This window comes from Uloborus diversus, chromosome 6, assembly GCF_026930045.1.
Source record: "Uloborus diversus isolate 005 chromosome 6, Udiv.v.3.1, whole genome shotgun sequence".
Taxonomy (NCBI): Eukaryota; Metazoa; Arthropoda; class Arachnida; order Araneae; family Uloboridae; genus Uloborus; species Uloborus diversus.
The window spans coordinates 43,483,697-43,596,483 of NC_072736.1; the positions used below are offsets into that span (position 1 = coordinate 43,483,697).

The 112,787-nt window shown below is 33.5% G+C and overlaps 2 protein-coding genes across 4 annotated transcripts; one reads left to right on the plus strand and one right to left on the minus strand.

The window, feature by feature from the left end:
- Positions 1-4,422: 4,422 nt before the first annotated feature.
- On the plus strand, positions 4,423-64,932 carry LOC129224384 (ankyrin repeat domain-containing protein 16-like). 3 transcript variants are annotated; one of them, XR_008580686.1, is made up of 9 exons: positions 4,423-4,751; positions 8,164-8,319; positions 12,998-13,120; positions 18,205-18,302; positions 28,046-28,194; positions 34,035-34,193; positions 39,549-39,627; positions 49,119-49,244; positions 64,851-64,927. XR_008580686.1 is itself a non-coding variant. In XM_054858826.1 (8 exons), exons 1-8 carry the CDS (start codon positions 4,567-4,569, stop codon positions 64,898-64,900), a joined length of 999 nt encoding a protein of 332 aa, XP_054714801.1. In that variant the 5' UTR covers positions 4,423-4,566; the 3' UTR covers positions 64,901-64,932. The 3 variants fall into 3 exon arrangements, 2 of the variants coding, with proteins under 2 accessions (XP_054714801.1, XP_054714802.1); XM_054858826.1 differs by lacking the exon at positions 49,119-49,244 and having other exon boundaries at positions 64,851-64,932; XM_054858827.1 differs by lacking the exons at positions 49,119-49,244; positions 64,851-64,927 and adding an exon at positions 45,581-45,642.
- LOC129224385 (uncharacterized) lies at positions 64,925-66,039 on the minus strand. The gene has a single exon (XM_054858828.1). The coding sequence runs from the start codon at positions 65,780-65,782 to the stop codon at positions 65,159-65,161; it is 624 nt and encodes a 207-aa protein (XP_054714803.1). The 5' UTR covers positions 65,783-66,039; the 3' UTR covers positions 64,925-65,158.
- Between the last annotated feature and the right edge of the window lie 46,748 nt (positions 66,040-112,787).

Below are 112,787 nucleotides of genomic sequence, written 5' to 3' on the forward strand. Positions count from 1 at the left end.
AAAACGTAACTACATGAGGCGGGAGGGGGGGGGGTGCATTGTCATTGAACTGTTCCAACTGTTTCACCTCATCTAACCCGCTCTGAAACTTTTAATTAAAAATTCCTTATCGGATTAAATACATATATGTATTGTCACACAATAATTCACTTCTCCTGCAAGTGCGAACGTTTGCCGTCTAGCGGCCAAAATCAGAACGACTACTCGATTTTTTTCCCGCCAACAAGCTGTAACTTTGGATTGTAGTCCGCCTAGCTCGTTTCTTTCCAGTTCTGCTGTTATCAGCAATAATTAATTCCATAGTGATATGTTTATTATTCAGATATAATTTTCAATAACTGAATATTTGACTGGTTAATGCTGTAGCAAATAATATCAAATTAAGGTGAGTCATATAATTCTATTACACGGATTGAAATCGATAACTTCAATTGTTGGTTCCATCTAGCATTAAAATTATCATATATATATATATAAATATATATATATATATATATATATATATATATATATATATATATATATATATATATATATATATATATATAACTTGTATTCATTCCTTTACGTCCTTTACAATAAACAAAACGTATTTAAAACTCGCAATATTTTTTAGAATAAATTTTTCTCCTTCATTTGGTCCATGTGACCTCAAAATACTAACATAGCTTGCAATCATTTCTTTCATGTGCTTTTGAAAAAGTAAAATATTTATGAATAGAATGCTTGTAATCTAGATCCCATCTACCCCTGCTAAAATCTATTCAGTGGGCTATGCTGAATAAGTATGGCGAAGATAAAATGTTGGTCATGTTAGGTGGTCTTCACATATAGAAATGGCTGTTTTATCTGCAATAGGTACATGAATTGAAGGAAGTGGATAAACTGAACTCCTAGTAGAAGCTCATGTTACAACATCAGGAAGAGCAGAAAGAACACAAAAAGTTTCGCATGTGAATGTGAAGTGAAGTCGACACGCTCACGATTTTGCAATAACCACTTTCCAAGTTCTGTTAGAGAAAGCGTTTCAAAATCGAAAAGAGATATAGAGAAAATATATACAGACTGGGTTAAGCGAAGATCAGAAGAATCGCCTCAGTTTACTGAAAGATCACCATGGAGCTAGAATGCATACTTTTAAATCTGATGCGTACTATTCGTCAAGGAAATTTCTCAGACTTTACTGTCACTAAGATAAATAAATACCTTTGTGCTGAATAGTAAAGTCAGAACAAACAACGTAAGTAGAAACACAAATTTGTAAATTACCGCAGACACGTGTTTCGGCGTTACAGGGAACGCCTTTTTCAATGCAAAAAATAATGAGCTTATGGATGAAAGTCTTTTCATCCATAAGCTCATTATTTTTTGCATTGAAAAAGGCGTTCCCTGTAACGCCGAAACACGTGTCTGCGGTAATTTACAAATTTGTGCTTCTACTTACGTTGTTTGTTCTGACTTTACTATTTACTGTCACTCTTGAGAACATATGTCCATGGATATTTGGTTTGATCATACAAATTATGCCCGATGACCTTTAGTATTTCTTTGCAATTTGAAGCAGTAGAGATGCATCCAGCTATTTTTCAAGAGTTTCATAGGAAAGATATATCTGGCTCCAAAACTGAGAGGAAATTTTCCAGGATGGCACACGACCATTTGCATCAGCAAAACAACAAATTAATTTAAAAATCATCAACTAATCTATCACGTTTAAGTCCTGAGGCGTCATTAATACAATGGATGGTTGCTGGACCGGAAGTTGTGCGCCTGATTGGGGAGTTTGAAGAAAATCAGAGCCTAAAGTCTGACGTCACTACTGAAAAGCTAGATACTAGATACATGAAGATACTAGAAGCTTTTTTATTCGGTATGAAATTCATGTTTCCAGCCTAGTTGAAACATTTGAAGAACACGGGAATCCTTTCGAAGATGACGATTTACCTACAGTAAACAGCAACAAAATTATTCTCTCGGAAGAAAGTGCCATTGCTGTGATGTCAACGCAAGTCAATTCAATACATTTGTAGAAGATCGCTTAGTGTTAAGAAAATTATCCATACATGATGTTATTAAAAGAAACAATCTCCTCTTGAGGAGCAGAAAAATATTTCTGTTCAGTCCAAAGACAAGCAAAACATTGTTAATTTGAGGAGGGGCAGCACTCTTTTTGCTAAGCTATATGTTGCCTGCCAACCAATTCAAATGGATGTAAAAGAATTTTTTTTTCTCATGAAAACAGCTCGTGTCTACCTTCTATATCCAATCCTGGCAAATTTAGGAAATCAAGAAAAAAGTCCGGCGTAGTTTCTTGTATCGTTCAATCAACTGGACTGGTTTGGACGGCTATTCCGGAACTAAATTGTTCATTGATAGTGCTGCACTGATTCACATGCTTGTTCCTCAGTCTGCCTTATGTGTTCCTCAGTTCCTTAAAAAAACTTATTACTGTTTTTGTTATAACAGCTACTTTTTCTTTGTTATTAAAACATGTAATTTTCGTCTATTTCTCTTATATGTTTAAAATGTAAGCATTTTAACAAAATTGTTTTATTATACGATAGCATTAATAATTAAGTTCTCGATCCATTTTGAACATGAAATGCAAATTTAAATTTAATGAAACTGGAAAGGTTCTTTTATAATGCAGGTATTACAGTAAAAGTTTTACTCCAATATTGCAGAACACAGGAAAGTCATTGTTTTCCTATCAATTTTCACGTTGATACTGTAATAATTATTAAACTATTTGTCTTCTTTACTAATAATAAAGCTCAAAGTTTGTCTGGATATCTGTCGGGATATCTGTCCGGATGTCTCTCTGTGACGAGCATAGCACCTAAACTGTTCGGCCGATTTTCATGAAATTTGGCAGATAATTTGTTTGTAGCATGGGGGTGTGCACCTCGAAGCGATTTTTCGAAAATTCGATTTTGTTCTTTTTCTTTTTCAATTTTAAGAACATTTTACCGAGCAAATTATCATATCGTGGACGAGTAAATTACAAAATTATCATAACGTGGAACGGTAACATAAAAAATGTTAAGAAGGCCAGGGCCAACCCAGGGCTGTCGTGAAACTGAGGAAGGAAGGAACCGTAAAATGGCCGAGCAAATTAACATCGCAAATTGGGGGAAAATTCATCATCCATTGTTTGTAAATATACAGGCGAATGAAATGACCTTTTAATTTTTCTACTACGAGCAAAGCCGTGCGGGTACCGTTAGTAGAAAATAAAACTAAGCTCTGTTGAAGAGCTTTTTTAAACGACTTTCAGATAATGTATTTGAATTTTACAAAAATATGACCTATTATGGAGTTTTAAGCAGTTAAACCGACGTATTAACCGATACATGATGGCCATTTTGATGACGTCACCACAGGGGGTCTTGACCTCCAATCGATTGCCTCCCGGCGTTTTTTTGCTCTCTTATATGAACATAAGTGCTGTACAAAACTTCATGCTGGTATCCGGAAGTGAAATGTTTTTGCACAAACTCCACCGACTATTATTGAATAGGGCCAGCTAGGCCTTGACCTAGAGCCCCGGCGATTTCGAGGGCCTCCAAATTGCGAAAACTTTTAGCAAATGGCAAAAATTGTAAATTTTGGCTATAAGAGGGACCCGTGAAAGTGTTTGGCCAAGGATCTCTGATATCTTTCTCGGGGGCCCCGAGACCAATAGGGTCAGGGGCCCAGAATCAATGTATTTGAAACTTAGTTTGATTTTCGGTAAAAGTTAATGAATGATTGAATGAAAACAAAAAGCTCAAATTTTTTGCAGACCACTTCGGATTCGCCCCCCCCCCCCTCCAAATTTAGATCCTACCCAAAAACTTCTTTTGGTTGTCTTTTATCGGGCTTCGGTACTCGGAGGCCGCTAGACCAATAGGGCCAGGGGCCCAGAATCAATATAAGTATTTAAAACTAAGCTTGATTTTCGGAAAAAAGTTAATGAAATTGAAAAAAAAAAACAAAGCTCAAAATTTTTATGGATATCTTTGGATTTGCCCCCCCCCCTCCAATATATAGATCCTACCCAACAAAAAAACCTCTTTTGGCTGTCTTATATCGGGTTTTCCGGTACGATCAGGACTGTTTCCTTCCTTTCCTTTTTCTGTCAGGAATTTTCCCTTCTTTCCGTGGCAGGTGATGGTCTAGGGAGGGCATAAACTTTTTTTTAACGGCTCTTATGTTTAAGCATTTTCAAACCAAGTGTGATTCACGGAAAAAATTAATAAAATTGAATTAAAACAGAGCTCAAAAATTTTTGAGCCCCTTGCGACTCATTAGCTGTCATGTGACCAACCGAGTTAATAGCTACCGGTCGAGTGCAGCGAACGTAGCACAAAGAGCAGGTAAAAAGAGAACAGTTGATTTTCTTAACTGTAACGTTCTAATTTAGTGGTTTGTTTACAAAACATCGCGTGTCGTAGTGTAGAAATGAGGTGTGAGCTAAACGAAAAGTTGTTTCTTGTCCGATTTCAACGTAGTAAAATATTGACTATATTCATTGCAACTGAACTCATAATTGTTTCAGTTTCTTTTGTATGATATAATTATCAAATGATTTTCAATAATTTTAAGATTTCCATTCTTGATGCTGTGCAATCTGCAAATTTCAACAAGTTCTACCAAATTGTTTCGAAATATCCCGAACATTCCGAAAAATTAAATAAAGTTTTCTTAGAGAAAAGTGGTGACAATATTGTGCATCTTGCTGCCCAAACTAATTGCATAGATATTATCAAGTAATGCACGTTTGTTATCAATCACAGTCCTATATTGATATGGTGACCAAGAATTTTAGTCTTTTTTTCTTCACCACCCGTGCTCCTTTAAACTTTGTACTCCAAAAGTACTCTTGTGCTTCTTTATACTCATAAAATATAAAAACTAGAAGCAGGGATTATTCCAGATTACTTGCAAGGATCACTTTTTGTTATTTTTGTGAAATACTAATCGAATTTTCTGAAAACATATTAAAATTTGGCAGTTTTTGAGACTTGTGTGTGTGTGTGTGTTTTTAATTAATAGTAATAAGTTTTGTGATAAAAACTTTAATTAGAGACTGAACTTCTTTCTCCCCTGTAATTAAATTAATTTCTTATGGCACGTGGGAATTCAAGAAGTTCAAAGATAAATCGGGATGGTTTTGCAGCATTAATGAAGAAAAAAGGTTCTAAAATGAAAGTTAAATGCAAGGATCATGCTTCAAAACTAACTGGAAATGAACAATTTTCATACTTGTGTATGGAGAGATTTTGCTTTTATGATTGCAATTTTTGAAAAGGCATTTTCAGGATCGCAATTTTATGTAATTGTTAATTTAATGCAGAATTGTTACCACAAAATTTGTGTTTCAATTTCTTTTATGCTTATTACACATTTTTTTTTTTTATGAGCTTCGACTTCCATGTCATTATTTTACGAACTAGAATTCAGTGTCACTTTGCATGTGTAGCCTAATTTAATTAATGTCTTTAATTGACTGTCAGTCAGTAAAACTGTATCAGAATGTCACAGGGCTTGACAATAATTGCTTTTTAATTTTTGATGACCATTACAAGTTAATATAATAAATAATTGAATTTTAGTAATACTACTCAACAGAAACACATTATTTTCAGAACTAAGTTTTTGTAAAGTCTAAAGTATTAGAATTACATTTTGTTATTCAAAATTGATGTACTGTAGTCAAAGGCTTGGTTCTTTCCCTGCTATAATCACTAGAGATCAAAATACCAAAAAAAAAATCTATTTGTACAGTGGAGCATCAAAAATCCGCAGAAATTAGGAGAAGTTTTTGTGCGGAATTTTGATTTTGCGGATTTCAGGTCACTAAGGAAATAGGTGGGAGTTGTACCTTTAAATTGGAAAAATAAAAGCAACAAGGAATAAAAATATAATTTTTACAGTTATTTACATTATTTAATATATACAAGTTTACAAATCATTAGCTATTTACATTTTGAAAACATTTCAGAAATTGTAGCTTGTTTCATATTTTTTGATAGTTTAAGCTTAAGTCTTTTTTGTATGTTGTACAGCATTAGGAGTTCTTGCTCCGACACAATATCTTGTTGTTTTAAAAATTCCAAGTAGTATTCTCCTACCTGCACACCCTCCGAGATAAGATTTTTTTTAGATTCTGCCTCTCCTTCATCTTCATTATTTAAAAAATTAAGTTTTGGGGAAAATTGAAGCGGATTTTGGATGTTGGCGGATTTCAGGATGGCGGATTTTTGATGCTCCTTTGTACTTACTTCTTTTGCAAAAAAAAAAAGTTCATCTTATTATTATATTACATTTGTATTTTAAGAAACTATGCCTGATATTCTTTGACTAGATGAAGATGACTATTGTTATTTTATTACATACATCATGTTTAATTTTGCAATACAGTCGGATCCCGACTTACGCTAGGGATGCACATTTGGGGTCCATACCTTAGAATTTTTACGAAATTTAAGTTTAAAAAATCCTATGTTGAGCTATTTTTGGAGACATTGGACGAGATGGGGATTTTAAAGTTCGAAGTTGATGCCCTTAATACACATATTAGACTATCTTTAACCATGTTAAAGGAAGGGTCAGAACTTGACTGCCCTCAGGAATTTGTTGGTGTTGAAATTTCAAAAACTCAATATTAGCAAAAAGATGAGATGTAAAGGGATGGGGTGGGCATTATCCTTTGGAAATGTTCCAGGACTCAAGGCCTAAAACTGCACTTTTGGGCTGTTTGGTGACGTTAAGGGATAGGGAGGCTCTTCCGGTTGCTCTTCCCACAATATAAGTGTGACACTGCCCTCAGTCTGTAGCTTCAGACGAAAAATAAACAATATAATGTTGAGATGTCCACAAGAACAACACATGTTTTGTATTTGAGTAATTTTATTATCATATTCGTACCACAAAAATCAAAAGGGTGAAATTGTCGCCCCCGCAAAAAAAAGTGCCGCCCGGGACGGAACGCCCCCTCAGCCCCTCCACTATGCCACTGCCTTCGACACACTTTCTAGTTGTTCAAACATATCACAAATCTTCAACTTTTCTTAAATTGTCGCAAAATTTCACTTTTTGTTTTCATCTTCAAACTTTAGATGAAACAGCGTCCCTAGGTGCCACAATATTTCATCACCTTTCATATTTAGAATAAATAAATGAAAAATATGAGGTGTGGTGATACATTCACACTAACAATGCTATGTTTATAGTGCGGTGTGGATACTTGCACAGTCAGCGATGCTGAAAGGATGAAAGTACATTCATGAATTAATGTTTGTCTATAACAAAGCCGAAACTTAGCATCACGATTCCTTTCCAAATATTTTCGTGTTGAGAGCGAGAAATTCGCTTTAGCTCTAATATTTGTTGCTGCTAAAATCCTTGTGTTATAGCCATTTCGCGTAAGTCGGATCGCATTGTAGCGGGAGTCAACTGTAGTTTTAAAACTAAACCTAAAGTAATAATAATAATAATTGTTGTAACCTCACTGAACTGAAATTATTTATTTATCTGAAATTTTAGGTGACACCCTCAATATATTTCATAACACCTAATATTGGTACTAAATTAACGCTTTTCCTGCTATACATAAATCACTAGTTGCGTTGCTACGGTTTACCTTGAAAAAAAAGTTTTGTCTCTAGTGACACATATTCAACAATCAAGCTTAAATAAAAGTTAAAAAAAAAAAAGTGTGAAATTTCCTTTAAAAAGTAGAAAAGAGCAAATTTATAACTTTAAATTTTGGCATCTTAATGTATTTTTTAAATTCCAAATATTTAGTCATTGCTATTGATAGGCATAAGCATTCCATTTCACAGATTTTCTGCCCCCTCCCCCCCACCACTGCTCCATATAAATTTCTGAGCACCAAAGGACCTCTGTGCCAAATTTCGTAAAGATTTAATGTAAACTATTTGTATAAGAAACAAGGGCACCCATATAGAGGGCTAAGTTGAAGAAATTTGTTTCATAAAAATGAGATCTTTTATACATTATTTTAATAAGTTTTAAAACGGGACCAAACGTTTTATTTGTTGTAACAGAAATTTTCCTGTATTGTTATTCGTTGTAATGGGATTTCACTGATTACAGCATTATTGTAATCATTTGTGTTTTGCTGCCCACATTATTTTATTTGTTTCTTTTTTGTAGATATATCTATGAAAACGGAAACAAGGTCTTATTAATTCAGAAAAATCTGGATGGAAAATCCCCTTTACATATTGCTGCTCATTGCGGTCATTTGAATTCTGTTCAGTTTCTTCTGTCGTGTCAAGTTCCTGTTGATCCTTTGAAAAGAGCAGATTGGTAAGTTAAGTCGGGGTAATTATGTCAAGCTTTGATTTCTTGAGCCTTGGATTCTACAATAGGTTGGGATTTTTTGTTTAGCTTTTAGCGTCAATGACAGCTCCTCTATATGAGAAAGTTAACCTCACAGGGAAAATGAAAAAATAAAATACAATTATTTTTAAATTTGTTAAAAATTATTAGGAAAGGTGATTAAATACACTACCAGAGTTGGGTTAATTTCAAACAAAAGTCTCCACCCCCCTTTTCGCCCTAACATGCTAATATGTAGTTATAACGTTGTTGGTCACTAAGAGCTCCTGATCCTCGATCTCACCTTCATTGAAAAACTCCACTTGAAAACAGCTGATGGTTGCAAAAGTATGTGAGAAGTGAAGGAGAAGAGCACTGTTGTATATGGTGTATGAAATTCTGATCGCAAAATTTTATTGTTTCCCTGATAACAAAAAGTTGCTATATTTAGTTACTTATCAAATTTTTTTTATATTTGGCCCTAGGTTAAACTTTGCCTTCCCGAATAGGTATTAACAGAATTGGATTTATGTTTTGTGCACGTTTTTGACAGTCTGTGGTTTTAGCCAGTTTTAATCACAGTTTTTACCCTCATGTCAAAAACCCCTGTTCGACTTAGTTTTTGACATGATAGTCAAAAACTTAAATTTCTGCACAAAACCTATCTAAAACTATAACATTGGCAACAAAATTACCTTAACAAGTACTCCTTAGTTTTATAAATTTTGATTTCATACAATAAAGCAAGTTTTTTGACTGTTTTAGGCTTGAATGATTTGCTATAAAAAATCTCTAACATTACTGTGATTCAACAAGTTCCTTGTATATGTAGAATAAGAGAGAACTGGTCTGTAAAATAAAAGAACTATTGTAATCAAATAATAAAGTATTATAAATAGCAATATGTTAAAAAAATAAATGAAATATACATCTTTAGTTTAAACATTTGCATATTATATTTAGTCCCTTTCTAAAACTGGAGAGGATATATCAAAACTGGAGAAAATCCTCTCAATTGATGTTGAAATGTTGGTTTAGCAACCCTTTGCTGAAACATCCTGAACTGAGATGTAACTTCTAGTTTATGGTCCAGATTCAGCTTCAATAAAGTTATTTAAAACATAAATGAATTTGTTCGCATCAAAGCAAATATTAGCTCATTTACAAACAGAAAATATTTATTTTAGTTTACAGAAAAAGTTGATTATAAAGGAAAAAAAAAATAGTGTGAACAAAAAAACTTAAATAATTTACAATTCATGATTGAGTTCATCAGCTTAGTTTTACTTGCACTCAAAAGAAAAAAAGATATCCTGACAAAGCAGGATTTTTAGACTGAAAAAATTACTAGTATGTTTTAGTAATTCAAAAATTCAAACTGAACTGCTTTGAAAATTTGATCTAACAGTTTTAACAGCCATAACTATATTTGTATAGCATTAACAAATTAATTTTAAGGAAAATTTATCACTTATTTTAATTTAATTTTTATCTTGATTGATATGATATGTAATATAAATTATAGATCGATAATTTTTCAGCATTAAGAGAATTTGGCCTAACAGTTTCAACATCCATAACTATTTGTACAGCATAACAAATTAATTTTAAGGAAAATTTTTATTCACCTTGATTGATATGATATGTACTATAAATTATAGTTAGATAATTTTTCAGTATCAAGAAATCCTATGTGTTTGTAAGAAGAAGTATGTGGGTCATTCTCCAAAAAACGTAACTTTTGAGCGCAAATATTTTTCAATTTTGAAACCTTTTTTTTTTTTTTTTTTTTCATTTTTACATTAAAGTGTTACCTACTAGAAGTAACCATAAATAATGGCCCAGCTAAGTTCCAATTATTTTACTCATAAATAAAAAAAAATAAATGCCTTGTTCACGGAAATAAAAAAAAAGAAAAAAACTTTTAATACTTAAAAATTGAGGCCAATTTAATATCAAAGTAGTAATTTTGTTAAATTGTGCAAACAATTAGCTATTTTAATGATTAGTGGGAACATGATATTAAGCTCTCTTAATTGAAATGCAGCTTAATTAGTAGTTTCAAATGTTTGTTAAAAATAGTATTTAGTGAATTTGAGGATATACTGGCAATTTATAGTTTTGGCAGAATGCTTATTATTGATGTATTTCCCCTCCATCATTTATTTTCACCTCAGAAATAATGACATTGGTAAGGTCTGTCATGGAGGTGATGAATTTTCCATTAACATAGGCCTAATAGATACATTTTTCAGGGATTTTTTTTTTCTGCGTTGCTACGATCTGCACATATGAAGCATATGAAAGCATGTTTTTTTTTACATTAATTTACATCCCTGAAATTCAAGTTCACGGAGGTGAGAAGTCCGAATAACCACACTAAGTTTTTAAAGCAAAATCTATCTCCTTGTTTTTTGACAAAAATCTCACGGCTTCAACTGTCTGCTCCAATATGCAAATGCGATGTCCGCAGAGGGCAATACTGTGAGCATAAAACAGCTAAGCTTGATGAGAACGAGCAGCTTCTTACCTGATGTATCTTAACAGCTTTTGGACACTCGTGTGTTACACTGCACGTCGCAGAACTTTTATAAAATCAAGAAGGGTTTTAATTTTATTTACAATGTTATTTTGATTTACTGTACATATGTTAAGTCAGTATAATAGTTTTGATTAAATCTTAGTTTTCTTGCCTACATTCGTACAATCATTACAAGAGCAAACATCAGCTATGGCTGAAAATAAACAAGGAGACTCCCTTGTATCATGGAAAATAAAATTTGATGTCATCACTGCTACGTGTTAATGAGGAATGGCATTTTGTGTTTAGGTAACGGAGGTGAGAATTTATTGTGTGACATACTTTATTGTGTGTACTACTAAAACAAATCAAGACACAATATTAAAAAATTCAATATACTTAAACAATTAGTATTTGAGACACTTATGAAAGGAATAATAAATGAAAAAATATATATTTTTAATTAAACAAGTTATTAAGCAACATAAACAGTCACACAATGTGTGTGACATGCCACGGAGGTGAGAATTCACATGTTGTGAACCAAAAATATGCTAAAATAAGGATTATTATTTGAAAAAAAATGTTGGCAGTTTTAAATAATTTTTTTTTTGGTGAAATTAAAAATTATTGTTAAATGAATTGTTCCTTAAAGTTTTTACTGTAAAAGCCATGTGACAGAGAAGTTACTTTTTGAAGAATGCCCCATGTATTTAACAACTAGAAAATTGCTTCTACGTTTGAACGAAGCCATTGCCTATTTGGTGATATTCTGATAGTTGAAATTGTAACCCTAACTCCAGTGAATTAACCCTAAACTTTAGTAGGTAGCGTTCATTGTTGACCATTTTTTCATTTCTTCATTCCCCTGAAATGACACAGTCTTAACAGTAAAACAGTTAAATGACCGGATAGAGTTCAGCCTTGTCACAATAAAGCCTTTCCCTGCATGTTAAGCATTACCGAAACATGTCATCAAATTATCATGCCATGGCACGAGTTTCATTTTTGAAACACGTGTGTTACTCAATCATTTGCTACTACAGTAAAACCTGTAAAGTTGACCACCCTTGTAAGTTGACCACCTGTCTAAGTTGACCGCTTTTTTCAGGCACGGAATTAGCCCTTATCATATAAATCAACCTCTGTAAGTTGACCACCTGTTTAAGTTGACCAGTAAAGTAATGCACCGCAAGTGGTCAACTTACACAGGTTTTACTATATATATGAGGATAATGTTAGTATTTGACAGTTTCCTCTAGTTTTTGACATGTTTCGTCAAAAACCCATCCCTGGAAGATTTGGAAAGTATGCAGTAACAGGGTTTCCACTCCATTTTTGTTTATTGCAAAAGATCTTTTTAAGGCACTTCATATAGAGAAACAATGCACCCTTCTTTGTTATTTTTTATTGAAGTAAGTTGTCTAAAACTGGGTGGAGTGTTTGATGCGTATCCATTGCACTTTTTTTTTCTTTGGCAAAAAAGATTGCATACATTGAAAATTTACAGCATGTCTAATCTCTCCGTGAGGCAGCCCAGGGTGCTGCAGCACCTACTTTGGGAAATACTGGATGAATTGATTATTTAATCTTGAATATGTCAATGAATTTCACTTTTTACCAATCCACTTTAGTCAGATTGCTTGCATAGTCGAATTTGTAAACCATTCTATATCTTTTATCTTCCTGATGTTACATGTCTCTAAATTTTAAACTTTCAAATACTGCTTTTCTAGCTGCCAAGCTTGCTTGTTATCATTGAACTATTAGTCTTTTGTTCATCAGCCGATTCGATTTCATTAATGTCAAAAGCTGGCAATGTGTCAAAAGTGTCCCACTGATTGCTCTGGTACAAAAAGTCTCGGAATTTTTTTTGTCAGACATTTTGAAACAATGCTCACATTTTTTTGAAAATAATTTCTATCATTTAACCTTTGTTGCCAAAATATATCATGTGCAATAAATACCGTACATTACTACTTATTTCTATTAATTTTTCTTTTAGTGCGTGAAAGTTTCCTTTACAAATTTTTTATTATTTAATTTTCCTGTTTATATTTTGTTAAAAGGATCATAATATAAAGTTTTTTTTATCGCTTGTTACTTCTTAAAGTGATATATATCACTTTCACTTTGTATTTTCAGGACTCCATTGATGCTTGCCTGCACTAAAAACAATGCAGATGTTGTAAAAGTTTTGGTTGAGAATGGAGCTAATCTATTATTAAAAAATAAAGATGGATGGACAGCATTTCATATTGCATCTAGGTATGTTGTGAGATTATGTATCTGATAGTATGTGTATGAAGTTGTGCAAAATTTAATTTTAATGAAGTTGTTGCAAAATATGAATGATTCTCAATGAAGCAGGAAAATCATAATGTCATTCCAAACAAGCAAGCGATTAGGCTCCAAGACCGCAGTCGCCAACTCTCAGCTCAAGAAAGTCTTTTTATACAGAACTGAAGAATATTCTAAAACAATGCAGATTAAGGTCATTTACAAATTTAGGAATTTTCTACATACTTAGAGAAAGCAAGGAATATAAGAGGAATGAATCAAAAGTGGAACTTGAGGCCCGAATTAAATTTTTTTATCAGCAGTCCAGCACTTTAGCGATTCGGCCAACTGAGTACTTGCTTTCAGTGTGATTCAGGACAATATTAATTGCATTAAGCTAATTGTTAAGAATGGAAAGAGTGATATATATTCTTTTATTTTGAATTAAATAGGGTAACTGTGCCAGTCACAGACATGCTTAAGAGATCTCTCTCAGGTTAACTCAATTTTCTGAGCCTTTTAAGGCATTTAGACTTTTTAAACTATTTTCTCTCATGCAACAACATCTCATCTAACATTTGGCTACTTCTGGATCCTCTGAAGTAGTTAATTCTAATTTTATTTGCTCAATTTCGAAAATGAGTTCGACCCCCCCCCCCCCCCCCAGTAACTGACACCAAAAAAGTCTGATGATACCCAGTAGCTGACAGAATGAGGAAAGGATGAGTAATAGACAAAATTCCTTTTTGTTTAAATGTGCAAATGTGTTTGTATTGCTTTAAAATGTGGAAAACTTCTTTAATTTTAGAAATAAAGCCTTATTGAATTCAAATGAACATGAAATTCCAGCTGACCTCACGGTGGCTGCTCATAACTTTCCACCACTGCCTTGTAAATACCTGGCTCATAAAATTCTTTCTGACAACACTAGATGACTGTCCCATATTCGTGGACCACAGCAACATCAGTTTTACCCGCCTAAAATGCTTATTATTTAAATACAAACTTATGACTGTCTGTTACGGGACCCTTGTCTCTGGTGACCTTACCCTATAGGTTATATTTGTACACCTATTAGAAAGGTAAATGACAGGAAATATATTGCTGAAGTTATATTAACATTAAAAAGACTAAAAAATGTTGCATGTCTTTAAGCATTGAAGGAGCCACTGTGGTCATTTTTTGAGCGAATTCATTTTAATTGTCTTCCTGAGTGAATCCACATGACCAGCAACCACATCTTCTCTTTTGACTAAATAAAAACTGAGTGCATAATAATGATCAATGATGTTATTTCTACATGTTGAACTGTAAAGTTAGTAGTAGTTAGTTAAGTAGTTATTGCTCTGCTTTGCAGAACAATGACTATCGTTTGGTCAGTCAGCATTCGGTAATGTTTACATTACATTTGGAGTTCCAGCCGTCTGCGAAAAGAGGAATAAAGGTGAAACTAGCTGAATAGCATTTTTTCATGCTACACGGAGTAGTAGAAATTAATAATTTCTCTGTTCATACTGTCAAGTTTGTTAGAAACAACTGTGTCCTCTCCCATCTGTAAGAATATTTGCACCACTGTTTAATATTTTCACTACTATGAGGCTAATGACTAAAGAATTAAATAAGCTTGGATCATATTATGAAAAGTCAGAAAGCTGCATAATATTTAGTTATTATTTGATTTATTGAACAACAAACCACTAGAGTGGCCATACTGGGCCCTCCATCTTTCTAATTTTTAAAAGCAGTCAAATAATATTTTTGTTGAAATAACATGATGTTCAGTTTTAGTAGATTTACTGTAGATTGTAGATAAACCCCAATGAATACATTCATAAGTTCCATAATGAAAACTGTACGAGACTTATGTTTTGACTGCTAAAACTAATGTGCAATCAGAATTACAAACAATGAAGAACATTTTAAACCCAGAAAATGAAAAAAAGTAGGTTAAATGAGAAGCACAAGGTTACCATAAACACATGTTCAGCATCAGCTTAATTTTAAATAAATCATTAGACATATCTATCCAAATGAGTATTTATTTCTTGACTCCATCCATGAGTTTTTATAGCATTAGTATCTCCTGGTGAAAGATTTAATGCTGCCACTCATTCCTCAGTAACAGATTTACAGGTTTAGAGGTCACCGCAATGCATTTCTACGGACTTTTTGTGTTTCACAGAACTATGCAAAACATTTATTGGGTGCATTTTTGTATCTTTTACAAGGCGATCCACATAATTTTACATCTTTACTTCAGTCTCTTGTTTTTAGAACACGTAAAAGAGCTTTTTTTCAACATTATCTGACCATTGATTTACCGAACTGCTCTGTGATCTATAACACCATTGGCTGGCTTTCCAATTCACTAAATTATGTGTAAATAGCATCCTTTTTTCCCTCATGCAATATTTTTTGCTATTTTTGCTAAATGCTGTTAGTCTGCTCATTAGTTGTTTCTCTACTTTGATGAAATTTTACAGGGTAATAATTGTTAGCTTCAGTAGAAATTGAAATTTATCTTGTGAACCCTAAAGTTAGGGTTTGTTGCTTTATTACTTACCTGAAATATTAAATGATGAACAGTAACAGGTTTTTGCTAAATTTCTATAAAACTGAACCTAAAAAGCAAGTTCTAATATATTAAATGTTTTTGGGCTCATACAGAATGTTTGAAGTGTTTGACTCTTTTTATCATACAGTATGCTGCCCCTGACATGAAATATTTATTTTTACTATTTAAGATTCTCTGAGATTCCTAGATAATATTTTGAGTTTCTACTTTCTAAAAATTGTATGAAATATTTTGTTTTAATAAATATTTTTTATAATTTTATTCAGTTATCCATTTTTTATATCATATGATGCATTGTTGTCATAGAATTGTCACAAATGTGAAAACAAGTTTATTTCATAACATCTCAATAACTCTCCAAGAAATATTTTTAATGTTTTAAACTTAAGTGTATTATTATTATTATTTTAAGTTTTTCTGTTAATACTGCTCCTCAAACCCCTAAAGAGTTTGGACTTTGAAGACCTGAAGGGTTCTTCAAAGCCTCACCCTTTTGGGCCTCATGGTAAATTTAGTAAACCACCACCCTATAGCCAGTGCTAAGGCAGAAATACATGAAATACACCTTATGGAATTTACTATGCCTTGCCTTCCATCTTTGAGTTGAACCGAACTATTGCTTCGGTCACTCGTCTGGTCAGTGCTAATTCTATATTAGCTACCAGTTTGTTTGGCACCCTTGGCTTCCTTAAGAGGTTTTCCTCCTCCAGCTCAGTTACTTCCTATGCCGGGCTGATGAGTGCTAATAAGCATGAAACTGCAGCCCTCAACTGGAATTTACTGAGCTGGTGGTGTATTTCATGTACTTCTGCCTTAGCCCTGGCTATAGGGCGGTAACTTACTGAATTTACCATGCCTTGCCTTCAATCTTCAAGTTGAACTGAACCATTGCTTTGGTCTCTCGTCTGGTCAGTGCTAATTCTATATTAGCTACCAGTTTGTTTGGCACTCTTGACTTCCTTAAGAGGTTTTTCACTTCCAGCTCAGTCACTTCCTATGCCGGTCTGATGAGTATTAATGAGCACGAAACTGCAGCCCTCGGCTGGAATTGACTGAGCTGGCAGTGTATTTCAAGTATTTTTGCCTTAGCACTGGCTGTAGGGCAGTTTATCTCTTTTTAAGAAATTTTAAGTGTGAGTGGTTGGTCTATGCATTTTTCCCTCTTATTTTTTATTAAACAATTTAAAAGAAAAATAACTCAAAAATTGAAAACTAAAGAATAATTCTTACCTTGAAATATTTTAAAACTTCATTTATTTTGAAATCTCAGACAATAATAAAAAAAATTAATCTTAAACTTCAAAGAAGTAAGTTTTTCTTGTTCTGTTTAGAATTCTTTGAAAGGTATTACATATCTTATACTATAGCTTTATTCAGATGAGCACCATTCTGTTTTTTTTTTTTTTTTTTTGTAAATCGTCAACTTTCTGAACGTTATTGGTGACTAAGTGGCTAAGTTAGTCAATAGGGAAGTTTTCGATTTCTCAATTTTATTTAATATGATAGAGTAACATGTATGAACATCATAGGTGAAAAAATTTTTGCAATACGATAAGTAGTTTTTTTTAAATTAATTTTTAAAGTTCAAGCAATGTGACGTCAAATGGCACAGGAAGTGACGTCATGCGCTCTTCCGCCGTGGGAGAAGTTGAAGGACGTGCAGTTGGCTTCAAAGACAAAACGTAAGGCTTACCTCCTCGCATTTAACTCCTCGCGTTTCTGGAACATTAAACCTCTCATCCTCTCGAAAATATTCGAATACCATCATTGATGTTACTTGAGGAAGATTATTAGATTGTGCTTTAACAAATCCGGCCTCCATAGTGTGTCCAAAGGATTATTGAATTTCTAAAAAATAAAAATATCAGCTCGTTCAAGATGTCCGTAGCGAAAACAAGGGATCTTCGGTGGAAGGCTGCTCATTAGTGCCCTGTGACGTAAGCTCGTGACGTTTCAGAAAAGTGCACTTTTGAGCGTGGATTTTTAAAAATTCATTAAAAATCAATCACAGTGTTTAAAATTCGGCGATGGTGAATTTTTTAGTTTTGAAGGTCAATTAACAATATCCAATAGTCAAAATATGAGCATTTAATAGGTTGCAACTTCCCTATTCTATATTGCATCTCAAAGTAATAATGTTTAAAACTCTTTTCATTAGTTCACACATACATTATATGTTAACGACAGGTTCTTCTGAAGGAAGTTGGAAAAGGTTTTTGTTTGAAAAATTTACAGTTGTTCATGTTCATACGTTTTTTTTTTTTTAAATCATCACTTTGCTTTTAATTTAGAAGAGAAAAGTAAAAATATGTTAGATTAGAAATTATATTAATTATATAATTTATTTCTGTCGCATCGAAAGAACCAAGGTTTTTTTTCGTCACCTGGGCAACCTGGCACCAGGGAAACTGTATACTATTAGCATAAATACTCCTTTGCAAACTATAATTATTTATCAAATACTAATTACAAATACATTTTCTTTTTCATTTTTTAGAGAAGGCCACATTGATGTAATTAAAAACCTGTTGCTGAAAAACCCTAACTTGTGGAAAACAAGAAGTAATAATGGAAGGACACCCTTACACACAGCATGTAAGTCTGAAATTTATGCTTTAGGTAATATATTTAAATCAGTTTACATGTGTAGATGTTTAATTCAAGTGTAGTGGAATGCGTTTTTATTTTTGAGATCATATGGTGTCCAGTACAGTGAAAGTATATCAGTAATGTTAGTACAGTATTTCATGTCCTAAAATTTTATCTGATTCTTTATCTGTGAAAACCTAATTAGTATGGGGAGGGGAGGAGTTTGTAAAATAAACATTGTTTCGGAGTCAACACAAAATTCTTCAACATAATGAAATTTATTTAAATGAATCCAGTTTAATTGAAGCTAAAAATATAGCTGATCTAGTCTTATTTAATGGATATTTGTGTTCTAACGTGCACTTTTGCTTTTTGATACATACAATCCATCCAACTTATTTATTAATGATCTTGTTGCTTAATTTACAACTTTTAATCTCCAAAGGGCAATGGATAATGGGAAAGTAAATTCCTCCAATTTCCTCCTGTCAGATGTAATCAATCCTACATGAAAAGACCTGGCCTTAAAGTTTGGGATTGGACCAATAATAGTCCTGTATGTACATTTGTTGGCATAAAATGGAAATAAAACTGCATCTAAGAAACCCTCTACCAAGATAAAACTGCAGGAAAGCATTATTAGCCATTAACTTAGTCAGGAGGGTAGTCAGAAGTTGCCACCCACTATGTGAGACCATTGCAAAGCTCTCCGCGCAGCTCTTGGCTGATTTAATAAATATTTAAGTGTTTTTTTAGAGTATACACTGCTATGTATTATGATTTTGGTTATAAGGAATTCACATTAATTATGGAATTTGTGTATTTATTGCTTTATTCCATGCTCTCCAAAGTATTGCATTTTCCACTTTTTTTCCTTGTGCGAAGTAACTGACAGCAAATACAGGGGCGTAACTAAGGGGGGGGGTTTGGGGACAACCCCCCCCCCCCCGAAACGTTAGTTTCAAAAAAAAGAGAAAAAGAAGAGGGAAGAGAAAGAAAAAAAATCACTATGACTTTTTTCTGTGTAACAAAGGTTAAAAATTCACTTCGCTCCCCCCCCCCCCCAATGCCATTGAAAATCTGCTCCATGAGTGACCCTCAAGTATAAAGACGCCTCCCTCTGCTGCGACAATTTTTTGATAATTGAGTGAAATTTGACACTTCGCTTTAGAAATGAGATTGTTTGTTAAATCCACGTATAGGCAGCCTTTCTTTGTCATAGATTCTGCAAATTGTTAAATATGTTTAATTTTATGAGTCCTGCAGTGGGAATATTGCATACAGTCGAATCTGTATATTTCGAATTTCACATTAAAAAAAATCGAGGTAAAGAGGTTTTGAATTATGGAGGCTTTAAGAAACTTTTTATAGAAATTTGAAAGATGATGGTGAAAATTTGAAATCGATGCTAAAGACAATATGGGCTCTTGATTAAAATTCCTCTTTATTAGTTTTGTTAGGTATTTATTCTATATTACATTATTAAGTGCTTTATTGTGAGTTTAAGGAATCATTTTGACAGTAAAAGAAACTTTAAGCATATCTTTTTCAAGAAAAGTCTTTTATTGCTTTTTGGACCCTGATTTTTTTTTGGATTCATTATTTATCCTTTTGAGGTTAGCAATTGCAGCAAATCTAACTTAGCCAGTAGTCTACGATTTTCCTTTTTTCATCACTTGAAAAAAAACCTTATACTTTCTTTTCACTCCTATCATTTCGGTTTTCTAAGGAATCACAATTTTAAGAAAGAGAGCAACCAAAGAACAGTACTAATCCGGATAACAGAGCGAAATGGCTTTTGACTTGAATGACCTTTAACCATGAACTTTAATGTTCATCTTAACATGCCAAACCTGTGAATTTCACCCCTTAACTCTTCTTCCAAGAAAGTGCGCGAAACGACTGTTCTTTGGTTAATCTTCCTGTTAAGACTATTCGTGGAACGCATTTACTGCCTCCTCAGCTGTTGAAGACAATTCCTCTGTTTCTGAATTGAAGAACATGTTTTTGTTTGCTGCTTTGAAGATCATTGGGCTTCGAATCCGAAAATGATAGCATAACCGGAATTCGAGACGATAGAGGTTTTTGTTAGTCTGGTCTCGTGTGTGTCATAGGTCATAGTCATAACAACCTTTGCTAACCAGAGTATCCATTTCAATCACATTGATTCTTCAGCCAGTATTTACTGCGTATTCTTTTGGAAATGTACAGTCTGTTTAAAGTAGTACATTCTAAGTGAAAGTTGCTGCATAATGAAACGAACAAGACCGATAACAAGCTTTTTTCAACTCAAAGAAAAAAATTAAAATGACAAAAAGGATTGCACTAAAAAGAGAAAGTTAACGTCGTCTGAAGAAAACGAAGTACAGTCTGCAAAGCAGCGTTAGTCCCATCGGACCCTTCTGAAGGTAATTTTATTTTAATTCAAAAGAAAAACTGCATAGCATTACATGAATAAAATGTTTAAAAACGAGATGAATCTAGATTATTTCTATTAGCTTGGTTCGGATTAAAAAGTAGAAAATAAAAGACTACTTTTTATAATACCCGAAAATTGCTGTTGCTCTCTCAAATAGATATTTATGTAAATTCTAAAGCAACTAATAAAATTAAAAATAAATATCTTTATAGATATATCTTCATAAATATAATATCTTTATAGTCTGACCACCGATGAGATTGAAAGTCAAACATACAGTTTACAGGCGGAAATGGAAGTATCTATTAGCTTTTAGGGATGCCAGCTTTTGTAGATGTGTGTTAGCCTCTAAATTAAGCAGTCACACTGAAATGAATGGAACACGCTCATCAGATGTTTGATTTCCCCCTGATTTCGATAGACTGGTTTTGACAAGAAGTTGCTAGAAAATTTAACTTTAAATTAAATGGAGGGAAAAGAAAAAAAGGTGAATTTTCCATAACATTAAAAAAATAAAAAATTCTTTGCTTTTGTTTTGTTTGACACAAGTATTGGAATTGGGGCACGCCATTCCAAAGTATGTAAGATTCACCTCCCTCTTATTTTTTTTAATACTAAAAAAATTTACATACAAACTCACACACACACACACACACATATATATATATATATATATATATATATAAAAGAAGACCCCCCCCCCCCCCCCGAAAGTCGGGTCTAGCTACGCCTCTGAGCAAATAATTCATTAATCCCAGCAAAATGTGATTGCAATTAGTCCTGCAAATGTGTTTTACCGCAAAAATACTATCATTGTGTAAACAACACTCTTTGCACACTTTTAAATTTTTTCGCAAGTGTTTTAAAATTAATGAGCAATAATGTACATTAGGGTGGATCGATTTTTTTTTTTTTTTTTTTTTTTGAATTTCAAATCAGTCAGGAAGAAAAGTTGTCCACTAGGACTAAACAATTACATGTGAAATTTCAAATTGGTTGGATAAAATCTTCATACTTCTCAAGGCGGTCAAAGTTTGTGAATTGAGCCCAAAAATGCATTTCTGTTTCCTTATGAATACATTAATTTTTAATGAATTTTCAAATCGACCAAGAAGAAAAAAGGTACCCAATAGGGTGAAATTCCTAAATGTAAAATTACATTACAGTCTGATAAAATTTTCATGTGCCGCTTGCAGGGTTGGCAGGTTTCTGCCGAGGCGGTAAAAACCACTGGTAGAAACCGGTTAAAACCGGCATGGCAAAAACCCCTTTCTGCCACATTTATGGCAGAAACTCAAAAATGACATAAATGCAATTCCTGACATACAATAGAAAATGTATAAGAAAAATAATTAAATATTAACCAAAATACAATTTATTTACAGCACTATTGCCATTCAAAATCAAGTTTTACATTGTTTTCACACTGCAGCAGCCTGTAACAAAATACAAGTTTTGGCGCTGTTTCTAAACCCAAACAATTTCTCAATTTGTTGTGCACAAAGGAGAAATTTGAGAAGATTCTTTCAATCCCAGCAGAACTAGCTGGCATTATCATCAAAGAACAAGCAAGATTCACAAAACTTTCATCTATAGCACATTTTTTCAAATTGAACCACCATGCGGTAGCTGGAGTAGTTGTTACAACTTGATTGGAAAAATAGGTTTCGGGAAAAGGGGCCAATTTGTTTTGTAAAGCTATGGTATAAGGTACATAATCAGGGTTAATATTTGCGAGTAAAGTTCGGGCACGTTCTTCTTGATTACATGATAAATTTACTCCCAAATACTTTGGATGGAGCATATAGGCGAGTAAATGGTTATCAGTAACTGCTTGATTAAATCTATGCATCACTTCCTTCTCAAAAGCACACATAAGAGCGTCTTCTGTTAAACGAATCCAAACATCGCAAGCATCTGCAATTGAGCAGTTCTCTTTTTGAACTGAATCCAGAGCAATAGCAACAGGTTTTATCTGAAGCAGCAAGTGTTTAACTTCTTTGTGAATCATCTGATTATTTATAATCTGAACAATACCTTTGTCATGAATATCATCTTCATGTTCTTCTAGTATTTGTAAATAATATGGGCGATTCTTCGTAAACGACTCGAAGCAGTCCACCTGGCTGTTCCACCGTGTATTACAAGTTATATGTGGTTTCACAGCTTTTGGGTACTCCTTTAGCCAAGCTCCTTGCCTGTGATGGTTTCTGAAATATTTCTGGACTGAAACCACATGTTTAATGAGAGAATCTGGTGTGATATCCAGTCCAAGAAGATTTAAGTAATGAGCTGAACACCCATAAGTTGTAACAGATAGCATTTCTTCTTCAATAATTTCCCTCATTAACTCCATCTTGTGTTCATTATCAGTTACTAAAGATATTACTTTGCAGTCATATTTCGTTTCAAGCTCTATTATTGCTCATTTTTCGCTAAATCAGCGCAGTAGGTTGTTGCAGCAGGAGCTCTTTGAGAATAGCTTTATTCAGTTATATTAAGTGTAAAATGACAAGTTCCTGAATTTTAGAGTTTAATGAAATAAAAAAAATCTGTATTTATTTAAATATTTGATATATTACACTTAACATTGAATGCAAACAAAATAATTATAAACAAACTGTAAAATTTGTTACTTACCTTACAAGGCTAAAATTTCTAACACATAGCAATTTCAACTATGATACATTTTACTTTGCTTTGGAAATGTCAGTCTTGTTATTTAGCATATTTTTACATTAATTATTAAATAACTATTATATTAAGTTTTTGCAATAACGAAATGATGTTATATTTTTTATTTTACTTAATTGCCTGTCATTAAGTAATTACTAGAACTATTAAAAACATTTTCTAGTTTTTGCCAGTTTCTACCAGTTTCTGCCGGTTTTTACCGGTTACAACCAGTTTCTGCCACTGGGAGGGCAAAAACCAGTTTCTGCCGGCAAAAAGCCAACCCTGGCCGCTTGGCAGTTGAAATTCGAAAATTGAACAAAAAAGAAAAAAGATTTTTCATTACGAAGACATTAATTTTTGTAACTTTTTTAATTGATCACAGGGTGAAAAAAAAAGCCAATAAATATGTTCTTTAAACTAAAACACAAACGTGATTAAAAATACCTAGTATATCACCAAGGTTTTTTTTTTTTTTTTTGTAGACAAATGCCAAATTTTGAATGTAAGACATGTCCCATTTTAAAATATACACCTAACCATTATAATATGTTACATTTAGATTTCAGATAAATACAATTACAGGTAAGAGCCCTAAAAAAAATATTTCTTTGCATTGTTTTAATAACGAATATTTTATAAATAAAACACTGTTGGGGGGAAAAAAGCAGGGCTGTGGAGTCGGAGTCGGAGTCGAAGAGTCGGAGTCGGACTGATTTTGGCGTAAAGGAGTTGGAGTCGGAGTCGGTAGAAAATATGCCGACTCCGACTCCGACTCCGGTCTACTTTTTTTCTTTAATTTTCGCTGACTCTCCTGGCATTTTTTGAAAAACTGATTACCAGTTGATTCGATTACATGTATAAAAGCCTACTAATAAGAAAACAACTGTCATTAGTAACCAGCTGGCTTGATTGTTCATCGAATTTTCTGTAATAGCCACCTACGCTGTTCCCTAGTTTGCTTGTTTTTCAACATTCTTGAAATAATAGCAACTGTGAGCACGGTTTTCTTACCTAACATTTTATATTTTTTTAATCACTTTAAAACAACAATAATAAAAATTTTTAAAATCACTTTGAAACAACAATAATAACATTTTTTTTACTTCGACCTCAGTTATAAAATTGTAAAAGGAATGTACCCCTTGAGCAAGTTGGAGCCCGTAGTTCGAGAGGTATCTTACGGTGTTCTGTAATTCAACTTAGTGTTGGCGTGCAAAGGCACAAATCTAAAAGACATGATAAAATATATCTGTCTTTTCAATTTAAGGACAACATCTACAAGCTTGATTCTCAACAAAAGTATGAAATAGAACAAATATCTTGGTTACAACACTCAAATAATTGCAGTTAATCTTAAAATCTTCATTTCAAGATTAATTCTAAAGCAGCCAGTAAAATTAAAATTAAAAATTGAGGGAATAATTATAGGAAAAAGAAAAGCTATTTGTACAAAGCTGTATATTGCCGCATTTTCTGTAAAATTTTCTCCAAGCGTACATGTACCCCATATTTTCCCTCAATACAAGTATAGTGCCTTATTTTCGGTGAAATTTTATAGATGAAATATAATTTCAAATTTATTGGGGATTTTTTTTTTCAGAATTAAAGTATGTGTATTGTTTTTATAAACTCTGAAATATACTTGAGGTGTCACCCACCAGATGGATCTCGGCCGGAGCGGACCGCCCTCGCTCAATAAAGGTTTTTTGACTTAGCAAAAAAAGCGTTTTTGAAAATCACACGATTTGATCAACATCTATTCGTTAAACATTAATGGGGAGCAAGTTAAACCTTTTCAATTTTTTTTAACAATAGGATGATTATGTGATTTCAATTTTAAAATCGTAATTATTGGAACAATTTGATTTTCAAATTCAATTTCTGACGTTGTATGCTTCTTAATTTTACAAAAAAAATACAGCGCTTAAATTTCATCAGAAACAAATTAATATTTCAATCTCTGTATAGAGGTTTTCCTCCCTTCTTATGAGGGGGATAGGGGTTGAATTGAAAAATAAATAAATAAAAAAGCCGGAGTCGGAGTCGGAGTTGGAGTCGGAGTCGGGTGTTTCGAAACCCCGGGGTCGGAGTCGGCTATTTTCCTTCCGACTCCGCAGCCCTGGAAAAAAGAAAGAGAGAGAGAGACATATATTTGCAGATTCAAACAGAAAATCTTTGGGTAAATTTAAATTAAACAGAGAACTTTAATTTCATATTGAAAGTATTCATGTTTTCTCATGACTGAATCTTGGCTAAAATGAAGCCATGTTCTCCATGTCATCTCCACAGACTTAACTAGCTGATTCTGTTACTGTTTTAACATATCGCTCTGTTGCTTAAGTATGACATGGAAAGTTAGGAATGGAAATATTAAGACTACATTCCTGCTCCGATGTTGAATTTAAAATTTCAGAATCTGCAATGTTTTTCGTAATAGGTGGCTCATATTTTTCAATTTCTTGCTAATTAACAACGTTTGTGTAGTCATTTGCATCAAAGTTGAGAATAAGATTAACAAATTTTCTCCTAGACTGTAAGAATTTTGTTAGTTCCAGGGTTCGTACGGGTCATGGAAAGTCATGGAAAAAGAATAAGCAAATTTCAGACCTGGAAAAGTCATGGAAAATTGAAATTTTCATTCAAAGTCATGAAAATTTATTTAAAGTCATGGAAAAATATCCTGGGCAAAAAGAAAGTAACAGTAGATAAAACAGCATTAGAAATCTTGAGTGATTCAACAGTATTGCACATAAAAGCTATTAAAGCTGAAAATTTAAACGATTCCAAAAATAAATCTGAGTTTTTTAAATCTCATTGCATCCACTTCTATAGCAGCCGCACATCTTTTTTTTTTTGTTTTCGCAATAAGATTTTACTGCTTGGACATCACTCATTTTGAATTTACCATTATTTTCAACACTTCATATATTTTATGTTCTGTATTAACGATCTTGCACGGTCTTGATTTTGCCGCGCCCACTCAAAAAACACAAGCCAATTGCATCCAAGTTCCTTTCCATCACTCGTAGAAACTTTATTATTAAATTTTTGCTTGTTTATCTCAATTTGTCGAAGGTTTTAGAAAATTAAGATCTTAATTCAGGCGACAGAACACAGAAATAGGGGACCTGAACACTCGAAAAAAGAGTAGTGCCCAACAACTAAACTAATTCATGTGTCCCCCTGCTATGCTCAATGTCGGGAATCAAACACTATGTTCTGAAAATTCTGAATCTCTTAATTTATATGCATTTGAAAATGCGCAAATTAGTAAACAAGTACAAGAATCAGAAGATCTATTCACTACTAAATGTTTTTTTTTTTAAATATAAATATCTGGTTTAAAAACATTAATTTACTAAAGAATGTGACTTTATACTTTAAAGCACCAAAATACTGTCAAGTTATGTAGATAATTAAATACACTATTAACACTAAAAGGCAACTTTTGAAGCTAATTTATTGAAACTTAGTAATGACTCATTCAACCTTTTTCCCATTTATTATCATTCTGCCCGTTAATTAAAAAAAACAATATTAGACATTCAAGCATCGTTGCATTCCATTCACTGTCTTTTTGCTTTACTTAAATTTATAAGATGAAGACAAACAAGAATAGTTTAATTTTTTAGGTGTACACTCACACATATTTTTTCAATCATAAGTAAGTGCTTCGATGAGGTAGTGGCATTCAGGTAGCAGTTTTGCTAATTCTCATTTCCAAAAAAAAAACAAAAAAACAGGTGAGTTTGATATTAAATAGTACTATTCTCTTCATGTAACAAGGTCATGAAAATTTTTATGAAGTCATGAAAAAGTTTAGAAAAGTCATGGAATTTTTTCATCCAAATAGAGTATGAACCCTGTAGTTCTCTTGCTTCCATTATTCTTCCTAGAGCCAGTTGCCGTACGTGATATCTTTCATCTCCAAACATTGCTAGTAAAATATTTTCTTGCTGTGTGAAGAAGCTGTTCTTTTGTTTGACTGGATCAATAACATTTTTCAAATCTTAAGTATCTCGATCAATTAATAGTATCCCACATCTCACTTGTAGCTAGAAACTCATGTAACACCTCAGTTTACGTCAAAATAACTATGTGCTGTTTACTTAAATTTGAGATTTTAAAATTACTGACAGCGTTCCAACATACTCCATGGTCCAATGAGCCCCATTTCCTACTATTGTTTGATCACGGATTATATGGAATTGGCAGTCCTGTTTAGACGAGTCTATCTTAATGAGGGAGAAAAGTAAAATTTTGGTACTCTCATTTGAATGTGACCCTGCTTAATTCAGAGGGTTGCATACATCTGCAAAAACTGGCATCTCTGAAAATTAATCAAATGCGTCCATTTCCGCCAGTGAACCAGATGCTTGCCTTCCCATACAATTCGTGGTCAAATAGTATGTCCTTCAAGGAAGATGTGTAGGGAATCAGAGTAAAACTTTTCTTGAGTAGCCATCCTTTATTTACTGAAATTTTTTTTAAAAATGTTTGATCACTTGTAGCTTTACCTGTCTTAACTTAATTCAAAATTATTTTCCATACTTAAATGAAAAAAAGAGGCAATTCCCTGAATAAAGAAATAATTCTTTTGTTTTTTTGAATGATTTTCATATTTTAAAACTGAAAATTTTGCTTTTCATTTCAGCTCTTCATGGGCATTTGGATATTGTGAAACTCATTACTTCTAACTCTGACTGTGATAACGATGTGCAAGATTGCTGTGGCACTACACCACTAATGGATGCTGGATCTGCAAATCATTTGTTAGTTGTCCAGTTCTTAATAGAACAGAAAGTAAATATATCTGCTTTATAACTTTTAAAGAATGCACACACAAATATATACACTCACTGCCAAAAGTTAAGCACAGAGAGGTAAAATGCCAAAAAATTGATATGTTCTGCTTTCATAGACAATAATCGCGGCAGAGAAGTAGCAAATATGTTTATGCAATGAATAAAACAATGAATTACATACAGAAATGAAAACAATAACAAATGTCCATAAATTATAAAATGACATCATATTGGAGTCATTTACAAAATAGTGTTTAAATTCAAACAAACAACAAAAACTGGCACTAATAGGTCATTTGAGCACCCTTCATTGTATACACTGTTTACAGCATGTAACCATGCTTTTTATGAGGTGATCGACCACCACAGGATCAAGAAATCACCATTCCTCCTGTAGAGCAGTTTCCAATTCTGAGAGTGGCTGAGGGTGGGAAACCTGTACACACAGCATGGCCGAATGCATCCCAATAGTCCAGGCTAGTAGGCCGCATACCTCTTTTTGGAACATAGCTGGAGAGCTGTTGAGAATTTTTCCTGCGTGTAGTAGCCTGTTTGTTAACCTTGGCACAATTTATAGGTTATTTTGTTTATTCCATTATTTCGTTAATTTGAAAGACTTGGATTCCCTTTTAGCCCGGATTAATAAGGTATTACTCTTACTAGAAAGATATATTTATAAATTGGATACGCGAATAAAACCAGCATGCATATACAATAATGGAGCAATTTGTTTGCTGAAACAAAGATCAATTGACAAAAGAAAAATGATAGTCTGAAGACTTTGCATATATTGTGTTTTCATTTTCTATGAAAAGTAATTTCTTAATTGTTGCAACCATTATCGCTATCACTATTTTCAGTTGATGGTTTCGAAGAATTAATGCAGTCAAATTCTTCAGCGGAATAAAATTCAGGACATGGCATAGAGAATTTTCCGCCTGAGCACAGTATACTTCTACATCCAGTATGGCACCTGATTTCATTAAGATGAGCTTGAGCATTTCCTTGGGAGCTGACAGTTGTCATGGAGGACTTTCGCTGTCTGCAATAAACTTTCAATTTTTCAAGCCCTCGTTAGGAGGGTTGAGAGCCAGTGCGAAATGTGAACCAGCTGATTTCTACAAAATTGTTTGGTAATGTGCAAGTAGGTCGTGAGGATAAAAACCAGCTTCAGTAGATAGTAAGCTGTTAAGTTTTGGACATAAATGCGTCTTTCCGATCATCATCCTTTCGTAATACGCCACAAATTTTCTGGACGCAGCTCATCCTGCTAGTGGCCATATAAACTGTGAATAAATTTTGATGCTGGATGTGAAATCTATTGTTGCCATTGGAACATCTAGATGAATTATGTCTTCATACAAACTTAGCTTTTTTAGGAGAATGACAGTTGACTTTCCAATAGAATAAAGAAATGACACTGTATCATAATCAGTTAAAGCATGTTATGCTAAGTGGTTTGAAATTTTTTTCTTGTTTCTTTATAACCTCATTATTGCTAATGATACGTCGACCCTGTGAGTATATACTGAGTGTGGTCAACTCAGTTCCCTAATGAATTGCACAAGTTCTTATATAAGGACGATGAGCTAAGATGCAAAAAACGTCTGTGTCATCAGAAATTACACTCAGATGTGACTTTCCTTTTTATTATTCGCGAATCATGAACTGCATTAATCACATACTTTCTTGATGAGAAATGGGAGTCTGCTTACAGTCCAACCCTAATTTCAATTGAAAAAAATGTGTACCAATAACAATTATACATTGGCTTGGAGGAACATTCATTAAACTCTGTCTGGTCTGCTCACTTAATCTTAAATTACTTGCATCTTATTTGCTGCTACTTTAAGTCTGATATCTCTTTTAGCAAAATGATAATTCTTCGTTCATTTGAAAATCACAACAGAAACATTTTTTCGTGTGAATTGGTGCATCTGTCAAACTCAAAGTGTGCCCATGGAATAATTAGTATGCGTTGGCTTAATGTGGTTTTCTACAGCATCAATATAATCACTCACCACTGCTGGTGTTGCAGTATGATTTCTGAGTGATTCCTACCGCCTACCTGTAATCTACTTTCAGTTTTGACTTCAATGCAGATTTATTTGTATATCTCTTATTTCCATCATCATCAAATCAAATAAAGCAGTAGAATGAGGAGCCAGTTAATGGCGAACTACACTGCTTGACAATTGCTAAGGAACAATTACGTTTTTTGGAATAGTTAAGAATAGGTAATGATTAAAGAAACAGAACGAAGTATATAGTTAGTAGTGAGGATGTGCCTTTATTATAAGTACAAAATAATACAGATATTACTGCATCAATGAAGTAAGAACTTAAAAATAAAAAAATAATCCTGCTTAGATAGTTTTCAAACAACCACAAAAAAATGGCCTAGGTCAGAATGATGGAGACATGAGTACCTTAATATGATGTGTGATTACCAGGGACACTAATGCACATTTTACGTACGTTTTCCATACTCCCCACTAATTATTGAGGAGTGCTTGGGGGATGTTTTCAAACTCCTCTCTAAAGGCGGATTTGAGTTCTTGTACTGTTCTGGGAGGGACGGTTCATCGCACAACACGTCTGCCAAGATCCTCCCAGGCAAACTTAATTGGATTTAAGTCGGGAAAGTAAGCAGACCACTGCATACAGAGAATGTTTTCACTTTCCAGTCTGTCTGACACTTCAATGCTCCTGTGTGGTCATGTATCGTCGTCCGTAAAGAGAAAGTATGAACCTACAGCCCTCCTAAAAAGACAAACATGGTACAGTATAACTTTTCTGCAATACATTTGCGATGTAACACTTTTTTGTTCAAAAATGTGAAGCGGTGTTCTGCCATTGTGCATGATGCCTGCCCACACCATCACGTCTGGGCCCATACCGATCACGTTAACAAACAAATTTTTGCGCGTAACGTGTTCCACGCTCTCTGCACAGTAATTGGTAACCAGAATCACATGTCACGCTGAAACGAGATTCATCAGAGAACATCACTCTAGACCAGTTTTGACGATCCTAACCAACATGTTCCTTACGCCAGCATAATCTCTCTCGATGAAGGTGTGGTTGAACTTGGATGCAACGTACGGGCTTCCGTGCATACAAACCAACATTATTTACTCGCCATGAGATGGTTCTTGCAGAAACATGCGTACCGGTAGTGGTTGTAAGATTTGCAGCTATCTGTCCAGGAAAGAAATTTGTGTTCCTTTTTTCCACGAGGGCCCTATAGCGATCCTCTGAAGGTGTGGTGTTCCTACCACGAACCCCCAGCATGCTTTTGCAAAACATTTCCACCTTCAATGGCCTTCTTTAACCGGGAGATGGCACTTTTTGATACATCCACTGCAGCAGCCACAGTGCTGACACTTTGACCTGCTTCCAGTCATCCAACTACTCGTCCACGATCATAGGTACTCACATGATGTCTTGCTGACATTTTACTCTTAATTATTTCAAGAACCAAGCAGAATTTCAGAGAAAAACCTTTTTTTTAATCTAACATCTAGCACTATTTTCATTAAAAACCAAACAGCATGAATTTTCGTACGAATCTTGAGCATGTATGCACCGACTTTTATACAGATAACGAGTCTTGATCTACCACGCCATCTGAACTTGAATCTACTTCCATTGGCCAGCTGGTTGAGGCACAAATTTGCATAAATCACTTGTTCCTTAGCAATTGTCAAGCAGTGTAGTTTCTGTGAGGAGACTGTTTCCCTTGATGATGCCACTAATTCTTTTATTTTAGCATATATAAATCCTGTATCCAGCAAATGATATGAGTCGCCAACTTTAATTTTCTTTTGGTTCATTTCTAAACACATTTCTAAACACTTGCTCATGTTTAGAAATGTGTTGAGTTTCATCAACCATTACGGAGAACCAGTAAGATTCCTTTTTCATGAACATTCATGAATTGCGATTTACGTAAATTGAATTTGCTCATTTTTAATCAGTCGTCTCAAAAAAATTGGGAGTGCGACCGCCCCTCTTGACCCCCCTATTTGCCGCCCCTGCTTGCAAAAAATATCTCTCCATAGTTGAAAGCATTCTTGCAAAACAGATTAGAGCATTTAAAAGCAGTAACAACCCTCATATTTTTTGAAGAATGGGAAGTAGCGAATGACCTATTACTGCCAATAAATCAATGCATCTGTCCTTTAAAAATGAAGGTTAAGGTACACTTTCCTTAGAATTTTGATCCTGACGAACTAAAAATTGCCCTGCATCTAAGACCTGCTGCGCAGTGTGAAGGGCATCTCTTCAACCAGAGTCGGCCATCTCCTGACAGCGAAGTCACAATGCTGCGTTGGCATCGGTTTGTAAACCTTTTGGTAATTAATTCAAAATTTTACAGAAACCCTTGTTCTCGGAACTTTTTCTGTTGAAATAAAACTGAAATATATGTTTTCTTGTACATTAGCTTCCTGACCAGTTTGAAAATTTTCTTGAATTGTAAGTTTGTTTGAAAATTGGAATTTGAGCCAGCTTTCCTTTTTCTTTTTTAAAATACTAATTTTTAATTTGAAATTCTGAATTTTAATTTGATTGATATCGTGTGTTGCTGAGAACTGTTTTAATATCTTTACACCAGAAGTTTAAATTAATATCAGGTCCACGCTAAACATGTACTACTGTGCGCAATGCAACAAAAACGTAAACTCGGGAAAGCAACCGCTGATTTGACAAAATTATTGGCAAAAAGGAAATTACTTAAAAAACCCAGAGAAGAAACTCTCTTCAAAAATGTCACAAGATTGCTAAAAATTCCGTTAGGGGAAAAAAAACTCCGCCAAACAAGTGTATTTTAATTTAATTTGGCGATTATTTTTAAAATTTGGCTAACTTACTGGCTAACTATTTAAAATCTCCTCCTGAATATTATTAATGCTTTTACCTTTTTTGTGCAAACCTACGTAACCTCTGGGGATATTAATTTCGTTGTTTAATTTATTGAATAACTTGTAAACATTTTTGATAACTTGTGCATTTAAAAAGCTGTAACAAGTATGAGTGTTTTGTCATATGTTTGAAAATAAAGTCATTTTCTGCAGTCAATCTTTTATTTCCATTTACAAAATGTGAAAGAATGTTTATTTTTATATAATTGAATGAATGCTTTCTAAAATGCATAGCTTCAAAAGACGGATGGGAAGCCCTGTTTTTTGTGAGTGATAATCGTTCACAAATTTTCCTGCAGAGGCATAAAAGGAGAAGAGTTTCCAGTAAATGCCCGATTCTGCAGACACAAAATCATCGCAATATGACCCATCTGCATTTACATGCATCCAATTATGTTTTGGGTACTTAGTTCTAATGGTTTCAATATCAAGGCATTTCCAGACTTATAATGGAGTTCATTGGCAGATGTATTCCTTGTATTTGATCAACTAAGCCCCAATCTTTTCTAATATTCCCAACTTTTTGTATGAAACCATGTTGGGTCTTAAGGTTTCTAGTCACACCTTGATAATTAGCAATAAAGAGATCTCCAGTGCAGAGTTGCTTTTCGAATAGTGAGATAGCCCTTTCTTCAATACTTGTGCTTATGGGCATGTTTTTTTTTTAATAGCTACATAACTTCAGTGACATGTCAAAAGCGTAGAACATTTTGCTATCTAAAACATTACCCAGGGTACACCGTGAGGTTATCATATATGCATAAGTTTGTTTACCTCATGGATTCATGATATGATTGTTCTATGATTAATTATTAATTTGAAAAAAAAAACACTAAAGATTTGTGAGAATATTTATGTATTGTAATCTCATTTTAAACCTCATTGATACATACTATTTTTTTCTGTTAAACAGGCCAGTATTTTGAAAGTAGATGCTCTAGGGAGAAATGTCCTTCACCTTGCTGCTCAATCTGCAAGCTTAAGTTGCATTCAATATCTGATTTCACAGTGTGGCTTAAATGTTAATCAACAAAATTCAGATGGTTTGACTCCTCTCCATTTTGCTGCGAAGGTGTGTAGTGTAATTTGTTTTGGGGTATATTATTGAATATAACACTAAAGTTTCTTTTTGGAAGATTCCTTTGCTTTTTTTTTTTTTTTGTATCAATAGATGCTCTAGGGAGAAATGTCCTTCACCTTGCTGCTCAATCTGCAAGCTTAAGTTGCATTCAATATCTGATTTCACAGTGTGACTTAAATGTTAATCAACAAAATTCAGATGGTTTGATTCCTCTCCATTTTGCTGCGAAGGTGTGTAGTGTAATTTGTTTTGGGGTATATTATTGAATATAACATTAAAGTTTCTTTTTGGAAGATTCCTTTGCTTTTTTTTTTTTTTTTTGTATCAATATTTTTTTTCTATTTAAGCATAATTAGAGGTATGGGGTGGAGGAAATTATTAAATGCTAGAGCCCGTCTTTACCTTGTTCGAATTAAAAAGCGATCTATATTTAAAAATGCAAATATATCAAATGCAAAGGTGACACCTCTCATAATTTTCTCTGAACCTTTGTGACCTTTTAGGATTCTACCTATGCCTTCTATAGCCGAACAGTGGCTCATCGAACATTCATCTTTCATAGTGAGACCCTCAGAGATTCTCCCAATTGCCCGTTTTTTTCTTGTGAAACACGCAGATCTATTTGGAGGATATTTTCAAAGTAATTAAATGTAAAATGGTCAGGTTTTCCACCAAAGTAAAGTCCTGGCATTTTCGTGAATAACCATCGCAAAAGCTTATAGACCAAGCTTTAGTTAGTGTTGATTTTACTGACGTTTTTCCATTTCCTCCAGGAATGTGGATAAACATTAATTTGCGTTTCTGATTTTCATGTACCAATCTTTTTTGAAAATTGTTTTTGTTATTCACGGCGTCGTCGGTGGCATGCAAAAGTCTCCTACAGTGCTGGTAAAAAAAATTGCATCATCCTCACATTTTCGCAACAATGGGATTATGTGAGAAGTTTTGGTCGACCCATTAACGATGCATGTATGTGAAATTCTGCAAAACTTATGAAATAAACATTGAACAGCAAGAATCCGATAATAGTTTATGTAGATTGGGGCTGTTTCTGGGACAAGGCAAACTGCTGACCCCATGCTCATTTTTCCATTTCTGAACCTGCATGTGTATTTAGAGAAAAAAATTACCTAACCTCATGTCAGTTTAAGTCTAATGGAAGGATAAAGGTTTTTAAATTGTTACTTGCCAGTTTTGCCCTATGGCACAGAGCAGAATCATCCTGGAAAATGACGTTTGGAACTGAAGTAAAGTGATCTTGGATAGTAGGAAGCAATTTTTCCTCCAAAATGCCAATATGCACCTGAGCGTTTACTGTCCCTTGCACAAAGTGAAGCCCACCAACTCCTTGATCAGAAATACATCCCCAAATCATCTGGGATACGGGATTCTTGACTGTGTGTTGAGTGCAGTCGGGATGATATTCCTCTCCTTTGCGGCGCGGGTGATGCAATTATTTTTTTACCACCACTGTTTTTAGCTTCAGCTTCGTTGACAAGTTTTGCTTTTTATTTAAATTAGGCTTTGGTTTATATCGTTTGTCATTAAACAATGATCATAATATTTCTGCTGACGTTCTCCTTGCAATATGTTGTACTAGAGATCTTTTTCAAATGTTTGCTGTAAAGCTATAGGATCTAAAAGTTGACATTCACATAAAACTTGAAATAGTTATAAGCAATTATCTGCTTAAAAGGGGAGTCAGAAAGTTACATGTACCAAATAAGGTTAGTTTCCAAGGCTTGTTGTCCTCTGAGTAAAAGAGTTGTAAGTTCGAGTTGTATACGTGCTGCTTGATTGGTTTGGCAGCGCCTTTAAATGTCAAAAGAAATTGTAGATAAGTTGGACCGAGAAAGTGGTCTAAATAAATCCCTGACTGACAAAATTCCAATTGGCTAGTAGAAAGGTTATTGTATAAACTACTGAGAGGTCAGTCATTCTAAATACCCGGATGCTTTTCAACATCTTGTACTCGTTTTCTTCAAAAACCTGTTTTTTTTCCTTGGCAATTTCTTTCTAATCGGATATTTGTGAGTTATATTATATAACTATATCGTTTTAAATGAATCTTGAACACAAAAAATTTTTTAATGAATCACGTCATCATGAAGAATATTTTTCCAGATAACTTTTATATAGTATTTCCTCTTCTTATTCAATTTCTTTCCTATTGAATGTTCTTTGTTCGTTATTGTTTGAACTCATAACTTTGAATGTACGATAAGTATGTGTAATGACACTTTGAGTTGAGAATTTTTGAAACTAAATTTACTAAGGGATTTTCAGATTTTTTTCATTTCAATTTCAGAATGAATAAAAAACTTTACAGGATAACCCTAAGTACATGCAAAATTACAGCTTTTAGATAAAAGTATTAATATTGTCTATCTGCACTACTTGAATTCAAAAGCTAATTTTCCCAAATGCAAATTTCAGTTATAATTCGTTAAGATAAATTTTGAAGTATAACCATTCTGTGACTCTAAATGGTTTGCAATATCAAAGACTAAAAGAATGCTATACACCATATCCTCTGCAGCCTCAAATACATGTAAAGATTTTTGCAGTTCTTACGCTTTTTCTTTCATACACGTGTTTTCATACCTCTGCATTTAGTTCAAAGAGAACTTCCAAACATTCTTTCGTTTCCAATGCGGGGCAATCGGTGGTTGTTTTTACATGTATAAGAATAAAGCAGTACGAAATATAAACTGGTAGCGAAGACAAATTATTGGTTTAAAAAATTAGTATAAATACATTTATGCATAATTGATAGCCTGTGTCACTCAGTAATTATGCACCTTTAATATAGTGAAAGAATTTTTAAAATAGATGCAATGGTTCCGGATTTTATCTCAAACATATAAACATACAAAAATCTGCTCTCTCTCTTTGTAATATTTGTATAATAGATACACATGTGTTTATCGAAATTAGAAATTGAATAATATTGAAACTAGAATATTATTATTATTATTAGAAATTGTTTTGCAAAAAGAAAAGGAAGGAAAATAGCAAACGAAAATAATAGTGCATTATAGTAGTTAAAATAGTTTTTTATAAATATTATTTTCCACTAAACTGTATACTATTTGACTTTAATCACGGAATATTATCAACAACACAGTGGTTTTAAACAAGTTCAGAGGTTCAGTGATAGTGCTTTGTGCTTCCAAGGCGCAGATATGGGTTTGATTCCTGTATTGGGCACAGTCAATTCTGCTGTGCCAAGTGTGCTTGGGAACTAAAACCTGGGGGTTCTGCATTCAGTTGGCCACCTAACCAGAACATCTGCCTTGCACTTTAGAGCCCTCGTTCTCTTAAATTGAGATGGGCACAGCAGGCTTTGACTCCCATGGGCTGTTGCCCCACTGAATTCAGTTATTTTAATCCTTTTAAATTATAAAATTAATCATTGTCACCAATTTCCCCACACAAAATGAAAATCATATGTGATATTTTTTTTTAATTTATATGGTTCAGTAATCTTTACTATGGAACCACACCTTTCTTTTTTCTAAAAATTCAAATAAGCAGCAATCAAAAGGTGTGAAACCAGTTTTTTAACTTGTAAGTGGAGCATTTGCATTCCCATTATTGAGAATATTGCTTAAAGTTTGCTAATTAACTGATTGAGAAGTCTTAATATCCAAGTTAATATAAAGTTTACAACTCAGTGGTGCATTTTTCCTGTAGTAATTGCAAGGTGTCCCACGGCATAGGAGCCCTGAAAGGGATCCAGTTAGGCTCATGAAACATATATGTAACTCTCTGTTTATTTCTAAGAGGCCCGAATGTACCTTGAGTCAGGTGCTCAAACCTGTAACACCATTTTTGAGATATTTGAAGAACATGTTTTTGTTTCTCCTCAAACACTATTAAGATGTTGGAGTTTGCCTTTCTTTTTGGCTTCATTTTCAGCAGAAACCAAATGAGCAAGTTTGTGCAATAAAACTAAAAGAAAACAAATGACAAAATACAAAAAAAAAAAAAAAAAAGAAAAAAGAAAAATTTAAAGGTTCTACTGTTTACCTTCCCAAGGTAGTGTAAGGGGATATTTCGATAATTGGGAATCTAGCGCAGTCGTTTCATTTTTGGCATAAATAATTTTATTTTGGTAACCCTGCTGATTTATAGTAACCCTATGTGAAAAGATGTTTCCAATCTCTTTGTTTTGATTTGCAAAGAAAAATACCTCTCGCGCAGGCACTGGAGACAAAAATTGATGCCAGAAAAGAAAGATTGCCATATTCCCAATTATTGAAATATCCCCTAGTGTCAAATATAATCTATATAACTTCAGCCACGTTATATAGATTATATTTGGCATGCTTGTCGTCATTAAAGGTCAGACATTTTTTTTTCCTGTTCAGTTTATAAGACATTGTAGCTGGGCTTAATTTTTAACAAAAAAATAAATGTTACAGGCGATTTTTCTGCCAAATCTATGTTTGTATGCATGTGTCTTAATGTAAATAGTCTTAAACTAAGAGATAAAATAATACTTTGTGCTGAAAGTAAAAATGAAAAAACACTGTTGATAAGCCACAAAATTTGCTAATGATTGTCTGTTCATGTTTCCAAGCTGCAAGGAACCTCTTTTCCAGTAGAGATGACTGTTGTTGGATGTATTCTTTCATCCCCGTAAACTGATGTCTTTTACACTGAAAAAGGGGTTCTTCATAGCTGTGAAACAGTGCATATTCAGTCAAGTGCAAATTTTATGCTGTAATTAATGTAGTTTTTACTATTTGTAGTATAAAATTAGTCTGAACTCCATCTAATATGTATAAATTCACCAAAGAAAAAAGAGAGTAGCAGCCACCAAGTTAATGTGAGCTCTAGTACAATTAAGCAGCAGTTTCATTGACAATGGATGATGGGATAGTTTTGTAACAGCTAAGGAAAAAATGCTTCTATAATCAAAACTGGCTTATAGATTTTTTTATGGGTGTGTGTTGTGCCTCATTGACATGAGTTGCAAATCTGCAATGCATACATTTCATATGTGTTCAGAGAATCAGTAGTTTGTAAAATTTGTTTCAAGAACTAATCAAAGTTTTGGCATAAATGCTGAAAAAAAATTAAAATTCGTTTGATTCTATAAAAATTCTTATTGTAATAACAGGCTTGTCATTTCAAATTTGTCCAGGGGTGGAGGCAAAGGGTGTATAATACAATGCAACTTTTATCCGAAAACGGCAAAAACCATGCCCACTTACATGTAAAGCATGAATTTTTCAAAGCCAGGGGAGTCGATCGATCCCCCATAAATGACAGGCCTGTGTAATGCATTTCCTCATTTTGTAACTATTTGGTTGATTTTATTTATTTTTTTCTTAACAGGAAAACAATAGTGACTGTATAAAACTATTATTAAAGTTGAATGCTACTCCTACTATAAAGGACAATAAATGTCGCACTGGTAAGTTATGCACGTTCTTTCATAAAATTAATTTCACTGCTTGTCTTGAACAGGGGCAGATACAGACTACCATTTCAGGGGGGGGCATTCTGAGGAATCCCCCCCCCCTTCCCCTGGGATGAACCTACCGTTTTTGGGTACGAAAAATTTCTGAAACTGCTTGGATGTCAATAAAAAGCACCAAATCTGCCAGGAATAATGCACCTAATAGGGCAAAAATGCAATAGAGCATTTTCATAAGCAATGAAAAGAAGTAGTATTTCAAATATTTTTCTTACTTTTAAACATTTTAATGAATTGAAAAGTTTGTTGCAATTGTTTACATTTTATTCATAAACTGTTTGAACACAATATGGATGTAATGGTATTGGCGGTTCAGGGGGAAGATGACTGACATGAACCTCCTCCTATATGGTCTGGAAATCTATTTCAGAAGGGCAGAAGGAAATGATGGGAACAGCGGGAAATCCCCATCAGGCAAAGAACATAATTTATAAGCTATGTAGTTGAATGTTTGACTGACAAGTGTTTCCTTTATTGCCTATTTTTTAACAAATATCTCTGACAATTTAGAGGGCTTTGTGAAGAGATAGACAATTCAGAAAGTGCACTTCAGCCAATATACTCGTACTTCAGCCAACAGATTTGATCATTATTCCGTTTCCTTGAGCAAACCGACTGACTGGGTTTTCCTCCTGTACATAATTCAAATGCAATTACTTGCAAGGTTGTTGTTGAGTTAAGCTACAAAGAATTAATACATCAAATACTTAGCAGGACTGCATCTACGTGATGCTTTGGTGCTAGATTTAATCAGATAGCAGGGGTGGAAAGTCTGCGCCAATTTTCAAATTCTGATACAGCCTGATACAAAACGACCAAAATCGCAATTTTAGTGCCAAACTGCGCCAAAAGTTCAATTTTATCATCCAAAAACATTCACTACAGAAAAAAATAGCTGTTGCTTTCATTTTTTTGTCACTGAAAGTTAAAAAGATGCATATAAGTAAAAGAGGGAAAAGAAGTGTTTATATTCGCCGAAAATAGTGTCCGTGCTTTTAAGTTTCAATCCTTTTGCATCCTGTAAATTTTTCAACAATTTTGAAAAGTGGAAGTTATTTTCACCTATGTTTCTTTAAATTGGCTTATTACTTCCTATTTTATAATTATTTCATGTTTTGAATAAAAATTAAGATGTAGGGAAATGTGGGGGGAAATGAAATATCGGGTCAAAGTGGAATGGGGAAATATTTACTCTGCTTTTAGCACCACCTTTCTAATAATATTTTAGCTATGTAGTAACAAATGTAGTCTACTCCATTCAAGAAAAAATTACCTCTGAAAGTCAAAGAATATGATAATACAAGCCATTTTCAAAAATTAATACTCATATTGTAATATTTTATAAGTCATAAATTAATTTTGTCATTATTAAATGATAAAGTTCTTGTCATTAACATTTTAAGTATTTATTTAGACCTACTAATATTCGGTGCAGTTTTTATTTGCTTATTAGTATACTTATTTATTTTTAAAATACTTTGTAGCTAGTCAAGTGCATGCAGAGCAAAGCGAATGGGAAAAGTGAAATAATTTGTTCCATTTACTGATACAATCCTTTATCAAATCATTTACGCATTCATTCATTAATTACTTCCTTTACCACCCTTCATTTAACAATATTTTTTTCATTGCCGAGGCACCGAGCATTTTCAAACGATCCATCTTGATTTTTGCTGACTCACGTGTTCTTTCTAAACTATAAAGAAGAAAGGAACTTTGTTTCTTGGTTGGAGAGAGGAAAAGGCTCAAGAATGATGTAGAAAGCGTCAGCATTTATGCATTTCGAAATCCGACTGCATCCGTTTCCATATTCCATGACACTCGCTCATTTTTGTTTACTGTGCCATCCTATAACTTGAACCTGAAAACTTTTTGTGGACTATGTTTTTAATTTTTTGCTGAAGACTTTTATGCTCATTGTTTTGCCATGCTCATTTCACAGCCACTTTCTAGCAATTTTCGTGCAAATACCCCCTCACCTCCCTTCTGCCCTGACCTTCCCATCAGGATTCTTGCTGAGGCACACGTTCTTTCTTGAGTAGAAAGAAAGTAAGGAACTTTTTGCTGTTGGTGAAAAGGGTGAAATAGGAGTGGAGGGGGAAATGGTGGGTGCAATCGTTAGATGTAGCTTTTGAAATCCGCTTGCATCTGCTTCTGTAACACTCTCTCATTTTTATCTGCTATGCCATTCTACAGCTTTGATATTAATACTTTTTTGTAGACTAATATTTTGAAATTTTCATCCCTTTTTATACTTTATTCATTTATCTATCTATTTATTTATTTATTTTTTTAATGAAGACTGCCACACCCATTAAAAAATGTTTATCCTATTCCATCCGAGTTAGTTTGAGCCAACATCATTCTTCAAATCTAGATTTAAGGCTTATCAGGCTCACCAAAGATATAGCTCTTGAAGATTTTAATGAATTCAAATTTATTTTAATTATACTGTGCTATTTTATTATGACAGACATGTAAATATAGGAAATTAAAGATGCTTATATTCTCAAATCATGACATAGTGTTTAAAACTTTTTTATCAATTTAAAAATAATCATTTTTGTGCTAGTACTTAAAATGACCATCAAAGCTCAAAAAGTTTTAGATTGGGTTTAGTTTTTTAATAAATTTTTTAGAATATACCCAGCTGCTCCACAAAATTTCAAAACTAAATTGTTTCTTCAAGGTTAGCCACACTGATAATGTCATTTTGTAAATATGGTGTCCAATGATTCAGCTTGTATTAAGTGTTTAATTATATGGAAGTTTTATAACATTGGATGTCACATCATAAAGTTTTAATTTCACCTGATTTGTGGGCCATGGGAAATTGAAAGTGGTAAATGGAATTGATAGATCTGTTAAAATCTTAAATAAATGCAAGCTTATTTTATTTATTCATTTGTTAGCATTTCTACCAGCAAAAGAAAAACAAAAAACATTTTTCTATTAATATTTAAAAGACAGTATATTATCAATATAATTTCGCGTAATGTAAAAAAAAATGCAAGAAGTAATTCAATTAAGAAAAAAGGAACTTAACGAATCTGACTTCAAAGTTGAATACCTTAATGAACCTGATTGGAGTAAAGTACTCAATATGCTTATGGAAAACAGTAGGGTATTTTCAAAGTCATACCAAACTCTAGGCTCGGCTAATGCTGTCACTCCCGAATTTAATTTATTGCATATCTGTCTGCCTCTAATTACTGACATTTTACATGACATTGCTTGAAAGGAATATTATTGTGTTCTTGACTTAAAGTCTGCATTTTTCCAAATTCAACTTAGAGATGAAGATGTACACAAACTTGCATTTTGTTGTGAATTAGGCAATTTTGCTCCTAAAAGATTACCTTTTGGTAGTGTAAATTCTACATCATATTTTCATAGCTTGATTCTAAAATGTCTAGGAGATATAAAGGGTCCCAATGTACAATTACTTCTTGATGATATAGTTGCAGGTAATTGAATTCAGGAACTTTGTGGCTTCAAAAATTTTTTGACAAGCTTATTAAATTCAATCTAACACTTGATCCTTACCTTCTCAGCTTACTTCTCAATCAAATGAGATAGAAAACCCATCAAAATACCTAAAACTCCTTAAAGAGCATATTCTAAAAACTAGGAAAATGGTAAGATTCAATGAAAATGAAGAAGTGACCGAGGGGACATGATTCAGTTGTTTAAATTTATTAAAATGAAAGATGTTATGGGGCTGAAGTTTAGCACTGAAAACAGGACAAGGGGTCATTGTTTTAAGCTATTTAAATCTCAGGCTAACATGGATGTTAGGAAAAATTATTATTTTAGCAGGGTAGTGGAACCTTGGAACAGTTTACCGGAAGAGGTGGTAATGAGCAAGGGAGTAGATAGTTTTAAGAGGGCCATTGATCTTCACTGGGGATTGTAAATTGACTAGGACCAATCTAGCTGGGCCCAGAGCCTGTTGCTGGTCGTCACTTTTGTATTTGTATAAAATGAATATTTTTCAAAACATCAGAAATACATCAAGGATCATGCCATTCCAAATTTTAATGTGGGGATAAAGTATTTGTAGAAATACCCTCTCACACAAACACCTTTTGTCCAAAATATGATGGTCCTCATATAGTCACTAGAAAATTGAAAAATGACAATTATCTCATAAAATTTCAAGATGAACAAAGGGATTTAACAAAAACGTATCATGTAAGCAAACTTTTTTTTACAAGTTCCTCTAAATACAAATTTAATGAATGCTCAAATTGAAAGTATCAATGAAATAAATAGTGAAAATGATGTGTACAATGATATTGTATAAATGACAATTAGCAATTTAATGAATGTTAAAATTTCCACATTTTTTTTTTTTTTTTGCATTTAGAAATTTTTACTAATATGTTTTGTCAACACATAGGTGTAGGGGTGCAAATTTTTTCTTCTTCTCTTTAGATATTTTTTTGAAAGTAATATTTTCTAGCATTTTGAGAGCTCACAAAATAGACGGTCGTTTTTTGTCTGGATGGTCCGAATTTTCGATTGTGGGGAAAATCTTTTTTTTTCAAAAGTGTCAAAAATATTTTTTTTAAATTTATCTGGTGTTCACATACTTCAGTCGGTATCTTGCTTTCATAGATCAACAGAGACTAATTTTTTAGTGAACCGCATTATTCCACCAAATATGAATTCTGGCAAATAAACAAAAATGTATTTTTTCTCTATGTAAAGAAACAGAATTTTTAGCTGCATTATATTTAGTTTGAACATCTGAAGTTTTATTTTATGCGCATAAGCAAAAAAGGCATGTCATTTGCAATCATTGCATTAAGAAATGAAAAACATAAATTAAACATAAAATTTTCAAAATATGTGAATAGTCATTGATGTTACAAGTGAAATTCACTAATTCATGTGTCAAAGGTTAATCATTGTTTGGTAAAACACAAATGATCAAAGATAGTTAGAATTTGACCAGCATAATACTACAATAAAGAAATAAGAAAAAATTTGTTATGGATGACTGAAAATTTTTCCTTTTCACATATTTAATTGCTTGAGTTTATGCTGGTGTGTTCATCAGAAATGTTTTTGGTATCAAAAACCTTTAAACTCTTTGAAAATGTTTTAGACATTTTGTAGAATTTATACGAAAGTCCAAAGTGACTTTTGGCATTGTGTGCATTACTTATGTTTTGTGTTTATGTATTGTTGTTGGTTTATTTTGTGTATTCATTGTTAGTCATTTTGTGTTCTGTATATGCCAAATTTCAATGTTTTCATTTTCGGGTTATTATTCAAGAGGTTGTGTACTTGAACTTTTATGTAAATTTTTCTTGGGGAGGGGGGGGGGGGAGAAATGTGACAATCATGATTTATCACACCTGCCTTCTACTGCGTTTCACCTTCCATGCAAAATGTACCTCTATCCCAGCGCCCGCTTTTTCTACCTCTCACCGTTTTGACCACTTGTAACTGCAACCTTACAGTTAACCTACACATTCCGGCATGGCTTGATTTTTCATTTGGGGCCGTGGTGGCCTGATCGGTAAGGCATTGGACTTCGGACCAGAAGGGTCTTGGGTTCGATCCTCGCTGGTCGAAGATCCGCCGTCGTCATTAATGGTGACTGAGCAACGTTAAATATGCTCGTGGTCACAATGTTCTCCAAGTAAAACGATACCTCTGGGGGTGCCACACCAGAAAGTTATTCGACTCCTGGCCTAGTTTTAACTTCTCGAACTGTCCATAGATGGCAACATCATCTATTGTGCCTGGCACGCAATCTTTCATAGTTTGAGGGCCAGAGGTCCCTTTGATAGTTGATTTTTCATTTCAAAAAGAGTTTGTGGAATTTGTGCAAGAATGTAGTTTGCAAGGTTTTCCTCGACTCCCCTTCACTTTTTAGTGTTCGGGGTCATGCATAAAGATTGGTGACTCTTTCAAGTTTTTCTGCTGGTTGAATCACCTGCTGATGTGAGCTTCAACTTTTCTTCGTGTCTTGAGCTTTCTGCTAAAACAAGTAGGAAGAAAAATTTCTTCAATCTATGAATGCTGATGATGTGGATGAGGAACTGAGAATAAGGTGATCTTTAGTTCTTGGAAAACTCTTGTACATCTGATGAGCACAACAACTAAGATGTGAAATCCCAATGCATCCAAAAAGTGGTTCGTAATAAAACACGAGCAACAAGTATCGCCAACGAATTAATAAATCATGTGCGGAGCGATTTATGATTTTTTATAAATATTGATGTTGGTGTCTTCAAAATTGTGATTCGCCAATCCATGTGCTTCTGAGCATAAAAAGGTTGTATGTTTCTTTCTGTAATGTTCCGTCACTTTTGCACTAATATTTTATCCTAGAAATTGTAAATTGAAATTTTGATTACACACCATGTTACACATATGTATCACAGCACTTCAATCTTTTTGCTGATCAGTAAGGTTTTTTTAATTAATATTTCTTAAAAATGGCCATTATACAATATTTTGTACTAATACCACTATACTATTAGATCATGCATCCAAATGTTTATATAATATTAATAAACCAGCATTTATGTTTCTAAACCCTCTCCTTATCATTATTCCAAACCCTTCTGCAGCTTATCTTTAGTACCCCTCACCACCTTAACAAACTTATTTATTTATTCATTTGTTGTTTCATTTCCTCTTCATTCAGTCATTAATTCTTTTCTTTAATTTTACTATTTTTTTTATCAATAATATCTTTAACAATCAAATAGAAAATATTTCATCAGATTTTTTTTTTTTTTACTTTGCCCCATAAAACAAAAGAAGTAAAAAATTTCCACCTTTTTTTGAAGGCATATAAATTTACTGCTAAAAATAAAAAATAATGTTTCAATGCAGGTTTTATTTTCAAATACATAGTTCTTTCTTTCTGTACCGTAATTTTCAGCACATATTTCCATTTTTTTTTCATTTTGAAAAAAAGTATGTTCTCTTAACTATTTCATGTTGCCCCCACATTTCCCTACTTATAATTTAATAATATATGTAGAAAAAGTGTCTTAAGAGTTGATGAAAAACATTAAAATTTATTTTTTTAAAAACTGCATCTAAGCAGTATAATCCCTATCACACATACATGCATTGATTTCTTTAAAAATATTTTTGGTAAAGTAGTTTCTTTAGCATATTATCTGCTGGCTGCCATGCATACCTGCATCTATTTTAGGTTCAAATCATAAAACAAAATATAGTTTATTCAATAGAATATCTGCCGCAGACTACCGATGGTAAGTAAGAAAATTTTCCCTGGAACCTGATGAAGTTTGAACTAATTAAAAGTGACGTATCAACATTGAGTGAAGTTAAAGGTAATGCAAATATGTGGTCACGGCAGGTAATGTGTAAATCGTCAAACAAAACAGTAATATGAGGTCCAGGTCCTTTTTTTTTTTTTTGTTCAGCCAATGAATTGCTTAATAACATTAAAATTAATGTTAATCTATTGCCTGCAAAGAATCAGTGAGATCTCAGTGAGTAATAGATGTTGGTAAATAATTTCATCAGTAGTTGTTAATTAAAATTTTGAAACACTTTTAGCTTCTTTTTTAAGGATTTTTAAAATCTTCAAAGATCTAAGTGCTGAAAAAGTCTTAAAAGCTTGAGGAAATTTTTATATAAGGGGACCTATTAATTCAAGTATTAAAAGTAAAATTTCAGACATTGATGCAAGATGAGAAAATTTTAAGAGTCTATAAGTTTGGTTGTGTATGTGTGAATAACTTATTGATGTAATGGTTTCTAAATTATATTCATGACATGTTGAGGTATGAAAATTTTTATATCTTCTAAGCAAATCTGTAATTCATGCAATTTTTTTAACTTTATTTTATTTTCAAATCTTTCTGTTAAAGAAATGTTTTTTGCACCCAAAAGTTTTAATTTTTTGAGTCAGCTTATCAATTCCAAAAGAAAAAGTTTTTTTTTTCTTTTTTGCCAAAGTTAAAAAGAAACTCACATCGTTACACTAGTATCTCCCCCACCCCCTCTTTTTTTTTTTTGTAATAGAATTTGCTTATAAATTTGTTTTTTGAAGGTGTTTTTTCCCCCTCTTTCTTTAGCTTTGTGTGTAATAAATATGCAAAAGGCATTTTTAAAGTGAAATCCTTTAGTTGTTGTCAGTGTCATGTAATGCTATTAATAAATACAGTGAAACCTCCGAATAGCGGACAGTCAAGGGACCAGAAGTTTTGTCCGTTATTGGGAGGTGTCCGCTATTAGGAGGAACTACTTAACTTACCTTTTTCAAAATGGACTGTTGTTCCCTTTGTAGAACATAATCGGAACAATTGCGAAAGGTTTACTACATTTTACGTCAAGTGTAATTAATCTGTTTTTTCTTAATAAAGGTATACTGACCGCACACACTTGTCTTAAAAAGCATTTAATCAATTAAAGTAATCAGTTAAAACAGTTTGACATCTCTTTTTTGCATTACCAACGGCGGCGATTCGGCGAAGCAACCCACCTCCCCCCCCCACACACTTTTTATGGTTAATTTATTTATTTTATATCGAGTATCAGTATTGCATGATTGACAGTTGGCAATATGACCTTGAATATGGGCAAATCTTTCTCATATCTAAAAATTAAACAACCCAACGAAACCATGGCACCATAAAACCGACTACAACCGGCGCCGGTCTGCTCAATTGCATCTCCCGAGAGCCCCAGTTAGAAAAAGCGCCCAGTTTCCTCTTTTTTATCTTTACTTTTGAATAGTTAGTGTACAAAATTCATTAAAATCTTAAGAAAAACATACGTTAATTGTTAGACTGACATCAGTTTTCACTTATCTGCTTCAATACTCTCAAAACTAGCCGTTACAAAATTATGACTTTTTTTTATTTTTTACTTTTTGCTGCCCGCAAAAAGTACCATGCCTTTTAGTTCTTTTTTTTTCTGCCCCCAACTTTTAAGCCCCAATCGCTGCCTCTGCCCGTTACCGCCCTTTTAATTCCAAGAAACAGTGATAAGGAAATGACGGGGGGGGGGGGATATCAGTTGTGGAGGATGAAAAGCTTTGTAAGGCAAGCAGTTACTAAGATATTCTGTGAAAAGAAAAAAAAACGGTACGATTGCAAGGAAATTTTTTTGTGAAATAACTGTCCGTTATTCGGAGTGTCCGTTATTCAGAGTGAATTACATGGAATGGCCTATATTGAGGGACTGGGACTTGCAAAAATGTCCGTTAATTAGAGGTGTCCATTATTCGGGAGTGTCCGTTAAGGGAGGTTTCACTGTATATGACAAACGTTTGCAACAACTGCTAAGAAACAACTCTGTGATTGTTTGCCAAATGTTGATATGTCAAATTTGTCATCTTTTCAGAAGAGTGAAAACAAAAGAGGATATGTAGAGTTATCTAGTTTTGGTGCAGAATTATGTGAAAGTTTTTATTATATCACTAGGAAGTCACCGGCAAGGTATGACGGGTGAAAATTGCTTCTACATTTGAACGAAGTCATTGCCTGTTTGCTGATATTTTGATAGTTGAAATGGTAACCCTAACTCCAGTGGATTAACCCTAAACTCCAGTAGGTAGACCATTGTTGACCATTTTTGCGTTTCTTCATTCCCCTGAAATGACACATTCTTACCAGTAAAACTGTTAAGTTGCCGGATCGAGTTCAGCCTTCTCGCAATGAGAGCCTTTTCCTGCATGTTAAACATTACCAAATTTGTATTACCAAATTGTCATGTCGTGGCGCAGGTTTCATTGTTGAAACACGCAGGTTACTCAATCATTGGCTATTATTATATATAAGACGATGTTTGGTAGTTAATTTTTTCTGCTGAACAAATTCTGGCATAGAAAAATACCACTCTTAAAACATATCCTGATCGGTAAAGTAGCATATGGTCAAATTAATTTGACCTATCAACTTTTAGCAAATAACCACAGAACTAAATTAAGATTCTGGTTAGGGATGTATTATGATTAATCGTACGTTTACTAAAAGTAGTTTTTGCGCATGTTTTTTAAATTTCTATATTGCCTTTAAATTGGTTTAAAAAAAATATTATGTACTTTTTTTTCTGCATATGTTTTACATTTGCTTCAAACTGAGTAGTGACAGTGCACAAAATTAAAGATTTTTTTATGAAATCATGAATTCACCTGATACAAAACTGATCATTCTGATGCAAAACTATTTTTACTGATACAAAATTGGCATTTTTCTGATACAAAACTGATAAAGAAATGAATTTTTCATTTTCCACCCCTGAGATAGCCAATTTCACATTTGAAAAAAAAAACCTTTTTTAAGACACCAACCATAAAGACTGAAATACTTGCTGCGTCTTTCTTTTTTAAACTTCGTATTGCCCCTCCATTCCAATAATTTCTCAGTTCAAATGTTCCTTCATCTCAATAGTTCATCTATTTACTTCAGTTTCCAAGAGCTGAACTATTTTAATTAGTGAAATTTTTAATGTGTCAACGAATCAATGATGATTTATTGTTCAGGAAAAATTAACTGTTTTATCTTTTTTTTTAATGAACCTGATGCAATACTGTTTTGATCAATTACTCTTTTGCAAAAGCTAGTCAAACAGTTTACTTTGACCTAGATATTCAGCAAGCAATGACCTTCATTCTAAGTGTAATATATACATTGTATACTCATGTACAGTACTTGTAAATAAGCTTAGCATATAAAAGCTACCTTTTCATTTGCTTAATGAAAAGCTCTTTTTTACCCGACTGCACATACGCAACGCAAAGAAGGGTAATATGTTTCCAAGTCTATGTATGTTTGTTCCTATGTGGCGTTCTACAGGCTAAACGCCTTGACCAATTTTGGTAATTCTTACGTCAATCGATTCGTTTTAACCTTGGGAGTGTCACTAAACACATGACAGTAATCAAAATTCACAATATCAATAACCAGGTGCCATATTTTGTCTGTTTGGGATCGGCGCACGTTGGGTGTTGCACATTGTGTTGCACGCTACTTGTTTACTAGGCCTACTAATTGGGGTCTCAATGGCCGAGTGGTCTAAGCAATTGCTTCTCTCACTTGAGACGGTGCACAGTGTGGCATAATGGGCAAAAATCCACCGAACTCGCGGGTTTTGAGCTAGGATCTTCTATTATGGCTCAAAATGCTGCAAAATTCTTCGACTATTTCGTAGTGGTGCTACAATTTTGAATTTTTTAACCCCCTAAGCCCCGCAGAGCTCAGAATGGAGCCAAGTCGCGATTTTGAAAACTAAAAAGTATGATCATATTTTTTCCCAGATAGGTGGCTCAATGCTTAGTATAAATCGAGGAATTGGATGATAAAACACAACTTTTGATCGCTGCCGGGTGTTTAGAAATGCTTTTTTCCACCGTATAAGTCATTAAAAACATGATTTTTCAGGTTTTTTCCGTTGAAAAAATGGGTTTTAACGGTTCTCACACATCTCCCGCGTAAGAGCAAATATATATTTTGATTCTAAACTACAACTTTTCAATCATTTCCCAAAGTTCATAAGGTAAAAACCTCCCTAAAGCACCGAAAAATCGCTCAAAGTCCGAATTTCAGCTCAAGATCCTACTATTGTCCACGGGAATACATCTATGCAATAGCGGCAAACAGCTTGTTTTATACGTATACATTTATGTGTTTACATTTCGAGAGTAAATCGTCTGCGTTCGAATAAAGACCATTACATTTAGAATTTCCTAATGCTTTTAATGTTTTTAAGAAAATTTAATGTATTAAAGTAACAGTTCAGCAAATGTGTAGACGCAAAATTAGTATGTTTGTCTGTTTCCTCGGAATAATCGTAATATCTGAATTGTAACAGGGATGCTCACTCTTTTACATAAGTATACAAAATAGAAAACTTTGTCCTCTGTTACATAAATAAGTATTTAAACAAATTATGTAAATTACATTTTTTGAAATTACTTTCTGCGTGCAAGACCAACAAAACAACACATAAATTTTAATATAAATTCAATAAAACATTATAATAAAGTAAAAATAAGATGTCTTTACTGCTTTTCATACTTTTAAAGTGAAAGCTAATGGACATATATTTGTAAATATTCGTTCTTAAATTAGAGTGAAGTAAAATCATAATTTCATTAATTCTTTCAGTCCTATACCTTAAATTAAGCTGTAATTTAACCTATAAATGATGTTGTTAGAAACAACATTGGGGCTAAGAGGGTCCATCTGAGCATCAATTATTTAGTTTAAAACCGTTAAAATTTTAACATGTGTTTTTACATTTTAAATTAAAATTCCAAAAAAACACTTATGTAAAATAGTGAACATGCCTTGTTACAATTTGAATATTACGATTATCCCGAGGAAACAGACAAACATACTTATTTTGCGTCTACACATTTGCCCAACTGTTACTTTAATACATTAAATTTTCTTAAAAACATCAAAAGCATTAGGAAATTCTAAATGTAAAGGTCTTTATTCGAACGCAGACGATTTATTCTCGAAATGTAAACACATAAATGTATACATATAAAACAAGCTGTTTGCCGCTATTGCATAGAATTATTCTTGTGGAAAATAGTAGGATCTCGAGCTGAAATTCGGACTTTGAGCGATTTTTCGGTGCTTTAGGGAGGTTTTTACCTTATGAACTTTGGGAAATGATTGAAAAGTTGTAGTTTAGAATCAAAATATATATTTGCTCTTGCGCGGGAGATGTGTGAGAACCGTTTAAAACCCATTTTTTCAACGGAAAACCTGAAAAATCATGTTTTTAATGACTTATACGGTGGAAAAAAGCATTTCTAAACACCCGGCAGCGATCAAAAGTTGTGTTTCATCATCCAATTCCTCGATTTATACTAAGCATTGAGCCACCTATCAGGGAAAAAATATGATCATACTTTTTAGTTTTCAAAATCGCGACTTGGCTCCATTCTGAGCTCTGCGGAGCTTAGGGGGTTAAGAAATTCAAAATTGTAGCACCACTATGAAATAGTCGAAGAATATTGCCGCATTTTGAGCTATAATAGAAGATCCTAGCTCAAAACCCGCGAGTTCGGTGGATTTTTGCCCACTATGCCACACTGTGCGGTGGATCAAGACACATTCGCTCCGGATGTACTTTCCCCTCTTTCTGATGTAAATTCTTTCACGTGTTCTTTAAATGAATTTTGTACTGTAATTGAAATTATTATGCATAACGAAGGCAAGACACTCAGATTGTAGTCCTCATCAAAATAAATCCGTGCAATAAACACCAAAAGAAAGAAAGTCTACTAATTCTATTTTCATCTCTAACATGTTGCATTTGTTTTTGCCTTGATTCAAGGGCCTGAGTTTCACGACATGTACTTTCGTGGCAGGCTTTTTTAGTTTTCTGAGAAAGATTTGCCTGACGGTGTTTCCGATTTCGTGTCATCATAAGTTATACAGACTGTTTATATAGCTGTGCTGTGGTTGACTTAAGTTCGCGCATTTTTGCAGAGGGGCAAGCACACGTAGTTTTAAGCCGAGTTAGGTCGGTAGAGGGGCTAATTATCAGTAGTTTAGACCACCGCAAGTTACTTAATAAACCTTACGATACAAACAAACTCCCTTAATAAAGTGACAAGGTTGGGAAATATACTGTCTTATAATCATAATAACTAAGTCAATGAAAATTAACTAAAAAGTATAAAATAAAAAAATATTAAATAAAAACAAAAAACCCGACTGCGTAAAAACCAAAAAGACTAAAAAGAAAAATGTATAAGCGCAGTAGTTTAAAATGTTATTAAGTACTACTAAATTACTACACCTTTGAAATAGTTTTTTAACCATACACAGATTAAGACAAATCATAAATTCAAAAGCAGAATTGATGGATCAACAGTCAGGGCCCATTCAAATTTTACGGGGTTCCTTGAATTAGAAAGAAATGGGCCCCGACTGTTGATCCTTCTATTCTGCTTTTGAATTTATGATTTGTCTTATCTGTGTACGGTATTACTATTTCAACGGTGTAATTATGCAGTAGTACTTAATAACATTCTAAACTGTTGGGCTTATACATTTTTCTTTTTAGTTTTTTTTTTTTTTTTTGGTTTTCATGCAATCGGGTTTTTTGTTTCTATTTAATAATTTTTTCTTTGAAAATAGTTTTTTTTCTTCCATTTTCAACATACATGCAGAAATTAATTAAAACTCTTTTTTTATTTTGTTTTGCTTAAATCCAATCAACCAAATATTTAGCTTTCCGAATGGGGTGCGGTCCCAATTGATTCAGATAATTGTATGATATTTAATCCCTCCTCCAGTATTTTTTAAAACTCTTAGCGAAGATTTTTTTGAAATTAAAATGAAGATAATTTTAACTTCTTGCTTGCTTTTTTTTTTGGTTTATGTAATTTATTACTTTATATATTTAGATTGTGTTTCTTACTTTCTTTTCTGATATTTCTACTGAAGCATTTTTGCCACCAAAGCCTTCTGCTCACCCCCTAATCATTTGAAGATGACTTTGCACAATGAACACATTACTTAACTTGAAATGGAATAAATACTGAAAAAATACCTATGCTCGATGTGTTTACACAGAAGAAATTATAACTTCTAAAGTTGTAATTTTCAATGTATAAGATTAGTCCAGTGACATACCTAAGGAGAAATATTTTCTGTGTGAAATTTGCTGAGAAAATTATGGGACCAATTTTTATTCATTCCCTATGGTCTACATTCCACATGAACACATTAGTTAACTTGAAATGGAATGAATACTGAAAAAATACCTATACTTGATGTGTTTATACAGAAGAAGTTATAACTTCTAAAGTTATAATTTGCAATGTATAAGATTAGTCCAGTGACATACTTAAGGAGAAATACCCTCTGTGGCAAATTTGCTGAGGAAATTATGGGACCAATTTTTATTCATTCCCTATGGTCTACATTCCACATGTCAATGTGGAATGTAGTGTCATATACATTAGTTAACTTGAAATGGAATTAATACTGAAAAAATACCTATACTTGATGTGTTTATACAGAAGAAGTTATAACTTCTAAAGTTATAATTTTCAATGTATAAGATTTGTCCAGTGACATACTTAAGGAGAAATACCCTCTGTGTGAAATTTGCTAAGGAAATTATGGGACCAATTTTTATTCATTCCCTATGGTCTACATTCCACATGAACACATTAGTTAACTTGAAATGGAATGAATACTGAAAAAATACCTATACTTGATGTGTTTGTACAGAAGAAATTATAACTTCTAAAGTTGTAATTTTCAATGTATAAGATTAGTCCAGTGACATACTTAAGGAGAAATATCCTCTGTGGGAAATTTGCTGAGGAAATTATGGGACCAAGTTTTATTCATTCCTTATGGTCTACATACTGTAAAAGCACTTATTTTCGTGAAAATGGAGATACTGATGATTTTGTGAGCCAAAAAGTTTTTAAATTGTATACAAGCAGAACTGAAAATTGCAAATTTTGCTAAATTAGGGAGAAAATATTTCACAAGGTTTAAATTTTTGCAATTTGGACAGACTTACGAAATTTAAAGCCTCGTAAAAATAATTGCTTTTACAATAACAGGGCAGGTAGTGGGTCCCGATTCAGTTTAACCTACTATTCTTGTCCTACGTTCATGTGAGTAGAAGCAAGAACCTGCTACCTGCCCTCCAATATCCGTGAAATCCGCATTATGGTGGTGGTGGTTTAACGGTCTAGGCAGGCATCATGTTGAATGGCCGCCCATCCCTCCATGTCTTGAGAGAGGATCTGGGACAGTTTGAGGTGTAGAGATGTGGTCTTGGAGCCATATGCTGACCTCTTGAGGGGCGCTGTTATCCCTGAGTTAATTTTAATGGATGTTAACACAATGTCACATAGAGCTGTTTTAGTCGAAGAATTTCTGGAAAGGTAGGATATTCACTGTATGGATTGGCCAAGCAGATCTCTTGACTCCAATTTTAAAGAGCATGTCTGGGATGCTCTCGGAAGGGCAATAGCAACTCACAACATCCCTAAAGGGACCATCCATAGCCTGAAAACAGCGTTTTTGAACGAGTGGAAACAATTGCCCCAGTATCCCATAAACTGCTTTATTTCAAGTATGGAGCCACACTGCAAAGCCTATATGTCTGTTAGAGGGGACCATAACCCCTACTAACCCATTTTTTTTCCATTTTGCAACTGTTGTTTCATACCATCTCACTCTAATGAGTGTTATTTATGATCATGCATGTGTCTTTAAAATTTTGGATGGTTATTTGTTTTGTATTGTTTCAGTGTATGTACTTACCAAATTTCATTAAAATTGGTCCATTAGTTTTGGAGGTAATTGACCAAATCTGAAAATTCTCTTAATGTCTTGCACCAGTGTACATATTGATTCAGTGGAAGCTTTGGACTCTAGCCTCTCCCTGCGGTATCTAGTTTGGGAGCCCTGTCCTAAGTACTTTGATTTTTGAGAAGATTTTCATTTTCACCTGAAAATAAATATATTCTGACTATTCGGAATTCATCTGATGTTTTAATTGTTCTGCTTTCATCCTATTTCTTCTGTAAATGGGCATTTGTTTTTAATGATTTTTTCCGTTTTGTAGACATATTTTGTAATAAATCCCATACTTCGTAAAAATATTTTTCAAAATTTGTATCCACTTTTGTTCCCGTAAAGAAATATAAACCTTCAGAAACAACTCATTGATCTCTCTTTTTTTTCACTTTGGTTTTTGATGAATTTGTTAAAAATTTCTTCTTTACTCACGCTTGAAAAAGAATTTCTCTACAATTCTGAAATGTATGTATGTGATTTTAATTGCAAATTGGCTTTACTTTCATTGAACTTGTTCAGTTGTATCTTTAGGGTAAATAGTTAATAAGAAAAATTCTTTATGGCAGTGGTACAATTTCTGTATCAGAATTTGTTAAATGCTATATGGTGTGCATAGTAGCTTATTCAAAAGCTATTTTGAAAAGAATATCATTGTACTGTTCAATGATGTCCACTGTATATTATTATTTTTTAGTTAAAATCTAGGTGAGCCTTTAATTTGCAGTTTAAAAAAAAAAAGAAAGAAAAGCTCCTATTCTACTTTGAAATTTCAAATAAATATTTTATGCACAAGAATCAAGACTTTTAAATGATTGAAAATTTTAAAATGTGTTTCAATTATTTTTGCATTTCTTGATTTGTGTAAAAATCTTACTTAAATTTTGAATAAAAGAATTATTAGTGTTTAATTAATGAACCTGAATAAAATACACTGGGCGGCGCACAGTGCTTCGAAACGGCAAAAAAAGCCGAAAAAATTCAATAACTTTGAATATTCTCAAAAAATGCTTTGGAAAATTGTTAAAATTGTTGCATGGTAATATTTATCTTCATGCTTGCTGATCGTATTCACTGCGAATCCCCGATTTTACGTCCCTCGAATCTACGTTTTCCCCACATTTTAAGTTTTTTATCATCAGGTCCCAGTTTCTCCGTACACTAATAATATTAATTTAACCCAGATGGAAAGTTTGTTATTTATGAATTTCCCGCATTTTACGTTTTCCCTTGGCAGTTAAAAAAAAGAGAAAAAATGTTTTAAAACTAAGAAAAGGTTTTCAATCTGTGCATTTTTAAACATAATCCACTCTGTTGAAAGTTAATCCATGAAAATAGAAACGCTTCTGCTCCATCCGTAGCTGACCTTATGGACTTTTTGGCCGCCAATGAAGATGAACAAGAAGAAGAAGAAACCCAACTCGTCTCTTCTTTCAATACTGCATTTAAAAGCTTAATAATAGTGAAAGACTATTTTCTTTGTCATAAAGATCAGGAAAAAACTTTGCAAAGTGTTCCAACCCTGGAAGATGCTGTATTTACTTTGGATTCAATGACTCATTATTACTGACTGTTTTCAACCTAAACGCCCGAATTCGTTACTTAATGTGTTAGAATGATCTAAACTGGTGTGTACAATAATGTTCTTTTCGCAAAATATCACATTTTTACATTTTATAAGCATCATCGTAGCAACCTTTATTACTATTTTTGTTTCCTTATCTGATTTTTGCTTTTTATACATTTCCCGTATTTTACGTTTTCCCATATTTTATGTATTTTATGTTTGATTCAGGCCTCTGAGAAACGTGAAATCGGGGTTTCTCTGTTGTTCAAATTCATTTCTGTGCTTAGTGAAAAATATAAATTAAATCAGTTGTATGCCACACGCAAGGTTTATTTATTGCAATTGATACCCTCAAGCAATATTTTCTGGCAATGTTGACAAACTGAGAACAACTTCATACTAGAATGATTTCGAAAAGGAAATTAGAAATTTCAAACGTTTAATGATTTTCTAATTTCATTGTTTTATGAACAGAATGGTTATTTAACTTTTTATATAGAATTCTGTATGAGTTTTAAAAATTTCTTTCTCATATGTATCTTCTTTAAAGCCAAACATGTCTGAAAATTGTTAGTTTCAGGCTACTACTGCATGTAGAATAATGCTCCGCATTAAGGCATAACAACGTAAATCTGTTTTTAAAAAATCCTCTATATTTATTGATGAATGTTTCAAAAGCCCCAACTTTCGGAAACAGTAAACAAACGTTTTTAGGCTCTCCTGCAAAGTAGTGAAACTGTGACATACGTTAGTCTAGAGCATGTCAAATTTGAGGACCAATTTCTTTGATGAAAAAGCAATTTACCCCTGTAATACCATTACGAGTTATTTTCTAACTTACTATATTGGTATTCGTAAATAGCGAAGATCAAACAAAAACATCTGCCACGACTGCAGTCGCAGGTGGCCCCAGCTAAAATGTTGTTGTTTATTTACAGGAGGGATTAAACTATTGATACATGTAAATTTTAGCTTACCGGAAGCCGCCGATAAAAGTATATTCCACAATACTTTTCATTATATTTTTAAAAAAATAATGTTTTTTTATTTCAGGTAGTTTTCAATTTTGATGAATTTTTAATTTTTAATTACGATGTAATATGCATCCTATAAGTGTGAAAAACCAATCAGAAATGACTTTTATTAATTTTTAGTTCTCCTTATTGAACGAATGAATTAAAACTGAAGTATAAGGCGTACGCCCGAAAAAAGTAAAAACACAATTGTTCAACAATCTTGGCTTATTTTTGTAAAAACAAAATTTTTTTTTCAAAAAACTTTTATGGAGTAAGTTACTACAATTCAAGGGCTAAGTAATTACGGCATGAAATATTTTTTATCTTAAAACTTAAAAATGGCTATTTTTTCCACCCTTGAACCACTGTGCGGCGTAATGGTTAGGGTTTAGCTTAACCTATATGCCACCCAGTCGATTGCAGGTTCTGAACTCTCTGGCTCCCGAGTCCCGAACCTGGGATCTAAGCGTTTTGTTTGTGGATTTTTGAGATACAGAAAGTTGTCATCATCCATGTTGTATGATAATGTAGCATGTTATAGGTACTGTGACAGCCTCTTTGGCTCAGATATTGTTGATTAAAATTCTCCAATGCAATTTTTCATCGTGAGAGCCCTGGTGAAAACTAATTCTCTGTACCATTGACATCTGCCGTTTAATGGTGGAAAATGAAAATCTGAATGCTACATTGGAGGACTGACTGAACTAAATCTGTAAGAGGCTGAGGCCTCTTTGATAGCCCCATTGGAAGAGAGAAGTAATAAATCTGATGTTTGAATTTCGCATACCAAATTTTAAATGAGCATAGGAAATGAGCAAAGTAATGATGGCAAAATTTGTAGCGAACTTACATATGGACAGAGTTATTACACATAAAGTGTGGTTAAAAGAGGTTTTTTAGTCAGGAAAAATGTTATGAATCTCATCCCTATAGATAATATCATGTCTAAACAATAAATGAAAATGATTCAGAGACAATTAAAATGTAGGTTGATATTTGAGTGGATAATTTTCCGTGAAGAAAACACTTTCATAATAGGAAAAATGGATTTTACTTTATGTTCAACACTCATGCACTTGGATTCAAAATTTATGTGTTTTTTTTTTGGTAGACCTGTGATTATTTTTTTTAGGTATGCTGACCATAGTGAAACTTACTTTTAATAACAGTCAAAGCCTTCATAAATGCTTATCAAATATGATGAATTCATGGTACTTTTGGTTACCATGAATGGTACGAAAAGTTGGTACCATGGTACTTTTGGTTTTTACTTATGGTTTCTCTTTAAAAAAGTTTAATGATAAAAGTTAGGTACTGCAGAAAAATATATATCATGTATAGACATTTTGGTTGTGTATAATTAGTAAAACTCTAGCATTTAATTATTTAGAATGCTTCATAAAATGCTCAGATATTGTTAGTCACCAGTAGCCTAACATTGCTCAATGTTTATTTCTTCCAAAACCTGAGCACTTTGTCTTTTAAACGTTCACCACACAGATCCCTGTCCAATAAAGACAAAAAATATTTCAAACCATCCAATCAGATATTACATAGTTTCTCCCTAAAGAAAAAGTTATCAATTAATTTATTTATTTTTCCAATAGCACATATAATGTTGTAAATTAAATTATATAATTTTGGTATTTACAGAATAGTTCTACTTTTTAATGCACGGAAAACAACATAAAATGCTTTTTTTCCCATTGAATTTTATCTGAAAATAATTTGCAGTATTTTGTAGGTTTATGTTTTTTTATCCAATAGCTTTTGTTATGAACTCGTCTATACTTTTACTATTATTTTACTCTTATTCTTACTTTATTTTCATTAAGGTATATGCATTCCATTTAATTTTCACTCACTGATATATTTTTATGAAAGAATTTTTTTGTGTAGTAATAGTCTAAGAATGCTAAATGATATTTTCTCTGCTGATACTGCCACCAGTAGCGGATTTTAGGGGGGGGGGGGGAACAGGGGGCACGTGCCCCCTGTAAGGATTAATTAATTTCACTATTTTATTTATTACTTTTTAACTAACCTTTCCTTTGCACTTTTTAGGTAGCTAATTAAAAAGAACACAAAACACACACACACACAGCATATTTTGAAGAAAAGCATTTTTGTTTGCTAAAGAAGTATTACTGGAGTCAGAGGCAAAGAGTTGCAGAATACATTTAACTCATTGGCTTCAAATTCAAGAGACCGCATTATCGCGATTCGTCCATTAATTCTTCTTTGATAGAATCAATAATTAACATTTTTTTTTTAATGTGTAGGTGCACCTAAAAGAGTCATTTTGATCTAGGAACCTATTTGCAAAATAATAGATTTCTTTTTCAGCTAATAAAAGATACAAAATGAAAGAAATCATGTGGTAGTTTCTTAGAAACACCATGATTTTTAATAGAAGCGGCATGTAGTATGAATATGTTATCTCAACTGTATCATGGCTTTAAGAACAAATCAGCAATCGTTTTGAAATTCACACACAAATAGTTTCTGAATTCTTCAGTGAAAACTTATATATGTTATGAAGTTATGATTAAATTAATTTTAAAAAACTCGAGAGGTATTGGTTTATTTAATAACCTTGCCCTCGTGTTATAATCAATTATGACAATGTTCCTAGGTAAAGCCGCTCATTGTCTAGCATCTTGGTGACATTATATTGGGTTTAGTATTTAAATGGCTTGAAACGTTAAAGATGTATTCCGTCCACATTCAAAGTATATTAGTGCATAATATTCATGTACTTAGAAGTAGATTCATTGACCTTAAGGAATCCTAAAAAATAAATAAATAAATAAATAAACACGCACATTTAAAAATAAAGTCGTCAAATCTTTGTTATGAAACATCAAAGGCGGGGGGGGGGGGGGGGGTAATCAATTTCCCGTGCTCCCTCCCAAAAGATTTTTCTATATCCGCCCCTGACTTGCCACTGAACAGATCTGGCATCCGTGTTCAACTAGTTTCCATTAAATGCCTGTTGAATAATAATATGTAATAATAATAATATATTTTTTTTCTTTTTCTGTTGCTTATAAATATACTTTCTTTGTGTGTAAACAGTGAAGTATTTGGGGTCAAAGGGAGAATTCCACCCCCCTCTCCCAAATATTTGGTTTATAATGGTAAAAACAACCCCGAATTTAATGTTTATTGGTTTGAAACGGCAGATTAAAGACATTTAAAGAACACTTCAATTTCGAAAAATTTCCTTGAAGATACGCCGAACCTTTAACGCTATTAGAAGGACTTCAACAGCGAAAAAAAAAAAAAAAAAAAAAAAAAAACCGGGAGGAAACCCAAACTCTCTTTTTCATTAACATTACTTAAAAATTGTCTTAAATTGATATTTTTGGCTGGAATTTTCGGTGAGGCCATCATGAACTCCGTTTTTTTTTTTTTTCATCTGTAAGAAAAATATTGAAATGAGTGTTTTTTTCGTAATAAATTAAGTTTCAGTTTTACTTACAATGCTTTTGATCGTATAAAGTATTAAATTATTATCAACAAAAGGGCAGTAAATTGAAGAACCGCCATGGGCGGCGAAAGCTTTAGCTACGCGGCTGTTGAAGTTAGTGTTTTTTGCTTTTACTTTTGTTTTTATGTTATCTGTATTAGTAAGTGATTTTATTGATTCTAAACTTTTCAGAAATGCATTTATATTGCTAAATTTAACAGTTTAGCAATGTTATTATTCAAACAATACTTTTATTGCAACTAAAGATATAGTGCAGTAGATCACCTTTTGAATATTTACTGCATTTCTATTCTATTTTCTCAATTTTTCAGTCTTTTGAATGCTTGAAAAATGTGAGTTATAGGCATAGTCTTATCATCTCCCCCCCCCCCTCAAAAAAAAAATCCTGCCTAAGATACAGCCGGTCAAAGATAGCACCCTTGGCGTCATTTCTCACTTGTGATTTTCGACAAAGTTTTTAAACTGCATTAACTTTAGAGTAGTGCAAAGCATTTTGTTTATTGGATAGATAATGATTTTATCTTTAAAACGATATGCACCATTTGGAAATAAATGTTCAATTCATTATGCTAGAGCCCTAAAATAAATAAATAATTAATTAAGAAAAAAATCTTTTTTTTTTTCAAAATTGCCAGTTTTTCTTTTTTTTTTAAACTTTATTGTTTATCAATACAATGGGGTTGTTTCATTCAGTCAAAAGTACTACTTTTAGTCACTGAAATTGATAGAATAAGCAAAAATAATAACATGGACCAAGAAAATACTTTCATTTTCCCAACAGTTATTTTTTAATTAATTTTTTAAAATGTCCGATTTTGAAAACAAGGCGTGGTCTTTATGACGTCACAAATGATGCAATTTGGCGCACCTTTCTACCACGTTTCCACGTTATGATAATCAAGAAGTGAATTAAACATTGCGCTCTACGCTTGCTATCAACCATATCGTTGCCAATACACGTGAGTAAAGATGCAAATTAAATATTTTGCTCTGTGAATGGTAACACTGAATGGCATTTCATCATTTGTGATGTCACACGACAGAAGCGTAAACAATGAAAGCGCACCGATTTAAGTATTTTTTTTTTTTAATATTAAATAAATTATTTAAAAAATGGTCAGATTCTATATTTTTAAGCATGCTCTTTCAGAAAAAAATACTTTTAAAATTTTGGAAACGACCCCATTGAGTACTACATTTCCTGAAAAGGAGATTCTGCTTTTGAGTTTAACCTGGTTTAGCGGCATTTAAAAAATGGGGGTTTCTCAGTAACTAAATAATATAAGTAAATGTAACTTGATAATGCACAATTTTATTTTGTAGCAAGTATCCGGAAGACACTTTTAGTTTAAATATGTAGCCACATTTTTATTTTTAGCTCCTACTTTAACCACGGTTTTTACTTTTGTGAAAACAAGAAACCATCTTTTAACAGTGCACCAAAAGTTTGCATGCAGAGAAAAGTATCGCCTGAATATTTTGGCCGGCAAATCAGCTAAAGACTGCGTTTTCATAAAAAATAAGTCTTGAATGAAGCGGAAACTAAAAATGAAAGTGTAGTTTTATAACTGAATTTAAAGTGTCTTGTGTGAAAGTCAAAGTTTTATTAAATGCCACTTTGCCACTAGAATTTTAAAGTCTACATTTGCATATACAGTTCCTGAAAACCCTCGTTTGATCATATATCTCTAAAATCTGTTAATCTCAAAAGTGGAATGTCTCCTTTTCAAAGAACGTAGTACTCAATAGTACTATCAACAGTCAAAAAATCAAAAAAATTTTAATTTGCTATTTTGAAAAGAATTTAAAAACTGATTAGTTTTCTGTTTCAGAGCGCTGTAAAAAAAAAAAAAGACCCATATTTCCCAATGGTGCGTATCATTTAAGGGGGGGGGGGGAAATCATAATCTTTCATGTGAAAAAAAAAAACGCAGCAAAATGCTCCATTCCAGAGATGAAAAAAAAAGTTTAGAAATTTTGTCCGAAAATGCTAGTGAGAAATGGCACTCAGACTACCATCTTTGGCGGGTTGTATGCTGTCTCTCAATCCATTTATTTTCTTGGACAAAATAAACATATACCTGTAATTTACTCAACTTTTCTCTTAATTTTAACTCATGTTAAGTTCAAAAACTTGACTATGAAGGTAAGACTTGCCTGCATGAATTGACATGGGCTACGCCAAAATAAAATAAATGATAAGACAAACTTAAAAATGAAAAAATAAAATAAATAAGTAAAATTATTTCATTAATCAGTTGTATCAACAATAAAACTGCCTATTTTGTTTACATGAAATTTGTAGCCCTTTGAATTTATTCGAGTTTAATTCAGTGACTCAATATCAAAAGGAAAAACGGAGAAAAGTATTATGGTTTCATAGCAAATTCGTTTTGTATTTCTTGATATGAAAAAGTGAAAAATACATTCAGAATATCTGCAATTTTATCGATTTTCGCTGCAAAAAATATTTTCATTGTTACTGGTTTTGAAGTTGAAATGTATAAAATTAAAAATTATTAACTGGCCCTAATATTGAAAGTTTTTGAATGGTTTGAAAAAAATTTCATCTAGTTATGCAGTTGTGTGTGTTCAATTCGGCGATTCTATTGATTTTAGGTGTTCTGTCTGGGGGGGGGGGCAAATAACTTTGCGATACGTTAATTCTTATAATTTCATCTGTTTGTAATTACCTACTACACAAAATTAATCATTTTTATTTAAGTATTACATTTAATGAAATAATAAAATTACAAATACGAAACTAAAGTTTTGAATTTTTCTTTCAGCGTCACAGTATACATCAAAAGAAGAAATTTGTAAACTTTTGTTACCATGAAATGTTGTAAATAAATTTTATAGCTACAGAAATAGGTGATTTTTATTTCGTAATATTATTTCCGAAAAATCATTGTGGGAAGAATAAAACTATTGTTAAAATAATACTGACCTTTTACAAAATTCTACTGCTGCATTTTACTCCATGGTTATCCATATCAACAACACAAGCCTAAATCATCTATAACTATCACACGAATAAACACATAATTAAAATTTGAATATCACATTGCTCGACTAATTTACGTGTGTTCAATGTTTACTCTCGTTCAATCTGGTTTGTATCTTTTTTCGAAACTTCTACCTCAGTTTCAGTGTAGTTCGGTCCTCCAAAGGGAAAATCCGTGTCAAAAAAAGTCCAAAAACTTCTGGTGAACACTGGTAGGTTCCGTAGAGTGTCTTGAATGCTCTTAATCTGTTGTTGCATTGAAGTAATTTCCCGAAAGAAACTTTCCATTCCTGTCTCGAGCTCCGTTTGCAGCGTCGTATTATCGAACGACATATTTTGGATGAACATGTCATTGAACGCTTTATCCGCTGTCTTGCAAATGTCATTGTCTACATTCGACCCATCGGTTACCGGTTGTCCTTTGTAGCTAAAGGTGTGGTCCGGGGAACAGTAAAACCATGGTATTTTATTCCTGGTGCAGTTAGTACCTTCCGAGTCTGAAGCACAGAACACACGATAATGCCTGTTTTGGTCGCGGTAGGAGATGGAAACCATCGTCATTCCTCCACCCTCTTGAGGGTACTGCATACCTTTGCACCAATCTATCATTTGCTTGACACATTCGTCCTTGTTGTCTGAAACAGGAATGGGTGCCTCATCAGCTTTGATCACTGATCCAAGGATGGTTAACACCAGCAAAATATATCCAATCATGGTTTTTTTGTGCACCGAGATCTTTAAATTTCTTGATCGATTACTAGCAGCACAACTAAGGAAACCTTTGTTTCAAACTGTCAGCTTTCAACGACTTTTGCAACGCACACTTCTCAAGAAATAACCGCAAAATAGCGCCGGGTTAATGGCGGCCATAATCTATAAAATATGAGCCGGTAGCAAACCGCATTATATACATAATAACGTGACGTCAACACCTGGCCATGAATCTTCTGTTTTCTTTCTTCATTCTGATCACTCATCCGCTCCAACCCGTGTCGCAATCTCAACAACTAATGAGTTTTCTGAAGGACGAAAACACCGCATTTGAATGAATTCGCGGAATAAAATAACTATCAAATCAAGCCGAAACTGAGAGGGATGAATGTTCCTTCTATTGTGGCAGCGAAACTTCGTCACAGACTCTCATGTGGACCATTTTTCAGAAAATTGCGTTCCTTTAACAATAGATTTCTGTCACGAGGCACACGTTTTTGTTATAGTATGAGCAGTAAACGCGCATTATTCCACGGCTATGTATTTTCAGTGCATTTGCTGTTTTTGTGCTGCTTCACCTTTGCGTTTTACAACCTCCAGCTAAATGTAGCACTCGTAAAGAATTCTTAAACTGCATTCATGCGAACCTTTTCGTTATAAAAAAAAATTCTGTAATGTGTCGATTTCAAATTTCGTCTTTTTTGTTCTTCAAGATGTCGAGTTTTCTGATACTTTGTATTCCCTTCCCCTGTTGAATTGCGAAATTTTACTATCGCGAACCATGTACGCGCAAAATACTCAAACCCTTCCAACATTGATAAGGTTATAACAAATTTTAAGATTTTGAAACCTAATTTGCATACAATACATTTTTTTTTTTAAATTCTATGCATTACATATTTTTCTTTTGGAGAAAAACTCTGATAAATCCCCTAAGTAGCGGCTAAACTTTTTTAAAAGTAAACAATTTAATAACATTTTTCAATTATCAAAAATAGCATTGCCGTGGAAATGAGGAATACAGGTGCTTTTTTCTGCGATGTTTTTTTTTTTTTTTTTTTTTTTTGTTACATATAAAGTCAAAATTTAGTTCAAGAATATGCATCAAAATTTTGCTGTTTTTTACTTCCTTTTACAACAAAGGAAGTTTTGTATCCGCGAAAAAAATTTTACTCAAAATTCAGTCTTAATTTCCATTTTGCTCACCCCCGAATTAATTTTTGAGTTTTTATTTCCAACCCTACCACACGCGGATAAGTGCCTAAGAATGTATAGGCACCCGAAATTACATCCATTTGATTTGAATGCCCCAGCAGCCAATAACAGCTTACAGACAGTTGGCATATTCGCCAATTAGGTAGCTAGAAAGCGTGACGTTTTATCTTTTAACTCTGTTTTTCTTTCGCACGTCGTGACGTCGAACTTTGCAAATCAGTTTTGTAGGATTTCGCCGTTATTTTCTTGCTATTTGGTCTGACAATCAACCCAATTTGGCGCCAGAAATAAGATTTCAAATCCAGTGTTAGTTTGGCGATATTTGGCGAAGTTTCCATGAAACGATACTTCCTAATAGCAATCTCTGTATAACTCCTTTTTCCTTACGTTCTAGGTACTACAGAAACCACTCTTCAGAGATTTTTCACTTATCACTAATGTTATTTTTACACCTCTTAACATATAATTCATGAGTTAAGCATGGTTAAATGGCGAAAAATTAATGTTTCAATTATAATTTGCAACAATACTAATGTTTTTTTTAAATAAAACTAATTAAATTGAAGTACTTCTTCCTTTCCTTTTTTTATATTCCAGTTTTTAAGGGTATTAACGTGGAGGAAACAAATCACTAAATTAGTAGAAATTCACGAAACATTAAATTCTTAACCTGCGAAATGACATCTTAAAAAATCTTTTGTATTAAATATGAACTCATTTGTCGCCACTTCTTCCGGTTGAAAAAATAAAGCTTTTCAACTTAAATTATTAATCCTTTATGTTTTTCACCGTTAGAAAAAACAAATTAAAGGTACATATTCTACGTCAAAAGCTTTTTCCTGAAAAAATTGTTCGGCTCAAATCCAAACTTGAGTTAGAGATTTATTTGTGCTTTAAGTGTTCCATTGGACTATAATCTCACTTTTTTTTAAAACTATTTAAAAATAACCTTAATTCTAATCTTTTTTTTTTTAATCTTTTCTGTGCATAAACTATTTTCGACCATTGCTATATTATGATTAAATGTCTCTTTAAAAGAAATCAGCCTTATAGTTCAAAAGTTTTTATAACCTTCAAAACTCAAGTTTAAAAAAAAAAGGTTTTTTTTTTTGCATTTTCCCTTTCTCTCTCCATTATTTCTTTCATTTTATTGATTAATTTATTTCTTATTGTACATGTTCAACGTCAAAAATTCTTTCTTGTAAAGTTTTTTCGAAAAATCTTTAACTGTTTGTTCCCATAAATGCAAAATGTCAAGTTTTTTTTTTTTTTTGAACCATTCAGAATTAAACAAAATACTGTTCAGATCAAAAAAAAAAAATAAATAAATAAATAAAATAAAATAAATGTGTGGGAATGTAGTGACCAGACGAGATTTTACGTACAAAAACTGGTTGCAAAAGGGCTTACTTCTTTAAAAGTCATTATTGATGTGGAGGACAGACAGACCGACATACATACATTTCCTCATCTCAAAATCCTCTTCAAGTGTTTCATTTTGCAATATTTAGTATTATTATTATTATTTGTTGTTCAAAAGATATTTTAAAGACAACTTAAACCTTCCTTCCTGCTTTTAAAAAAATGGAAATGTAGGCTAAATTATTTAACGCTAAAAATGCGAAAAATGAATCTTTAAAACTTTTATTAAGAAAATAAACCGAGAGACCTTGACCGGATTTCTTGGAATAATTTGAACCATTTTATATCTGCTTTGCCTATAACAATTAAATGTCTGCTGTTCATTTCTTGCCATTTGAATTATTTTTTTAAAAAAGAGACAATCTTACCTAAATAACGAAATTGACCTGTCTGAATCGAAAATATTTTTATTGTTTAACGGCATTCTTTAAAAACTAATTAACTTTATATGTAGCGTTACGAATGATTGAAGGGCTACGAACATTTGAATGACTATTTTCTTACTAAGTAAAAAAATACTTCTGTATTTTCGTCCTAAGACACTAAAAGAATCGTTAACCTATATTTCTTTCTGACTTGCACTCAAGACAATCGTCTGCAAAAATATCCGCGTTTAAATCGCATGCAAATAATACTGACTGTCGACCCAGTTCTAAATTGCTTTTGAATTTTTTTTTTTTTTTTTTTTTGCCTTGATATTACTGTGACACGGAATACTTCATTTAAATTACAAACTAAAAGTTAGGTATCCAGGATAAGAAAAACAGTTTCTTTGTGTTGAAGAACCGCCAATGCAAAAAGTTTAAAATTGCCATAAATAGTCGGAACTCCATACATCGAAATAGCATATTTCCGGAAAAAAATTGATGAAATTTCGATATACAAAAACGATCTAAGTTTAAAATCGTTAAAATCTCCTAAAGCATTAAAATTAAAGCTAATTTTCGTGTGAAACTAAATTTCTAATTTATATGAGCATCGGATTAAATGAAAGTTAGTAATTTAAAATATAAAAATGTGAAATAATTAACTAAGAACTGCATAGTTTCTAAAAATGCAACTGTAATGCCGTTTCATTTTTTTGATTGAAAGTTGTAAGTTTTAGTACTTTTATTATGGCTTTCCGGTTTCTCATTATAGCAGGCAATGTAATCAAGAAAGAGAAAAAAAAACAATCTACTTAACTTGAATGGTTTTCACAGAAGCTAAAAATACGCGGAATGATAATCAACAGACAATAGAGATAACTTGAAACTGATTTTACTGTATTATTGGTTGCAACTAAGATTTGAAATAAACTTGAGGGAATTTAAGAACTCCAGAACGGAACGAAGACCTATCTACACACTCCTCAACCCCAGATTCCTTATGAGTTTCGTAGTATCCTTTAGTGAGCATAATTTTCTCCTCTAATTTTCCTTTTTAATGAGACAAACAGTCTAAAGTAGAAAAAAAATCTATAAATGTCTCGAAAAAAATTTCGATATATAGAGACTTTTTCGATATATAGAAACAATTTTTCTACGTAATGGACATGGAAATTTACTGGGATTTCGATATGTGTGAAGTTCGATATATGGAGGTTCGACTGTATTACCTGCAGGTGTATGTTGGAGTTAAAAGGAGCATTTCATTGAATGTCCGCAAAGTTTCTTTTGGTTGAAGAACCACCAAATGCAAAAGGTTTAAAATTGCCATAAAAATTACTTGCATGCGTATTTTGTAGTTAAAAAGGAACATTTCATTGAATGTCTGTTTTGTTTCTTTTGGTTGAAGAACCACCAATACAAAAGGTTTAAAGCTGCCGTACAAATTCTTGCATGTGTACTTTGGAATTAAAAGGAATATTTCCTTTAATGGTTGTCGAGTTTCTTTTGGTTGCGAACCACCTATGCAAAAGATTTTAAAGTGTCATAAAAATTACTTGCATGTCTATTTTGGAGTTAAAATGAACATTTCTTTAAATGCCTGTCAAGTTTCCTTAGGTTGAAGTACTGCCAATGCAAAAGATTTAAAATTGCCACAAAAACTACTTGCACGTGTATTTTGGATTGTATACAAACTAGAAAGCGTCCGTCAAGGTATGAAGGGTGAAAATTTCTTCTACATTTGAACGAAGCAATTGCCTGTTGGGTGATATTTTGACAGTTGATATTTTAACCCAACTCTAGTGGATTAGCCCGAAACTCCAGTAGATAGCGTTCATTGTTGGCCACTTTTTCGTTTCTTATCAGTAAAACAGTTAAGTTACCGGATCCAGTTCAGCCTTGTCGATACAAAGCATTTCCCTGCATGTCAAAGATTGTCAGAAAATATTATCAAATTATACTTCTTATTAAATAAGTTACCGCCCTATAGCAGGGCTAAGGCAGAAATACATGAAATACACCGCCAGCTCAGTCAATTCCAGCCGAGGACTGCAGTTTCGTGCTTATTAGCACTCATCAGCCCAGCATAGGACTAACTGAGCTGGATGTGGAAAACCTCTTAAGGAAGCCAAGAGTGCCAAACAAACTGGTAGCTAATATAGAATTAGCACTGACCAGACCTAATATTAAAATTTATTTAATTCTATATTAGCTACCGTTTGGCACTCTTGGCTTCCTTAAGAGGTTTTCCACCTTCAGCTCAGTTAGTACTATGCCAGGCTGATGAGTGCTAATAAACACGAAACTGCAGTCCTCGGCTGGAATTGACTGAGCTGGCGGTGTATTATATTTCATGTATACTTATTGCTTCAGATCATTACGCTCACCAGCGATAATAGCGGCGGATCTCAAAAATTTGAAGGAAAAAAATGTAATCATAATTGATTTAAGATGTTAATATTTAATGCTCTTTCTTGCCACAGATCAAGCAAAAGTTTAATTTACATAAGAGTGCGTGGCGGCGTATAAACAATACAATCAATTGTGACGTATAACACTGTGTGAAACGATTTTTCTAACATGAATACTGTCACGTGTTTTGAGTTACTTGTTTAATTGTAACCAAAATTGTCAAATGATATGTGTGCCTAACATGTCACGTTTCTTTGTTATAGCCTTTCTAACATTTTCATGCACCCTCGCTAAAATGTTATAAAAAGAATTTAATTTCATATACATTTCAATAATTACAATTATAAAAGAGTTTATTAGTATATATTGTGAAAAATATCATCTACAACAGTTATTGTTTAATAGAATATTTTATTCCGATTTGAATTGCTGTAAGTTTCTGAAGTGGCAACAATTAATTTTTTAATTTACTACTTATTCCGCAAGAAAAATATTCTTCCACCCTTACATTTAAAACTCGGTTTGACGAAAAATTTTGTCAAACCAAGGTCAATTTTACCGTAAGTGACTATTACTAGCCATTTTTAGGGGTATCTGCACAGATACGAAACAAATAACTTAGTAAAATGCGCGTAATGTATCACTAAACAATACTCTGCTTTATTGGACTTAGCTGCCGCTTTATTTTGTTAATACAAATCCAACAGAATCTACCTTCTGAGAAATATCATTTTCCAAATTTCAGACATTTAAAACTGTAAACCATAATAATTTTCTGTTCCTTATATTCAACTAGTGGCACCCGCACGGCTTTGCCCGTAATAGAAAATTAAAAGGTCTTTTGGTTCGCCTGTATAGGTACAAATAATGTATGGTGAATTTTCTCGCCAATTGGCTTGTGCCCATGTTACGGTTTTACGTTATGATAATTTCGTAATTTACTCGTCCATCTTATGATAATTTTGCTCGGGAAAATGTTCTTGAAATTGGAATAAAAAAAGAACCACGTCGAATTTTCGAAAAATCGCTTCGAGGTGCACACCCCCATGCTATAAACTAATTTTGTGCCAAATTTCATGAAAATCGTCCGAACGGTCTAGGCGCTATGCGCGTCACAGAGATCCTGACAGACAATGAGAGAGAGATCCAGACAGAGAGACTTTCAGCTTTATTATTAGTAAAGAAGAATGCGTTGATGCTATCTTTTATAATGTATTATTTTTTAGATTCATTTTTACCCAGCATGAAGATAATTTTGACAGTAGACTGTACTTAAATAAAAATATAATTGGCCGTAGAATGAAATGCGTTTTTTTTTTTTTTTTGCATGAAAGAATTAGATATGAATATTTTATATATTTCATTTTTAAGAATTTGCATTTTGAATAAAAATTTAAATAAAAAAAGCTGAACATTTACTTGAACATTTATGCAAAGTCGTATTCGTTTTCATTATCGACCTATATCAACTATTCAACGATAAACTCATTTTAGTACTCTGTTACAATAAACTGCTACATTATTAATTAAATATGCTGCTTTACTAAGGCATAAAAGCCGTATCTACAAATTACGAAGGAAAAAAGTGGTAACTGCGCAGATACCACTTTAAAGGCTTAGTATTTGTCACTAAATTTTCAAATTGCCTTATTAGCAAACTGCGTAAAATGTGCAGTAACGACTAATGTTTCGCGTTCACATATCTCCAAAAAACTTGAGATTTATGCAAATTAAATCACTAACGACCACCTGGTGACAATAACTCAATTTTGGTAAAATGTGCAGATACCACATCTGTGCTTAGCACGGCAGTATGGATAAAAATGGCAAAGAGTTTTTGTATTTGAAAAGTATTTTTTCCGAATTGAGTGGTGCTAAATTTAAAGAAGGCATTTTTGTCGGCCGACAAATAAAATCTCCCCTAAAAGCAACTAGCGGATTGGTTGCCTCTAAAGCAGGTAGCTCGAGGATCTTTAGCCAATCAAAATAAAGTTAAAAAGGCCGAAATTTTAGTGAAAAGCTTGTTGCAAAAATTTGAAACGATGGGGTGCAGAATGTCATTGAAGATAGATGCAGATGTAACTAACAGTATGCATAGGTGTATACTGTTTAGCAGAGATTCTCAACCTTTCAGACTCACTGCTCCCCCTTTGAACACTAACGGGAGGTCACGCCCCTCCCCCCTCCCTTATGTGGTCCATACAAGTAGTACAATCGGAAACTTAAGCTTATTAATTATTAAACAAAAAAGGCGAAAATTTTACACAAAATTTAGTATTGCTACCCATAACTTTATTTCGAACATGTTACGATTGGAACATATTGATATCAGAACATATAAAATCCAAGAAACAAAAAAATGAATATAATCTTTTTTTTTTTTTGAGGCAATCTAGGATCTAGGTGAGGTTGACCGGCAACACCCGTCACTATTTTAACACTAATGAGTAGTTAACACTTTGTTTTAACATTTATATGTGAGCTGAACATGGCATAAATTATAGTTCGTTTCATTTTTTGTGTACTCACACCTGACTTGAAGTTCTTCTACGTCCCCTTAGGGGAGCGCGCCCCTCAGGTTGAGAACCGCTGCTGAATAGGGTCCACCTTGGTTTTTACACACTATATTTCTAATAATTTTTATTAATTTTTTTATATAATTAATTTTTGATAGACTAAGTTTTGCAGGAATTAAAAAACTGATTTTCTCCACTGATATTAAAAAGCACATGCGTATTAAAGATAGTTTTTTTTTCTTAAATATAAATATGAACTAAAGCATATTATACCGTCCTCAGGACCTTCCACATGTCTTTATGCCTATATACACAGTTCCAAGACAAAATTTAAAAATCTTTATCACTAGGATCTTCCTCAAGAAATCCTTTTGTAGAATCATTTCTTAATTGTACTGTTCAACAGTCTTGCTTCAAAATGTCCATTTTCACTTTAACATGACCTTTTATAAAACTCTTTACAGAACACTCACACTGAAACTCTTCGTGATGTCCAGCTTCACGCCTTTTGAAGATGATCACCTCCAGGAATCCATCTCAAGATGTCAATATCCGACGCTTTCAGTTGGCACGTTCATTTCCAAAATCACTTTCAAGATGATCATAGCTGAGACTTGTTCGATATTTATTCATCGTCAAGATTTTATTTATTTATTAATTTGCCCTTCTATCTTCAAATCATTCTTCAGAATGAAAAATAGTAGATTAAGTACACTAGCACAACCGGAATTTTTTTCCTGGGGAACGGAGTTAGTCATAATCGGCCTTCATCGTCTATCTGCTCTAGATTAATTCTAAAATTTGCAGTAAAGGCATAAAATCAAGAGTGGTGGGGGATTCCACCAAATACCTCTTCTTGTTCACTCTTGCTGATGTATATGAGATAAGTCAAATTCGTTGACTTAGGTCAAATCCAAACGTAATCCATGATAGCGACGTTATCCTCGTAAGTAAAATGAAACTTTTTTATAATGTTCCATAATACGTTTGATACTTCACGCATCGTTGATGCTTTTTCATAAAACTCTTCAGTTTTCTCTTCAACTTTTGAATTTGGAGCAAGTTCATTCAAATCCTCTTTCGTGGCGTCACAAATATCATCGTCCACAGACGTGCTCAAGCTTAAAGGTTTTCCTTTATAAGACAGTTTATTTTCTTTAGAGCAAAACACCCATCGTTTTGAATTGCTTCTGCAAGAAGTTCCGTTGCCATCAGAAATACAAAAAATACGATAATAGTGCCCTGTACCATTTTTTAACTTTGTTGTCGTGAAATGTAATGTTAAATCTTCTGAAGCATGTTTTGCGGTTTTGCACCATTCCAATAGCTCTTCAATACATTGATATTTTCGATATAAAGTTTTTCCATTAGTTGATGCATCATTCAAAAGTATGGTAAATGCAAATATTATAAACATAATGCTTCCACCAGTCTTTGACACTTAAAACATTTTCGAATCAGCAAATTTTCTTCCGTCAAAATCTTGTGAGAATGGTTTTAAACACTCAGCAGATTAAGCAAAAGTAGCGAAAGCACATCTTCAACTTTCGAAAGCAAGCCGAAAAACAGTTTTAAAGAACGCTACCGACTAGACATCTTGGAAGAAAGCTCTTATGCATTAATAGCTTTGTCAAAGAAAGGGACGAGGTGACATTTTTCTAACAATGTAACTGCCACCAGAAAGCTGTGAATCTAGAAATTTATGCGCAAATCTTGCCAGTGATAATCAAGAGCAATTTTTCGTTCGTTCCATTGCCATAAGGACACTTTTTTTCTATAAAAGAACAACCTTAGAAATACTTTATGAGTTCAGGAGTATGACACTCATCCAGGTATTCGCTTTCACAATTTATTTTCAATTGTTTCTCAAGATGTATGTCCTCCTTAAATGCATAACCAAATACTACATATTCACTTCTGCTGAATCAACTTATGCGTAAGCATTCTGTAAAACGTTTTCGCTAAAAACAGTCATTCACAAATAGAAAAGGATCTGTAATTGCCTCACTATAGTAATGAAAGAATATATTTAAATTAACTTCAACTGCAATAAATATTAGCCGTTAAAAATGCAGCGTCCAACGAAATATTCATTTATTCAGTTAAGATAATCGATCCATACCATATATTGACAGCAATATATGTTAAGGATATCGATTCAATTCCTTATGTAATTTGTAAAATTCTTCTCATGCTGCACACAATATACGGGGTGATTCAAAAAGAATGGTCTCAAACGCTTCTAGAAGTAAAAATGGTAAAAATCGAAATTTTCCGCATTCTTAAATCATTCTAAAGGCGTTCTATGTGCCCTTTTCCTGACTGCTGAACGATATAATAACTGTATTTAACCTCCTGCTATAAATACCATAGATTTTACACAATCACTGAAGCAGTTTCTGCAGTGATCCAATTTTCCAGTTTTTAGGATTAGCAGGCCATTGAGAAGAGATAAAATGGAGGGAATGAAGACTTTTATTCATGAAACCAAGACCCCAAGTCACGTGATGGAATTTAAAGTAAAGCTGTTATTTGGATCAAGGGAAAAAAGAAATATGTAATAAGTAAGTAGTAATTTACGTTTTTTTACTTACAGTTAAAAATTCGTTGGCTTCTAAATCAATTGCAATTATCAGCACCAAGTTGCAGCAAATGATCGAGAAACTTCAACATGAGATTTAAGCAAATAATACAGTAAAAATAGGGGTCGGACCCAAACATCAAAAAAAAAAAAAAAAGCTAAACCTGGTGCAAATTGTTTATTACCCTCCCAATAAGAACAGGTAAAAAGTCCCACCCCATTGTGCGTCGGGTTTTGGAATGGGGGGCATCTAAAAATTGCTGTTTTGGGTATTTTTCCAGAATTTTTAGAGTAAATTTAAAGTGAGAATATTATGTTATACTAAATTTAAAAGCATGAAATTAAAGATGTTTGACCCCCAAGAGGGATGACATACCCCACCAATGCTGCAGAGCCCCCCTATCCCCGTAAAACGAAGCAGTACCCCCCGAACCCCCCTCCATACATTTCATATGGAAACATTATTTTATGCTAAGAAAATTGTTAGAAATCAAGTGTGTCCATCCTCCAAGAGCGATGGTGAACCTCCTCTCAAAGCTACAGCACCCCCCCCCCCCCTGTGCCAAATAAAATAAATCCTCACCCCCCCCCCTTTTATTTCAAGTAAAAGTATTATTTCATGCAAATCTAAAAGGCATTAAAACAGGACTGTCCATCCCATAAGAACAGTAGCTCACGTCCCAAAACGAAATTATATACTAAAATATTATCCTTCCCCCCCACCCCCTCTGATGGGGCACATTTTATTAAATGGCCAGAAAAATAACGCTGAACTGTTTTTTTTTTTTGCTTTCAAATGATTTCTCCTGAGCTTGTAACAAAAAGTCTTCGTTATCAAGATGTTTTGTGGAATCTAGATCCTCAGCAAAATCGTTATTGTTGCAGCTATGTCTAACACAGTTTGTGCATATAATTGAGCACTTCAGTCCACTTTCTGACTTTTCAAACATTCACTATATTCAATAAACCCCTCAGAGCAAGCACAAGATTTGAGACGCAGAAAGTCTTCTATAGCAGAAGGCTTGGCTGTTGTAATAGGACACAGATTATATTTCTGTGGTGCTTTCTTTGCACCCATCAAAAATGACACTAGCTTTCCCATACTTACAAGTGACCTATACACTGCATTGCTGGCATATTTCCTTGAAGCTTACATATCATTACCAAAAATATGATCAAGCAGGTATCTTCCACCTATTACATATGAGGCAGTGAGAAGCAAAGGGATGTAAGTGGCAAAATTAAAAATTTGGAGATAACTAGTACAAATGGTTGGTGAACCTCTCCTCTATATTGGGGCAAGAAATGGTACTAGTAGACCTGATAATTGCTTCTATACAGCATGATTTAAAAAAGAAAATCAATGAAAGCCTACCTAGGATCTTATCTTTAAACGCGTTTTATTCAAAACTTGAAAATGTCCACTTACACCCTTTGCTACTCACTGCCTCATATATGACACCAGCTGTTCCTTCTGTGATGTTGGATGAACCTTTTGCTGCAGATAATAGTACTATAACGATACAGGATTTCTTTCCTTCTGAAACCAGATTCATCGAACACTGATGGAGGATCAGCGCATAACTCGTACCAGAAGTTTTTAGCAATTTGTTATTCCATCTTTACTGTCCATACCATTCGGTGTAAAAATGGTTTGGGCTTACACATCTTTACATATAGTAACTACTCTCGTAACAGAAGCTAAAGACATAACTGCTTACTTCCTTTGCAAAGAAATGCCACAAAATTGTTTGCCTTCAATATCCTTTGATGTTACTACCTGAACGTTAAAGATCTCATCGCAACTCACCTTTTCATCAGCGAGCAATACCACTACCAACTTGAGAGGGAAGAACTTCTGGGGGCTTTATAGAAACGGATTGTGATTTCCAAACTGGAAGACAAAAAGGTGTAAATATTTAGCATTCTATTGTTGTATTGCTCATTGCTCTCATCAAGACTTGTTCTATTGTTGAATCACTACAGGTTCTAGACCACCTGAATTTGTCACTGCGTTAGATCGTTGGATAGCTGATATTTGATGTGATCAAATTTTTTTTTATCGCATAATGTACTCAAAAGTTTCAGATAGTGTTGCAAGTATATGTCCGCATATTTAGCATAATTCACATAACCAGCTGCGTAAAAGAGAGGTAGCTTGGTGTTTGCAAATGAGAACCCCCACCGACTTAGAGGGTGCAGAATTGCAGCATTGCCCGTCTCACTATTGGCAATTCCGGTTTGTCCCACCCTTACGGTGATGGTAGAAAAACTGAATTAAGTTAATCAAGAAGAAGTAGGGAAACTTTGGTCAATTTGGACTTTTTTTTTATGCTGCACAGGAATTTTGTTTTCCAGCGCTCTGAACAGTTTAATAACTCCAGTCACTAATAATTTGGTTACTGAACTTGCTTAGAACTTTTAGAATTATCATTCTGACATTACCATATCATTGTGAGGCATTTTGTACTTCAGAAAAGTTTAAGTCAGGAAAATTTTTTCGTGAACTTCACTGCAATAGTTGATTTTAGAATGTAAGTACAGGGTCCCCCCTCAAAGCGATGGCGCACCCCTTGAGTGTGACGGAGTACCCATCCAGAATAAAAGTCCTCAATAAAGAAAGAAATACCCCTTGAAAAAACTGCCTTTAAAATTCCAATGACGCAAAGCTGCTCCATGGACGCCCCCCGTTCCCTCCCCCCCCCGCCTGTGCACTCCTGTTAATTAGAATTTTTTTCTGTGAGAGTTTATTGTTTTACTATTATAGAGTGGTTTCTGCGAGGTTTGAGAATTTTTTTTAAGTAATAGAAATTATTTTTATTTAAATAGAGGATTATTTCGTCCCCCCCCCCCCCTTCCCCCAAAACCCGACGCGCAAACTTCTGGGACTTTTTACCCTTCTTGCTGGAAGGGTAAGAAGTAATTTGCAACAGGTTTCACTTTTTTTTTTTTTTGGATGTTTGGGTTTGACCATTTTTTGGCCTAATTTCACTGTACTAAAATGGAAACCCTATTTAACACATTTTCTGATAAAACTAATGCTTTTTTTTTTAGATTGTTGATTTTTCTTCATGCACGATTTTTTCACCTGGTGGTAGAAATTTGAGTTAATACTCTCTTACTGCAAACTTCTTTTCTTCATTGTCTATATTTTATGTGTATACATACAAAGTTTTAATGACGTGCGTCTGTAAAGAACAAACTCTACGTAGGTTCAAATAGAAGAACTTAAATTATAACCACCCTGAACATTGGATACTGCGTTTGGCAATGTGTATTGGCTAGAAACCGCTGAACATTGGGTACTGGATTTCGCAGTGTGTACTGTCAAGAAGTCGCTTTATTTATATTCATCCTGAACATTGGATACTGTGTTTCGCAATGTGTAATGGCTAGAAACCGCTTTATTTATATCCATCCTAAACATTGGATACTGTGTTTTGCAATGTGTATTGGCGAGAAGACACTTTATTTATATTTATCAGTTTTGTGACAGGATAATAATTCTTAAATGGTAAGTTTTTTTTTTTTTTTTTTGATGGTTTTACATTTGTTATACTTAAGTTAGTTACAAGCTTACTTATTATGTTTCGACTGAAAATAAAGCACTAAAAAAAATCAAATTTCAAAATTTCCTAATTGTTTGTGGGAAATCCAAAACGTGTTTCTTCTAATGTCTCAACAACTCATTTTTATACAGGTCTACCTTTACCTCCTCATTAAAGAGATTTTCAATATCTCTTTGATGGCATTTAAGCAAGTTCCAGCTAATTGCGTTCGTTTTGATTAGATAAATTTCGACAGTTCAGGTGTTCTGTAGTGCATTACATTTAGTTGTCTTGTTTTAAGTTGTCACCAGGGTTGCCAAAGCTTGGGTTTTCCGTTTAGATCTTGGGGTTTTCAATCGAGGTCTTGGGTTCTTGGAATTGTGTTTGAAATTCTTAAGTTTTGATCTTTATTGCTAAACAACTAAACAAGATTTAACAAATATATATATACAGTAGAACCTCCATTAAGGGACACCTCTATTTAAGGGACATTTTTTCTGGTCCCCGTCCCTTTGAATAGGGACTTCCACGTATTTAACCTCTAATTAAGGGATACTCTGTTTAAGGGACAGTCACACAAAGCAAAAAATAATGTATAAGCACTTAAGAAATAGTGAATTTACTGAAATTCAAGATTCACGTTTCCTGTAAAAATTAATCAGGTAAGTTTGACATAAACATACCTGAAGGAAACAAGTAATGTATTGTAAAAAAAACTTTCTGAAATTAACATGCATGACTTGCCCTTTCAACAATTTATTCAAGTAGGTTCAGGGCCGACGGAGGGTGCACAGCAGCTAATTAGCTTGGTATATAAAACTCAAACTTTTTTGGAACATTAATTGTAATTCACATTGTATTTATTACATTGTGGATTCCACAACATAAAGCAAATGCATGTAATGAGTTACTTCAAAATTGTTTCCGTATGCTACAAAACTTTGCCATTACAAAATGTTTGATTAAATTTTAATTAATAAAATAATAAAAACTTAAGAAATTTGAATAATTGTGTTTTTTATTTATCATAAATGAAACATTTTCAGTATTTAATCTTAAGTGTTAATAGTTAATGTTAATTGTGATATTATACTACTAATTAAACGGCATGCATGAATTCATCTACCTCCGAATAAGGGACACCTCTATTTAAGGGACAAAATGTCTGGTCCCCTTAGTGTCATTTATTGAGAGGTTCTACTGTATATATATATATATCCCCAACTCTAGTCCTGTGCATGGGTGTCTACAAGGAGGGAGAGGTTCATGGCTCAGACTGCACCAGTGAAGAGGTTGGGTGATTTTACAGGGTTTTATTTGTCTTTCTGGGGGAGGTGGGGAGTCTCCTCCTTGGGGGGGGGAGGGCACTCCGTGGCATTTGAGGGAGTTGCGTCACCGGCCTGTGAAGGGGGAGGCACCCCTAGCCCTTTATGTAATTTCTCCCTTAATGCTGAAAATCTTTCCTTCCTTGTCTTGTATCATTATGTATCCGTGTAAAGATTAGTAATTGATCAACGAGTGAAAATTGCATCTCTTCTTCTACATTTTAACGAAACAGTTGCCTGTTTGGTGATATTTTGATAGTTGAAATTTTAGCCTTAACTCCAGTGGATTAACTCTAAACTGCAGTAGATAGCGTTCACAGTTGGCCGCTTTATCGTTTCTTCATTCCCCTGAAATTACAGTCTTACGAGTAAAACAATTAACAGTGGCGCCGACTCCATGGGGCTTGAGGGGGCCCGAGACCCCTTTGTTATTTTTGAGGGGGCAGAATTTTTGATTTGAATTATATTTTTGAGGGGGCAGAGCCCCCCCCCCCAATAAATCAAGAAAATTATAAGTTACATTATGCTTTCTAAACTCATAAATTTATCTTTTATTTTCCTTGTTTGAAGATAGTTTACCTTGTAAAATATATTCAGTAATGAGTTAAAACAAATAATTATTACGGTTGTGTAAGCAGGTTAACTGAAAACGAGTGGTGCGAATGATGATAGTGTTGCAGTGCTGCGAGTACTGTAAAAATTTGTCCCAGTGCGCGAACTTACGGGTCAAGTCTGTTGCCGGTGGGCAGCGCACAGTGGGGCCGAATGGCCAAAAAGTGGAAAAAATTCAATATTTCAAGAACGGGTTAACATAGAAAGATGGGGCCGGTCTCATTCAAAAAAGAACAAAAAAATACATAAAGTTCAACTGTTTTTATTGACATTTTGAAGTTAATTAAATAACTAATTAGGAAATAAAAGACTATTGGAAATATAATTTTTTTTTTAAATTCCGAAACAGGTTGTACTTATAAAAACAAGTTGCAACAAGTATTTTGAGCATATATTTAAATTAAATATTGCTTAAAATGATTCCTTCAAGGAAGCTTAAAGACCCGGAGAGTTTTAAAAATAATAACGTTTGAGATTCTTAGTCAATAGTTGTTTAAATTGAAAGAATACATACCGATTCAAATTCAAGGAAATTAGATTAACAGTTCCTTAGCTGCTTCACTAATTTCCAGATGCTTTTTCTTTGGTTCGGGTCTCATGTTCGTAATAAAAGGATCCGAAGTCTCCAGTAGCTTGTGGAACACGTCTTCGTTGGTGGATATACGAGACATTTTCCGCGAGTTGGTGATCCTGAATGCCTTGTAATCTTTATTCCTACTTTCTTGTGCCTCTTCTGACAATATTCCGACTGGGGAGAATTGACTTCTGCACTATTTCAGCACCGTGTAACAAAATCTTATGTACTGTGGATAGCATGTAGTACCATGAATACTTCTCAATGGCCAGCTCTGCTGTTTCTTTTGAGAATAGTCGGAATTTCTCTGGGTCAATCATTGCATTGCTGTTTATGACTTCCAGAATGGTAGCGATCCGGTGGATTAGAATTTCGTCGACTCCCGTTATTGCACGTGTGACCTTGCAATAATTGAAAAAACGTCTGGCTGTGTTGCCATTATTTGAAGATCCGCAATGCTGCTTAACAAAGTCCACTTTGATGCCGACTTTCTCAAGAAACTCTTGTTGAATACGTTTCTTTTCGTTTTCGTGCATGTCTCTTTTGTCTTTTGTAGTCCTCCATTTTTCTAATTTTTTGTTGTATGCAATGTGAAGGATGTATTTCATACACTTGATTCTGGCATGTAATGGAGAGATACCAAATTCGAGAGCATTCACATTAAGAGGTTTCTGTCGGATTTTTGCTAAGTCGTTCATTTCCGAAGGTAAAGCATTGCATATGTAGCAGGCACTTGCAGACTTTGTATTTGTGATGGCTTGAGCTACCTTGCCGTCCAACATTGTCATCACCAACATGTGTCGAATACGGATGACATTAATGCCGATCACAACTTGGGTAATTTCTAACTTCTCTATTTCTTCTTCAACCTTTTTTTTTTCAACTCGTGCCAAATCAAGTGTCTCTTTCTGGAAGATGTATCTCAAGGGCCTGCAATGTCTTATTGAAGAAGGTCGGCCGTTTTCCCAAATCGATCCATTTTGATCAACATCAATTGGAATTGTGAGCTTCAAAGGAACTATGGACATCATGAATAAATTCGAGTCACTTATTTCGTTATTGCTGATCGAATATTTTTGGGCAAATTTACTTTGACCTGAGGCACCGTCGAATCCCCATTTCGTTGTCAATATTAATTCATGTTCATTTAATTTTTCTAGTTCTTCTAGGGGTTTTGTTTCCAGAATTTGTTTAGCTGTATGGTCAAGCAAATTCTGCAAAGGGACAGCTGCAGATGTTTCACTAATTAACATATTATCAGGGTAGCATTGCTTCTTTGAGATGATTAATTTTTTATAGCTTGGAAAAACATGGCATCCAAGGTCTTTTAGTGTTTGTCGAATCACCTCGTACTGATATTTTGTCAGATTGGCCCTGGAGAAATATTGCTAATGCTTGATCGGCTGACAAAGCTTTGGGTTTATCGTGCTTTTCATGTGTCGCAGCTGCGTAAATCAAGCTTTGTTGGTATGATGCTTAAAGTTTACATATTTTATTCTTTTTGCTTCGTTCACCAGACTCATCAAAGTCTTTGCTTGGTCTCCCAACACATCCTGTAGATTCCTGCTCCGGTATGTTGAAAACGTATTCATTTTCCATCCACTCGCTGAACAATTTTTTGAACCTCTCCCGGTCTCGATTTACTTTATCTTTTTTTTTTATTAAAATGAGGCAAGAAAGTCTTGCTAAGAGCTGTCAGCATTAAAGAAATGTTTCCTTCGTCAAATTCAGGGTGATTTTGTCGAAGGAATACGTCGAAATTTGTACCACTTCACAAGCACTCACACAAATCACGGTATTTAATTTTGATAGAGCTCATGACTAGACAACGTTAGCAACTAGACTGAACTCAAATAAAAAAGGTTTTGACGTGGGGAAATGTTTTGTCTGAGCCAATTCTATTAACAAAATAGTGCAACAAACAAATACGTACTCTAACCCTTTCCTTTCTTTTTTGTGTTATGATCGGATAGGCAGATAAAGGCAGGTGATTTGTGTTCTAATGTTTACTTAAGCACCCCTAGTTTGATAAATAACCTTCCCCATCGCGGAGGAAGCCGAAGCTTTTTTTGTTATCTTAGCTGTTCTCAATGCCAATTTAAAATTCCTAACTTATAACGTTGTAAAGCGCTGTAATATTTTTTTGCACTGTTTGACTGATGAGAGGTTTAATTGACCATCGTAGAACAGGGGAAAAAATTGATTATTTTTTTCTGACTCTTTTACACTTTTTTATCACTCATCTTGAGTAGGGTGGAATTTGGTCAAACTTACATAATTCTGACTTTGAGCCTAAATTAATGGGAATACCCTCGATACAGCGGAAAAAATCATGCCGTTCCTATATTATCTTGTATCTTATATAGTGTGAGAATCATACACCGGATAATCAAAATAAGCGCTTTCGAAAATCAGATTTTTTCCACTCTGGCACCACTGTGCAGCGCTGCGGCGCGCTCACCTAAGTGTTGCTGATCTGGAAAAATATATATGAGAGTTTGATTTGTATATAAAATGGGAGGCGTGATAGTTTTGAATACTTTTGGGAATCGTGTTTAAAAGAAAACCTTCACAAAATGATGATCCTTCCCTTCCTCGGAATCGACGTGTACCAAAGAAGTATGAAAACAATGAAGGCAGCTCACCGCACACTTTCAAAATCCCAAAGGAAAACATTTGACTCGCGCTACTTATGCGAAATAGCCATAACACGATTTTTTCTCCAGTATTCAGACCTAACGCGAATTCCTCACCGCAACACGAAAATTCTCGGAAGGGAATCGTGGTGTGTTCGTATCAGCTTTGTTATTGGTTACTAAAAAATTTTTTTTCATGATTGTATCTTTATCCTTTTACCATCCCTGAGAGTAGAAGTTCCCTTTTCATTTTAAATGCGAAAGTTAATGAAATATAATGACACCTAAGAGCGCAGTTTCATCTAAAGTTTGTGAAGATAAAAAGAGAAAGTTTCATGACAATTAAAGAAAAGCTAGAGCTTCTTGAAAAGCTGATGGTCAACTAAAAAATGCGTTGAAGGTAGCACGAGAATTAGGTATGAGTGATTCTTCCGTACATACAATTACAAGTCAAGAAAAGGAAATCCATAAAAATTCACCGAGTAGTGTCTTGCAAAAATTTATGAAAATGGAAACTGCTCATGTATTGTGTACGAATATTATTAATTGATCGACTGTACAGTACAACTAAAGATGCATTTGCTTTCCTTACTATATACTGTGTCTACCGTATACCGGTTTATTTTTTCTTTCTTTCCCATTAATCATTGATTTTGTACATCGTAGCAGTATTTTATGTTGAATAAAACGTTTTTTTTTTAAATACAAGTAAACATTCAGTTCTTTATGTAAGAGTCAGTAATGTACAGTTAGTTAAGAGATGGTTTTTAACAGTTTGAGGGGGTGTTTACAAGTGTCTAAAATAATTCAGTACGTTTATAAAAAAAATTTTACACGTACCCTTTCCACAATGCAAAATTTCGACTTACTTGAGGGGTCTTGGAATGCATCCCTCGCGTAAGTCGGGACTCGACTGTACTACAAGGCAATATACATTGAGGTTTGTAAAATGGTGCAATTTTGCTCTATTGGGCGATTTACATCAACTGGACTCACACAGGACATTGCAGTTGAACAAGAGTGTTTGCTTTTATTAAACAGAGGTGAAACATTTTGAAAAATCAACTGAGTTTTTAAATGACCTAGACATTGAGAGACTGCATTTACGCTTGAATATGTTAGCCAATATCACTAATGAAAAACAACTGGTCTTAAAAAGCGTACGTAAATTGAATTACCTTTTCACAAAAATGCTGTGGGTGTTCGTATTTATTTTTTCCTTTTTTCAAAGCCAAAAAATATGTGTCGGGCTTGTCGAGTTTTCAAGGTTCTAATGTTGATTATTTGGCTTTAAAATACTTTAAAAAAAACTTTAAAACTCAATATTTTTCATCTCAAATTTAGAAAATTTCCTGCGGCATGCCCCCCCCCCCGCCCATTATTTTTTAAGTAGGAGTCTCTGGGAGTGCCTTCAATGCAGTCAAGCGCCCTACTTTTTCCATGCCTACAAGGCAATATACATTGAGGTTTGTAAAATGGTGCAATTTTGCATTATTGGGCGATTTACATCAACTGGACGCACACAGGTCATTGCAGTTGAAGAGGACATTTTGAAAAATCAACTGAGTTTTTCAAAAATGACCTAGACATTGAGAGACTGCGTTTATACTTGAATATGTTAACCGATGTCACTAATGTAAAAACAACTGGTCTTAAAAAGCATGCGTAAATTAAATTTCCTTTTTACAAAAATACTGTGTGTGTTTGTATTTATTTCTTCCGTTTTTCGAAGCCAAAAAATATGTGTCGGGCTTGTCGAGTTTTCGAGGTTCTAATGTTGATTATATGATTTTAAAAAAACTTTAAAACTCACTATTTTTCATCTCAAACATAGAAAATTTCCTGCGGCATGCCCCCTTTCCCCCGATATTTTTTAAGTCGGCGTCTCTGGCAGTTCCCTTCAATGCAAGTAAAGCGCCCTACCTTTTCCATGCCTAGCTACGGCACTACATGACTCCCCATAAAATAGAACAAAAAAAGTCTCTTACTAAAACAAGTGACATGATCTAGTTGAACCAGAAAAATTTGTATACCAATTTTTGGATTGTTTTACTTTGAAAACGCCAGGCCACATACTGTTTGTTTTTTAAATTATACACACCAGAAAATATGTAAATTGGCATTTTCAAGGCACAACAATCGACCTTTATTTGGGGGGGGGGGACCTCCATGGGATTACATAACCCCCTAAACCCCCGGTGATGACTAAGCCAGCCCCCCCCCCCAATGATTTTTGCAAGTCGGCGCCCCTGACAATTAAGTTAATGGATCGAGTTCAGATTTGTCACAATAAAACCTTTCCAAGCATGTTAAACATTACCAAAACTTAATTTCACATTATCATGCCGCGGCGCGAGTTTCATTGTTGAAACAAGCGCGTTACTCGATCATAGGCTATTATGTATATGAGGATGATCTGGGGTTTTCTTGCGTCGATCGTGGGAATTTTAAGAGAGCAATCTTGGGTTTTGGGAAGAATCCCTTTTACAGCTCTGCCTGATTGTCGCTATTGAGCTGAAGGGAAAGTCATTGTGCATAAAATAATTTGGGGAATAGGTTTAAAATAATGAATCTGTTTACGCGAAGTGATGTAATGCACTCGCTATTGCAACACTCACGCTAGAGTACGTGTCATTGCTTAATTTAAACCATTATTTCATTTATTTATAATCGAGAAGATGTAAAGTTTTTTTTTCATGTAATTTCCTCAATTTCCAATCATTGCATCATTTAACGTTTAGTTTTATTTTTCTAGGCACGGTTTTTGATGTGAAAAGATGTTTTCATTTTTCCTAGGGTACAGGGGAATATAAACGCACGCACTGTTCTGGAAGTTCTATCTTCAAAACGACTTTTTGTTCATTGAACGCATCAATAGTTACGCACAGGAAAATTTACGTGAAGTAGCTGTCAAACGTTATTGAATACAGGTTTAGTTTTTGTTATTAGGCATGAATCTTGACTTTTGTAGCCCAAGATTGTGTTCATATATTGGGGAAGGGGGGGGGGTATTTCAGGACGTAAATATTCCAACAATATTTGTTTGAAGCAGTGGCGTAGCTAGACCCGACTTTCGGGGGGGGGGGGGGTTACTTCTTTTATATATATATATATATATATATATATATATATATATATATATATATATATATATATATATGTGTGTGTGTGTGTGTGTGTGTGTGTGTATATATATATGTATAATCGCTTGGAATTTTTTCCTTTTCTTCTTTTTTTTTCTTTCTCTTCTCTCTTCTTGAGACTAACTTTTCGGGGAGGGGGGTTGTCCCCAAACCCCCCCCCTTAGCTACGCCCCTGGTTTGAAGTAAATCCGCCTTTAAGATCGGAATCTATATTGACTTCCAGTTTTCCCGTAGGCACTGATGTTAAGGGATTTGAACTGTTCAAAATTGAACGGAAAATTGTTCAAATAAAAAAAAGATATTTTCTATGCATGTTATTCATCAAAAACGTTTTTCTTATAAAGTGTTTTGAAGCTAATTCGCCTCTAAGTTCGGGATTGCCTTGGATTTCCCCGTAGGCGCTAATGTTAAGTTTTTTGGAACTGTTCAAAATTGAACGAAACATTGCTCAAATCAAAAAGTGGAATATTTGAATGAGGTGTCCTCGTCGAGATCTTTTGAACAAAAAAAAAGTTAGTTCGAATCCGACTATGATTCACTCAAAAGCTATTGGGGGGGGGGAGGGGGGGGGCAGATAGAAAGACCGACAGACATTTTTCCCCATCTCATTACCCGACTTTCCAATTTTTAATTTTTTAATATTTATTTAATTATTTTATTTATTTTTGACTTTTTTTGGTTTTTCGCGATTTTTTTAAGATGCATTAAGCCTTCTTTCTCGCTCTTTCTTCTTCTCTGTCTTTTACTGGGAAAGTAGGCTAAAAAGAGTGACAGCACCCTTCTTGTTCGCCCTCCCTCCTCCTTGTCACAAACTCACAATTTCCCTAAACCCCCGCCCTCTCAAAATATGACATCATTTGAGGACGAACCTTACGTGCATCAAAGCAAAAAATGACAATGAAATGAGCAGGAGCATAACGAGTAAGCTATTGCAAAATTCGATGTCGGGAGACAACGATAAAACAGAGTCACAACATGAATTCTTTTTTTCTAACTATGACTCAAAGGTTGAAAAATTCCAAGATTCGATTGTAATGACCATGAAATAAATTCTGGTTGCACCCTGACCCGAAAATGCACATGTTACCGCTGTCGAATAAACGAGACAAAACACCCCGAGGGAAACAAAGAAGGAAATGAGAAAGAATGCTGTCACAAACTGCGATGCATTACTTATTCCAACTGCGACGCAAATGCTTAAAAGTTACAAAATCCGATTGCAATCACCGTGAATGTTGCAGCTGCAACATCTCAAAACACGTTTTTTTAAATATTTCATTTTAAAAGATGTATCAATGGGGTTGTTTCCTTTTTATCAAAAATGCTACTTTTAGTGACTGAAATTGATAAAATGAGTAAGAAAAAAATAAGATGGACGCAGAAAATACTTTCATTTTCCCAACAGTTATTTTTTAATTAATTTTTTTAAATGTCCGATTTTGAAAACAAGGCGTGGTCTTTATGACGTCACAAATGATGCAATTTAGCGCATCTTTCTTTCGCGTTTTCACGTTATGATAATCAAGAAGCGAATTAAATATTGCACTCTACGCTTGCTATCAACCATATCGTTGCCAATACACGTGAGTAAAGATAGGAATTAAATATTTTTCTTCGTGAATGCCAACACTGAATGGCATTTCATCATTTGTGATGTCACACGACAGAAACGTAAATAATGAAAGCCCACCGATTTAAGTAATTTTTTAAAAATATTAAACTTGAACAAATTATTTAAAAAATGCTCATATCCTATATTTTTAAGCATGCTCTTTTAGAAAAAAATACTTTTAAAATTTTGGAAACGACCCCATTGCTGCAAAAAACTTTCTTCTAAAAGACCTCAAATATGTTAGATTTGACTAAATGAGTTGTATGAACAACACGGACTTTTCTTCTATATAATGCAGTTAAAAATTTTGAAGATTTCCAAAAACAATATTTAACTAAAGTTTTGGGTTTAGTAACGAACATATCTTACGAGTTACGTCTCTTTCTGAACAAAAATTCGTATTTTAGTACTAACTGCGTTGTCCGGCGTTGTACAGTCCACCCAGAAAATAAAAGTGATAAAAAAAAGAAGAAACCGTATAACATTTTCGTCAACGTGTAGAAAAGCACAATTTTATGACTCAAAATTTAAGTTTAGACCTCTTTGGATTTTTTTTTTGATGCCAAAAATTCAATTCGCAACTCCAGCGCTCGAATACGCTACCTTGCGGTGATTTACAAAACTGCCGGAAAAACTAAAACATTGCCACATTGCGTTCCACGTAAGTCTGCTGACTTAAACATAGGCAGTTTGTTCTGAGTATTTATTAACGCAATCGATGTGTCTTGGATTGCTTTCAGCAGTGTTCGAGCTCCTCAAAATAATGTTAGTTTTCATTATTTCCCTCTAAAAAGTGATTTGATTGCGAAATGGTGAAAGCACGTTAACACCAGAAAACTCTAGATTAACAAACTTGGATAACGTTATACCAGGTAAAATTTTTATTGTTTTGTGTGAATTTGTAAGAATATGGGTTTTTTTTTAATCTTAAATTCATTTAACAAACCATATTTTACAGCAGCATTTAGTTGGAATAGACAGTATGCAAAATTTTTTCGTGAATATATTATCGTAGAACGAAATGAAAAATGTTTAACCGAGAAAGAATTTATTTTGTTACTTTTATTCTCAGCTGAAAGGTTTCGCCAAATTTGTTTAGGGTTATAGTTTTAGTATTGTGCGAGCAAAGTATCCTTGGCGAGATTTCGCGTTTTTAGTTAAACCATTTTTACTTTTTATCATGAGTGGAATAAAATGGTAGTAAGATTACAGAATTCGATAAGTAAAAAGAAATAATGTTCAATCAACTGAAAAGAAAACTACCACCATATATCCGTGAGAACTTTGTTGATGATTCGCATAACATGACACAATTAAATCGTAGCTCAGAAATTAGAAAAATCGAAACAGAAAAATTTTAAATTAACCGATTCGGGAATTCGAGAGAAATAACTCAGCTACAAATGCAAAACAATAAGCGCTAGCCAAGCAAGGCAAAAAAGTATCATCTTCTTTCGATAATAATTTGTAATGTCATATTGAATTTTCTAGCATTAATTGTTATTCTTGTCAGGCCACAATTATTATTTAGTTTTATCAAAAATTGATAAATATCGAATTCAACATCGTGGAAATAGCTGCTTAGAACTACGAACTACGTAGTTTGCATTAATCTTTGACGTTTAGTAATGCTTCTTGAATTCTCATTTCTTTCTACGTGGGCCAGAATATCCACAAGACTTTGAAAATTAATTTAAAAAGAATAAAGCGAAAAAATCATGCATACGAACAAAATTTACTAGACTTATTACCATTTTCTTCGTTACCACATGCGTTTGTTTTAGTTTTTTCGTTCGACATTTGTCAGTGACTGCAGTGCCCCCTATAGTTCGTTGGAGTTGCGAATTATCTTATATCTTTAAACGAGCAATTCTTGTGGATATATATATATATATATATATTTCTTATCTCGGAAACGGCTCTAACGATTTGGATGAAATTTTGGATTTAATTGTAGTTTTGCATTCTAAGTTCCCCTACATCAGTGTTTTTTCTGTAAAAACGCGATTTTTTTTACAAAAAACAGTTTTTTAATGTAAAGTCAAATTGAGTTAAGCCTTGAAGTAAACTGAGTTGACGCATCAGGCAGACGATTTGCAACCATAACAATGAAAATTTGTCTCTTCTCGCTTTAAAATTTTATACTTGCTTAGGGTTGCCAGGCTTGGCTGATATTGGCCACTTTGGCTAATTTCAAACACACTTGGCTGAAAACAAATTCAAAAGCATTATGTAAGTCGATGTAAGGCTTTTTTTCTTTTTCAAGTGAAACTATTGCTTGACCATCGTATTTTATTTTATTTTATTTATTTATTTTCTTTTTATACTTCAAATAGTTTAACATGTTTTTAAAATCACGCATCTAAATTTTATTTCGAAGAAGTGTATGTCTTGAGATTCTTTATGTTTTGTTAAGACAGTTGTTATCATTTGTTGGAATGGTTTGTGGATCATCAGTTTTGATGGATATCATGCTGTATGTAGCATTTTCTGGCGTAAAAACTAAAAGTACCTATTTAAAAAGAAAATCTCGATTGGGATAAAATCGTGAAACGCATCATAGTATGAAAGGAAGTATTCGGTTAAAAACCGCTTTCACCATAGCAAAACTAAATTCAAAATATTTTAATTACTGACAAGAAAATTGTATAGTGGAAACAAACGTAACAGATAGTTTAAAGCAAAATGTTGATTTAATTACATTCAGAATCTTCCTTGTTTGGTACTTTAGTGTTATAAGAAGGTCGAGTACATAATATTTCGTTAACGTGAAGCTTTTCAAGTATATTTGGAAAAGTATTGAACCTTAAAAAAACACAATTTGACAAAAAAATAATTCTTTTAAAGCCGAGCGAGGCTCGGTCGTCCAGGTACTCGTTATTAATCGGAATCGACATTCTGTTTCACGGATTTTCCGGCTAAACCTCCTTCGAGGAGGGTTTCACCCCCATAAGGGGAGTAGGACTCGACCGATGCATCGGCGGCCGATGCTAACTTGCGGGAAACATCGGCCCATCGGCCTTAAAAAACATCGAAAAGCCGATGGAATTGGCCGATGTTTTTGAAAAAAAAAGGACCTTTGCTGTTTTACTTTTTAATACAAAGTAAATGGAGTTGTTGTGTTCATATAAAATTATTTACTTAAATTTCAGTATGAATTTCTATTTTTAGTCATCCCTAGAAGAGTTTTTAATACTACATTCAGGTACCAAACAAGTTAATTATTGCGTTGTTTCTTGCAGCAGGATGTACGTATGTATCTGTCATAAGTCATAACTCAAACATGATAATCTGTAGAAGGTTAAAGTTTCGTATGTGGGGTCTGCGGACGTTCCAGTTGTGCACTTCCCTTTTTGTTTTCGATCGGGTGTTCTGAAAAGCCTGTTTACTCATTTTTTGTGGCTATTAATTACTTATTTCAATGCAAAACTTATATAGCGTCTCAGACTGACGATCATTTGGTGATATATTGCCGAATTGGAGACCATGGAAACAAATATGAGATGACGAAACTGATTTTTGTGTCATTTTATTAGATTCCCGTTGAACCGACGGTAATTTTTAATTTTTCGATATTTGTAATATGAATCACAGTAATGCAGTCTTTTCTGTATCGCTTCGGCGGAGTTACAAGTTTGGGGCTTGTCGAAATACATTTAGGGGATCACAGAAGTTGTAAAACATTTATCATTCGCATTTTTGTAGCTCCTTCGGTGGTCCTATGGTTATGGGGCCTCTCGCACAATTGCAACATTTGCTATATTTTAAATCCGCCATTGCACGTCAAAACAAACTCTGGTGCAAGTTTTGAAAGGGTTTTCTGCTCAATGTTTATTATTATTTTGAACTCTATTTTTACGACTATTTTTTGAATTACCGAGAACACTTGCGTGCCCCTCCTCCCAGTCCCTCAATTTCTGAAATGAAACTCTAGTTGTACTTCTGAGTTGTTTAAAACTAACACTATCATAAAATTGGAGATTTTTTTTTTCAAACTTTATCTATTGTTTAGAAATAATTTAGGGCATTAATGTAAGAAATTGATGAAAAGACGTTTTGAATGGTGACATAATTCGGAAATCAAAGGGACTTTTGATTTTTTTTTTCCGGAAGTGCTGAAGTAAATTCAGAAACTTTTCCGAGGCGTTGGAGGTAGCTGTTCTGTACTACAAAATTGAGGCAGAGGTTGGGGCCGAAGTGTGATTTACTCCAAAATTAGAGGGTGACCCCCCTAATCCTACCTCGTAGTTTCAAGCATTTCTTAAATATTTAGCGATTATTTATTTTGGTCAAGAAATGTCATTTTGCGTATTTCTCATACTTGTTTCACCTATATTTCGTAAATTGCCATCTTTTTTGCATCATTAATAGCGATTTATTTATTTTTCTGTTGTAAGTAACTATTTTTATGTATTTATATAAAATCAATGAATAAGTTATTTTCGTTTTTTATCAAAAAGTTTCAAGGATTTTCTATTATGCAATTTTTGAAATTTCAGAAAATTATTGTTAAATTGAAAAATTTAATTTGAACTTGTTTGTAAAGCTTCATAAAAGATTAAACAATCCAATTGTTCAATACTAAGTGTGCAAACATCATATCAAGTAGTATATGTATTCAGTTATTAACTTGGTGTAAATATTGAGTTTGTTTATTGTACCTGCGTTTTAAGAACCTTGCTCTTTTCATGGCTATTTTTTTTTTCAGAAAAATGTATGTCACTGTTATAGCTTTTATGAAAAATGCAAACTTTTCTATTCATAAATTTTAAACAAGTATAAAAATATTACTATTTTGATTTAATATTGTAATTTATCTGTTACCTTTTTTGTTTAATTTGATGACTAAAAAATGTCTACGTGCAATCTTTCCACTTTAATTGCGTAATTTGTTGACGGTTTCATAGTTCTATTCTTAATTTTTTTTTTTTTTTTGAATGATTAAACAACGTAATTTAATTTTTTTTTAACTATGTTTAGTGTACTTAAATCCACACATTATTACAACATTACTGAAATCTTAAGTTATATGCTCTATTATCTAATTTAAAAAAAAAAAAAAAATCAATTGGTTATTAAACAGTCTCTTTGTTTTTCTTCCTTCATTTTTTGGTTATTGTTCTTTCTCTTTCATCATACAGCAGTCAAAAAAGGAGAAGCATAACTACATCCTATACAGATTGTACGTAGTACGATACAAAAGTTAGAGGTTAAGCTGTATAAAATCTTACCCAGAATAGTTCACATTACCGAAGCACATCCACCTTCAAAAGGTCGCCTTAAGGGACTATGTACTTCTGCCAGTGTTCATATAACTTTTGGAATCACTCCTGGAAGCCATTTTCCGCTACCTTCTATGATGCAGATTCATCTTCTTCTGACGGAAAAAAGCGGCAACTGTTTTTTTTTCTGTGAACAGGTAAAAGTCACACGGAGCTAAGTCCGACGAAACGTTATGTTATTTGTTTGTCATATCAGAGTATTGACCTATCGAGCCGTGCATCCTCAACATGAAAGTCGCCTTCTTCCCCACGATGAAGTTAAAGCAGCAGCGCAAGAGGCCTTACAGGAATTTGCGAAAAATGTCTTCCAGGAGTGCTTCTAAAAGCTATACGAACGTTGGCTGAAGTGCATAATCGCTCAAGGTGACTATTTTGTAGATAGATATATGCTTCGGTAATGTGAACTATTCAGGCTAAGGTTTTATACAACTTGACCTCGAACTTTTAGATCATACTACGTACGTATGAGTTTTCAATTTACTATTTCATAACGTTTTTGAGTGACGCAGGTTTACGCGCATGAAGACATCACAAGAGAATTTTCGATAATTAACTGAGGAGGCGTTCAAAATGGATATTTGGTTATCTATATATTCTTAGGTACATATGTATGTACAGATGTGCCGAAAAAACTTGTGAAGTATAAATTTGGTGATAGTAAAATAGAAATTTAGGTCGAAATCTGATTTTTTTTTTGTGATTACAATTCTTTATTCGTAGAAAGGAAGTAAAGTGAAAAATGAATCAATGATCCTTTAAATCCCTGACAATCTTATCAATTTATTTCTGTTTAATTTTTTTTTTTTTTTTGCCATCGGCCATCGGCAATCGGCCATTTGGAGGGAAACAATCGGCCATCGGCCATCTGCCATCTTTGAACAATCGGCCAACAATCGGCATCGGCCTATCGGCCAAAAAATGCCATCGGTCGAGCCCTAAAGGGGAGGGTGAAAAAAACTTGACATGAATTCCTGAGCATCAAAGGAAAACTGTCCAAAATTGGCAAAGATCGGATCTGCACTGTGGATGTGTATAGGGAAAACCCCCTATGTGAATTTCTGAGCATTAAAGGACCTCTGTGTCACATTTGTAAAAATTTGTTTAAACTGAATTTGTGTTCGCAACTCCAACAAACTATAAGGGGCACCGCAGCCACTGTCTAATGGCGGGTGAAAAAGGTAAAACAAACGCATGCTGTAGCGTAGAAAACGCTAAATAAGCCTAGTAATTTTTGTTTGTATGCATGATATTTTTTTTGAGCAATCACGATTGCTTATTGTTCTCATTTGACCGTTTTTGGTGTCCGTGCCTTTTTCAACTTTGACCAGAAGCCTTTGCAGCACCACCACCCACCGTCCTCTGCTGGCGACGCGGCGCGACTGCTCCGGTTTTGAGCTATCCGCTTCTCCTGGTCGGAGGCGTCCATGTCCTACACACACGCACGTTCACACACACACATACACTCACACACGTCTACGTGCATACACACAGGTCTACGCACACACACAACTATGCACACGTAACCGCCCAGGAGGAGAGGCAGGCTTGGGGGGGGGGGAAGACAGGAGTCGTTTCTAGCAACAATAACTCAAATGAGTAGGGTCCTGTCTCAGTTCGTGATTGCGAAAAACATAATTTGAATTCAAAATTTCAGAATTCAAATTAATTTTCTTTTTTTTTTTTTTTTTTTTTTGCTTTATTCTTTTTAAATTAGTTTTTAAAGTCTTGTGGATTCTGGCCCCCGTAGAAAGAAATGAAAATTCAAGAAGCATTACATTAGCAGACCTTAATGCAAATTACGTAGTTCATAGTTCTAAGCAGCCATTTTTCCACGATGTTGAATTCGATATTTATCAATTCTTGATGGAACTACATTTTCACTGTGGCCATAAGGCTGACAAGAATAACATTAAATGCTAGATAATTTAATTATATGACTTTACGAATTATTACCAAAAGAGGAAGATGATGATACTTCTTTGTCTTGTTTGGCTAGCCTTCATTGTCTTGCATTTGTAGCTGAGTAATTTTTCTCAAATTGCCGAATCGGTTAATTTAAAATTTTTCTGTTTCGTATGATCCAAATTTCTGAATAATGATTTAACTCTGTCATGCTATGCAAATCATCAACAAAATTCTCACAGATATATGAAGGTAGTTTTCTTTTTTATTGATCTTCCATTATTTCTTTAAACTTATAGAATTCTGTAATCTTTCTACCATTTTAATCCACTAATGATAACGTATAAAAATGGTTTAACTGACATGCGAAATCTCGCCAAGTGTTTTTTGCTCGCACAATACTAAAACTATAACCCTAAACAAATTTTTAGCGGAACTCATCAGCTCATTATGTAGGCAATAAAGTAAAGTTGGCGATGAAAATTCTCAGCTTTTGTTTTTGACATTCTAAGCGTCCTCTCTCGGTTAAACATTTTTCATCTCGTTCTATGATAATACATTCAAGAAATTATTTTGCATACTGTCCATTCTAACTAAATGCTGCTTGCTGCAGTAAAATTAGGTTAGTTAAATTAATTATTTTTAAACCAGGCGGTGATGTAAGCCCTAATTTTTTTGCTAATGTTATTAAATCCTTCTTTCGAGCTTAAGATTTAAAAAAAAAAGAAAACCCATATTCTTAAAAATTCACACAGAACAATAAAAAAAATTTACCTGGTATAACGTTATCCTCATTCAAAAAAAAAAAAAAAAAAGCTTCGAATAGACGAGCATTTTTTTTTTCGCATGTAAATGCGAAGTTTGTTAATCCAAAGTTTTCTTGTGTTTACGCTTTCGCCATTTACGACAATCAACTTAGTTTTTATAAGAAAATAATGAAAACTAACATTATTTTGAGAAGCTCGAGAATGCCATTAAGGGACGTCATAGCTGGCATGTCAGAGCCTGTGAAGAAGACCAGTCGCCTATTTGTTACAGATCGCAGAAGTGGACAGAAATTCCTCATTGATTCAGGGAGTGAGATTTCTGTGATTCCCCCGGCACACAAGAACTGTAGACCTCGTTCGACTCTTATTTGCAGCCAATAACTGAAAAATTTTGGCCTATGGAATAGTTAACAGACAGGTTGATCTTGGACTGCGTAAACCTTTTTTGTGGTCTTTTGTAGTGCCGACGTGTCTTCACCTATAATCGGTGCTGATTTTTTGCAGCATTTCATCCCCTTGCTTGATCTTAGAAAGAAAAGATTAATTAATATGGTGACATCTCTTCATACACCGGTGACTTCTAAGAACATTTTACTCTTCGGTGCTGACAATTTGTTCATCCATGTTCATCCACCGAGTTCAGTAGCCTTCTCGTTGAGTTCCCAGCAATTACAAATCCGTCACTCTTGGGCCAGTCATCAATAATCATCAATAAAGAAAGAGATGTGCTCCTTGAAATATTTTTTTCCAGCAACAAAACACATAGTATTACAGCAGACCATGTATAGCAAAATAAGTAACAACAAATGTATCAGTAGCTCAGCCGTAGTACCGGATAACTTAATTAAAAAAAAAAAAGACTCATCTAAATATAAGGGAGCTTCAAAATCATTCCACAACCTATGAGAACAGAAAAAGAAAAAGCAACACTTTTTTAAATTGGGAAAGAAATTAGACAATAATAATTTTTATTAAGCATCTCTGGGTATTGAATGTTAAATAAATTAAAAATATAGCCAAATCTATATAATTGGTAGTTGATAGGGATGTTATAGAAGACAAAAGGATCGCCAAAAAAGTGATAAAAAGTATTTTTAGAAATAACTTTAGTGACAGAAATCCGTAAGAAGGATTTTAGCAGGTGCGTGGTACATGAAGTGGACAACAGGGTTGCGGAGTCGGTAGGAAAAGAACCTACTCCGATTCCTGGATTTTGAAACGTCAGACTCCGACTCCAACTCCGGCTTTTTCATTAATTAATTTTATTAAGTTTTTTCGATTCCCCCTCCCCCTCAGAGGAAAGGGGGAAAACTTCTAAACAGGCATTGAAATATGTAATAATTTCCTTTTTAAGAAATTTTTGCGTCATATTTTATTGCAAACCGAAGATGCATACAACTTTAGAAATTAAAATTCGAAAATCAAATTTTTCAATAAGTGTGATTTTAAAAGTGAGATCACTTAAAATTCAGTTACAAAAAAAAAGGAAAAGGGTTAATTTGCTCCCCTTTGATGTTTAACTAATAGATTATGATCAAACTGTGTGTTTTCAATTTTTAAAGCTTTAACTTGAGAGAAAAAAAGCTTTTTTGCTAAAAGTCGAAAAACTTCTCTTGAGAGAGGGCGGTCCACCTCGGGGGACACACATCCGGTAGGTGACACCCTAAGTTATTTTCAGAGTTTATAAAAAATATTAATATTTTAATTATGAAAAAATTTCCCAATAAATCTTAAATTATATTTCATCTATAAAATTTCAACGAAAGTAGGGCCTTATATAACGGGGAGAAGTCGGGTACACGTGTGGAGCAAATTTTACACAAAATGCAGCAGTTATTTCTTCTTCGCTCAATTTTTAATTTTAGTTTTGTTGGCTGCTTTAAAATTTATTATTATTTTATAATTTTAGTGAGAGCCAAGCCTATAGATATATGTAGTCTTTAGATTTAAAAAACAGATATATTTTGTCGAATCTTTCGCAGCCACACTTATTTGAAAAAATAAGGCCGCAGAGAGCCAATGCGGGCCCCTAGTCAGTTGTGTCTCCAGGTGTAACGCCGCCCCCCCCCCCCAAAAAAAATGAAAAGAAAAGGGGGAAAAGAAGAAAAAAGGGAGGAGAAGAAAAAAAAGGGAGGGGAGAAAATAAAAAGGAAAAATGAAGAAAAAGAGTGGGGAAAAAAAAAAAACAATATTGCTAACTAGGAAACAATTAACTCTATTTTAAGTGCCGCATCAGTAAATATCAAAAGATTAAATTTTACTTAATCTTTGCGTTTTCTTTTATTCGGAGTCCTCCCCCCTTTTTTCTTTCTTTTTTTCTTTTTTTCTTTCCTTCTTTTCTTTCTCTCTCTCTTTTCTTTTTTTTATGTCAGTGTTGCCAGGTTCATTTCAAGGCTCGGGCCTCTAGTTTCCGACTAGGCTAACCTGACCTCTCGTCGAACCTGAATTTACCGAACACTCTCAGAAGTTTCTTACCAAGCAACGGGTCCCGACTTGTCCTAGGGATACATTCCTTTTACTATTTTATAACTGAGATCGAAGTAAAAAACATATTATTATTTTTATTTGAAAGTGATTACTTAAAAAATGTAAGGCATAAAAACCATTTGTTGACAGCAGCTATTAGTTAAAGAAAGTAAGTTATAAAACAACCAATGACAGTTATTGTCTTAGTGACAAGCATTTATACACGTAATCGAACCAATTGGTAGTCAGTTTTTTAAAAAATGCAAGGAGAGTCTTAAAAGATAAAAAGAAGATATCAATCCGATAATCAGTCCGACTCCAACTCCACAACCCTGGTGGAAAGTCCAAACATTTTGTTAGTAGCTCAAACAAGTAACACAAACCATTACTAAAATAGATACATTAAGAAAATTGCTAATGAACTGCAAAAATAAAAATGATGAATAAAGCAGAAGGTAAAAAGGCTCGAAATGAATATGTATATTGTACTGTATTGAGAAAGAAGAAATTTGAGATTGATTGAGAGTTAAAAATTTGAAGATGAATGTAATTTAAAAAAAAACGATTATATCACAAATTCATCAATACAAAGCTCCAAACTGTTCACCGTTCAAAAGAACCGTCGTTCATTTTTTAGGTGAACGAACGGATCCGTTCTTTTTAAGGATTCGTTCTTTTTGACTCGTTCGTTCATGAACTACACATCCCTAGTTTTAATCAAAGTTGCCATCTACCGGCAACTTTGGTATCTACGACTTGCGTCTTTAATCCATATAAAAGATCAATTTTTTAAAAGTACTATCTTTTAAAAATCTCATTTTCGGTATTTTTTGAGTTGTGTCACTATTCTTTTCAAGCAACGATGTATAGATTGTTTCTGGAATACTTCATGATTTAATTGTATTGAATAAAAATCGAGTCCATTTCTTCCTACAATTGATGCAATGAAACAATGATCCAACACAGGGGTTCCAAAACTTTTTCGTTTCGCGGTACCTTTTGAAGAATAAAATTTTATCACGGCACCCTAACCTATCTTTATTACGAGTACATTATTATTGATACAATGAATAGTTCGCTGCATCCCAGGGTTCCACGACATTCACTTTGAAGACCCCCTAGTCCAGCGTTTCTTAATTTCTTTGATAAGCGGAACCGTTTTAAATATTCATTTTCTTCGTGGAACCCCTGTGTTATCCTAAAAAGCATAGCTTGCATGCAACATTCTAGTAATGGTTTATTTTCAATAAAAGCGCTTTTTTGTTTTGAAAAAATATTTTTCGACCTAAAAACACTAAATTAAAAATTTACTCGAATTTATCTGAATACTATCTACAACTCGATTCAAAAAGATTTTTAAAATTTTTATTTAAATGATAAGAGTAGTTCTGGTTTTTACTATGACAGATACATCCTCAATATCAGGCTTTCTGGAAAAAAGTTGCATTCTCAGATCAGGTTCAGCACTTTGTTTGTGGTGATATTTAGTTTTGTTGACAGTGAAGTTGAAAACATAAATTTAGTGGGAAGAAGTAAAAATGCCAACATGAAATTTTGTGACAATTGACGACATTCCTCTTTAAAATTGTGCCACAATTTCACTGGATGGTATTATTTTAAATTTCTGGTGCAAGGAAGGAATAATTTGCCATTTCAATAAAAGAGTCGTTTTATAGAGCTGACGTAATTGTAGGCCACACTGACAATAAAATGACTTTTTAATCCACGATTGATATTTTCTCAGCGGAAAATACTCATTAGAGAGGAGCTCAAACCTAATTTTTAAGTGACTAATTTGACTGGTTTGTAAAAAAAAATACCAGTTTCGTGGAACCCTTGAGTGATCTCCATGGAACCCTAGGGTTCCGCGGAACATAATTTAAGAAACGTTGCCCCAGTTGAATATATTTAAAGTCTGCTTTGTGGAACAACTGATTCGTCAGATGCCGTGAAATTGTCTTTTTCTGACTCAATTCCTTACTGTCCATGGTAGTTTTATGAACTGCTAACATAAACTTGAGCTTAATAATAGTAGCTTGTACGATTGTAGCTAAAAAAAGTGGTGATCGGGAAAACTTTGTCACGCAATAGTGTATTAGCATTTTGCTGTAAAATGTCTGAAAACTTCTTGTTACTTCCTCCCTCCCCCTTGCCACAAACTCAATTTCACAACCCCCCCCCCCCTCGAAGCGTAACGTCATTTGTGGGAGACCACTTAGCGGTAGAATCCATTTGCCTCGGTGTAAGATGTGATAAAATTAATTAGACGAACGAAACGAAGACAATTTTACTTTAAAATAATTGTTCGTTGAGATAAAATCTGTACCTCAGAGCCATAAGGACGTACTAAAAAACACCGTCTTCAAAAGCAAAGACTACCACTCAGGACAGATTCTATTTCAAAAAGGGACGATAGGTTGAGAATGGGCACTTTCCTCACTCGCTATCTCCGTCTTTTTCGACGTTATATTGGAAAAACTGCTGAACACGGTACTTAGCACAATTTACTTCCAGGTTTCTTTTCCTATTTTGATAAAATCAGAGCAGACCTGACGCATGCGCGAATTGGCGCTAGGTCTCGGCTAAGGAAAGCAAACAGTATAAGTCATATTAAGGTCATTTTACAGGGGAGAGTAAAAAAATTTTCTTTCGCATGCAAGGGATGGTATTAATTTTAACCATGGTAAAAAAATGGAAAAGGATTTTTTTAAAAAAAAGAATTTCATTCACATGGCTCGATGTTCGGTAGGCTTCCACATACAATGCACTAATAAACGGAAAATCGCAATTTTTGGACTTGCGTCCTTCCAGCTCTGAGGTTCAGAAATGTGCTTAATATTTTATTTTATTGAGCGATGGTACTTTTTAGAAATTATTTTTCGTAAAAAGAAGCCTTTTAATTCACATAAAAACAAAAAAAATAAGTTTATTAAATAAAAATCACATTTTCTTGGACTACAAAAACTTTGATTGAAAAAGCTTGAGCTTCGGGCTTTTCGTTCCTGAAAAGGAAAACAAAATCAAATAGATGAAATATTAATTATGCGTAGTAGAGTAAGAGCCCATGTGTGCCAAACCTACGTCATAGTATAAAAGCCCAAAATTTTTCTGCGTAAGGACAACACAGCAGGTAAGAAAGGGCCGCTATTATTTAAGCTGAGTCGCGCTGGCTTCGGCAGGAAACAGGTAGCAAAGTTGCGTCAAAAACTGAGTCATTACATGTCAAGTGTCCTCGTTGTCTCCACCCGACCATCTCCGATTTGAACGAAATTTTATAGAGATGCAGACATACTTTTGAAACTCACCTGTACAAATTTTCATCTTCCAAGACCCAAATCTTGAGGATCTGGGATCGGAAAAAAGGGGGATACAAAATGGCGGATCAGCTTTGTGAAACGCATTGCCATGTTTGGCACGGTTTCCTCATTGGAGGCCATTTTGGAGCCTACTTTTTAGATCCTCATGATTTGTGTCCTGGAAGCTGAAAATTTAGTTTCAAAGGCATGTCTGGTCCTTTGTAGAACGTCCTCCAAATCGGAGATGGTTGGATGAGTCACGTGACATGGAATAAAAATATGATGTTAAACTCTTTGCAGCAATTTTACGCACCTGTGCTACATGTTTCCTGCCAAAGCCAGCGCGACTCAGCTTAATTAATGGCGAACCTTTCTTACCTGCTGTGATGTTTTTAGGTGAAACATTTTTGAGCCTTTATCCTATGACGTATAAAGGTCTGGCCTCTGGCACTCATGGGCTCGTGGACTATGGCCAGTAGAATCCCGTTTTAACGAAGTCCAAAGGACTAGCAAAATTAATTCGTTGTAAAGAAATTTCGTTTTACCGATTTTACGAACATCGACATTGTACCTATGTAATTTGAGATGAGGATTTCAAGAAACGAGATTTTTGCTGTTACTGACTTCGATGAAACAAGATTTGACCATATATTTTTTCAAATTGAATAATTCTAAAAAAAAAAAAAAAAAAAAAAAAGTAGCGTGCGATGAAGAAGTTGCGATTTAATTTATGATCTATTTTATCATGAATCCATTTTTCAATTTTGAGGGACACATAAAAGATTTGTTTTGGGAAAAGAAGCCGACCGACCTTTTTAGTCGTGCAGATTCCTTGACTCATTTCAAGCATATTAAAAATAAATAAATAAATAAAAATAAACACGCTCTTTAATTTATAAGTGCTACCAACTCTGGTTCGCGCAATGATGTTGTTTCGTTCAGTCAAAAGTACTATTTTAGTGACTGAAATTGATAGAATAAGCAAAAAAAAAAAATATATGGAGCGAGTAAAACTTTCATTTTCCCAACGCTTAATTTTTAATTAATTTTTTTAAATGTCTGATTTTGAAAATAAAGCGTGGTTTTTATGACGTCACAAATTATGTACTTTGGCGCATCTGTCTACCGCGTTTCCACGTTATGATAATAAGGAAGAAAAATAAATATTACGTTCTACGCCATATCTCGCCGTCTATCAAACATATCGTTGCCAACACATGTGAATTAAGAAGCGAATTAAATATTGTGCTCTGCGAAAGGCATCAGTGAATAGCATTTCATTATTTGTGATGTCATCGGCAGAAGCGTATACAATGAAAGTCCACCGATTTCAATAATTCTCTTTTAAATATTAAACTAAATCAAATTATTTAAAAAATGGTCAGATCCTATGTTTTTAAGCATGCTCTTTCAGAAAAAAATACTTTTAAAATTTAGGAAACGACCCCGTTGTCTGTCCTTCAGATCTTCTCACTTTGCACAATTTGATCAGCTGAATTTTATTTTTTCGTTATTTCCATTATACAGAGGCTCCCAAAAGTGTTCGTACACCTACGACTTTCAATGAAATAGACCCTATCTATTGTTTAGAATTAATATTTCAGAATAGGTATTTAATTACAAGATCTATGATCAATTTTCAACAAAACTACATGAAATTTTTTTTAAAAATATTAAAACTTATGTTTTAAAAAATCAAAAACCAAAAAGTGCCGGAAATTATATCTCACAAAAGTCTTCGTACACTTTAAAAAATGTCTATTTATTATTGAATAATCTAACTTTTTATTAAGTTATTATTTAGTAGTATATCATGCAGTATCAACAACACCTTTTAAACGTCTGGGAATATTTTATTTATTTTTTTTTTTTTTTTGCGTACTTTATGACTAAGTGTTCAACCACACTTCGAGTTTTCTGTTTCTAGCTCTATTTTCGTTTCAAAGCCGTATTTTCGTAATCCAGCCTGCAGATATCTCTAAATATGTTACATTAAGTTCAAATCTGGAGATTGAAGGGGTATTTTCTAAACTTTAGGACAATTTTTGAGGCACTAGACGCAAACGTTGAAAACCATGTACTTCTTATCGTTATCTTGATAAAAAACATAGTTGTTTCCGATGCCCAAATTTTTGGCTAAGAGTTGTTTTTTTAAATATTTAAATAAACAGCATGATTCATTATTTCATCAAAAAATTCTAGACTACGAAGTCCTGATGCTGATATGCACCCTCACACAAGAAAACCTTCACCGTCCTGATTAATTGATCCAACTAAGTTCTTAAGATTAAGTTCCTAATTTTCTCTCCTATTTACCATTACGCAACAATTTAACCAAAATTGTTGAATTCATTTTTATCTGTAAGTAAGACGTAATTCCAAATCGTTTTGAGCTTATCTATCATCGATTTTGCGACGAAAAGCGTAATTTTTCTGTTTCTCGCACGGCCAGGAAAATTTCTGTGGTAAGAGGTCCCATTTAACACAGCTAATCAGAGAACTTGGCGAACAATTTCAGGTGAAAATTAAATGTAAAATTTTTCATTCAACTCTGTAGAAACTTTTACAGCACTCAAATGTGTATTTTTCGTAATTTTTTTAACTGTAAATCTCAGATCACGCATTGCCAACTTTGCCGGTTGACCTTTTCTTACCTTGTTTTCGGTCCGATTCTTTTCTTTAAAGCATTTTATCAAGCAGTTTACTATAGAATGGAATAAATTACATAGTTTAGAGACATTTCAAACCGATTCACCGCTACTGTGAGAAAAAAAATTCAAATTTCAAATAGTGTTTGTGTTTTTTTTACGAATACAAGCCTTTTTAAAGTAATAGGCACAATATTAAACAATAAATAAACAAAAAATTAAAGCCAAATGACTTATAAGGGTCAACACAATGCAAAAATAATAATAAAACGGCACATGAAAATTTTAATAATGAATTTATTCGAAAGTATTTGAGTGTACGATGACTTTTGTGGCGTATTGTCTGTGTCTCTTCGCTTTTTGACCCATCTCAAAAAGAAGATTCATCAATATTTTGGAAAAATTACTGGGTTTTATTTAGAATTACATAAAAATGATGTGAAAAAATATTGGACTTCATATTCGAATTCAGTTTTGCGTTATTTTGGTTTTACTAAAAAATTTCAAAGTGTACGAACACTTTTGGGAGCCACTGTATATACTTTTTTTTTTAATCTGCTGCGAGAAAAGAAATATTTCAGTTATCAGTTTAGATTGCCTAATTAAAAGTCGCTCTGCTAATGGGGTCGTTTCCAAAATTTTAAAAGTATTTTTTTCTGAAAGAGCATGTTTAAAAATATTGGATCTGACTATTTTTTAAATAACCTGTTCATGTTTAATATTTCAAAAAAAAAAAAAAAACTCAAATTCGCAACTCCAACGAACTATAGGGGGCACTGCAGTCACTGTCTAATGGCCGCCTTAAAAACTAAAACAAACGCATGTGGTAACGAAGAAAATGCTAAAAGTGTTGTGATTTTTGTTCGTATGTATGATATTTTTCGCTTTATTCTTTTTAAATTAATTTTCAAAGTCTTGTGGATGTTCTGGCCCACGTAGAAAGAAATGAGAATTCAAGAAGCATTACTAAACGTCAAAGATTAATGCAAACTACGTAGTTCGTAGTTCTAAGCAGCTATTTCCACGATGTTGAATTAGATATTTATCAATTCTTGATAAAACTAAATAATAATTGTGGCCTGACAGGAACAACAATTAATGCTAGAAAAATTCAATATGACATTACAAATTATTATCGAAAGAAGATGATACGTCTTTGCCTTGCTTGGCTAGCGCTTATTGTTTTGCATTTGTTGTTGAGTTATTTCTCTCGAATTCCCGAATCGGTTAATTTAAAATTTTTCTGTTTCGATTTTTCTAATTTCTGAGTTACGATTTAATTATATCAAGTTATGCAAATCATCTACAGAATTCTTACGGATATATGGTGGTAGTTTTCTTTTCAGTTGATTGACCATTATTTCTTTTTACTTATCGAATTCTGTAATCTTACTACCATTTTAGTCCACTCATGATAAAAATAAAAAATGGTTTAACTAAAAACGCGAAATCTCGCCAAGGCTACTTTGCTCGCACAATACTAAAACTATAACCCTAAACAAATTTGGCGAAAACCTTTCAGCTGAGAATAAAAGGAATAAAGTAAATTCTTTCTCGGTGAAACATTTTTCATTTTGTTCTACGATAACATATTCAAGAAAATATTTTGCATACCGTCCATTCCAACTAAATGCTGCTGTAAAAGATGGTTAGTTAAATTAATTTAAGATTAAAAAAAAAACTCATATTCTTACAAATTCATACAAAACAATAAAATTTTTTACCTTGTATAGCGTTATCCAAGTTTGTTAATCCAGTTTTCGCTTTCACCATTTTCAATCAACTCATATTTTAGAAGGAAATAATTAAAACTAACATTATTTTGAGAAGCTCGAGAATACTACTAAGGGACGAATTAATTTCTGTAGCTGAAAGCAAACTAAGACTCATCGATTGCGTTAATAAATACTCAGAACAAACTGCCTGTGTTTACGTCAACAGACACACGTGGAACGCAACGTGGCAGTGCTTTAGTTTCATCGGCAGTTTTGTAAATCACCGCAAGGTAGCGTATTCGAGCGCTGGAGTTCCGAATCGGTGCGCTTTCATTTTTACGTGCCATTCACGGAGAAAAATATTTAATTCGCATCTTTACTCACGTGTATTGGCAACGATATGGTTGATAGCAAGAGTAGATCACAATATTTAATTCGCTTCTTGATTATCATAATGTGGAAACGTGGTAGAAAGATGCGCCAAATTGCATCATTTGTGACGTCAAAGACCACGCCTTGTTTTCAAAATCGGACATTTAAAAAAAAATTAATTAAAAAATAACTGTTGGGAAAAAGAAAGTATTTTCTGGGTCCATGTTATTTTTTTAACTCATTCTATCAATTTCTGTGACTTAAAGTAATACTTTTGACTGAAGGAAACAACCCCATTATGGTATTCGGAACTCCAGCGCTTGAATACGCTACCTTGCGGTGATTTACAAAACTGCCGATGAAACTAAAACATTGCCACGTTGCGTTCCACGTGTGTCTGTTGACGTAAACACAGGCAGTTTGTTCTGAGTATTTATTAACGCAATCGATGAGTCTTAGTTTGCTTTCAGCTACAGAAATTAATTCGTCCCTTAGTAGTGTTCTCGAGCTTCTCAAAATAATGTTAGTTTTCCTTATTTCCTTCTAAAATATGAGTTGATTGAAAATGGTGAAAGCGAAAACTGGATTAACAAACTTGGATAACGCTATACAAGGTAAAAATTTTTATTGTTTTGTATGAATTTGTAAGAATATGAGTTTTTTTCAATCTTAAATTAATTTAACTAACCATCTTTTACAGCAGCATTTAGTTGGAATGGACGGTATGCAAAATATTTTCTTGAATATATTATCGTAGAACAAAATGAAAAATGTTTCACCGAGAAAGAATTTTCTTTATTCCTTTTATTCTCAGCTGAAAGGTTTCGCCAAACTTGTTTAGGGTTATAGTTTTAGTAATGTGCGAGCAAAGTAGCCTTGGCGAGATTTCGCGTTTTTAGTTAAACCATTTTTAATTTTTATCATGAGTGGAATAAAATGTTAGTAAGATTACAGAATTCGATAAGTAAAAAGAAATAATGGTCAATCAACTGAAAAGAAAACTACCACCATATATCTGTAAGAATTCTGTAGATGATTTGCATAACTTGACATAATTAAATCGTAACTCAGAAATTAGAAAAATCGAAACAGAAAAATTTTAAATTAACCGATTCGAGAATTCGAGAGAAATAACTCAGCAACAAATGCAAAACAATAAGCGCTAGCCAAACAAGGCAAAGAAGTATCATCTTCTTTCGATAATAATTTGTAATGTCATGAATTTTCTAGCATTAATTGTTGTTCTTGTCAGGCCACAATTATTATTTAGTTTTATCAAGAATAGATAAATATCGAATTCAACATCGTGGAAATAGCTGCTTAGAACTACGAACTACGTAGTTTGCATTAATCTTTGACGTTTAGTAATGCTTCTTGAATTCTCATTTCTTTCTACGTGGGCCAGAATATCCACAAGACTTTGAAAATTAATTTAAAAGGAATAAAGCGAAAAATATCATACATACGAACAAAAATCACAACACTTTTAGCATTTTCTTCGTTGCCACATGCGTTTGTTTTAGTCTTTAAGTCGGCCATTAGACAGTGACTGCAGTGCCCCCTATAGTTCGTTGGAGTTGCGAATTCGTATTAAACATATTGCGCAAATACTTTCTTCTTTTTTTTTTTTCCTTGCAGGTCGTCACTTAATCTTTTGTCAAGAATGTTTGTACGAAAATTTTTTTAAAATATCGTCTGCTATTTCCTTTGACATTTTTTTTTTCAGTTTATTTTTTTTTAATTCAGATTCTAGTTGAAAAGTTGTCAAATTTAAATATTTAACTGCAAATAGAACTTCCTTGTAATGATTATTGCTTATTTTCAGATAAAAGTGTTTAAACTCTAACCTTTTTTATTTGCCCACAGAAAGAGAGCATATGAAGGTAAGTGTGATTTCTTTGTTCTTTTTCAATCATTTTGTATAAGATATAAAAATGTAATTATTAATTACTTGTGATTTTCCAAATTACTGTTTCATTAAGCGAAACTCGAAAACGTTTTAAGTATTTTTGTCGATAACAATATGTATGATACAGTTTTCAGGTATGTTGTGTAAAAGATTCCAAATGCTTTTCATTTAGGAACATAACGTTTGCAACATCTTTATGTAGAATTCAGTAGTATTTTTGAATGAAGTTTCCAACTGGTTAAAAATGATTAGAAATGGAAACAATCGGAAAACACCGGAAATTTTGGGAAAAAACGGTTGATTTTCGAAAAAGTTTATTTCACTTGTGGAAAGGTGAAAATGTTAATATTTCTGACACAAAATAATGTATTTTGAATTAATAATATTTCGTAACAATACTTACAGTCCAATACTTTTTTATTTAAACCTTTTTTTTTACAGTATCTCACGTGAAAAAACTAAATTTTTATAACGCAAGCTGAAAGATGATTTAGCTTCCCTGTACACCAAAGTATTTGTTGCTGCTTTTCTCACTAAAACTGTTGTGCTTGTGCAGAACAGAATTAGTGTATCGATATATTTTAGCACTAATAAATTAGGAGAAATGTTCAAGTAAAACTATTAATTTATTTTCATTTAATGGGTGTGTACTCTCCACCTCTGGCAAGTTGAGCTCCGCTGCCCGACCGATGCAACGATTCCATTACTTGAAATAGGGGTGAGAAAAAACGGCTTAGGAACTTGCAATAGTTGGCAATGTATTGCCCATTTGGCGAACAATATTAATATACCTAACTATTAGCAAGCGGTGCAGGATTTTCTCGCCAATAAAAGGGTTGCAATGGTAGCCCAACCTTCTCTAACAAAGCCTTTTCTTACTGATTGCTCTCCCTTGAAAGAAATGGACTTGTTCAAGGCCACAGCTCAACTTGTCGGAGCTGAACAGTATATAGGTACACTGGTACACATAACAAACACACATATACAACTTGTCCCCCTTTAATCTGCAAGACTTTTATTTTCGTAGCGGTTTGTCCTTAAAACATACTTCCTGTTGAAAAAAAATGGTCAAAATAAGACGTAAAGTTAAAATATAAATTTTTGAGGTGAAAAACCAGTTTAGTGAAAATAAAAATAAATTCATTACTTTAACCATCAATGTTTGTTTAAAAAAAATAATAATAAACTTAAAGCATGTACAATGGCATTTTTAAATATCAAATAATAAGTGAAATAATGAAATCAAGTGCAGGATTATGTACTATAAGAGGAATTAAACCAGCAAAAAATAATTTTCTTTATACTCATGTTTTTGCATTATAATTTCAAAAGTACTTGGATTTAATTCCTCACAATAGTGTTGTATGAACGTCAGTTGTAAGGATTAATTTATTATTTCATTAACTTTAAGCCAAATTTTGTACTGCTTGTCTTTACTTTAGGCAGTAAACTTTCATGCAATGTTATACGTATATTTCAGAAAATTGCATTCATTTATTGTTCACTAGCGGCACCCGCACAGCTTTGCCCGTAAAAGAAAATCAAAAGGTCATTTGGTTCGCTTGTATATTTACAAATAACGGATAATGAATTTCTCGCCAATTGGCTATGTTCATACGCTCTTCCCATGTTACGGTTCCACGTCATGATAATTTCGTAATTTACTCGTCCATCTTATGATAATTTTGCTACGGAAAATGTTCTTAAAATTTAAATAGAAAGAGAACAAAATCGAATTTTCGAAAAATCGCTTCGAGGTGCACCCTTCCATGATACAAACTAACTTTGTACCAAATTTCATGAAAATCGGCCGAACGGTCTAGGCGCTATGTGCGTCACAGAGATCCAGACAGAAATCCAGACAGACTTTCAGCTTTATTATTAGTAGAGATAAGTGTATTCATCTTGGTTTCTTGTCAGTAGCGTAACTATAGGGTAAGCGCCCCTGGCGAACTAAAGAAATTGCGCCCTCCCAGGAGCACCCACATGAAAGGTCACCGGAGGTCATTGTGACCCCCCTTCCCCCCTTTTTTTTGAAACATTTTGATTAATTGATTCAACTAATAGGAGGCAGCATTGTAATTTTTTTTCTTATTTTATTTTTTGGAATCGTTTTCAATGATGCCCAATGTTCCTTTTCAGTAGATTATATATACCCCCCTCTAGCTCTTTTTCTTGCGAGTTTTTTTTTTTTTAATTTTTAAAAACATTTTTCAAATTCTATAATAATAAAAAAAAACTCTTAAAATTTTTTTGTTTTTAATCAGTCGAAATGCTGCCCCCTGGCCAGTGTTGTTTGGTTTAAACCACGTTGGTTTAAACCATGGTTTAAACCGTGGTCTAAACCAAGTGGTTAAAAAAAAAAAAAACACGTGTTTTTTTTTTTTTCAAAAATGTTTTTTTTTTTTTTTTTGAAAATTTTCATTGTTTTCCTCCAAATGTTTTCATAAATTTTACATATCATTGCAGAGAGTAAAATCTAATTAATGAAAAGTAACTAGCAAAGCTTTATAGATAAATTATAGAACTTATCTATTCTATAATTTATCTATTAAATCTATCTAATCTAATGTAAGTTTCTAAATTATAGCTTTAATAAAGTTAGAAACTTACATATTTTAAGGTAATGCAAGTTTGCAAAAAAGTTTTTAATATTTTTTTTTCTTTTTTTTAAAAAAATCAATGCG

What these genes read in the sequence shown, in the direction of transcription:
- LOC129224385 (XM_054858828.1), bottom strand. Translation starts at nt 65,782, where the DNA reads ATGATTGGATATATTTTGCTGGTGTTAACCATCCTTGGATCAGTGATC.
- LOC129224384 (XM_054858826.1), top strand. Translation starts at nt 4,567, where the DNA reads ATGATTTTCAATAATTTTAAGATTTCCATTCTTGATGCTGTGCAATCT. An exon ending in CCTTTGAAAAGAGCAGATTG is followed by an intron (nt 8,320 to 12,997) that starts GTAAGTTAAGTC and finishes TTGTATTTTCAG; the next exon opens with GACTCCATTGATGCTTGCCT. An exon ending in GGACAATAAATGTCGCACTG is followed by an intron (nt 39,628 to 64,850) that starts GTAAGTTATGCA and finishes TTTTTCTTTCAG; the next exon opens with CGTCACAGTATACATCAAAA.